This window comes from Megalops cyprinoides, chromosome 14 (assembly GCF_013368585.1).
Source record: "Megalops cyprinoides isolate fMegCyp1 chromosome 14, fMegCyp1.pri, whole genome shotgun sequence".
Classification (NCBI taxonomy): Eukaryota; Metazoa; Chordata; class Actinopteri; order Elopiformes; family Megalopidae; genus Megalops; species Megalops cyprinoides.
In genome coordinates this window covers 19,532,224-19,634,670 of record NC_050596.1, presented here as the reverse complement: position 1 = coordinate 19,634,670, position 102,447 = coordinate 19,532,224, and the positions used below count along the sequence as shown (strand labels likewise).

At 44.8% G+C, this 102,447-nt stretch overlaps 1 protein-coding gene across 5 annotated transcripts; it reads left to right on the top strand.

Moving 5' to 3' along the window:
- The first annotated feature begins 960 nt into the window (after nt 1-960).
- Nucleotides 961-89,491, top strand: adarb1b (adenosine deaminase RNA specific B1b). 5 transcript variants are annotated; one of them, XM_036545811.1, is made up of 14 exons: nt 961-1,208; nt 28,814-28,897; nt 40,121-40,218; nt 58,641-58,693; nt 68,249-68,275; nt 74,813-74,887; nt 77,130-78,061; nt 82,296-82,410; nt 83,036-83,204; nt 84,328-84,479; nt 85,431-85,599; nt 88,042-88,223; nt 88,648-88,826; nt 89,035-89,490. In XM_036545811.1, the coding sequence occupies exons 5-14, from the start codon at nt 68,266-68,268 to the stop codon at nt 89,209-89,211; spliced, it is 2,160 nt and encodes a 719-aa protein (XP_036401704.1). In that variant the 5' UTR covers nt 961-1,208; nt 28,814-28,897; nt 40,121-40,218; nt 58,641-58,693; nt 68,249-68,265; the 3' UTR covers nt 89,212-89,490. The 5 variants fall into 5 exon arrangements, with proteins under 5 accessions (XP_036401704.1, XP_036401703.1, XP_036401707.1 ...); XM_036545810.1 differs by lacking the exon at nt 28,814-28,897; XM_036545813.1 differs by lacking the exons at nt 961-1,208; nt 28,814-28,897 and adding an exon at nt 12,539-12,579.
- Nucleotides 89,492-102,447: the final 12,956 nt, after the last annotated feature.

Sequence of the window (102,447 nt, the reverse complement as noted above, 5' to 3'; positions counted from 1 at the left end):
AAAAGAAACAAAAATTTTAATTGAAATTGAAAATATACCTTTAAAAGTCACATTATGCAGATCACTGCCACTAATGTGCTGTTTATGGAGCCACACATTAACAAAAACTTAACAGGTAGCTGCGTAATACATGTGATTCCTGTTCCCAATGAATTATTATAGCTTTACACAAATCAGTGGATTCAAACATGGATCTTTCACCTCCATGCTCTCCAGCGAATTCTTGCTGACTAAAAGCTGTTCTTCAGGTCTCTGAAACACAGGTCAGCTCCTCCTCACCTGAATCTTGTTTGAGAAGGAATGTTATATATGGAATGACGCGCTTCACAGCACCCGCTGCTCCAATTCAGTGTGCACCCGCCCTGTTAGGTGACATTGTGTTCAGAACAGGGGTCTGTGGCATCTGCTGCATGTGTCAGACCATACGGAACTAGACATGAAACTACAACAAAACCTGCTAAAAGTAAGTCACCCCAAAGGCCTTGTCATGGGACAGCTATGGAAAAATCTATGAAAAACACTAAATAGGAAAAAAGGTATAAAACAGAGGTGTGTGTGTGTGTGTGTGTGTGTGTTTGTGTGAAAGAAAGCATATTTGTGCCTTATGTCCTCATTCCATGGCATACTCACATACATTATGTAGGCCTATAGATATAATAAATAGATTATGTATGTATACGATGTAGAAGCATATTTATGTAGGCTTACATAGCAGTCATGCCATGGCTTTTGTGACTGTCTAACATAGCTTAGCTATCCGACCTCACTTTGGAATCCATTTAGTTATTAATTACCCAATATTTCCTCAAGTCCCGTTAACTGTCCAATCAACTCTTGGTGATACGAGGACCGCTCCTGCCTTTGCGCGCACTCCCGAATTTACTGCTAGGAGGAGCTCTGCACAAACTCCCTTATCCAATCATAACAGTCCCTTTTCACGCTGCAAGTTCCAGGCGACTGGCTACCCAGCTGGAGTATCTGCTACAGCTCAGTCCGTCGATCTGGCTGAATGTGTGTACGGTGGTGTGCGCAAAGCAATATTGTTGCACATCGAGCGTCCGCACTCTCGTTAACCTACAGGCATCATCATCGACTGCATGTCGGTAGTCCTGCGAGCAGGCAGCCTTCTCTGCATTTAAATTTAATGGCGGACCAGCGACGTTTGAAAACGCTTTAAGAAGCTTTGCATTTCAGTAACAACAAACACTGTAAGTATAGAATCCTTTTTTTGGCGGGGGGGGGGGGGGGGGGGGTTCACATCAGGAGGCGTTTTTTGCGGAGCTCAGGATGTAATGTGTTTATATGTCAGTCTCGGTAACATCGTATCCAACTCATAAATTAATGCTGCAGCCACTGGAGTTGCATACACAGAAATATTTGCCATGTAGCTAATTATTTTAGTGTATATGATACTCTACATTTACACTGAAATGGATGTCCGATGACTGGCCAGCTAGTGTGTTTTGGGGTTGTCATCTTTGCCTATATAGGCACCTCTCATAATTAAGCTGGGACTGCATGTGTAAAGCCAGTAATTAGTATTAGCCAGTAAGCTAATTAAGTAACGTTAACTTGCAGGCTGAATTACAGGTAGCTAACTACGTTATGCATGTGATGAACGTTGCGCGAAACAACACGAATAACTAACACAACCCCAGGGCTAACCAGATAGCTACATAGTCCACGGCTAAAAACATTGCCACGCAATTCTGTAGGACCTAGGTAGCCATAAAGCGGTAGTTCGCTCAAGGTAGTAAATCGGGGTATGTCATAATGCGGTGCATGTAATTTTGTCGTTCAGTGACAGTTTTACGTAACAACACTAATTACAGTCCGATCATTTTAGAATAAAAACAGAGACCTGGTTTGCTAATGTATAACCATTAGTATTTGATTGTAGCTGCTATGAGTTGTGTTTGTTTTCCAACTGACAGTGTTACCAGTATCTCAAGAAATAAGAGTTGATGGCTTGCTATACAACCTCTTTTGCAGCAGGTAGTTATAGCAAACTAAACACGTTGATGCATTTGGGTTTACACCCACGGATCCAACCATCGGGTATCTTAACTTGTAGCTATGTACGACATTAGCCAGCTGTCTGGGTTATTATTATTTGCCGGGCTATATGTGCATATCTCTGTGAAACTTGCGTTAATCGTTGTTGACAATCGTAGACATTAGCTGTGTTAATTTGAGAAAAGTGGGCAGATGGCACATCTGTGATTCACCCTTTAAATTAATTACAATGAATGCTGATTGAAATTTGCAGAGACAAGATTGGCTTCTTCTGACTGAATTATTTATGTGACGTTGTTTACAATGCAGAAGATAAATACGTAAGCGTATGTTTAAAAACTATTAGTTACATTCATAGCTATAGCTGCACGGAACAGCTTCACCAGTGGATGTACGGACTGTTATAAAAACAAACACAAGGACAGCTCTTAGTACATTCCTCCGTGATTTTAACGTGCAGCTGTTGACAGGCTTTACTTTCGTGTGTACTAGTAATTGGAGCGCCGTAAAGTCCACGCCAAAATGCATCTCGAACCGTTTCCATAAACACACCCAAGGCAGGGGAGCGGAACTGTGTTTTTCGAAGCCACGCTGTGGAGCGTTTCATTTGTCCCAGGCTGAGCGTTATTACCGTCGCAGTGGGGAAAAAAGGAGTTGCACGACCACTACACAGCGTGCTTCTTGTCAGCCATATGAGGTGCGCGCAAACCATAAATTAACCTCGTCTGTCGTATAGTACACCGTGATCATTTCGGCAGTAATTGACATGATCAGTCACGTTTTTGCATTCAGTCCTCATGATCAGCTACGGTACTGTAGTGTTGCCTCAGTTGATTCATGCCTTTCAGTGATGACTGTAATTCCCTCTGAAACCAACTTGTCACTCCAATTCATTACCAACTGCTGTTCATCATGACACCATAATCCTCACAAGGGTCCTTTTTTTCAGTGAGCAATATGTATTGCACTGCACAGATTCACCCCTTTTTTTGCAGTCCAATTGCTGTCGTTTCAAGGAGGGAAAATGATCTGAAGGAGGGAAAATGATCCGCAGTCTGTTTGAGAGACCCCTCACGTGTGCTTTGACCAGGTTAATTCAGAAGACACTGCTTCCACGCTCTCTTTCTGTTGTCCCAGGAGCAGGCAGATCACCCACTGCCAAAGCACCATTCATCACCATTGCAAAAAAGAGGCCACATCACGTGGCAGAGTGGTCTTCTATGAGGCTAGTAAAACCTGGGGGGAAATTTTTTTGGTTGGTTGTCCAGCTAAATATATTCATAGGGGTCCATTTTAGGTGCCTTTTTTAAGAATTGGAAAAAGCAAGAATTTCATTAGATACACAAAATTAGATACACTTTATTTGATGGTTATGGGTCAGCCGCTGTGTCTTGTTTTACAAACTCTCCCGCGCACCCTGACACTCAGCATGAGTAGCTCAGGAGGAATGAACCGTGTGACAGTAAAAATCCACCATTCCCCCCAACTGTTTGATTTCATGGGTCCCCGTGCTTATGCCGTCCTTGTCAGATCTGCAGCAGTCTGACTTTGATCTGTTTGTTCCGCTCATGATGTTGTTTTGGAGTGGCATGTCTCGCCTGGCTGTCACACTGTTGATCAAGTTGAGCCGGAACCTTCTTTGCGCCTGTTTGATTTGCATGCGTGTGAAGGCTCCTAGCAGCATGGGCGGGGGACCCATATTCTGAGGCCAGCCCCGTGGGTCTTGGTGCAAAATTTAAATTATTAATTGAGGAGAGAGTCACCCCACCTGTTTCAAGTGTACAACAGTGCTTAGCTACTATTCAAGCAGCTTCAGGTTTTCACTAACAAACCAGTCAAATCAGTAATTTAAATTATTCCATGGAACACTGAAGCACCACAGAAACCGGGAAACCCTGCAAACCTCCAGGGACATGGGATTCCCCACTCCTACCTGCCAGTCACAGTGGAGAGTTAGTGTGAATTCTGCGAAAGGGCTCGGCACCAATGGCACCTCATTAAAATGGGTCGGGGTTGCCAGTCTCCAGAAAACAATGCCCAGCACGAAAAGAGAGCAATGCACCCTTTAATGTACGGCGTGATGCACAGAAATAATGACCGCAGAACAAAGCGTGCCATTGATGTGAATCCTGCAATCCAGTGTCTCTTGCTGTGCACGGCCTTCACACCCACAAACTCTTGGATTAGCATGCTTCTGGGAAATGGACTGTGACCTTACAGTGTTATCATACAGCCCAGTTCAGATTGATTAAAGTAAAGGAGAAATGGAGACTGACAGTACAGATCCCTGCCAGGGATTGTGTGCGGCAGTGTGGCATTGAGGAGCGGGGCTTGTATCTCAGAGGTTTCAGGGTGGGTTCCGAGACAAGGCTTTGCCATTGTACCCTTGAGCAAGGCACTTAATCTCATTGGTTCAGTAAAAATGGATTATATGTAAAAATGTAAGGCATGTACGTTATTCTGGTTGAAGGTGAATGCAGACCTCTTTGCTCTCTGCTCTGTGATCTCACATACTTCACTCAAAATAAATTTGAGATTATACTGTCCTTGGTTGGAAAGAAAAGCATTCAATGCATTTTATTGTTTTCAATATTCAGTCTCAGTGGCAGTGGAATATCTGAGTATCGCAGTCACCAAAATGCACATCCCAAATGCCAAGCACAAGCTGGGAGGTCATAGGCGGACATGAATAGCCTTTTGTGCCGGTAGAACCTTTGGTCATAATAAGTCCAATGAATTTGCAAGCATATATTTCTTAAATATCCCCAGAAAAGGCTGGGAAACATTTTTACATCTGTATCGACCGTGGTTCTTCTTTCAGTTGATTGCAGCATGAGACAAACACCCAACTCTGAATAATTGCTCTGGTGTTTTTTCTAACCAATAAGAAAGAAGAAGCTGCAGGTTCTGGTCCAGTGTCTCTCGTGAGAACTTCTGCTTTCAGCCCTCGCAGGTGGGCGTGTCCTTCTCACGACAGACCCGTTCTGGCTGATGAATGCTACAGATATCCCCTTTCATCTACTGCGGTCTCTCAGGAGAGCGCAGAATTGAGCCGCATAAATGAATAAAGACAAGCGGAGGATCAATTTTCCCAAAACAAATGATGCTCTATGTTTGTGAGCTAATTTTTTGTTGGTTTAAATCAGTTCTCATTCTGTTGTGTTGCTTTTCATTTTGAATGGCCAGCGGTTGTTATGTGGTAGGCATAAAATCAAAGCCAGGCCATCATAAAGCAAAGCACAAAGTGAACCGTCAGGACAGAATACCCAGCCACGCTGATTCGTGTTCTTACTTTTCAGCTCAGAACACAGCGTTTTCTCTTTTTGTGCTGTGGAGTAAGGTGCAGGGTTAATGCTTGGAAGGGGTGACTCAAGCTCAGATTACATTCGGTAAATAACTTTTCAGAGTATGTTTATTGGACTGGAAGCATTGGCCTTTTGTGTGTCTCTGGTTTAGGTTAGGGGGAGGGGGGTGAGGGGTTTGGCTGACTAATTGGGTGCCAGTGTGATCTGGGAGGGGAAGGGGTTGGAGGTAGTGGTGGTGGTGGTGGTGGTTGTGGTGGTGGTGGGGGGTGGGTCGTTGCCTGGGTGATGAGAGCCCAACTAGCATGCGAGAGACATTCTGCACTCCGCCCAGAGGGCATATCACTGCCACCCCATCACCCTGTCACAAATTTGGGCAGACTCAGCACCCGCAGGTTGCAGCCATTAGTCATGCTGGATGCGTTTGTTTGTCGAGACCTTGCCAAGGTTTCTTTCGGGATAGGTCATACACTACAACAAAAAAAAGCCCCGAGAGCTGAAAACGGACAGGTTGGCACAGAAGTGGGGGTGTGGGGAGATGGGAGGTGGTGAGGGGTGAGGGGTGAGGGGTGAGGCGGCAAGAGGAGGAGGAGGGCGGGAGCCTTTTGCCAGGCATTTTGTAAATGATTTCATAAGATTTAACATGTAGAAAAAGACCTTCAGCAAAGGGAGTTTGGGCTAATGCACATGACAAAGCTGGTTTCCATCAAGCCCCTCTGATGACATCACAGCCGAACTGCACATGCACACAGCTCACAGTATGGACAGCCTTATCTCAGGGTGCAGTCGAGGTCTTGCTGGAAGTCTGAGGTTTGGATATGAGTTCATTTATGGCAGTTTCTCACATGTCTGCCCATTTTAAAAACAGGCTGTGACCAAATCAGATGCATGTTCACTGTGGTCTCTTTGCTACTGTGATATTTCAGAGCTGAAGATGTCTGTTGTATTGTGTAATTAAAAAGTGTTTTCTCTGTTTGTTGTTTGTGTTTGTGAGAAATGTACTCAATGTGCTGGCTGGCTTGCAGACGGACAGTGAAGAATTGTTCTTTGTTTTTATTGCTTATATGTCAAACGAGGGTCCTCTCAGCTTATGATGTTCTGTAGTCTTTGTGTTCCAATCCTTGTGATCAGAGAGAGTAGATGTGTCCTGTTTCCTGTTGCAGATGGAGTGGATGTATCAATGCTTTTAAGCTCCCTCTGTGGGTTTTCCACTGCGGGGGTTCCAGTGAGGTGTGTGGAAACGCATGTCTCCATAATCCCCTGTGGGCCTTTATCATGCTTTTGCCTAACGTGAGAGGTATCAACATTCAGCCTCAGCTTTCAGCCATGACAGAAACCTCCATCACGGCTCTGATGATGGGACCATGACCGGTCTAGTGCAGTTGGACGGCGGCTTCTCTTTACATCTAAACGCAGATGTAAAGGCATCTCTTTTCGGCTCTGAACCCTGCGTGACACTTGAACTGGCAAAGCGTGTAGCTGGGAGCCACAGAGGATGATGCCCTCTGCGGCCTCCGTTTTCACCCATCGTGCGCACACGTGTTCGAGGCGCACACCATATGCCACCCGGCCCACGGGCTTGCTGCGGACCAGCGGCGTGAGGATGACATGAAGTGACACGAACAGACGTTCGGCGGCCGTGACGACTTCGCAACGACAACCGGGCCCCCCGCTTGGGCGGGGAGCCGAGGCTCGTGGCGATGGGCTCAGTGAGGTCTACTCCCCAGATGAACTAATCTGAGCAGAGAGAGAGAGAGAGTGAACAAGAGAGGGAGGGAGAGAGAGTGTTCCTAATTCATATCCCCATCTCACTCTTCCCTGCATCTGAAACCCATTGCACGCTGAAGAATTAAGCTGGGTGTGATGGAGTTCTTGCCACAGGTAGGAGTGAGAACTTTCTTTTGACTCTCTCTAGGCCCATGTTTGAGTCAAAGCCAACAGAGTGAGGCATGTTGCAGTAAGCTACAGAACGGTGCATTCAGCCGATGGCACATCGCGGTGAAAAACCCCCTTCCCTGTCAGATATTCGAAATTCATCACTGCGCTCGTGTTTTCGTAATGCCCCGAGGTTTGAATACCAGGCTTCTGAGTGTGCGGGTTTTCAAGAAAAGAGGCCACTCTGGAGTGTGCTTATCTTCATTGGGAACAAGCTCATGCCATTGCGCGTGCAGCATTCCCTCAAGATCTGAAGGAGCTGGATAAGAACCACTCCACTCAGGAAACCCAAGGCAAAGACATTAACAGTGCATTATCTGCTTGTACACTACACTGCACAATTCTCTCCCCCACTGCAAGCACTGGGCTTCTGAAACAAGCGTCTCAGTGAAGAGGCCCGTCTCAAGCCCAGCCCCTCTGAAGCTCGCTTTGTTATGAAACGGAAGTGCATGCATCCAGAGTGGAGGCAAAGGCAGGACAGTAATGCAGGCATGTGTAGTTAAGATAAACAAACCATTCACGTTCCGTGCACTCAGTGTCTTGTGAGATTCCTGTTAATGGTGTGGGCATTTGCATGTGTGTGATAGGCCAGCAGTGGGGTGGTTACTCTACTTCGCTCACGTTGAATTCATTTATTGTTCAGTTTCAAGAAGAGGTATGATCATATCAAGTAACTCGAGGTACTGTGAGAAAATCTGTTTAGAAATGTCCTTATATATGAAAATATTTTTTTGTGTTTCTGGGGCTCTCTGTAACAGTTTTTATAATATCTAAGCTATATTAGAGAGGTCAGTGGTTTCATGTGGTGTACTGATTGGTGATTTCTGACCAGAGGACAGCTTTGAGCTTGGGAAAGTGAGAATTATGGTATTTGGTATTTATGGGTTTAAACCAAGGGTGTGGATTTGATGGTGCTTATTGTAAGGTGCTAATGTATTTCTTATTTACCCCTAAGTCAGCCAGTTGATTGCACTTAAATAGCGTACAGATTTAATATCCTTATATTAATAGCCTAGCCTGCTTTTGCAAAAGTACCAATAGTGAGTGTTTACATGATGAAAAAGATCATACAACTGCCCGAATACTGTCAGCTGGTTATCATGTTTGGGTGCATGTGTGTACAGTATGGGATGCGATGTTATTAAATACATTTTTCACAATCATTATGGTCATAATTTTAGCCTACATTTTGTGTTACATTATTTACAGCTCATCATTAGCTAATGTAAGAAATGCATAATTAAACATACGGAATATGTGAATTACAGAATTGCCATTTATCTGGGATTTATTATTTAATTTCTTTATTTTGTTTTAGCAGATGTGGTTAGAAAAGGTGAATTTTAAAGATGGCATACAGCCAGTTTTAATAGCGGTAATAGCGGTAATAACAGATAGTTCTAAAGGTGAAAAATATTGACATTTGTCTTGCTTAGAAATGTAATATATTTTTCTTGCCTGATCTGCTTTTGTGTGATGTGGAATCATTGTCCATGTTTAGCCTACATGCTGGTATTCTGAATACCAGTATATGTGTATATTCTGTATATGTAAATTTGGATGTGTTCTGTTTAGAAACATGCGTAATATTTTTAAAATCCATGTATACAGATAGAAGTACTGAATTTCAGTGCAATTATGTCTTTCTCTTGGAAATGTATGCAAACAGAAAGAGAGACAAAAGACTGCATGTTTTAGTCAATATTACTTAATATTAATATTGGTACACAGTTGCATAATATATTGGTATTACCCCAGTCTTCAGAGCAGAAGACAAGAGCTTTAATATTACTCCAGTCTTTAGAGCAGAAGACAACAGCTTGCAAAATTGAGGTCTGTATTGCTAGCATTACATACTGCACATCCCAAACAACTATGTCAAGTTCTGCTGTTTCCTGTAAAAAGAGTTGTCATCTACCACTGTTTTTCAGAAAGTTACTTGTTGTAGCCTGTTGTTTTGACAAGTGCTTCCCAGTCACTTGTCAAATGAACAACTGTATGAATTTTTCTACCCAGTGTACTTTGTAGTGTATATGCCTGTCTTAATGACTGTAAATTGGATTGATGTTTATGTGGGTATTTTCTTCTAGCAAACATGATGATAACGGAATATTCCACTCCCACTGTCTTCTTATGTCTGTAATTTATTTCAAACAAGCTATAAATATGCTGTCATCCATTTAGAAAAAAGGTTTCTCTTATAATAACTGAATGTAACTGCACGTGTAAATGGTGTCAATCATATCTACAGTCTGCAGTGTTGCTGATAATTTTAATATTAAATAATATTGCTGTTGTTAGAAATTTGATAGGCATCTGTAAATAAATGATGGCAACATTGGGCTGTTAGATATACTTCATATTATTGGACACACATTCAGGTTGTAGGTGTGCTGTGGTTTAGCATGGTCTAATGGAATTAATGTTTAATGTTCTTTTTGTTGTTGTTTGCATCTCATACATGCCAGTGCTCTCTTAGAAAATGGTGCTAATAGCAGCTGGAACTGAACATCTCTCTGAAGGTTTCCTACAGGATTACAGCCAATCAGGAAAGTGGTTGCTCTCCGCATGCACTCACTTGACTCTTCAGTTGCAATCGCATGACTGCCCTGCCAGCGAGCAGACTTCAGCATGAGAATTATTCCCCTGCGCACATGCTTACAACACACGCGCACACACATGCACACACGTACGTCGGCTGAATTCCGGCTCTTGCTGTCAGTTCTTCACTGTGTGGTCCGTTCCGTTCCATTTCTGACAGCAGCGAGCAGCTGGCTGTTTTTGCTGCTGTGTGTTTAGCCAATCACAGACTCCCAAGGAGGCAGCATTATGTTTGAGGGAGCAGCACCATCTGTTTCAGCCTGGTGCATCTTTTATAATTTACCTTCTCTGCGCCTGACCACGATGAGCGCTGTATGCATCCCCTTATACTGTATGCATCCCCTTATACATCCCCTCTGTACTGACACAAAAAGATGTACAGTACCAGTCATAGGCTTGGACACAAGTGCTATTAGCATAGAGAGCACTGGTATGCATGTGATGCAAACAACCACAAAGCTGAACTCTTTTTGCACTTGTCAAAACAATGGGCTAAAACAAGTAACTTTCTGAAAAAACAGTGGTAGATGGCAACTCTTTCATTCTTTATTTTTACTATTTTATACATTTTAGAATAATAATAAAGACATCAGAACTATGACAAAACAAATGTAATTATACAGTGACCAACAAAATGTTAAACAAATCAGAAAAAAAACTTATATTTTAGATTCTTCAAAGTAGCCAAAAAAAAAAAGAAACAAAGAAAAAAGAAACAGAAACAAATTTCAAGTATTTAAGAATATTTATTTAGATCAAAATGTCTTTGAATGCATGTTTTCCATTATCTTAATCAGGTGTGTCCGTTGCTTTGACTGGTACCATATAGTGGTCTGGTCTGAATGGTGGTTGTTTCTGTCACCATTTTATACAGGTTTGGATGTGTTTCCTCAAGCTCTCCATGCTACCTATATACTTGTATACACTAAGATCACATTTGCATTGTAGCCAGAATCTGAGGCTAAGGAGTCATTAGCCACAACTGCAGATGTGACAGTGATGCGAGAATTGATGTTAAAAATCAGGACTCTAATCCCTGTCTGTGTTTCTATGTCCACATTGCTCCAAAAAGACTGGATGAAGTGATTTCCATCATAGCTCTGTCTGGTTTTCAGCACAGATTGCCCACAGGCACATAGGTTTGTTCTCGTAATGCTGTTGCCAGTGCAAACCAGGCTTTATGTCATTTTTGGCTTTGAGTTGGAATGTGCTTTAGCTCATTAGTAAGAAATAAAAATGGCATTATCAGATATAACAGAGATTTTAACATTGCATTTGCCTGTGAAATGTTGTCTAAATAAGGTGTTGTGGCATTCCTTGCCATCATTCATTACTCCTGCCCTACTTCAACATGTGGCCTATACATTTCCATTTAAACAATTCCAAAGCGCTCTTTGTAATAGTGCATGTCTTGCCTCTGTTCTCAAGCAGATAGAAGTGAGAGACATGGTACAAACAGGGGCACTTGGACCTTCAGGCCCTGTATTTTTGGCCATTGAGATTTCAAGGCTAGGCAGGGCAGCAGCTCAGTGGGTGCCTGCATAGTGTGTCAAGAGAAAAGAGGCAGAGAGATGTGGGGGGGGGGGGGGGGGGGGGGGGGGGGGGCTGAACAAAGAGAGTGTTTGACTGGCTGTATCTCCTCAGAGACTGTAGAGGAAACTTCAGTTCAGTCCCCATGCTGAACGGCTTCAGTTCTACAGAGAGTCCCATCAGCCACCTTCCAGTGGAGTTTTGAGTAAGCCGAGTCGTTCCGGGGTTTGACAGGAGCTCGCAGGAAGGCCTTCGCTACGGGCGGATTGAAATATGCCTTCTCCCTGCAGTCCCCCTGGGGATAGAGCTCTCGCACAGTGCCAGCTTGTGCAGGCCTCATGCTGGGCTGCTTCCTCATGACTGCCCTCAGCGTGAAATGATTTATATGTGAAAGCCTTCTGCTGCCGTTACAGCGCCGCGATGCAGCGAGGAGTCAAACCCCTTTCTGCTTGCCGCAGTGTCCTCTAGCTTTGGAGAGGAAATTATCAAATGAATTGTATTTTGGGTTGTGGGCGTTTGATTTTTTTTTGGGTGGGGGGGGGGGGGGGGGGTTGGAAAGCTGGTGGCTTTGGGATAAAAATGTCTTTTCATGTGTGGCACGGTGACACACGGGCAACCTTCCCTGGCTGAGTTGATTAAATGCTCTCAGTCTCTCTTCCCCTTCTCTCTTGTTACCAACAGACCTTAGCAATGCAGTGGTGTCATAAATCACAAATGGCACCTCTGCCATCCGGCTGAACACATCATTTGCCTCAGTTAACTGGTTATTTCGGGCCTGTCTTCATTGGAAACCGAAAAAAGGGAAAAAAGGACGCTCGGGACTCTTGCTTTCTGTCCCTGCTGCAGTTAAGGCCCTGCTAATGTCTGATTGGTTTGGAGCTTTGGCGAAAGATTCCAGGTCGGCTTTTTGTTTGTGGCCGAGATGGCAGCAGCCGACATTTAAAGGGATCGGCATGGTTTATTTGAGATTCCCCTCACGTCTCCTACGCGTCGCAGAATATTCCTCCGACAGTGAGCTGATTCACAGGGTGGAGATCAGGAGTTCCCTGTCAGATCTGCCCGCTCTCGGCAGAGGAGGGGAAAAAAGCGACCTGCGCGTGGTTGGAATTCCTCTCCCGGCCACCTGGGCGGCAGAGCAGGAACCTTCCAGCACCAGAGTTAATGAAGACCAGAGAGATGAGATGAGATGAATCAGGTGCGTCTGGAATTTCTGACAGGGGAGGGGAGGAGGGGGAGAAAATCAGATGAAAAGTTAAGTGTAACTGGAAAGTGTGGCAGGTGCAGGATGGTTTTGCGAGGCATGTGCGCTCTTTGTTCATTCAGCAGGAACATTTTAATTTGATCCCTGTTTAAAAACAGGTTGGACTTTTTCCCCAGAGCACTTCCATTTAGCCCAGTTGTGCATACCTTTCCATGTTGGTGAGGAATTCTGGAATGCACAGTGAATATAAAGTGTGCTGTCAACATTGCGAGGCAGAATTTGTGATGTCTGAGGATTGAGTCATGCCAGTTTTGTCATTTGTTCTGTTTGTATTTTGAGATACAAACAAAAGTATGTTTTGTAAAGAGAAACACATAGATTACTGAATACCTGGCAAACTGATGTAACAGCATTAAATGGAATGCTTCATATAAATAACTAATTTGGTACAAACATGCAGTTATATTAACAAAACATGTTGATGCAAAGGGTGTCCAGATATATAAACCCCTGTTATGCCAGAAATCAGTCATTTGGATAAAATTACTCTTAGTAAAATTAGTCTGTTTTTATAAACAACTCATTATCAATTTGCATTGGTCTTTGCAGAGTGTCTGTAAGAAGTAATATTCATGCTAATTGGCTTCCATTCTTAGCAAGTAACTGAGTAGCATCCTTCACTAAATGGCCGTTGACTGATTTAACTTAAAAAAAGCTTCATCTAGATCAGATCCCAGATAACCATATCATTTTCCTGAAGTATTTATGTGGTTTGATGAGACAGTGTTAGAGGGATATAGAGTGATTATTTAGCCTATGTTTTTCAATGACTTTTAAGCTTTGATGGGGGTCTTCACAGAAGATTAAAAATATTCTGTTGTGCAAATTTGACTACTGATTGCTTTGTTACCCATTTGTACATCTGAAAGCCATGGAACAAATGAGAAAAAATTATTGGACTTAAAAGTATCCCTTCATGCTGATAATTCACAATGCTGTTGGATCTGAACTTTTCTTAAGAGCATCAACATAATGAAGATTTTATGACACCAAAACAGTGTTTGACAAAAAATAAATAGATTTAAACACTTCAACACATGTTCCTTTCATGCTTCTTTTCAAAGGGATAACACATGCCTTGACAATCACATGATCAGTCACTAAGGTGTCTGGTTATTTATTGTATATGAACATTTTTACTTCTTGTTTTGTGAAAATGAGTTAACAAGAGGAATGGACAACTAAATATTACATTTCGGTAGGATTAATTTTTATTCTACTTGGCCAGGTTCTACCATTCTAAACTGGTTTATTTTTTATTAATGCTATGCTGATTTGTGCTGATTCACTGATCTTTTTGTCATCTGGATGACTCATCTTGTTCACAGTGCCCACCGTGTCACCGATTCACGCCGTATAAGTATCAGTGTATCTGAACTGAAATACATGTCAGACGTTGTGAATGTTTCATTGTGTTCAAAGGTACACGCTGTATGAGGTCTCTCTAGGGCCTTTTTCCAATGTAGGGTCGTAGAACATGAGGGGAAGTATCTGTCCTGACTGAGATAAAGGGGGCATAAACTGTCAAGATGAACTGGGAATGGCGACCAAGATAGCAGGCAGTTTGTGTTTTGCTGATAGTTTGTGTCCTTGTTGATAAAAAATTGTTCATACCTCTTGTTCATAAACTGTAGACATAATACAATAGAAATATTTTTGTGAAGTGTTTTCCTATTTGGTTAGTCAGTGCTCTCCTCCCTTTTTCCAAGAGTAGACCACATTGCGTGAACATGGTGGAGGCATGGGTGTGGTGCTGGTGATCTTATACACACAAACCATTTTCTTGGACCACACACAGTCAATCTGTGGTGGTTTCACAGGCACTGCCCAATATTTTATTCTGGCATTTTCACTTGTACCAGTTTCCATGGGTAATACTTTAGGAGAATAGTTCAGTCCAAGTTGATCATTTCTCCCAGCGTTGGGCCAAATGGAGGTAGTGGGGCAGTAATGACAGCACTTCCTGGTCTCTGGCGTTCAGCTGTCAAAGCCACAAGTGAGGCTGAACGTAGGACTGCTCTGCCTTCCTCAGAGCCAGCCACACTGTTTTTTGTTGGGTATTAACAACATGACTATGAGCACCTCTCCTTTATTTAACAGAGGATGTCCAGCACAGTCTGCTTCCACCTGACATAATTTAATTCTCTTGCATTTTCTGTTGATAGGCTGATTCAGGCTAATTCATAATTTGATTTCTGCCTAGCAGCTCCATGTGGGTAGTTAATGCATAGAGGCAAGGATCATGATTCTATATTTGTAGAACAAAGCAAAGCCACCAAAGCCACTTGTTATGATATTGACCCTGCCTTGCTATTACATTGACTGTGAAGTTGATTGCTTATGGCGTTTAATGGTTCTGCTGCTTGTTGGGACAGTTTGGAAAATGGAAAATGGTCTCACTGGCCTGCTTCATGTCCTTTCTCATGAGATCACAGGGTTAGTGAGTCATACTCTGATCTCAATGCCCTCTGAAAGCATTCTGAACTTTCTGAACTCTGATTATTTTACCTTGTCATATGAAGTTGCTGCTGATGAGAGCTGAAAGCTGTATTAATATTGGAAGCATACAGAAGCCATTACCACCTTGCCTTTAAATGCACTGTTCTCTGTGTTTATGGTTTTATTAAGAGCTCAGAAATATAAGTGCTGAGAGTTTTTGGGAAGCCACCAGGCTTGCTACCCTCACTGAATTACAGTTCATCATTAGTCCTTCTCTTGGCCAAAAACAGTTTCCCGCACTTGCAATACACGGGTATCACCCACTTTGCTCTCAGTGGTACCAGTGCGGAAGTTCAAATTTTGCAAACCGAACAATTGTTTGGGAAAAAAATGGCAGAGAGGATTACAGCCTTGGAAGGAACTGAGCTGGAGAGCTGCTTATTTGCACCGTGTGGCAGCGGGGTGTCGTCGAGCGGAAGAGGCCAGCGCGCATCCGTACCAATTAAAAAACAAACGGGCTGGCGCTGCCTTCTCCCTCGCTGTCTGGAAATGAGCACAAGAGAAGGGAAGAGTCCATCTGTGTCCTATTATGCCGTTTTCAAGCTGCTGATTATCCCTCAAAGCAAAACCCCAGTTCATGATTTTTCTCCCATCTCTCTCCGCACTGAGCATAGAGCGTCACAGATAAAGGCCACCCTGCGAACGCAATTATCTTTCAAAGACAAAGCGCCGTCGTGTCCCCATCTAAACTCGATGGCTTGGAGCTGCATCCGAGCTGACCTTCCCACTCCAATGTCGTCCTGGGTGCTTCGTTCAGAGTTAAGTGTGAGGCTGTAGAGTAATTAAACTAATAATGTGCGATCTTGCATTAATCTGGCAAAGCCTGTGCCAGATGCAGGTTTATAATGGCCCGGATTACCCACGCTCTGACCATCTGGGTGATCCTTTTATTAACTGTTAGTGGTTTTCTGGGATTACGGAGTCGTGATCTGTGGGTAAATTGCTTCCCTTTCAGTCCGTGCTGGGTCGCGTGTACGTACATTAATTCCACTACACTCAAGGATCAGTGGAGCTTCGGAGGCTCTAGGATTATGGCACTTAGTTTTGTACTGAATCTTAAATGCAAACAAAGGATTGCGTCTCTCCTTGGTTTCATTCATTTATTTATGGACTGCTGAATCTACTGCTGAAGTACATACAACATTCTTGCCAAGTTCTAGGTACACTCTGGAATTGTTTAATTTTTAACGAAATCACCAAGACATCACACAGTGTTGACAGAGTGTTTTGTTTCAGCGGCATAACTGCTCGGAATGAGGAGTTTTCGTGCTCTGGAACGTACCATCATCAGTCTATCTGCCTTTGAGGAATCCCTCCAAGCCGGGTTCCATAACACAGTTTATATAACAGCATTATTTATTTCGCTCGGCTGATGTGCGTTCCTGCATATATCTAGCTCAGACCACTGAGGATTCCCTGGAGCAGTTCAGCTGAAGGATGTTGCTGGAGGGCACAAGCCTGCCCCGCTGACATCAGTATCTGTCTAGGGTGGTAAGAGGAACACAGCAGCACCTGGGGATTTGAACTTGTGACTCTCCCTGTGATCACACGTCCAGAACGCTCCTCACATTCTGTGCAGAGCAATAGAAAAAAAATGGTTTATGTTCACTTCCAAAGGTCAACGGGAGATCTCATGTTAGTCATGGTTAAATTAATATGGGAACATCAGTAGTGGTAGCTGTGTGTTGGTGCGTGCATGTAAATTTTGCAGCAAAGCCTCGGACGGTGGTGTCAGTGCACTCGTGTTGCTTGATTGCTTGCAGGAGAGGTCTGACTTTGACTGTCAGCACAATCTGTGCAGAGGTAACTGTCTCTGCGATCTTGGCACACAGAGGAGACCAGTTTAATTATCTGAACAGTGTCTGGAGGATGCAATCGAGATTGGTGAGGTCAGGCTGGCAGTTAAAATGTAAACAAGGCGGCTCTTGTGACGTCCGTGGGCACAGCTGATGAGGTGGAACTGGAGACGCACGCTCTCTCGCTGAGTCCGTTGACAGGGCGGGCTCGTTCAGGGATCCACAATCCTCATTGTCATGCAGTTTCCTCTTCCCCTCAGAGGATGTCAGCCAGACGTGCCCTCTTTGGCTGCATCCTTTCTTCCTCTCCCTCTCCCTCTCCCTCTCCCTCCCTCCCTCTGCTGCCCTATCCTTGGCTGCATCTATTCTTCCTCAGTTCCCTGCCCCCTCCTTCCCTCTTTCCTCTCCCTCTCTTCTGTGACCTTGTGCTTCCTGAATTATCCTCTTCTTTGAAATGTCCTCTGACTCACTCTGACTGTGACTTCCCCCACGTGCTGTCCGAGGTGTGGTCTGACAGGAGAGGGCGTGTTGCTTGCCACGCCCTCCCTTTCCTTCAGGGCGAATGAAAACTGAACATAGGAGGGGCTGCGCTGAATCTTCTGTGCTTTCTAAGGGAGGACACTTCCTAGAGTGCGAGGCGCTGGATCTGAATACCAGACCACCTTCAACTGACCTTCTAAACGGAGCTGTTCCAGTTTTCCGCACAGCTGACTTGTCACACGTGCTACTGGGAGCCTCCGTGAGGCCTGATCTCATTGCTTTGTGGACTGTGAGGTCCCACAATGCACTGCATGACCATCCCCCTCTGAGGCTTTCAGATGCACAATGGAGAGAGACAGTCAGTTGGGCATGCACCCACCCTCCGGGCTTGAACTAGTTTGAAGAAAGAGCTGCTATATTTGCTTTGAGTAAGCGGAATAAATGACTGCAAGGATCAGCTTGTGGTCATCTTGTTGCATCGAGGTGCATCGACCTCTGCTTTCATAACTCCTTGGTGTGCAGTATGGCTGTGCTCATTGCAATGCTGTCTCCCAGAGGCATGTGTAAACCCAAACAACAAGAGTCATCATTAAATCATCACGACAGTGTTTCTCCACCAAATTCAAACCTTTCTCAGATGGAAGGCTGGCGGTGTCACACAGAGCATAGATTGTAGCGCTAGCACATGCTGTTTACTCTGTGTGGAGAGAGTGGTATCACCAGGGTTTACTGGTCTGTGATAGCATCTGTCCTTTCAAATATGTGAAGGAAATGGGAATCAACAGCAAGGTGTCACCCTTGTTGATAATGCCTCACAGATAGATGCTAACTTTCGAAACATGTCTGCCTCTATAGAGTTGCATTGGAGAGCTACACCTTGTATTCTTGATGAATATATAATAAATGAATGAAAAATGTAATACAAAAAAGTTAAGCCACAGGCAGATACAAGTTCTCCTTATATCTTTTTGTGATTAAAGAAGAGAAAATTGGGGATTAGATTTTGTTGAGACATTTCAAGAGAGACAACTCACAGATGGCGCAGACATTGAAATGTGAAATACTGTATGGAATGTAGGTTTGGTCTTGATAGTTACACAGCTCTGATACAGTATAGAATCTGAATCTTTGTCTGCTGTGTCCATCTCTCTCTCTTACAGCACTCTCTTTCACATCAAACAGCATCAAAAAAGCTGGAGATTTGCCATTGTGCAAAGTACGCCTTTTCCCTCCGGTCACACATCACAGCAGAGATTGATGCTACCACAGCATTAGCAAATTATGAGTGTTCATACTGCGCTAGACAAACCTGTCTGTAACCAGAGGAGGCAATTTGTGTATATTGTGTTATTAGTGCAGGTGTCCGTTGTGTTTATCATGCTAAAAAGCAAGCATTGATAGTATGAGTGCTGGAGATGCAGAAGAATCCCATGTGGTAAACTGTGGTGTGGCTGTGTAAACCTGCGAGATGATGAAGCTGGCTGCAGTTTTTATGTAGGCATCTAATGTGGCTTTTAACTGAGAAAACAGGAAGTACCTGAGGACGAACGGTAAAGTTTATTGTGTAGCTAACCAACCAGTGACGTTGTTTTACGCACCACTGCATGATGGCCAGCTCAGGCACATCTTTGAACAACCCTGGACGTGTTGTGAAAGCTGGCAAGGAGCTTGCCAGGCTGCAAGTGGACATTTTTACACTGAAGTAGACACTGATAGTGGGCAAAGCTGGCATCAAGGACAGTTATTGCTGCAGTGTGTAAGGGGGTTTCTTATTGTGCCTACCGGCTTGTACACACTTACATCACACTCACACACTTAAGGCTATCAGCTTAGCTTAGAGCTTGTTTCAGTGAAGTTGTGGAGAGTAGATTTGATGGTTGTGTTTAGTGTGGTTGTGTTTCAGTCGCCCTGCTGGATCCCCCTTCGATTCCTCGGGAATATATAAAAATACACAGTATATAAGGAGAATGTATTTTTAGCTCAATCAATATAGTTAAAATGTGTAGCTTATAGCTTTGCTGTATATTTATAGATATTTGGTAGGATGTTTTGGTATATTTCAATATTTTTCTGCTTTTGCTTTTCATTTTTGCATGAGCAGTACGCTGTACTGTAGGACCTTCATCTCCTAAAACCCTCCCAGCAACACTCTGGCTCTGACCGGCTCTGACCAGCTGTGCAATACCAGTGCAATACCTTTGACTGAAGATTTGTTAGCAGAGACAGTTTTGAGGTGTGCTGTTGAAGGTCCAGTTCCACAATGTGCCCTGCTTTCTGTCAAAAATGTTTTCCTTATTTTTGGGAGGTTTTTATTTGGTACGCTTGCCTGTTTTATGTAACACTTCCTCATCATGCCACATGTTTTTCAGTAGGCATGGAGCAGCCTTAGCTGCTTGAGAGATTTCTCTTCCTCCCTTTCAGTGCTAGAGATTTGAGGTTGTGTACTCCAGTACTAACATGGCTTAAATAATTTAATGCAGAACTGAATAAATAACCCAACAGACATTTCCAGTCTTGAGTCAGAGGAGCCGGCAAAATGCGGTTTGGCAGAGCGGCACTCTGGATTTGCATAACTGTACACCAGACAATAAGGCCCTGGAGGCGTTGGTGTCTCGGTCCCTGTCTGTGTGCGTCAGCCGGAGGGAGAAGACAGCAGCACATCAGGCCCCGCTGAGGAAACGTGGCCTCCTGGATCGGGACTTCCTCAGGATCTTCACCTCAAAGCCAGGCTTGCCCGTGGGAGACAGGACAGTAGTCGGCCACCTTTCCCCCCGACTTTCATTTTTCTTTTATTTTTTTTTCCATGCACGTTCCTGGAGGGTTAATTTTAACATACTTATCAACATTTTCCCCCAGTCAATATAAACCTAATGCCAAGCTTTTGTTAGATACACTGTAGGCCTGTGTGTGTGTCTGCGTATGTGTGTTTGTGTGATTGTGTTAGGTAAGCATGTATGTTGGAAAGGACAATTATAAAAATGTCCTATATGCCCAGCTGAAGTGTTTTTTTATTACTGGGAGTTTAGGGTTTGTTTTCAATCTCTTTCAACTTACCCAAAAAATGAATTTTATTTTAAGCCACGGTTATGTGAATTGCCATTGCAGAGCAGCACGCTGGTATTGTTTGTGGAGCGGTTGGAAGGCTCTCATGGCATGGCGGTAGTTTACTGAGAGAGATGCTGACAAGTCGTGCCTTTGCCCTGTGGCTCGTTTGGTTTATTTACAGAGGCTTCCTCCCTCCACGATTGCTGGTGCCTGGGTGTGACCTCTCTCCCGATCACACGCAAGCTTCAGGACAATGTGTTTACCACCCAGGACAAATATACACCCACTTACTTACAAATATATCTCCTCTTATACCCAGCTCAATAATGGTATTCTTTAAAAGATCAGATCAAATCAGATGTGTTGCCAGTTGCCTGTCGAATTTCACTATGCACTATGCACTCGATCCTCATTAGCATATGCTGACAGAATAAGACACTGTAACCCCCTTTGATATAGCAAAAGACACCTGTAGTAGCTTCATGATAGAAAATAAACCCAGGGAAAGACTTTGGTTGAATGTAATATGCCTGATTAAATCAATGCTGTAAGGGTCATTTAGTGTATGTTTTTCTCTGGTTTGGAATGTTGAAATGAAATGAAATGGAATTGGAATGAAACTTTCCTGTTTTTTTCCATGCTTATGAACTCTCTTTTTTCCCCCCAGTAACTGCAAGCTGTTATATGTTAAATGATCCTGGCTGGGGCCATGCTGTTGATTTTTCAGAGAACACCTGTGGTTGGCCTTTAATCTCTGCCACTGAACAGAGCCACCCCCGGTTCCCTGTCATTTCTCTCTGATCTTTAGCCAGGGAGCCTGGGGTGGCCGTTCACGTCACCGGGTGCCTGTCCCCTCTGTCATTCTCTAACGGACGGAATGGCCGTGCGCAGGAATCTCAGACAGAGAAATGGCATCACTGTCTCACCTGTGGTGTTCCTCCCTGGACCTGTAACTGCAGCGCCCCAATCCAAAAATAGGTTTAATTAAACATTAAAGGCAAAATTAATGGAGCCTGTTACTCAGAGGGATTATTCAAATATCATCTCTAAGAAATGATAAGGAAATTTATGAGTGTGTTTTTTAATTAAGACTATTAATTGTTGAAAAGGGGTGCGATTGAAGCGCAGTGACATTTGCCCCTCTCCCCCTTCCCATATGTGTTTCTTTTAAGTGAAAGTGCTGCTAATAGCAGTTGGAATCAAAAGCTCTTTCAGGATATCGGCCAATCAGGAGGGGACACGCTCGGCACACGCATGCTTTGCGATATGGTCAAATTAAATCAGGCTCACAGTAGAATTCATAAAATGAGCTTAAGCATTACGCGCAACGCACACACACACACACATATACACACAGACACACGCAAACACACGCACACCTCCAGCTCCTCAGAAGGCACCCTCCGTCTTCCACGCTGGTGCTAACGAGCTTGTTTGGGGAAGCACTTCCACCGTTTGGGTGTTAATGGCTCTCCTGGACCTGTCAGCATCCCTCACAGCTCCTCATTAAAGGGAACATGCACATGTGCAGCGAAATCAGATGCGGTGCATTTCAAAGGCCTTCGAGTCTCTTACACCGCCAGTAGAGCTTTGCAGCAAACGCCAAGCCAGAAGGCCACTGCAGGCCTTTCCTCTGTGTTTGAGATTACAGGAACGTAGTGCTCCTGACACAGTTTTGGATGCTGTAAACCCCACACAAAGGTCCACTTAATGCTTGTCCATGTTGCACTCAGTGTTTAACAGTGTCCCAGGCTGTGCTACACAGCAGTGCAGCCCGTCCTACATTATAGATTGGTGGACAATTGAAGTTCGTTCCATTATTTATTATTTTTTTTCATTGTGGCTCCGCTTCAGATGTCAAGATGAATTTAAACTGACTTTCTCTCAGTTTTTTTTTTTATGTCACAAGTCGTGTGCCATTTAGTTGGCATTCAGCTGATGAGTGTTACATGGGAGCGATGGATGTGCCTCTGAAGCGGCGGGTGACGCATCAATACGCTGCAGACCGTCTGTCCCCCATACCCTCCGGGACTCTGCTGGATAAGGGGCTAAAACGTGTCCGCCACGTGACTCTGTGACCTTTCTCTTCAGTTAAGGACAAAAAAGAACCTGATTTTTTTTTTGAAGAATGGCTTTAGTGCTTGCTTTCCTGTTAGCTTTCTTTGCAGCTGTAAGGATGATGCTGTGTGAGGCGCATAGTTTCTGTCAAGGTTACGGATAAGACCCATAAGACAACAACACTGATAATTAAAATAGCACAGACAGAAGGCCTCTCCCACATTCCTCTCAGTAAGACTTTAAAGTGTGCCTTGTTTTTCCTGGATCTTTCTATTTATTCCTTTATTCCAGTCAATCATAGATGAAAAAAAATTGAACAATCTTTTTATAGAACAAGCATTTCTTATAGAGCATTCTGCTGTAAAAGAAATAATGAAAAAATGTTTTGACCTTACATTGAGACTTCAAATAACACACTCCTACAAGATGTCAAGAGGTCTGGAGTGTAAAGGCACTGTGTGTTGCAGGGGTGAGCTGAGCAGCAGGCGAACTTTAATCTTCCCAGCTTACGAGGCGAGAGAATTACAAGACCTTTCTGCCCCTCCTCCCTGTGTCTGTAACAGGGTGCTGTGAGGCTGTCCTCATCCTCAATTATTGATGGCAGGCAGGGGGCAAAGAGTGGAAGAGGCTGCGAGACACTGACTGCAGTGTATGTGTGTGTGTGTGCGTGTGTGTGTGTGTGTGCGCGTGTGTGTGCGCGGACACATGTGTGTGTACGTGTGTGTGCAGAATGTGCGTCTGCATTGGTATGTGCATACGTGTGTGTGCATGCGTACATTTGTGCACGTGTACTCACATCTGTGTGCGTGGGTTTGTGTGCATGTGTGCGCATATGTGTGCGTTTGTGTGGCTGTGTATGCATGCATGCATGTATGTGTATGTGCATGTGCGTGCCTCTCTGTCTGCGTGTTTAAACAGTGCATGTCAGACTGCTGAGCCCTGGCACATGTGAAAATCAGCCACTAAGAAACAATGGGAGCTTTCTCTGCCTTGGACTTGAAGTTGAAAATATGATGCAATATCACGGATACTTTGCAGTTTGCTGTATTTTGAGGGTTGCCAGGGACTTACTGAAATTGTGTCTTTACTTGACAGAAGTACAGGTGGAGGTAGCAGTCTGGGTAATGAATGGGGATGTGGGTGTTGGTCCTGTTGCTCCAAACATATGGGTCATCGCAGCCTGACCCCTCATTGTGGCATAGTAGCTAGAAATGAATAGGAGATTCTGGGGTCTCTCTTGTCAGGATTCTACATGCACCTATTGGACATTGGAGATATGGGGGGAAACCCTTTGTCATTCACTATTATTAAAGAAAACACACACACACAAAAAAATCTGATGATGGAGTAATATTCGCATTTGTTACTATTCAAAAATGAATGGGAGTGACTAATCAACTAATGACTTTCAAGTAGTGACTACTCAACTAGTCAACTAATTTAACAAGCAGGTCTTTCCATTTAGGAGTGGTAGTTTTATTCATCTCAGTGGGAGAACCATCAGGATCACTTGGGTAGACGTAACATGTCCGTTCTGAAAGAGCCGAATGTGCTAGTATGTTCAGACAGACAGACAGCCTGGAGAGTTCCAAGAGAAGGACAAGGCTGGTTTGATGCACTTGAGCCACTGAGATGAGCTGAGGGTGTCGGTAATGGGTGGAGGATGTTGGCAGTTGATGTGGGAGGATGCTGTAATGGGAAAATCCACCTCCCTAGAAGATAGTGCTACAGTGATTGAGGATGCTTTGAAGATGGTGGGGCAGTGAGGAGGCGTGCAGTGGTTGATTAGTGATGTAATGAACTGGGACCGCGGCGTGGATCTCGGTGTGAAGGCCCAATCCGCCAGCCAAGTGGCTCGCTGCAGAAAACAGGCTGACAGGCATGTCTGTGTGGCTCACTTTGATTGATTTCTTGATGACAATAATTTTTCTTCCCTCACTCATGTGTGACATTGATTTTTTTTCTTTTCACCATTATGCAGGCAAGTTGTTTTCAGATAAGCGGCGACTTTGGGAAAATCAAGCTTCTTCTTCATTCTTTCAGTTCATACAGTATATGTGTACGTGTACTGTACACTGTACTTCTCCTGTAATCATTGTGTAATATGTATAGGTCAGCAGGGTGAAGACATGGAGCTGTTCCTCTTGTGATGCATTGTGGGCCGCTCAGATTGTGTCATTGCTTGGCAGTGCTGGGGAGGTTAGGTGTTCAGGAGGCTTCCTCTACTTCATGAGAAATTGCCTTAGCTTTTGGTCTGAATACTATACTGTACTTTTTTGTGTCAGTGGTGCCACAGCCCAGCAGTAATTCCATTCCTGTGCAACCGATGTTGCAGTTGGCTGGTTTCTGCAAATAGATGTTCCCTTTCAAAATCCGTGGATTTGTGATAGTCTTTTAATCTGTGCTTGAATGACAACTTTTCTGCATGCTCGGTGAACCATGATAATGCTGAGGTGTCTGGAAGAGATAACAATGTAGGCCTTCAAGATTAGGCTATCTTTGAAAGTTTTTCCTGACAAACAACGGCAAACATTTTTTTTTTGTAACTGCCAAGATTTAAAACATCTTACTGTAATGTTTTAAATGTAAATGAAAATATATTTTATAAAATCCTGTAAAAGAAAAAAAAGAGTCAAAATTAGAATGAGAATACTCATACAGTGAATTTTGATCCATTCTTGTGTAATGATAAATTCCCCTCCTGATTATTTTTCCATGAAGAGCAGTGTGTTTTTTCCGTTTTGCAGGATTTTTGAGTCCTTCTTTTCGCCAAGGCACACTGTCACACAGAAATTGTGCAGACGCTGTCGATGGACAGGCACAGACTAAGACCAGAGAGACCGATGCCTAGTGGAACTGCAGCAGCAGAGCTCAGACTGTGCTCTTTCCCCACTTTAACTTCTCAGGGTGGAGTGTTTTTGAGATCGTCTTTCAAATTGTAGCTGTCAAGAGGGTAAGTCCTTGCAAAAAAAATATGTATGCCTCTTTCAAGGATGTCTTGTACACCACCTCGCAAGCGAGTGTAGGAATCATTCTCAAGAGGCTCACCGAAGAAGCAAGGACATCTTTCTCATATGAATGGTTTATCTGAACCTTAGGGTCATATGAGGATTACACATTCTCTGGGTGTCTATCTGCTGTCTAATTGTGAGGACTGTGGTGTGTTAAACAGATTGAAATATTGTTACATGGACACATAAGCACAAGTTTAAAGATGTTGTGTGTTTTTCTTAATTGCGAAGCTGAAATCCTTGTAGGAATTAGTTGTGTTTTTTTTTTTTAATAAAAAGTCCTAAGGCAGCGCAGCAGAGTTTAAATTCAATTAATTTGGTGAGTGTGGTTAGTTATGCCTGCTCAAGAAAGCCTGAAACTGGCCAGTGATCCATCCGGTCAAAGGTTGTGAAAATGTGTAAATCTGGAAATTCCGGAGGTGCTCGAGGGCCTGCGTTAATCCTGTCGATGTGCAGGCTGTAAGAATGTGATTATCTGCGGAGAAATTCTGCTCACTGAGGCACGCTTGCTGTCAGGCGGGGTCACGCACATGTGCTGATTTATATTAATTAATTTAATTATCTTCGTGTTCCTACTGCGGGCTGTCTCTGTGAAAATGTGAATTCAGATCAAGCGACCGTCCAGATGTGGTGACAACGTGGCTTGGAACAGAGCCTGCCTCAAAGAACATTCACACAAGGTACCGATACGGGGTGGCGTATTTATAGAGCTGTGTGTGTGTGTGTGTGTGTGTGTGTGTGTGCGTGTGCGCATGCGCACGTGTTTGTAGGAGAGAGGGGGAGATAGAGACAGAGAGAGAGAGGGAGAGAGACATAGTGAGACAGAGAGAGAGAGTGAACCGCAAAGAGAGCGAGGGAGAGAGGGAACAGCAGGGAGAGGGAGAGATGGTTTGTGTCACTCCAACAGTAGCGCAGTACTGCGATCAGTCACACGCAGAGACAAATCCGCCATGGCTGTTAATCATTTTCACTCTGTTATTTGAACAACTGCCCTGTAATCCCAGCGTGAGGCCATGCATTTCCAGGCCATGGTCTGAGCATGTTTTGGGCACCGCTCAAAGCCTGTGTTTTTTTTTTTTTCCTTCCAACTTCATCTTGATCGTTTCTTTGTCTGGGATCTCCAGGCATCAGCAGTGTTGTGTGGAACAGATGCTTGCCATCCTAATCGCCCTCTGCCATTTCGATCAGAACCTCTGGATCGTAACCATTCTCTGATGTCAGCAAAGGCATTTCATGAGTTTGCCCACTTTAGGAGACTTGTGTACATCCTAAGCGTTTGTTCCTCTGAAAATGGGGGAAATGTACTGTCAGACTGAGCCGGTTGGACGTGCTTGTTAAGAATGCACAGAAGCATGTATCTCTGGCGGGTCTTCTCACATGCATTTGAAATGCTCCATTTGTATTCCAGTGAGTTTATGGCCATACCTCCCAGGCATTTTTCCCAAGGTCTCGCGTATAATCTAGTTGCCATGCGGGGCGTCCCTGGTGTTGCGATGATTTGTTGTCCTTCCCTGTGTTCTGATCCAGTACAGTGGTTTCAGGGTCTGTCCTGAAGGGACGAAAAAATAACCATGACTGGATTGTTTTCATTCTCTGGATGAATGTGTATGAATGAATTTGAGGGGAAAATTCATTTCACCCTTTCATTAAGAGTGTAAGAAGTCTTGTGAGTCCCGGAACAAGGAGATCAAACGAAGGGGACAGGAAGGTCATCGAAGCCCTGGGATCGCCCACACTATCCATTTGATCCATTGGTATCCATTTGAGAAATTTACACCCTGCCTCCCTTACTGTGTTGTAAGAGATATCTGAAGTTACTGATGTTATCTTGAGGTTGTGGTGTTTAATGACAGCTAGTGGGGATCACCAGTAAGCTCTAAATATGGCCACCACATTAAGGCTGATGGTATGTCTAGAAGAGCAGCCTCTCCTGTTTCATTTACGCTGAAAGTTTAGGCCAGAAGGTCTGAATCTGCTAGGCACAGTGAAAAGGTGATTTTTTTTTCCAGCAGCAAGTGCTGCTGCAGATCGGGTTCCCGTCAGACGTTTCATCAGAGTGATGCCTCAGTTTTACAGTGGAGCTGGAAGAAGGCAGTCAATCAATATTTAATTTAATGTTTTACTGCAATCAATGCTACACATCGGCATTTGTTTACGCAACAGTGTAATGTGGTTAAGGTAACGGCTCGTACTTCTGAACTTTGGAGAGGCAAAAAAAAAAAAACTTTTGGAGGAGCAAATTGAAAATACATTGTAAATTGAGATTGAATACATTTCAGAGAAAGACGTCACTGAAATTTTTTTCTGCCATTGACAGTTATAGCCACACACACACACACACACACACACACACACACACACACAGAGTTCTCTTACCATCCCCACTCAGAAGTCCTTTAGTAGTGGGAGAGAAATAGTGCAAAGAAGTGTGTGTGTGTGTGTGTGTGTGTGTGTGTGTGCGCGTGTGTGTTTGCGCTTGCGCTTGCGTGCCCTCTTATGTATGTGCATTTATGCGCATGTGTGTGCATGTCTGTGCTTGTGTGCATGCATGCATGTGTGTATGTTTGGGGACAGGGGTCTTGATTTTGTAGGTCACAGCTGTAGCTGTTGCTTTGATTTTGAGTGACTGTAATATAATGCAGAGACAGCATTTCTGGTAGATGTGACGAAGATAACAGAGGTTATCTGAATGCATCACAAAGGCACAACTCAGCAATTTCGCACCAAAGGAGATACTCTGCCCAGGGTGCTGCTTCCTTGTGGAAGGTGGTCCTGGAACCCAGAGCCTTTGGCAGGGAGCTGTGGTCCTGACATCTTTTACGAGAGCGCCTGTGCGCAAAGCGCATTTTGTTTCTTAATTATGTTTTTAAGACTGAAGTGGCTGCAGTATCCATAAAGACACTCATTCCCTCCCCCCTTGTTTTTCTCCTGAGAAATAAGCTGCGTGAGAGTTTGAGAGCTCCATTTTAACCGACGCATTACTCGTGCTGTCACCCGCACACCACTCAACAGGGTGTGTCTTTATGGCCTTTAATGGTGCTTATATAAGCTTCTTATATTTATCTCACAAATAGATCCAAGGGTCTGTAAGTAGGGAAGCCTTACCACATTCTGTTTGTTTCGTAGTCTGGAACCTTCCTCTGTCTGCAGAGACCGAAAAAAAAAAAAACGGGCCCTGCCATGACTTGTGAAGGCCTTTGTTATTCCTCTCTGAGTTATGACATGAAAAAACGTCTACAGGAAGAAGACCTTAGCGTTGATTTATCGTGTTTTCTTTAGATCAAAGATTCTCTGGGGTGAGAAGAGGAGTCTTTGATGAGACGTCGGCGTGGGGAATTGGAGCTCTCAGCGCAGATGTGCAAGGTGGGGACTTCCCTCCATCCGCCCGGTGAATTTCCACAAAGACCTTTGCTGATAATAGCCCGATTCATGAGTCGATTGTGTTCAATGGAGATGAACCAGGCTGGTGGCATCGTCAACATATGGCCACTCGCCACCTCTGATGAAAATGGTGGATTAGCGGGAGATTTCTGAGAATGGGGTGTGATTTGCATGAAGGTCATGTGGGAAAAAAACACATAGCATTGCATGAGGAAACCACATAAAGAGATCCCTCGGGGGATAGAGGGACGTGTGTGTAATGTAGAGGCACATTTTAACCTCACGCAACCCAACCAGAGTGCGTAAACAGAACTGTTATATTGATTTTCATTTCCAAATGATGCGAGGTCCGGCCGTTTCCCGCCTCGGACTGTGCTTGCAGCCTACCGGCTGCTGGAGGAAGGTTTTGAAAGCAGAAATGCACTCGTTTACACGGCCTGGCGTTTTCTGCACCGCCGAAGGGGCCCAGCAAATCCCAGAATCCTCCTTGGTTGTGGGTTCAGCATCTGTATGTGGCTGGGGAATCATCTCACTGAAAGGTGGAGAACAGGGGCGTGGGGAGGGCTTATCTCTGTGTGAATGGGTCATGTCTGTCATTGCCATGGCATCTCACCGTATGGAGTTGGATGGCGGGTTTATTTTTTCGTCTTCTGTGGTGAGGGACAATGCCTACAGCACATGTCAGTAATTCATCGCTCGGCGGAGTGAATAAGAAGCAACGCAATTCACACGCAGCACCCGGCAACTCAGAGCAATTAGATCTTTGATGCCTCGTTGTTTATTGCAAAATCAGTGAAATCAGCAGCTTTTGACATTAGTGGTTTGTGTTGCTCTAATGAACCCATTTCAGATTCTGTACAGTAGCGCGCTTTGTTGCCTGGGCTCGCTGTTTTCCCGCCTCATATAAACTGCACGTGACCCCATGTTTCTCGGCATAATGAGTGTCAGAAAGCTTGAGGTTAAGGGCCTGTCATCTCGATGATTTTTCACTTGCAGCGCTTTCTCCCGTTCGCCGGGGTAAACACGTGTCTTTTCATCTGCGGCTGTGTTTGTTTTATCATACTCTGTGCGAGAAATATACCGCCGCTGGCTCGGCCGGCCACTTGGAAGGCTCATGGCTTCATTCTTGAGGGACTGAGTTTTTCCTGCGGTCTGGAGTTTGATAGATTCAGACTAAACAGGGAGAGTGGGTGGCTAGGAAAAAAAACGCCAAAGATGGACGTGAAATGGGCAGGCTCGCTCGTGTTCTGTGAGTCCCCCCCCGCTGGAGTGGTCACCAGGGACGCCGAGATTAACACGCTCCTTTAATTTTCAGAGAGTAAAAAGGATTAAGAAGCAATCCAGAGTTCACCCGGAGCCCCATCTTAATGAAGTGAGATCAAGTGAACAAAGTAGACCACTGCTCCCCGAATAGGGAGCATAACCACACGATATTCTGTGTTGTTCTGTCCTCTAATCTCCAGAGGAGCCCATTTATGGGTAAAGATGGAATGTTTTCTTTCTCTCTCTATGTTTCTGTCTCTATCCCTCCCTCTCTCACTATCTCTCTCTCTGTGTCTCTCTGTCTCTCTCTGGCCAGCACCCCCCCCCCCCCACCCCGTCTCATGCCCAGACCCAGTTCACTCCCATTGCGGAGGCAGGATTGTGGAGAGGAGATGAAAGACTTCCCTTTCTGAATGAAATCTCTGAATGGAATAGAGGCGAGTTGTTTCCCTGAGCTGAGAGGGGTGTGTCACGCGAGATTTTAGCCCGCAAGGCAATATGCCAAGGAGGAACCCCCCCCTCCACCCCCAGATGGAGAGAGAGGGGTGGGGGAGGCTTGAAAGAGAGGAAATTGGGGGGATTGAAGCGCTGAAACTGTCTTTATTAACAGGACGGGAGTTATCCCATGTTGCCAAAGCATTTAAGGACATGAAAAATACAAGACCAGCCCCTCTTCCCCTCCCTCTACCAGAATGAGCCAAGGCATATATTGGGAAAAGATAATAATACATTGTTTAAAGGGTTCTGCTCTCTGTTAGATTATGACAGACAGTTTCATACAGCCAGCTGTCGCCTCCTTCTTGGACTTCTGTCATTAGCAGGATCTGCAGATTATCATGGCCTGACAGGAGTGGGAGTTGCACCACCTATATTGTAAATCTGGGGAAGCATGTCTCTGAGCTCTGGCCACTCCCAGCACCTGTCTCAAAGGTGTCGGAGGAGGATATACACGTGCAGAGGAAATGGGACGAAACAGCGAAACGAAGGAATCCCTGTCTTCGCCGAGCCAGAGGGCTGCGGCCCAGCCTCTCTGTGCGCTTGGCTAATTGAATTCCGTGTGGTGCTTTCTCCCTCTCATTTTCCGTTTTAAGAAATAAACGGCCCATTTATATACTCCGAGTGCCGCCGTTGGGTCAGGCCGCAGAGCACAAAGTCCCCACGTTCGCACTCCACCCAGTCTGGTAAATGACTCTGTAAAACACAAGGAAAAGTCTCTGTCACAGCTCCCCCATCTCGGCCTCAGTAAAAAGAGACAGTTAAACACAAAAAATGTAGCTGGTTGTTTTGCTGTGTTACTGTTCTCCTGCTGTGTTGTGTGTTAGAAGGCTCCATGACTGTGTGAACCTCATTGCCTTCACAGTGATGATGGCACAGGCCACTCTTCTGTGTGTAGATTTTCAAAGCTGTTTTGTAAGACCACAGCTAATACACAGACAGGCAGCAAGGCCTCTTCCACACAAGAGGCTAATTAGAAGGGGCTTTTCCCTTGTCTCCCACAGTCTAGATGACTCAGGGGTCTTTGTGTGTGTGCGTGTGCGTTTTTCCCTATCAATATTCATTTAGGAATATGTCAAGTTTGTCTGGTTTCTCATCACTCAGTGCTGTGCCTCTTTCTCTGAATGAGATTCTTCTGCAGCTGCTTCATGGTATTGATTCAATATTGGTAAAAAAAAAAAAAAGGAGGGATATCGATCTCTGAAGGGGCAGGTCTCATGCCCTCTGTACTCCTTCCTGCTGGTGAGTCTGTCTTGGCTGACCCCTTTGCAGCAGGGGGAGTGTAGTGCACCATGAATTCAGTTTGTGTGTGTGTGTATGTGTGTATGTGTAATTGACTCCTGCCTCTCAGATATCCATTAGAGTGACCCCAGCGCTTGTGGACATTCAGTGAGAGTAAATAATAAATGATGTTGGTACATTAGTAAATCGGCCAGAGAGGAATGGGCCCAGCAGAGTGTGACCAGAGATGGTCATTTTCTGTCTGCTCACCTGTAACAGCTCTTAGGGTTTCCTTCATCAGCAGTGGCTGATCCTACGGTCCCATTGTCCTGCAGGTTGTGGTCACTGTTCATTCGGCAGCTGATCAACCCCTGGAGCATCAGGCCTGGTGAGTTCCCCTCTAAACAGACATTGCACATAAACAATTAAAGCATGAGACTGAACTGAAACTAGCAAAGCAGTTGGCCCTCTAGTTTTTGTCTTTATCACCTTGCTGCTGATAGTTTGTTACTCAGTCCATTCTCAGAGGTGGAAAGCTCTCTTCCGGTAAATGGGAAAATCCAAGGCTGAATGCTCTGTGGTCTCGCCAGAGATGGAACACTTGAATCTTTACTCCTAGTGCTTAGCTATTGTTAAAGGTCTAATCTGCCGGTGTGGGGTAACATGGAGCCGTTTTGAGGAAGGGCAAGGCAAGATCACGGTCAACAGGGTGTACGGCGGCTGGAGTGGAGGGTTGCCTGGCCCTTGTGTGAGGGTGATATCCTCTCCCTGGGGGGTGTCAGTGGAGTGGAGCCTGCCCCTCTGGGTCCAGGGTGCCACTGATTAGGCCTGCTGCATCACGTGGCTCTAAAACAAAATATTCCTCCCACGATGCATTGCAGTAGGAAGGACTGTCAGCGTGAGCGGTGATTGTGGTTTTTGAAGGGGTAAATTGAGGGTGATGCTTTGGTGCGCTACAGTGTCCCAATTCTGAGCTGCCGTTTAAGCAGAGATCCTGCTGTGACAGCACAGACTCTAATTTTTCACCACAAATGGGAACGACGTGTCTCAGTCCCAGTACAGGTTCAATGGATCTCGGTCACACTGCATAACAAAATCCTAAGCCCTGAAATTTTAGGAACATTCCTGAAACGAGCACTGGATATTGTCTGCTTAGATTCAGTGACTTACAAGTGGTGACAGGCGTGCAGTATTTTGGGACACAATGTTGTTTCACAAAGTAAAACCTTGCGTTTTTGGTGACCAAAATGTGATGGCTATACACAGGGATACACAGGAATTTCAGAAATAGATCAGAAATATCAGAGGTTTCATGCATGTATGAATTGCAAAATAGGGATGTGCATTTCAAATGATTTGATATTTGAATATTTTGTAGCTCCCAAGGTCGGACATTGAAATAATCAAATGCCTCTTTTTCCCCCAGGCACAAGATGAAAATCCAGTTCAGTTCTTTCTGTCTACATAATAATGACTCACTGCACAGAGATCCACACTCGCTTGCGCTTTGAGGAAGGAAAATAAATAATATCAATTTATTATGTTGTTATATGCATGGCTCTTAGTCGTGCCTGTATGAATATTAATGAGAACGAAAGCGAGTCTGTATTTTCCCTCATTTCATGTTAATTAACAAGTGTTTGAATACCATTCCCAGTAATCTGTCAGGAATCTCATGGTGGGAAATTTGAATAATGCAATGTTATGTTTTGTTACCCATACAAAAACGGCGTCACCATTACCGTGGGTCACGTAGTCTGTGGCTTGGTAATCAACTTTCATTATTTTCTCCTCTTGCGCCAATTTAAGTTGTACGGTGTGACTAAGTGGCCTTTGTGTAGACCAGTTCAGAAAATTGTGCATTATTTGTTATTAGATTGCACTTTTTTAATGTACATTCCGATGAAGGCAAGCTCCTGTTGAATACAGGGCACCGCTGGGCTTTGTGTGGAAATATAATATCACTGGGGTTGCTGTCTGATAGTTGATCGTGTACATTTGCTTTTTTCCCCTGATGTTCTCGACTCCAGGGCATGTTGTATTTCAGCTTCAATGTGCTGTGACAGATCTGTGTTTATTTATTTCTGTGTGGAAAATCTGGAACTGAAATGAGTCGGGGCGACTATCTTTTTGAGAATTAGCGGGGTGTCAAAACCACCCCCCAGGGATGTAGAGAGAATATTGTTCAGGCGTCTGTTTACTGTCTCTGACCCCCCCCCAACCCCCGCCTCTCTACCTCCCAGCCAATCCAGACCCCCTGAGCCTGAGAGACTGGTCTGCAGTCCACTGACAGCCCCTCTAAATATGTGTGCTTCTGTGTATCCATGGAATATATGTTTGTGTTTGTGTGTTGAAGTGTTCGTTATTGTGCTTGAGTGAGATGATATGTACTGAATGTGTGTAATTGTGCGCAAGCATTGAATGAGGGTGTGTGCATGTTTTAATGTATGTGAGGTGCATGTGTGTTTGAGAGACAGTTTTTGTGTGTGTGTGTCATGTATTTTTAAGTGAGAGCATATTTGTGTACAGTGTATGTTAATGTGTCTAATGTATGTATTTGAATGAGAGTGTGTGCGTGTTTTAATGTATTCGTGTTTGAGCGAGAATGTGTGTGTGTGTGTGTGTGTGTGTGTGTGTGTGTGTGTGTGTGTGTGTGTGTGTGTGTGTGCGTGCACGTGCACGTGTTAATGTGTGTAACGAGTATTTGTGTTTGAGTGAGAGTGTGTGTGTTAATGTGTGTAACGTATGTCTTTGAGTGAGAGCGTGTGTGTGTGTCTCTCTCTTATGTCTCCAAGGCCTGGAGCAGCTGGGTTTTGCCTTCCAGTCGACAGCCAGTGAAGTTGAAGCACATTGTTTTTGTTTTTGTTTTACTTCTCTACGCCCCAAACCACAGCAAGGCCCCAAACCACAGAACTGCGTAATGCTGGTTTTATTTTTACCCTCTCAGAAATCTGTCCTCTCCTCTTTTTCATGTGGGAGGTTATATAACATCAAAGAGTGGCAGGATTAATGGCAAAGTGTTCGATGGTTGTTCACGCACGGGCTTGGCTTCTCTCCGCTGCCTCTTCTCTTTGGTCAGCAGCACCTCATGCTGGTGCGACACCACCACCTGCCTCTCTGCCGCTCTGCTTGCGTCTCACTGCTGTTGAGAATGGTCCTTAGTGTGCTGCTGGAAGACTAAGATCTCAGTGTGCTGCCATCTCGCTCTGTCATGCTGTCACTGCGCCGTTCCGTGACACGGGACGCAAATGCGATGGTTTGTCTCATTTTGTCGTCACGCAACGCATCCGGGCTGTCGTAGGAAACATGAGCTCTCATGTCACGGGAAATGCGAGCCACGCTCCCGTATACGACTGACCCAGAACCATCTGTCCATTCTACAGGCCTTCTTACTGTGTCTGTTGTGTTTTGCTGAAGTACAACAGGAATTCCAGGTATTCGGGGCAGGGATGGACCTGGGGGGCCCAGATCCACAGATTGTGCAACTGAGGGGATCTTGCATTTACAGTACCGGTCAACAGTTTGGGCACACCTGATTAAGACAATGGGAGACATGCATTCAAAGACGTTTTGATCTAAAGACTTATGCTTAAATGCTTGAAATTTGTTGTAATATAACGATATAATATAACAAATATAAATAGTGAAGTTGATGCTGATGTATGAATTTCTTTAAAAAAAAATCATTTTAAAAATAATTTTGTAGAATCTAAAATACGACAGTTGTGATTTGTTTAACACTTTTTTGGTCGCTGTGTAATTCCATTTGTGTTTTTTCATTGTTTTGATGTCTTTACTATCATTATAAATTGTGGAAAATAGTAAAAAAAATAAAGAAAAACCCCTCTGTGAGTAGCTGTGTCCAAACTTTTGACTGGCACTGTAACTGCATGTATTACTGCATGTCGGCTCAGTGTCTGTGTGGGACTGCATTTGCATTAGCACACCGTTCTGTGTGAATTTCAAAGGGAAGCCGACATGGAAGGGCTGACGCGTACAGTCAGTCAGCGCAGTGGGGGAAAGCAGTCATTCCATCACTCACCAGAGTCAGTCATAATGCGTGTCTGTCTCCCTTAAGGCAGCCTCTGAACGGTGTGATCATTTTCATCACAGTGGCCATAAATCCACTTTTAGCCACTTTTATGATCCATTTCTGGAGGTCCATTTTCTAAAGCGTAGCAGCTCTGCTGACCAGTGCTGTGCTATGCTGTGCTGCACTGCAGGGAGAAAGAAGAGAAAGTGATGGATGTGGCCGGTGGGGTTGAAAGAGGAGTTGGGCTAGGGGCGCAAACCAAACCAAATTCAGTAACTGTGTCCAAAAAACACGGAGCTCATGTGTGGCGAATTGAAAAAAAAGAACATTATACCTATGGTTTCAGCCCGTGTTTAGGGCAGAATTGTTTTTGAGGACACTACATAGGGGCATGTTGGAGGCCAAACCCAGCACTGCCTCTCCATGGGCCATCTCAAACAGAGCAAACCATTCTTCCTAGTGCAGTTTACTGTGTCTGTAAGCCGCAGGAGTCTCCCCATACGGCTGTCCTGAGGTGCCATCAGGAGGGAGCAGCTGTGTTAATCAGTTCACGTTTATTACACTGGGGCTTCTTTTTTCCTGCACAGTGCGAGAGACTCTCACCAATATTGCCCCCTTTCCCTTGTCAGTTTGTTCTTAGTACTGACCCACTTGGAGTTCCACCAGTACCATCACTCAGATGCCTCACTAGTACCATCACTCAAATGGCTAGCTCTTTGCACTGCTCTTCCTCAAGTCCCTGAACAAATACACTGACTGTTTGTCAAACTAACCCAGAATTCCAGCAATTCAAGCACAGCTGAGACCTACGTTTTAGAGCCGAATCCTCTCAGACCCTATGTTCATCCCCCATCAGCATTTCTGGAGGAGATGCTAAAAACTGAAGGATTTCCAATGCCTCGGCAAACGAGCACATTTGGACTGTTAAGGTAGCAGTTATTTTTCCTTCCTGAGGGATTTCAAAATGCTAATCTGTCCAATGAATATGTAGCTGGTTCCCACTAGTTGGGAGTCCTCGGCTCGATACTAGACCGTTTAGGACTGTTTGTCTTGAGTGTAGTGGAACTATTCATAATTATGCAGCTCTTATCCCACATCTAAAGAGTGATGGCTTCTGAAAATCTAATAGATCTAATTTAAAGCTTGGTTAGATGTTCTCTTCTTTGGACTGTGTTTGTGTATGCTTGTGTGTGTACGGAGAAAGATGCTTAATTAAATCGTGCTGTCATTCTCCTTTGGGAGAGTGCATGAGGGAGGCAGGCTGTCTATTTTAAGGGCTGATTTCAGAAAGCGCAATGTCATGTATTTTCATACCTCAGTACCGCCCTGCTCGTCAGGCTGTTCACAGCAGAACGGCACTCTGCTTTACAGAGAAAGCAGGGCAGCGCAAACATCTTCCACCATCCCGGCTGAACAGGGAATGTCTCTTGTGGAAATAAGCCCTTCGGCTCATCCACCGAACACAAATTGCGGTTCTGTTTTTAAACTCGGTCCACACTTCCTCAAGATGCACACTGCAATCTGCTTTTAAATATGGTCCAGGGTTATTTCAAAATGCACGCCGCAATCACAGTTCATGCGTCATATCCACTGAGAGCCCCTGAACAGCCTCTCTGTGCTGCAAATATGCGGCGAGAGTACTATAATGATCTAGTGATTAATCTTTAGGGCACTGGGCGGGCAAATTTGTGCTGTGAAATAGCCCATCCCACTTCTGGGAAAAATGTCTCTGCAATGCGTGGGATCTGCTTGGGATTTTTTTGGACTAGAACCTGGACTTGGAAAGGCACCTGGGTGGATCTATGAGAAAATAATGGTAATTATAAATAAAATAACACTATTTATAAATAAAAGAAAATAAAGACAGTAATGGAATTTGTAAATGGGGTTTGTAGGGGTCATTGCCTTTGTGCTTGATGTGTCCAAATAAATACTTTACCATGGATTGATTTTCAAATACCTTTTGAGTTTTTATGTAATTCTGCAACAGCATTTCATGGCATGCTTGAATCATACAGGCTTGTTAAATAATGACTGTAAGGTAAAGCGCTGGAGGTGTTTCAAAGAACAGCCTTAGATGCCCTTTAAAGCACCTTGGATCTCTCCTTCAAAGCTGCAGATTTAATCATACGCCTCATGCTGTCAGAACGTGGGAGACCTGACAGGCTGGTCTCGGAGGCGCAGTTGCGTTTTCAGTTTAGCAATGCTCTCCCCCCCCGTACCCCTGAGTATTCCCTAAAAGTGCAGACGAATCTTCAATCCTGGATCCAGGAGTAGCTACTGCGTTGGGCATTCCTCAGATCGTTACCTCCACACCGATAGGAGTTTCGCTGGCGTTGTCTGTCAGGCACCGGGCGATGATTCCTAGAGCAAACCCTTCCGTCTGATGTGTCTCTGCTGGGGGCTGTAAAGCAAGCCCTGCCTGATGGGGGGGGGGGGGGGGGGGGGTGAAGAGAGGGAGAGGAAATCGGGACAGAGCCAGAGGTACACCTTGTCCTGTGCTGCAGTAAATAAGCAGTCATCCGACAGGGCTGTGTCTGAAAACCTGAAATGTATGCTTCCGAATGTTGTCACACTCAGACAAGGAAAGTGGTGAATTTCACTGGGTGGAACCATCTGGATGCACACACATGCATGTGCATACATACCGTAAATAAAAAAAAAAAAAGAATTTTTCTCATCATGATAGATGATGGTTAATATTGCAGCATCCCTATGACTGAAAATCCAGTTTTATGTAATTGTGGTATATAACAATAGCTAAAAATAACACCAATTTAGCTATGTAACAATATGTTGTCTGTTGTTCCCTGTCACCTTTGCTTTGGCAACACTGTCTGGTGTCATGCCAGAAAAGCATCTTGAAATTGAATTGAGTGGGAGGAAGGGAGAGAGAGCGAGAGAGAAAGAGAAAGAGAAAGAGAGAGAGAGAGAAAGAGAGAAAGAGAGAGAGAGAGAGAGAGAGAGAGAGGTAGAGCAACTACAAATTATAAGAGTAAGCCAAATTATAAAAAACAAACACAAATATAATACCTGGAACATTGGTATAACAAAAACAAAACTCAAAATAAACTTGATTTGACAGTACCCATTAGCATCTCTTCACTGTCAGAGATAAAACAAAGCAAGTACAGGCTCAGTGAACACAGTCTAGCTGTTGAGAAAGCAGACACAAACAATCATTGTGGTTGAAAACCACAGATATGTGAGATAAACGACAGGTGAGGTGCAGGCACATTTTTTGTGTTATGAATGGTTGAGTTGTTTTTTGCATCTGTGTTGCTGAATTTATGTATTTGTTGAATCATTGTTGGTTTGACAGTGCTATATTGTAAGTGCTTAGGCCAGTAAAGCCAATTGAATTGAATTGAATTGAACTGAGAGCGTGGAGGTTTGAGAGAAAGAGGGAGGGAGAGAGAGGAGGAGTGGGAGAGAGAGTAAGAGAGAGAGACAGAGCGGAGCATCGTGAGAGGCCTGGGTACAGAGTGCTGTGCCACACCGTGAAACAGACCTGTGTCAGATCCAGTGCAGTGCTGAAGGCTGGAGTCGCACGGTCGTCCTCAGAGCGATGACATCGTGTTATTGCTAATTTGCTGCGGCCGGGACAGATTTAATAATTCATTCAGCTGCGTCACTAGACCGGCTTTCATAACCCAATCGCGCTGCAGCTTCCCATGACCTCCCGGCGACCCCGTTTCAGAGCCCGTCGCTGCTTTTGACCTGCTTCAGTGTCCACTGCATGTCACTGTCGCGACCTTATGTGTCTGCTGCCTGCCATGCCTTTCTGGGTCCTCTTTGCTCCCGCCGTGGGTCTGATAGCGTTGCACTTACAGTGTCCCTTCTTAGACCGCCCTGTGCTAATGCAGTGGGACAGGTGCATCCCCTTCAGGGACTGAGCGGTTCCAGCTGAGTTGGCTGCACTCATCGTGTCTGTGCTTCCTGTCACCCTTGCCACGTCACCTGTCTCTAACAAGGTGGTCGGGGCATGGATGTCACTTATGCATTCTTATAACAAGCCCTCTCAGAGGGAGTTTAGGAGGGTTTAATTTAAACACTGTGTCATAACTAGGTGCCGTATTATTGTGCCCCCCCCCCCCCCTTCAACTAGTCCTGTTATTTTAGGGAGACGGGAGAAGGCTGCAACAGCACAGGCATTAGCAAAGGATCCTAACCTTGGTGTCTTTTCTTTGCAGGCACAGGCTGGGATACTTATCAGGGGGATCTGAAAGTGTGGTGAAGGACCGCCCCCCGCCCCCCATCCTGCACTCTTGCTGCACTCTCCTGAGACACGGTGAGATGGGTCACGAAGCCAATTGAAAAAAGAGTGGCCAGACTGTCCGTGCTCGCTGGGGTGCAGTGGAGATGGCAGCAAGCTGACTGTTGGCCTCTGTGAGCTGCTTGCATGATCAGTGCTGCGGATGCACACTTTATAAATGGCTGTTCTGCTGTGGAGTGAGGATCTGTGGAGGATTGCAGGATCAAGTCCCAGATTTGTAATTGCCATTTTCCTCTCAAGCAAAGCACTTAACCCAAATTGCTTTGGTAACTATACTGCTGTATAAACAAGAAAAGTGTAAAGCAGGGACCAGCTAAACAAATAATGTTGTGTAATGGGGAGGAGGTATTTGAGCACACCATTGTGGAATGGAAAATCATATCAGTTCCCCCGTGTGAACTTACCCGGCCCTTTAAAAATTAAAAGCACATTAATGTATTAACGCTGGGTGTTATGAATATCATAGTCTGTGGGGTTGGGTTTCTGGGATGCGTTGTAAGAGAAGACCCCCCCCCAGACCACTTTGCTAAAGATGACATTACAGTATCCTTTTCATTGCATTACCGGTCGCAGCACTCTCTTGATGAACTTTCCAAGTTTGATTGACACAGAATCATTTGTCTTTTCTGCAGCGTCATACACCAAAGGAGGAACTGCATATGTTCGCTGCATGTTTCAGAGTTGCGTGGCGAGTTTTGGCTCGGGCCTTTTTTTAGGATGATTGACACTGCAGGGGGTCGCTGATTTCCATATTTAGACCCAAACACATTTTGCATTTGGAAGATAAACAGTGATTCATTATGCGCAAAGCTGCAAGAAGGCACTCCAGCTGTGAGAATCCAGCCTTTGTAATGTTTTTTTTTTTTTTTTCCCAGTTTGGCTGTGAAAAAGTCCCAGCTTTACTCTAGAGCTCAGTTGTAGTTTCCTTTGTAGGGAAACTGGAGACAGACAGACGGAGCATTAAATCTGTTTCCTCAGGAGAGGAGTTAATCTGTCTGTGAGATAATACAGGGGTCGAGACGGGCCATTGTTTTGGTCTGCGCTGAAGTTCTGTGTTTGCTCCCTCAAAAGTCTCCCTTTTTGCATCGCAAGGTTTCACACAAAGAGGCGCACTAAGTTGGCTTTGCCGGAGCTGGGAGACAGAGCGGAGATTAGTCCCTCGTGTGCGAACGGCAGCTCCTCAGGTGAAGGCTCTGAGCAGTGTAGCACTGAGACGGTATAATCCCAGGTGAAAAACGTAGGCTGTCTCCTCATCTCTTTTCCAGTCAGATGCGTTAACTCTTTCCTGTCTGCCCTCAGCCTGTGAGGCAGGTGAATGTTTCACTGTAACGGCCATGGCCCAGTATATTAGCATGGTTGGCTTGTTTTTATCCGCACCGTTTCATGCCATGCATGTGTTTTTGTATTTGTTGTATTGTACATGAGGCTTGTCCTCATGTACAATATCTCGAAGCTTGTCCTCAAAGTGTTATTTCTCCTATAGCAATGGGTGCAGCTGGAGAGAGCAGCTTTAAACTCCAGCTGAAGCGTCTCCACGTCATTGCTCTGCCCTACATTGACACAGGTGACACTCCAACCTCTCCTTCCTCACCTTCCCTGATGGTCCGTTGTAAGATGTCAAAATGTTCGGGCCCGTGTTGGCAGACAGGATGCAGAATTGGAGCAGTCAAGCTGAGAGTTTGTGACTGGGTCGCTTCATGACCCGTGTTACGTACAGTCCCGTCCTGTTCTGGCCCTTGGTCTGCTGTCTGGGTGCAGCGGGAACAGTGTGGTCTCCACAGAGGAGAGTCAAGGGGAGCTTCGCAGATCAGGGACAACCTCTCAATTATTTTTTGCTCTGACAGGTCTGGGTCGGCTGTGTGTCCTGGCTTTACATTGAACACTCCCTCTTGTGCCTGGGCTTAACCGTGTGTGTACTGACCTCAGATCAGACATGCTGTATTCTCAGTACACAAATGCCTTTTTGCAGCTAAGAGCATAAGTCATTTCTGCCTGGTTGATTGTTTCTCATTTTCATTACAGAGGCCAGACGCACCACCTTAACCCTTCATTAAAACACCTCTCATAAATTGAGGCAGCAGTGCTTCATTTATGACAATATTCAGGATTTGTTTCTCTGTGAAGAAAAAGCTCTCCTTGATAATGGATTCCCTCCTTTTCCCTCCTCTGTCTCTCTGGTGTGTGGCCTTACAGATGAGTTCAGAGCAGCATCACCAATCGCACAGCGTTGTTTTATGCCACACTGTTCATTGGCTTAGCAACAGAGGTTTTGTAGGGGGATTTTAAAGACGTTTTTAAAGACGCCATTCGTTTTCTAGTGTAGAAAGATTAGAATAGTTATGTCCTGCTTGGGGTTTGACCCCATGACTCTCAGGTTGAGAGCCTAATGTTGTAAGGTCTACGCTACACTGCTGCCTTGTCCTTAGGAGGACAAAGGAGTTTTACCTGAGTTTGCAGGAGATACAGAATCTGTGCGTACATTAGAGAAGAAAGGAAGATGATTGGCGAAGCCCCTTCATATCTATTTTTGGTGTCTGCTTTCTGGTATACCTTATTATCTCTGTTGCTATGGTGACATTCCAGCTTGGGGTCGAAATCCTCTTTGAGCTTCCATACAGAGGAGAACTGAGGACATGATAATGTTTCACGTTGAAATTTAAGGCATGTTTACAATTTGTAAGAAAACACGTTATGCCCTTCCTCCAGGTCTGTACATTTCCCCTCTCAGTGAAAATGGCTAGAATCTGACTGCTGTCATTTGACACAGTCTTTACATAAATAATGTAGATGTGGAAAAGTTATTGCCCTGTTTATTCTCCAGTACATCAAGTAGTCACAGCACAACAAGGCGACAGTGAAACACTTGTCTTGGTTTCATGTTTTATGACATGATATCTGACTGTGGGTGGTCATTAGCAAGTGTCCTGTCTGAGAGACGAGGTTCTGAGAAGCTGTGCTGGCTGTTCCTGACGTGTGCACGCTACTGAATATCTCCTGTCTCCCTCAGCTTTTATGAGGCTATCATTGCAGGCATCAATAATGCAGATCAGAACACTGGCATTGTCATTTGGGCCAAAGCGAAAATCCCCATCACCAAATCCCACATTTGGAACATTATACGGGCAGCTGATCTCAGTTCTTGTACTCCCTTTTCAAACATGAGTGGATCAGGTGCAAGATGGCCCAGCTTTATTTTTGTCATCTTATTTTTGTGGATAAGCCCCAGCCTCCTCCCCACACCTCCCAAAGATAAAAGAAGGCAGTTGCAGTCTTTCACAAAGTGTAGAAGTCCGTAACTGCAGTAACAGCTGTGTCATTCAGCTGAAATGATAATGGTCGGTTCTGTCATCCTTGCTTCAGTTTTTGCGAAGGGGAGAGGGTACGTGCTCTGAGTTTTTCTAACTGTTCGATGCAGACATGTCTGCTGACTTGACTCATTCTGTCTTCGTTCCCGAGATGCACAGTCTCTGATTCTGGAAACCAGGCTAGGCTTCCTCTTGCTGTCTGCCTCTTACTGCAAAATGTGGTTAGCTCTTAGAGACAAGATTTGAAACACTAGGATTTTTTTTGTGTTATTCTGGTGCTGTGAATTTCAGCATTGCATTGCTCTGAGGTCTGTGTGGTCTGTGCAAGGAAGTAAATGCATTTTTACATTTTTTTTACCCTGTTTAAATTCATGTAGCATTGTGGTGAATGCATTGTGCCTGTACAAGGTCTTTGAGTGTATGTGTAATATCTGTTTTTTGAAATTGATGAAGAACCTCACTTTAGTTTAAAGCACAGAAGGTTGTTGTAGGGAAGAACACTCTCAAATAATCACTTTCCCAGGACTTGATTATCAGAACTCTGTGTGATTGGAGCAGGCTGGGTCCAGCCAGAGAGGGGGTGAGGACAGAGACACAGAGAGGCTGGGGAAGGGTCACATAGCCGTGAGGAGTCATAGCGGGGCCAGGGAGAAAGAGTCATAGTGCGGCTGGTGAAAGAGTCACAGAGGGCCTTAGCAGAGACACAGATGTGTTAGGCAGAGAGACACAGAGCAGCTGGGGAGAGAAGGTCACAAAGGTGCTGAGGAGAGAGAGTCACCAAGTGGCGGGAGGTACTTAAACTCAGGTAGCCATGTCTCAGCTCCCCTGTGTGTATTAACAAATCTTTCTCACCAAGCCCTACCTTACTGGTTTGAAAACTGCAGCGTGAGCTGGTACCAATAACTCACAGTGCTGCAGAATACTCCTCTCAGCCTGATTGCTTTCCACGTGTAAAATCCAGGGTTTGAGTCATAGCTTATTTTTGATTTGGTGTTTGAGTAAAAACAGCAGCAGTCTGTCCCTTAGCAACTCCAAAGCGCTCTTCATGCTAATTGCCTGTCATTGTGGTTCTGGTGAATTGGGCGTGGGGTGTGTGTGTGTGCGCCTGTGTAAATTCTCTGGTTGTTCCTTGATGTAGGAGGGAGGTCATTGCCGGAGGCCGCCTTGCTAAAGAATCCTGTCAGTGCACATTCACTCTCCTTCTGTTCTCTTGTTTGTTTTGACGCTCCATATTTTGATGTGTTATGTGGGGTTTTTCCTCACAGTGACTTTTATGCTGCGTTTAAACGGAATCCCAAACAGGAGGGGTTGCTGCGTCCAGCACTGGGAAACAGACTTCCCTTTTTTAACCTGCTCTTACGCCTCAAGCCCAAAGTGCTCGTTTCCACCGATGCATCCGTGCTAATACCCCCTCAAATTAACCACCACGGCCATTTGTTTATTCTGACAATTTGTTGAGCAATTCGAGCATCGCCACACGACGCCGTCTCCCGATCGCGGAGCGGCAAATGAATTTGACATCCCTTCCCAATCAGATTATGTGTTAGAGGCAGTGTAATTACACGTTTAGCTGATTAATTCAGAAGATATAATTAGTGTTGAGGGAATATAGAGGGAACCTGTGTTTCTGCTCGTGTCTGAGCAGCGGGATCCCAAACCGTGTGTGAATGGTGCTTTGTGTCTGCCGCTTACTGACCCCCTTGGTGTACTGATAGCCTCTTCTGAAATTCTGCACAAGGCTCAGCCTTCAGTCTGAGACTTTGACTGTTCAATGGCACCTCAAGTGGAAAAATTCTTTTGTATGTTTTGTTTCTTTTTGCAGATACATATCAGCGCATGAAAGCAGTTTGTTTATGGAACAGCCTTCATGCTGACCTTGAATAAAAAATGTGAAAAGAATCTTGGAGGCTGTGTGTTTGTGTGTGTGTGTGTGTGTGTGTGTGTGTGTGTGTGTGTGTGTGTGTGTGTGTGTGTGTGTGTGTGAGTGTGAGTGTGAGTGTGTGTGTGAGTGTGTGTGTGTGTGTGTGCGTGTGTGTGTGTTGTGTGTGTGTGTGAGGTTTGCCAGTGCATGCTTGTGTTGTCAGTTTGTGTTTGTGTATTTGTGTCAACTTACATTTGTAGTTGGATAAATGCATTCTCACATAATTCAGGCGCATAAACCTCAGGGACTTTTACCTGTATGCCAATCCAGTGCGTGACTACCTCCCCGCTCCTGGATTGAACATCTTCTTGTACCAGATTTACAAAAGTATGTTGTATTGTTAGTGGGTTATCATTAATACCCAGTCTGTGCTTCACTCCCTTTGGTCAGTGTTTGTGCTTCAGTTTCAACTGATAGCAAGCATAAAGTGAGAGTGCACAAGGTCATTGAGTAAGGCAGCAGTGGTAAGGAGCAGGATTCGTAACCAAAAAGTTGCTGGTTTGATTCCCCACTGGGGCAATGCTGCTGTACCCTTAGGCAAGGTACTTAACCCAGAATTGCCTCAGTAAACATTCAGCTGTATAAATGGATAACATATAAAAACTGTAACCTGTATGAGTCGCTGTGGATAAGAGCGTCTGCTAAATGTAATGTAATGAGTAAGGGCTCAGCCTGTTCAAAAGAAATGAAGCCCCCAGTGGGGAACCCAAGACCTGTGTCTTCCCTGAAACTGTCACTGCCTGCATGTCAGGAATCCTGTTACCTCAGCCCTGTCAGGTCTATTATGGTTGCACGGTCTGAACGCGCTGTCCGTGGCTCCTACCCACAATGTCCCATCTGTTCTGCTTATTAAAAGTACATTTTGCTGCCGTGGTCCTGCGTGTTTGCTGGAGCTGAGGAGTTTCTAATAAAGCGGCCCTGCTGGGAAGGAATTCGGGACAGCTGACGGAGGAGATAAAGAGCTGGAACTGCTCCCCGAGGCCCTTCAGGTGGCGACGGACGTTGCGAAAGCTGAGGAATCGGGGACAGCGGGCAGGTCACACAGTCACGCAGGCTCCAGCTGGGAAGAACGGTCACGTGCGTCGGAATATCTGACATCAGCCCCATTCAGGTTTTACCTGGCAGGCGTCCTGCGTCTTAAAGTTGGACTTGTAACGCAGGATAAAAACACATTGCTTAAAGAACCATCAGTATTGTCTGAAGCCCTAACACAGACCAGTGACACCTGCCTGCTTTGCCTTCCTCAACACCGGATAAAGAGAGCCACATAACACAGAAGATTCCTCCCCGGCTCCAGGTGGCGCCACTGTTCTAGACAGCTCTGAACATATCTTACTGTTGTGGTCAGACCTGGAAGCTTCACGCTGCAAGTCCTTCTACATGTCAGTTACATGATGAATTGTGCTTGCTGTTTGTGAGTGCATCTACATCGAGACAGAGGCGTAATAGGGAAAACATTCGCGCCAGATGCTGCTGTGGACCCCTCCTCCTCCCTGTTTTCCCTCTCTGTAGGGCAGTTTACATAGAGGCCCTTGAGTCCTCCTCAAGTGTAAATATGGAAACACTCCAAGCCGATGCTGATGCGGAACCAGCGGAGACTCATTGTAAATATCCCCTGTCCCGTGCAGCGTTCTGCCTAACAGACTGAGAGCAGGCTGAATACACCGGGGTGCCAGACTCGGGTGTGCTGGTGATGGATGCTGCTCTCATGTAGGTCAGCAAACTGTGGGAGCAGCGCATTAGGAAGGTAAAATGATGGACTGGTTTACAGGCTTTGCATTGTGGGTGCAGCCCGCTGTTTCACAGAGGCAGGTTTTGTGAGCTTTCCTTCATGACCTCATTCGGTTTCTTCCCTTCCCAGGTGCTGCTATCCAGGGCAAGTTGTGTGTACAGATTTGCATGTTATCCATTTATGCAGCTGGATTTTCCCCCGGAGCAATTTGGGTTAAGCGCTTTGCGCAAGGGTACCGCAGCAGTGGCCCACTTCGAAGCTGAACATGCAACCTTCCGGTTGCGAGCACCCCGACCGCTTTGCCGCGGCTGCTGTTGATCTGGCAAAATCCATGCGCCCATCTGGAGAATGGTTGAATTTGAATGGTTGAAACGATTTTGTCTTATACAGTACAATAAATCTGTAATCCGTAGATTGGATTAATTTAATGCTTACACAAGAAGTCGTTTCAAAGGTTGCTAGGGAATAATGTAAAGGCCCCAGAATATCTGTGACCAGCAGCTCATCATGTAGTTCAGCATAACAATTTTTATTTCCCTGAGCCTATTTTTATCCTTTTCATATTTTTTGCAAGTAGATTTATCTGGATTTCTTGTTCAGTGTCCCAGTAGCTGTACACAACATGCGATGATAAACATTCCTACAGTGATGTCACAGATGACGTAAGCGGTGGGTATACCTGTGTACTGAAATAATGATGTTGGGCTGGAGGGGAATGAATCATGTGACCATGGAAAGTGCACTGTCCTCATAAATCCAGTCAGTCAGAAAGCGGCCAGATGCTGAGAGTATGGCAGGCTTTGCATTGCTTACAGTTGAATATATTTGGTACATGTTGTATAGTTAGTAATATAAGGTTACGTAATGGGGTGTTTGCATAACATGTTATTATCCTGCTTAACCGTGAAGAAGCCATTATTTACCAATGTACAAAGGTGTATACCGGGTGGTTTTCTGACTGTTTTGGCATTTGATGTCAGACCAAAATGCCCATATTTCTGTTTTACATTTCATTGGAGTGGTGCATAGTGTCAGTGCTGCAGGATTAAAGAGGTAGAAAGTGCTAGGAAAGTTATTATCTGGCACAAATAAGTATGATTCAAATAAGTATGAAGCAAATTAGTATTGATTGCAGATTTTTCAAGATTTTTATGAAACATGAAAACTGTGGTTTACTTGTGACAATGACAAGCATTGTTAGTGTAGCATGCATACCCAGACGCAGTATTACCTTGTTTATAGTCTGCTTCGTCATGTTCATACTTAATATGATTGGATGAAATACAGGCCTTCTTTTGTTAACCCAATGGCATTCTGTCAGTAGATGCTTGCATTTAGGATGTTTGCAGCTTGACAAAAGACTTTATTGTTATTCTTCAGCCAGTTGGAAGGTGACAGGACATAACTTGAGCAACTAGATACCACAGATTCGTATGCATATTCTCCATGGTATGTCTGTGCACCCGCCAACACAAAATATCAAGGATGGCATACGCGCCATCCCAGTCAGCATATTTTAACAAGCTGACTTTGATCGGAGCTGTTGAGGCGAAGTTTCCTCTTAAAGAGTGGGTCTGTATGAGTGCGTATGCAGTGTTTCTCCTGCTTTTACCACTGTGAGAGGTTTAGAACAGCCATTTTTTTTATATTTGCCTCAAGCAACAGTAGTTTGTAAGCCGGTGTTGCTGTTCTTAGTGTTGCCATGTCCTCCGTCTCACTTTGCGGCAATCTTTGAAGGGCGTTTCTCAGAGCGTTGTTAATAAGGTTGACATTTAGGGAAGTTTTTCGTCTGATAAATCTTGTTGTATTTTTAGAGAAATATGTGGTAAATTGCGAAACCTAGCAATTAGGAGCTTTTACAGGCTGTTGTTCCCCTTGCAATGTGTGTGATGTTAAAATGGAGCGAAAACATCAGGAAGCCATTCCAAGGAAGCACAAACCCTCGAGAAAACAAACGCACACGCACTACCCCGTTGATTTGCAGCGAGGGGCTAATTATGACCCTATGAGCTTGTGGGAGGTGATCATGAAAACCATGCCTCTGTCTTCACCTAAAGGCTTTTATTATTTTTTATTCATACAGCTAACTTGCTAAAAGAAAGCACACTTGAACAAAGAGTGCTGTCGCTCTCTTCATTATTGATAGTCTCGCACTAGGATTTGGCACCCAGAAAGATCGTATTGAAAAGTTTTATTTTATAGTCAGGCTGGAACATAGAGTCAGACGCCTTATGTTTTACGGTGTTTGTTAAAATGTTTTCAATCCAAGGCCCATCTAGAGTCTGCAGTGGAATGTAGTAGGGGTTCTGTAGGGTTCTGTGTTCCGCTCATACCTGTATAAGGAAAAGGGTGTCACACATACCTAGGAGCCTCATTTGGTCCCACTGACCGGCAGGGCAGACCCTTGTTAGCCCAATATTACAGGCTTCTATCCTCTCCAGGAATCACTGTGACTCCTGTCAGACATGTAGGGGCACTGCTGTGATAACAAACCACAGTGTAGTAGGTTGTTGACCAGAGGCTCATGGGATTGAATCCCTTGCAGGCTGTTGCCGGGCAGGGTTGCTGAGTTTGTATGCTGTAAACTTGAAAGCCATGGGGGTCACCTGGAGATGTGATAAGATTTAATATCTGTTCAGCAACTAAATAAGCCCTTTCCGTCTTCATGGAAAAAGGCAGCCGGAAATGCACAGTGGGCGTCTGCCTTTTCGTGATGCAGCGGCGTGACCCGCACGGTGATGCACTGAGCAGAGCAGCGCGTGACCCCGGTCCCCGTCTGTGGAGGAGAGACCATTAGCCAGTTATTTCTGGCTACCGCGTCCCAGTACTGCAGGCAGGCTCGTCCTCCGCTCCTGCGCGCTGACCAAAGATGCCGGCGTTGTCCTTGCTCTCCTCTCATGGGAATAAAAGAGGCTGCTTTACTGAGGTGTGCTCTGGGGGGAAGTGATGCGTAATTAAAGTTCCTGCGGCCTGCTTTTCTTTACGATGTCTCCTTTCTGCTGAGTCCTCTTGGGCGCTTCTTTTAATAAAGCAGGCCAGATTAAAAGAGGCTGCTGCGAAGACAATGCTGTCTGAAATAATCTTGGGGAATAATATTAACAATAATCTGCTACCGGCGTGCACTTTAACCCGTTCTGAATTGAACATGAAGCCCCCCTGGGGATGAAAATAATAATTCTGCAAAAATGAATCTGACATGCATTTTCACTTTAATAGCCTCTTGTAAATGTGGTGGTTGGGGGCCGGCATGTGAAAGGCTGTTTGAAACCGTGTGTGTCTCGGTCCAGCTCCAGGTCAGAACACGACTGGCCGCTCTCGTTTTTGCACATAGTTATCACAGCCAGCAGGAGAGGGCAGCCTGGTTGATTAGGTGTTGGCTGTGGAGGGGCCGTTTTCAGGGGTGCACGGGGTTTAGAGTGGGGCAGGGAGGGCTTAATATTTTAGTGCCTAAAATATTGCGGCTTAGTAATAGTCAGGAGATCGCAACACCGCTGAGCTGGGTCTATTCTGAAGATTATGAAATCAGCATAAAGAAGCCAGGAGATCTCCACACCACTGATCTGAGTCCATTCTGAAGATTATAAAATCAGCACAGACAAGCCAGGAGATCTCTGCACCACTGATCTGAGTCCATTCTGAAGTTTGTAAAATCAGCACAGAGAATCCAGGAGATCTCCATGCCTCTGCTCTGCATAATGGTTATATAATCAGCACAAAGTAACCTGGGAGGCCTCCCCACAGCTGAACTGAGTTTACCCTTAAGGTATAGTCAGCACAGAGGAAGTGAGGTGATCTCCACACGGGTGGACATGTTCCTGTTAGAGAGGACACCCTCTGTTCTCTGAAACACAGCACTGGCTGAAGGCCCTGGAGGGCTGATGTGCACCACTGCGGTCCGTTCATCTCCTTTTCTCAGCCCCCCACCCCTCCACCCCCCCCCCCCCCCCTCCTGCTGTGCCCCAGACAGTATGAAAGCCTGCCACTGTGGGCCACGAGCAAGCTCTTTCCAGCCAGGGGAGAACACCGAGCCCTCGTGTGTTTATTTTTTATTCATAGCTATTCAAAAGCACAACAGGCCATGCATCATTTATGCACGTTATTAATTATTCATACACTGTTATTGATGATGAGACAGAAGGGTAAGACCGTTATGATGAATTATTAACTCATTTTTTACGTGTGCATATGTACTATCATTCATTTTCAGTTATTATTGTTTGCTGGTCCCCTTGAATAATAAACGGTTGGCCATGTTAACGAATGTTTACAGGAGTATTATTGAAACATGATAAATAAACAGACGTGTGCTTCTGCTATTGGAATATCTGAAGGTGATGTTTGTTGATCTCCGCATTTGTGTCCGCAGCATTGCGAGCTTCCCCCTCAGCTCCGATCTCTCAGCCACGGTCACGGTCCTGCAGTGTGTTATGGGAGGACAGAGCATTGTGGGGCAGGAGGGAAGCGGAGGGGCTGTTTGTGTGTTTGTGTCACGGCAGATTCCAGTGTTAACGGGAATTAGAAGCCTCTTGCGGTCTTGTCTCTGCCAGCGTGTGCAGCCTGTCATGTTAAGATTCTGTTCGGGGGCACTGTCAGAGAAGGAAGGGTCCTGTTTAATCACACTCTGTTGGTGTATCTGTATGTGTGCGTGTGCGTCTGTGTGTGAGCGAGTAAGTGTGTGGGTATGCAAGGTCAAGTGACCCTCTATATGTGCATGCATGCACATGTGTGTAGGTGCGTGAGTAAATGTGTGTGTTTATGTATAGGTTAGCGCACCCACTCTGTGGGAGTGTCGGACCCATCCAGATGCCTCTCTGCACCTCCATGGCGGTGAGGCCGTGCGTCCCGTACGGGGCGCTGAAAGGATTCGTTTCCTCCGCGTGTCCTCCCTTGTCTGTGTGCCCCTGAGAAAATGTGATTTAAAGGGGGTGACTCAGCCACCGCTGGCCGTAAACCGAATCATCCGCAACCCTGAGTCACAACTCCATAATGTAATCAAGTTCCTTGCTCCCCGAGACGTCTCCGAAGTATTGAAACATAAGTGGATTTCACGGCCGCGGGATCGGTCGGACACGCGGGACAGAGCGCTTGAAGTGCTGTTGATGGTTTCGCTGTGGTGAGTGAGCAGGGAGAGGAGTTCGGGCTTCGGTTCAGGCGCCGGGGCCTCATCTCTTAAGGCCTGTATGAAATATGAGAGCTGGCATTCTGTGTCCAGTCACTTGTTGAGCTACTCCTGTGTCCTCCTCTTAGTTCGAGGCAGAAATTGAATTAGCGTTTATGGGACACTTCAGCCTGGTGCTCTCCTCTCACCTGCTCTTTCCTATTTTCTCTCTCTTGTCTCTTTCGCTCTCCTCTCACCAGCTCCTTCAGTTCTTTGGGGACGATTGTGCGCAAATATGTTGTGTGGCTGTGTCTTTGGGTGTCCATGTATGTGTGTGTTTATTTTTTGTGCAAGTGTATAGGTATGGCAGGTGTGTTGGTGTAAGGAGGTGGGCTATGAGTGGGAGGACAATTCAAACCTGCTTTGAATCTGATATGACATCACTCAGTCTTCACTGTAGGCTGACAGGGTGAGGGGCTGGGGGCTTTGGTTGCTGACAGCTCCTTTCCCACAATGCACCTGATTGAGGGGCGGAGCAGACACGTACATGTAGTCATTTGCCTTGCTTCATTTTTTAATAGAAGAACAATGCAGCCCTCTTGTAACCATGTGTACGAATGAAAGATGTGTAGAAATGTGGCAGGAGGCACTTATCTGATTAGAGTCAGCTGTAGTGAATGAACCATGTGGATCTATTTCAGAAGAAAAGATTGATTGAGGAAAGAATAGATTGAACTGATTTCACAGACTTGTGGTTTCCCTCATGGGAGTCGAACTTAGAGATAAAACACACATTAATGTTTGGGACTTAATCTGAAGTCATGATTTAACCAGTGTAATATTTCAGCCAATCCCTACTGCTGCAGTCAATTTGGCTCTGCACACTGTGACATCTAATTTAGATTTGGGCTGAAGAGCCAGTGGGAGCCTGTTTGTGAGAACCAAGGAGCACTGGGCTCGTCCCTCAGAACACGAGCCCCGTGCCAGCGGAACTACCCACGATGCACTGCGAGGCGTCAGAGGACGCCGCCGGGGCTCGGAACGGCCTCCACACATCTGCTCCTGCTCCGCCTCAGCGCCTGCGGAGGGGCGTCTGCATGGGTAACCCCCTCATCCAGAGCTGGTGGCGTGCCCAGAGAGAAGCAGCAGAGAATATTCTAGCAGCCAGTTTGCGTTGTCTGTTGCCGGCGCCCTACACACAGTTATCAGGCGGCAGTGTGGGGAATGGAGAGCGCAGTGTGCTGACTGGTTAAGCCCGCAGTTCTGTCTTTAGTTGTCGACGAAGGCGCATAGAATGTGGCCGTCCTTGTCATTGAGAGAAGGAGCACGGAATGCGTCCGTGACGAGGGAGCTGATTTTGACGTGCTGGCCGTGAAAACCTGTCCCACGAGGGCCGTGGAAATGGAAATGTGAGTGGCCTCTCTAAACATATTATCACCGTCTCACGATAAAGACTCTGACATTTATAACGCTGACCGTCAGCATGTGGTTGTCGGCACGAGTCGATATTGTGGTCGTACCTCCACTTAAATCTTTCAGAGCAGACCTCTCCTTCACATGTGTCCTCTTTATGATGGTAATATAACCAAGTTCTACGAATAGTCGTATTTCCATGAAGCAGTATCTGTCATTTTGTAACCATGATGGCACTTATATTATCCTGTCCCTACCCTTCTGTAGATAAGATGATTCCACAGAACAGACCTCCTTGCCGTCCTCCTTGTGGCATTGCTGTTTTATGGGAAGAGCAAAAAAAAAAAAAAAAATTTTTCTTTGTGAGTGCACTGATATTTTCATGAGAATTTTACTGGAAATGAAATCTTGAAGTCTCAGACAACGATGATAAAGGCCTGGCGTGATGGCACAAAGGCCCAGGGTCCTCAGCTGCACGGTGGCCGCCTGGCTGTGGGCAGGAACATTCTGTTCCTGGCTCAGCTCCGCCCTGAACTGGCTTCCATCAGAAGCAGTGGTCATGGTTGACCAACCACCCCCCCCCCCCCCCCCCCCCCCCCCCAACTGGCTTACTGTGAGCAAGAGGCCTGGGGGGCAGAGTGTAGAAGGGTGGGGGTCAGATAGGACAGCGGCATTTACGTGGCCATGGATGTTGGCTCAGACCTCGGGGCTCTTTAGCGTGCGGTAACACTTTTTATACCCCTCTTTTGCTCGGCAGCGTTTTCCCTGGGGATGATAACGGAGGACTGGGGCCTCAGACTCGGTTTTTCCTGCGCTCGGGAAACGGCAGTGTTTGGCTTGGACGGCCCCCGCTGATGGACAGATTGGACGCACGGCGGGGCGACACCAACGACAGGGCCGTGCCAGAGGAGGCGGGGCCTCTGCCAGCCCGTCGGCGCTGGTGCAGGGAGGCTGGGGTAGATCTTACACCCCCACTGACAGACTGCATGAATGAATCTCTGTACAGACACTCCTCTGGGTGTTCTCCCAGCAGGCACAGCGGCAAACACTGTTGCTCTTGTTCTGAGGGCGATTAGGGAAAGCTCTCCTCTAGCCGCTCTAAGGCTTGAGAAAGGCCAGATTGTTTTTTTTGGCAGCGCACTTTGATGCTTTTGTCATTCTGAGAGTTCCATCTAACACTGATAAACTTTCAGAAAACAAGCAGCCTCACCCTTCACCCCAGTTTCGTATCAGTGCGAGAGGGAGAGTGGTCAGACAGGCTGTATGTGTGTGTGTTTGGGTGTGTGAGTGTGTGTGTGTGTGAGAGAGAGAGGCAGACAGACAGACAGCGACACAGAGACAGAGGGTCAGACAGTCTGTGAGAGAAAGAGGTCAGACAGGCTGCCTGTGTGTGTATGGGCAGGGGCAGACAGGGTGTGTGTGTGTGTGTGTGGGAGAGAGAGACAGAGAGGGCAGACAGTATGTACATGTTTAGGTGTGTGTGTGTGAGAGAGAGAGACAAGGAGTATGTAACTGAGGGGTTCAAACAATCCTGTCTGTGTGGAAACAAGGGGGGTCAGCTGCCCTCCCCACAAAGAGTCTGTCAAGAAGTGTGACCTAACACAATCTCTGTTACACACAAACAGACAAATGCCACTGTGTGTTGAGTGTGGAGCAGAGGAAAAGTGATTTGGGATAAGTTTCATGGACAGTAGGAGCCCACTCCCCCTTTGGGCCCTCCTGTCTCAGGAGTGGGGTCTGGTGCTGGTACCCAGCCTGGCATCGGTGCGGCAGATGTGTCCTGGTGGCAGGACTTGCCTAAGATGTGATGCCCAGCTGGGTGCTCATCCGGTCCTGGCATCTCTCCAGACTCCTGACCTGGATTCAGCGCCTGGGGAAGGGTGGGGGTGGGGTTGGGGATGCAATCAAACATACAGCCCAAATCTGTCACGCGCAGGCTGTCTGGGGACGCGGATGAGATTCGCTGTAGGGGGAGAGAATGAGCGCTGTCATCCGCTGTGGGAATTACAGCTGTGTTTTAAGAGTGAATACGTTTGGTCTCTGCCAGGGGAGTTGTACTGGGTGGGAGCTGGTTTGTCTGGTGGTGAGGTAGCCCCACCCTGGGGATCCGTGTGCAGTTCTGTGCTGCAGAGTGTTTGAAGCCGTGTCTTCCCAGGTGCGACATGGACCTGTGCATGACTCTCCAAGGTCATGATTCTGCAGGTCAGCATCCTCGAACTGAAATGGGGGGGCCAGTGCTAATACTGTCAGCTAACGGGCCAGCACATCTGCTGCCTGGGTGTGTGAGTCGATAACACTTGGGCAGGGGGCGGGGGACAGGTTGGGGAACAGCTTCATGGCCTGCCGGTGTCCCTCCTCCGTTCAAATCCCGTGACCCTGTTCTGTCCCCCCCTCTGAGATCCCTAAAATCCCCACTTCCTCTCTCCCAGGGTCCTCACACAGGAGGCACTGCATGCACAGCAGAGTATAGTCAACCCCCCCCCCCCCCCCCCGTCCGTCAGCAGGCCTGATGCTGCTGGCCTTGCACTGTGGCTGTGCTAATTAACGGAGCGTATCACCTTAGCACACGCCCCGCACGCTCACCAGAGCATCTCAGCAGCAATAAATGCTTAAACATCTGCATTCGGACTGCACCATCAGCAGCAAGCCGCCTGACCGCGCCGGGGACAAACCCAAGGAGCAGTAGACATGAGCGAGAGGCCTTTTCCTGAATTTAATATCCCATTAGCTGAAATTACACATCCGAAGTCTGCGCCCCGGGGCCACGGCAGTAATTTTCCTTCTCCCGTCCTCTGCTTGGGTGTGATGTCTTTAATATTCTTTCAACACCGTTTAAGTGGCTGAGTTTCACTGCAGCAGTAGGGTAAGGAAAACCTGCTGGACTGCAGAAAGAGTGGGCAGGTGTGTTCAGCGGTAGTTTTGCTGTGGACGGGCCCTCGTTTAGCACTGGCTCTGTTCTAGATGGGCCCTGTTCAGCTCTTGGTTTAGCCCTGGTTGGGCCCTGTTTAGTTCCTGGTTGTTTCTAATAAAGAAATCTTGGCCCGAGTTGTACTGTGTCTCATGTGGGCTGCTTGTTCATTCATCGACCCAAGCCTGCTTACGCTTCCTTCAGCCTTGCACTTAGAGGAGTAGCTCAGCTTGTGGGGTCTTTTACATCTCCTTAAATATATATCCTGTTTCAGACATCAGAGAATGGTTAGGATCTCTTCTGACAGTCAGGCTGTGGCTGGGACACGATGTTGTGTTGTAAAGTGATTGTTGTGACTGAATACAAATGACAGGGTCTGTCTCATTTGGTAATGAGGAACCGGCTAAAAAAGTACTAAAGTTGTTCAGATATGTACAATTATAACCACTTAACTCACAGGGTGTATCGTGCTGAAATCAATTCAGATCAAGTGAATGTGTTTTTAAAAAGCCCTGATAAACATCTAGAATGAATCTAAAGGTGCAAGATCGCCATCTCCTGGTCATATTCTGGGTGCTTCATGGTACCGTTCAGAGTGATCAGTGTCGCGTGACTCTGGCATGTCCTTGCATTTTCCATGGAATGTCCACTGTGGTGATGGTTGAGTAGCTTGAATGCCATGATGGTTTGTTCCAACTTTCTGTTGTATATCTGCATATTATTTTGCACAAGGAAATTTATCGTTTTTTATTTTTATCCTCTCTATCCTTTATTCCACCCTGATAGGCTCGTCTCACTACTACACCCTCTGCGCTCGTGCAGAGCCCTCCTCTAATGCACTCACATGGAGCCAATGGCTGTTCTTTGCACTGTATGCCACACAGTGCACCACAGTGAAGTGGGCACCACCTGGAGGATAGATTCCGTTGCACTGTTGCCCGTCACTCTGGGGTGCACTACATTGATCCAGGCATGCTTTAGTCCCCTGGTCAGCATTAGCAGATGGCTCGGGCTATTTTGGCTCAGCCTGCACCAAAGACAATCCCTGTGCATTGCAAGCCAGTTGGGAGCCTTGAGGGAGATTATTCTTATACCAGCGCATTTGCATCAGTGAGCCGAAGACAACCTACGCTGTCAGGTGATGTCAGAGAGAACATTCTGCCCTTCGAATGTGTAAGTCACATGATGTGCACAGAAACACCTGTCATAGTCATGTGTGATTTTTTTTTTCATGACGTCGTACTCCTGCTCAAGTGTTGTGAAAACCATTCCAGAGCAGCGAGGGAACACATTTATGCCAGAAGGGGCAGGCCACTGTTGTGGGGGTCTGGGTTGAACACGAGGTCAGCAGTGCTGAAAGCAGTGTCTGAAGTTTAGGGTTGGGCTATGGGGAAGAGGGCTGAAGTCACGCAGCAAGTGAGTGTGAGGTGGAGATCGAAGATCAAATTGAAGGTCAGGCCCAGGTGTGGGTTTGGCGGAGAGGTCAGAGGTCAAAGTGAAGATGAGGCGAGGGTGTGTGGACAGAAGTGTTGGGTAGAGTCCGGACAGAGTCCCCACATGACTTCAGGATGGACTTTGCTCTTTCAAAACCGCTCTTTACAGCTCTGGGAAAAGAATGCAGCTTTTAGTGGAGAATAAAATGAGATTGGTAACATGCCGATGGAATTTTGCTGGGTATTTTTATATGGCTGTTTTATGTGTGCATTTTGTACTTTCTGATCAGTTATATCTCACATGGCTCTCGGACTTATGCTGTAAAACTAACACAGCTGTGAGAAAAGATGAGAATCTTTCCTCCTCTCAGAGTTTAAAGCAGAGCCAGGAGCGTAATGGTCTGGCAGATGGACACTGTGTGTTTTGGACCTGAGACATTAATGCACATTTATGCCAAGGATTTGTAGCAGTGTGGGCTTGGTGTGCCCTCTAGTGGTGTAGTTGGATATTGTCATGACTGGGTGGTGCTGAGATCAGTCTTCCACACAATGTGGACTGGATTAGAGGAAATCAGACCTTAGTGAAAGGTGCTCACTTTTCTTCCTTTTTTCTTTTCTGTATTGCAGGTCACCAGGATCCAGCAGGAGTGCTTTTGGGAAGGGCTGCAGCTGTAAGCCAGGTGTGGAGCATCTTCAAGTACATAAATTATCACAACACACAAGCACATGCACATACAAATAAAGGCACTCATACATACACAAATACATATCTACACACATGCATGTATGCACGCACAGACACACATCAGTACAAAACTCCTGGGCTCGATGAAGAGCCGAAGACTGCAGTGGGACAATTTACAATTAGTAGCAGGTGTGATTGTGCGGCCGCAGCATAGCATGGTGGTAAGGAGCAGGACTCATAACTGAAAGGTTGCCAGATTCCCCACTGGGGCACTGCTGTTGTACCCTCGGGCAAGGTACTTAACCCCAAAATGCCTCAGTAAAATGTCCAGCTGTATAAATGGGTAACATGCAACTTATTCAAGTCGCTCTGGATAAGAGCGTCTGCCGAAATGCTAATAATGTAACGTAATGCAAGGATTGACAGTGAAGTATAAGCAGAGTGGTGTGGACCAGGGTGTGGACTGAAGGACTACTATACTACAGAAATCCTCTGATTGGCACCAGGCTGACTGTGTTTTCTCCACTTTGAGGACAGACTGGCTCTCTGGCCTCTGGTCCAGCAGTTAATGTCATGTTCATGTTTCATCAGAATCATGTTCTGATTTTGAGTGGCATGCTCCACGACTCCTCCCTTCCTCTTACCAGGTGCATGAAAAGTTAAGGAAACTTACAAGAGAAATCTTCCAGTGCACAGAATTGTGACTATTAAAACATTCACATGAGATATGAAGGTCTTTTCTTTGTTGTGGTTAAAAAATAATGATTGATACCTGAAGGTTTAACATTAGGCTTTGTAAAAGGAATGGATCGTGTTTTTGACATGCATCACAGAGCTTGCCATGTACAATCTCAGTATGAGATCATGTGCTGTTCCCTTATGCTAGTTAAGCTGAGTAATTTCCTCATTTAAAATGATTGATTATTCAGTCTGGTGGTCTCCTTTATCACAATATTATATCCTAGATATGATAAAACTGTGAAATGGCAAAAATGTACCTAGCGTAGTGTGCTGAAACCTGCCTGCATGAGTTATAGTTTTGATCATGAATTAAACTGTATCTCCAAGATCATATATTCCATCAAGATGACTTTTATGTTTGTATGCACTGAGGATATTTTGGTGGTGTTTGATTACATGGCATAATAATCTAAAGAAGTGTCATCTGCAGCTGTGCACTGCTGAAGACCTCAAAAAGAGAGTAGCTTCAGAGATTAGCTGCAGGGTCCCAGGTGCATGCGCATCTGTTCAGTGGAATTGAACAACATTGTCATGATCAGGGGAGTAATTACAGCTTGAAGGCAAATAAGAAATACAGAAAAGTGCAAGCTCTTGAATTAGTGTAGCACAGTCGTTTGTAGCTTGTGGGACAGCTGTTTGAAAAGCAGTCCTGTGGAGAATCTTGGCGAGAGCCTGCACTGAAAGTGGTGCATTTAAGTTAAACCTGCAATACCGATGGGTTTCACAGGGGGGCAGTGACTAAATTTGTTGGCAGAACCGTAAGGAAATATTTAATTAGTTATAGTGTATTTAAAATGTTAGTATTTGTCGGATTTCATGCTGAATCTATTGCTGTAACTGATATTTCTTTAATTGGATAATGTTTTTGATTTACTTGTGCTGGTTCAGAACTGCTGAATTGTAGAATGTATCCACTAGGGGGAGGTAGAAGCTCATGGTCAACAGTAAATGCAACTTCACAACTCGTGGAGTTTCTCATGTTTCCAGTAGATTGGATACAGTATATTGGAAATGTGCAACGTGGTTTCATGTGATGGATGCTCCAGTGGTGTAAAGAGGTGCCGCTCTGCAGGGGGCACTGTGGCATTGACACCAGAGTTGGGAGCCTCTGTAATGTAGAGGTGTAATAGTGGGGGTGCCTCTGCTGCTGCTGCCTTTCAGGGGAGACACTCGGATCAGGGCACTGCGGGAAAGAGATGTGTGGTAACAGGAGCCATTCAGCTGGCTTCCTCGAACCTGGTCCGCCGTCCTGGGGCACCTGTCACTGGCGTGATTCCGTGCCAGTGATAAGGATAAGGATGTGTTTATTGTCATTCCAGAACGTGTGAGTGTCACCCGTTGACCCTAAGAACAAACAATAGCGGGAGAGGGGACAGGAAGTGGCGCGGTGTCATTTCTGATTACCCAGTGCTGTGATTTTGTGCTCTGAAGTCGACTCCGGGTCACAGCCAGCACAGGGAGCAAAGACCAGCACACGGAATAGTGAGCTTTGAGTGTAAAGCATCTGTGGAGGCGTGGTGGGCGTCAGAGGACGACTGGGATTGCTGTGGGAGGGAGGCGTTGAGATATGCATGCAGGGATGAGAGTTACAGGACAGTTACACCCACCTAAACCACACCACGCAGGGTTAACCATCCTGTGTCCACATGACAGCTGGGAGATGCTCTGAATCAATGCATCCGACAGTGTCACTGTCTTTTGGCATGGGGGCTACCCATCTCCTCCCTAACCCCCCCCCATGAAGTTGTGAGGGAGATTGGAGGGGGCTGTGCGGCTCATGTGGAGAGTAGAGAGGCACAGAGAGGGAGGGAGGGAGAGGGAGTCGACACCTCGGCTCAGACTCTCCTACTCTCCGGTAGAGCTCAGAGGAGTGCTCTGTGGAACCCAGTGCAGCATGGCTCTGTCTCTCCACGGCTCCCACAGCCTGGGGGCCTACTACTGCCTCATCCGCAGGCGCTCCAAGCGGAGGCGCAAGAAACGCTCTGAACGCAAAGGTAGCTCTCCCTGCCTCTGTCTCATAGGCTGAGTGGTGTGTGTGTGTGTGTGTGTGTGTGTGTTTGTGTGTATGCGCGCGTGTGTGTATGGGTGGATGCATGTGTGCATGTGTGTTTGTGTGTGTGTCTTTGTGTATGTATGTATGTGTGTTTGTGTGTGTGTGTGCACACATTTGTACATAAGTCTGTTTGTGTACATCTTTGTACGGATGTGCATGCATGGGTGTATGTGCATGTGTGCGCCTGTTTGTCTGTATGTGTAGGTGTGTGTGCATATGTGTGTGAAGAGTGAATATGGGGTCTTTGGGTACTCTGGTAATGGAACTGAATTACATGCTGTTCCTTTGTACAGTTGTTAGACATGCTGAAATAAGTAGCTGAACTCAGTGTTAAGATGCTGCACACCACAGCAGTCCTGTAGATGGGGGACATTCGTAATTGCAGCTGGTTCAAACGCCAGACTGCAGCAGAAGGGTCTGAGACACAGCCGGCATGCAGCAGTTCAGTCTTGCGTCCCTGAGGTTTGTGTCACTCGCAGGTGTGGCGGTGGCTTTATGCGTACCAGCTTTATGGTTGGACAGTGCTATCATTCTGAGCCGTTCATGGAACAGGGAATGTATGTCTAATGACTGGATGCTCTTCCCTGCAGTATTGTGTGGAGAAAGTTAATCATGCAAGTTCGCAGGCTGTGGGACAGCTTTCTATTGGCCAGAAAAACTGGAATAATGACATAGGCTGGCATTCTATTATTGTCAGTATTGTTAAGATTTGAAAGAAAGTGGCTTCCCATTTTCTGTACAAAATTTATGAGCTTTTAAAAATGTATATTTCTCTTTCGGTACATTTACATTTCTTTTTAATCAGTCCTTCAGTTCTTCCCAGTAGCAGACTGTGTTTGTTTTTTTTATTTAAACATCAGTAGTTTATAACTTTCATAGGGCCTTGTGATGCAGCGAAGTGAGGTTTATTGTATTGTTTTACTGTAAATAGCAAGAGGTCTGTAGGGGTCCCAGTCCTACTCAATGCATGCAGGAATTCTTTGTCACAAGCAAAGGAGAAACCTTGTGAATAATGATGCTCTCACTCTGAGTGGGCCAATGAAATCAGAACAGCACGGCTAGTGCTGTCATACCTCCTTTTGTTTTTTCAGTTAAAAGAATATATCTTTTAACCCAAACACCAGAATTCAGTATTAGAGTAATACAAACTCACTACTCCTGTTATTGTGCTGCATTTCTGTGGTCATCACAAGCTGTGTGTTGTGTGTATAAGACAGAAGAGGTGCTGTTTAATAGAAATGTGAATGAAGGTTTGGGAGGAAGATGATGTATAATGTATTCCTCTGCAGAGTGAACTGCTGGAACATATTGAATGATACATTTTTCTCTGCCAGGATGGACTGTACTTTCACTTGTGGGGTGAAATGGGGAGGGCCAGGTAGAAGAGTGAAAAAGGAGAAGTATTTAAGAAGGGAGGGGTGGTAGCTTTGAGTCCCAGGTCGGATTCTGCTCTGGGAGCTTTGCAACCCACCTGGAGCTGGCCTAAATACAACAAAGCCATGGGTGTTTAGTGAACTGTGCAGTGCCATCACTTCGGTTGGCTCTAAAGCTGTCAGGAAGGAGGACATAGTATTCTCAGTATTCTGCGTGTTTTTGCTATCAATGAGTTGAATACTGTTGAAAAACTGCTCACGTTTCCAAATTACATTTTGTTGAACAGTCAGTCCTGTCTTCTGAAACAATACTGGTGAAGCTGTGACTGCTGAAAGTCAAGATAACTTTTCTATTCGTTTCAGACAACATGGGTTGCAGGTATTCTATTATAAATCCAACATCTCCAATAAAGATTAGTACAGATTGTGACTACTTTTTCATGTCCATTAGTTAAACTAAAGCTTGAGGACTCAGTATTTCTCATGCTTGTGAGTCAGTCAGTTTGTCTAGTCTAGTATTGTGCTATCAGGAAAGTACAATCACAGAGTCCTTCACAGTGTGTACTCTCCAGAGGGGAAAAAAAAAAACAACAGGGGTGGGAGAATATGTAAAATCATTTCCTGACCCCCTTCTTAGGTGATTGAGTTTAATGACTATGCAATCACAAATATCCCCCCTTGTACTTATTTGTGTGACCTATTACAATGGAAAAGCAGCCGATCCCCATTGGCTAAGAGCATCTGGGCTCCAACATTTTTAGACACTTAACTTCCTGAGGTGCATGCTTGGTGAGGAAGCATCAAAAGCATTTGTTTTGTGTTTCTCTGGGAAGTATGAGGCACCCCACTTTCTCCAGAGTAAACGCCGAAAGGATGCATCTTGCCCCTAATCCCGCTCCTAATTCCAAATGCCACTTTGAGAAGGACTTTGTCAAACGTTTAAAGTCGGCTCTTCGTTTCTTATCAGTAGTTGGCAGGTTTTTATTTTTTGTAAGTTTTCCCTCTGTCATTTATTTGTTGTTTTGATGCCCTGTCAGCTCCTGCTGTATTTGACATCAGCCTGAGGCTCATTAGTCTGGGGAGTGTTTAAGTCTGTCAGCGCTCACCTGTGCAGTGCATCTGTGTTACAGTTAGAGTTGATGGGAAACTTTATGATGTTGGCTTACAGAGCGCAACTGACCTGCGGGTAAAGTTTGTTTTCCTGCGTTCTCTGTTGGTTGAAAGCCTTGTACAAAGTAACACTTCAGACCTAAGTGTAAATGGCACACATCATATTTAAAGTTGTGTTCTATTTAGTATTTTTTTTTCTATTTACTGTGTTTATTTATTCATCCCCTATGATTTTAGCTTATGTAAGATGTGGGAAGACCTAGAACAGTTTCAAGCTGTTTTTTAGTGCTGTTCCTGTGATCGAATATGAGAAGAGAAACAGATTACAGTGAAAAGGGGAACTGTGCTAGGCACTGTGGGATGCACAAAATGTAGCTAGATTCTCCTTTTATGTTTTTTCATGAATTAGTCATTGATCTACAACAATTTAAATACCAATATTGTTCCAGCACTGTGGACTGTGTGTATGTGAAGTGTGGAGTGTGCATATGCACTTAAACCAGCGCACACACTCGAGTTCCTGTGGGGTGATGCTTGTGTCATTTTTTTTAGAGAAGGCAGATACTTCTACCTGTAAAATCCACTCCCCACACATGTATAACAACCTTGCTTACCTGCTTCATTCAGCCATTCTTACATACTGCACGTTGTCTTACATTCTGTATAGCATATGTGCACATATACTATGAGATAAGGGTGCATGGACTGCCCTTAATTACAGATGGAGCTGTACTGCTTGTCCCTTATGTAATGAAAAGCAGCTATTGCATTCTGATTGGGTGGACAGATTACTTGATATTTTTGGTTGCTCGGCCCTTGTGCACAAATTATCTCAGTTACTGAGATACTGAAACTTTTCCATTCGTCCTTCTTTAGGAGAAGCAACTTTCAGCAGGAGACATCAACATTTTGCTGTGGCGACCATGGAATGCCAATTAACTAAGCAATGGATAGAATGTGAAACAGTCTAAGTCCTGCATCCGTTATTAATTCTATTTCCACCAGATGATGGCGGCACATTTTTTGAGAAATTAACAGAAAATGCAGGCATTTGTATTCTTTTGCTGCCTGCTTGCATTTTTATGAGTGTATTTTGTTGGCAGGTCATACCACTAAGGATTAATTAAATGGATGCTCAACTATATGACTGGACTTTGACTGCATTCATCCTCATGAAATATAATCTTTGATTCCCAGTTAATGAAACTTTAACAGTAGACTGGATTATATTTTTACTTTTGTATGAGGTGAGATGAGTATGAGAAGCCTTTATCCAGCGGCTTGCATAGATTGCATAGCTCACATTTTACATGCTACTCAGGAAATTCACTGCGTTTACTGTCAGCATAAGTACAGCGCTCAGGGGTTCAATGACAGTGCCCCACCTTGGAATAAACATGAATAGGTTATCAATTAGTATATGCATTTTTGAAAAACTTACAGATGAGAGTACCTGGACTGTTCTGATGCAAACAAGCGTGCACTGTTCCTGAAATATTCCTGTTCCTTTCTAAAAACTCACTCTAAATCTATAGTAACTGATAACATTCTCTCACAAGCTATTCAGAAGCTGTAACCTGTCTGAGCTGTCTTAAGAAGCAACTTCATTCTTGCCATCTTGTGGTATACTGGTACAAAGCATGTATGTGTTTGTGCACATGCAGCTGCGTGTGCTATTAGACTATGGAATGCCAAAATCTCTAACAAAATGGTTTTGTCCTCATCGGATCTGCTAGTCTGATCTCATCTAGAGCTATTCCATTGTTGCCTGGAAAGAGATGCAACATTCTTTTGTGTTAATTGCAAAGAATACTACTCACAGACCTCTTCAGTGATGATTTGTTTGTTTGTTTCTGTAATCTCTCTGCACGGGTAAATAACGAAACCACCCTCTGCCGGAATAATGAGAATTAAATTTACTTTGAATTAGAAGCCATTATGAGACCTGATTAGTATTCTGCATAAAGCAGCTGGCGCTAATTGAGGGAGAAGCTGTTGTAGTGGAACAAAGCAGTAAGTGTGTCTGCAGATAGAGGATCTTGTCATCTCAAAGGAGGTCACCTGTGAAGCATTTTGCTTTTTTTTTTTTTTGCATGCGAGCCAATGGATGAATGTAATTGTCAGTTGCTGCTCATAGTATAGAAAGCAAAACAAATCGTTTTCAGATGATGTATTCCAATGCACAGTTAAAGTCAGCATCTGTGCTACGGTGTGGAGAGGCTCTGGGGGCAGCATTACGGAGCAGCACTAGCACGGAGCTTTTGCCCGCTCAGGGTTTGCAGGTTCATATCCGGGGTGGGACACTGCTGCAGTGTCCCAGACCCTGGCTGCTAAGCGGTGGGCTCAGAGCAGCTGCGGGTCACTCGACTGTGCCCCCGACGCCCATGTGACACAGTGCCCACTCCTGCCGGCGAGATGGGGCTAGAAACCGCACGCGCAATCGATACAGAGTTTCCACGGACCGGGGGGCAGGTCGTAAATCAGAGCTGTCACAAAGATTTTACAGGTCCCTCTGAAAATGGGAAAGAGCCGGCAGGCACTAAACGTCCTTGAAGAGCAGAGAAAATGATTTTTATTAGCTGAGCAGCAGTGGCGTCCGTGACCTACTTTGGAGGTCCCTGCCTCCCTGTACAGTTCCCCCCTCCCTTAGAGAGGAGCAGAAATTTTAGGCTTCTGAGATCTTGTTGCTTCCTTGTTGTTAAAAGGTATTGTTGTTAAAAGCTCAGACAAATTATATGTGGTTTAATATGAGGAGGCGAAACCTATTTCATTTTGGGTTGTGTTCTGTTAGTTGTTTACTGCTTTGATGGGACTTCGACAGTAAGGTGCGCTCTGTAATCTGATTGGCTGGAGTTACTATATTGTTCATGTAGCACTGAGGGCACCTGCCACATTTAGCTCTTTTGTGAAGGTTAGTGCAGCTGATTGATCGCAGCCTGATGTTTTCTTATTGTGCTGTCACCCCACACTGTAGGAATTCAGTCAGAAACAGGTGCTCATACACTCATACAATAGGAGAGTAAGGCATTTAAAGAATGACTCGAATTTGCCAGCTTGCTTATGTCAGTGTGAGACAGACTCCGATCTATAATGGGTCGTTAAAGTGCAGAAATTGAATAACACAATGCATGCTGGAAGTGCAGGGCTGTGTTGTGGCAGCACTGCCAGACGGAAAGGCGGGGAGTCGGCAGGTCTCCTGGGCTACACAGGCTGTCGGTTTTGATCAGGCAGAGCGACGGCCAGCCTCTTCTGTGGCCCTCCGATCAGACAGGTGGTCCAAGGCTATGCGTGTGAACCCAGCCGCGACCTGGTCTAGGTTACACACATGATGATAAGCAGGGAGAATGAGGGAGGGAAGGAGAGAGTGAAGCACGCAGGGAGAGAGAGGGAAAAAGAGAAAGCAAGGAAGAGAGAGCTGACTTCAGCTGAGGAACTGACGACCGGAGCTGCTTCTCCTCTCTTTGAGGCGCCTGCTGCAGAGCCCCTTCAGTGAAGCACAAACTGAATTTCTGCCCCCATGCAGTGTGAACTGCAGGGGTGTCTCAGCCTCCCTATCTCTCACCGTAAAGCACAGCCCTCTATGCTGACGCACTGCAGGTTTCGAGTGACTTCACCGCTTCTGAAAGACGTTATTTCAGGCAGACCCTAAGAAGCCGAGCTGCTTCCTCCGATGGTTGAGAGCTTTGTAAGCAGCGAGAGGCACCCCGTTTCCCCCTGATGGTCCGTCCCAACTCCCGAATCCGTCTGTCAGCATTAGCATCCCACTGCGAGTCCACAATCTCACTGCGGTCCAAGTCACCTTCCCTCTGTTTGCAGCACACATACATCAGCGTCGGCCCTTTCTCTCGCCGCTCGTGGGCTATGGCTGGGGTCTGCTAATGCGTTCTGTGTATTGAGTGGTAATTACCTCTCTCTGAATGATCTGCAGCCTGTCATTATTGGGAAATGTACTAGCTATTGACAAACACCTGTTAGAACTTAGAGATGTTAGGGATCTCAGAGAAAAAATTTATATTTTGATATCATTCTATCAATATGAATGTGTGATCCATCTCAATATTATTTCATAATTTTGGAGATCATTCTTTTTGATAAGTTTTAATATGTTTTTTTCTCAGATATGAAAGATTTCTGGTGCTTTTTGAAAATGTGTGTTTGCGAAGTGGAAGACAGTATGCAGCAGTATGACTTGGGAAAACAGATAGGAGCACAATTTACAGGCAGCAGTGTGACTTGTGCTCAGAATTTTAACCATTTCCTCTTCTTTTCATAGGTGTCACCGGCAAAGCAATGACGGAAGGTATGTACTGTAGAGCTCAGACACGTTGATGGGGGATGTAGTGGTTTACCTGTGTTTCAACTAAATGTTGTGCACACACAGGGTAGAAATGGAGAGAGTGGTTTAGCTGTGTGTCTGCTCAGTATTACTGTTAGTCTGAATGGATCCACATCTTCCTGGCCCTAGAGGCCTTCATATGCCCTTGTGGCCTCCCTTTGCTTCACTTTCGTTTCAAAATGACTGATTTTGAAATGTCTTAGCAGAGCAGACACAGGGTACCTTTTGCATGTTGTCTAATGCAGACAGCTGAATGTTTACTGAAGCAATTCAGCGTAAGTGTCTTGCTCAAGGGAACCACAATAATTTACCCAGGATTTGACCCTAGAGTGTTCTTGTTCCAGGTCCTGTTAGATAACCCTATCACCTCACTGCCAAAACCACTGCCACCTAATTCAGTCACCCAATGCATGTGATTCAGCCAGTCAGACTGAACCAGGTCGTGAATGTGAGATTAGCGGTTAGGTGTAGTTGAGGTGTAGTTAAGTACCTTACCCAAGGGTAATACAGCAGTGCCCCAGCAGGGAATCAAACCAGCAACCTTTTGGTGATGAGTCCTACTCCTTAACCACTATGCTACACTGTTGCCAGCCAATTTTGATTTTTTGATTGATTTTTTGTTGATATGATTAAGAGAATTGAACACAAGTCTCAGCACAAAGGGCATATTTCTCGGCCTAAACAGACCACTCGGATCGGACATAAAACCACGGTAACGAATTCAGATCCATGCTCACTCTACAGAATTCATATTCATGTTGTCTATAAATAATACATATTCATAATCTCCCCTCTCTGAAACGTGCGTATTTATCCTCTATCTCTCTGAAGAATGCATAGTCAGGAGCTCTCTACTCCCCTCCTCCCCTAACCCTAACCCCAGTTTATACTTCATGAAAGTAGCCCACATGGTGGACCGCTCACCATCAAAGTATTTAATGCCACAAGACAATAAATTGTGTTCCTCAGCTGAGCTGGCAACAAATGAAAAGTGTCTCATCGGAGCTGTCTCTAACAGCTGTCTCTGAGCGTGGGGCTCTCCTGACAGGGGGCGTTGCACAGCTTCAAGCTGGCTGTCTCCTTATGAGATGCTCTGAAAGGCTTCAGATGATAAACTGACACTTCCAGAGCACTCTGATGAATCACACGCGTGATTTTAACAAGGCACGCCAACAGAGAGGACGCTTAGCAGAAATCAGAACTTTTGTGCCGTTCCACTTATGAGAGAGCCAGCCGAAAGGTCGGGTTTGCGAGCACCATAATGACGACTTAGACTGCTGGGGTGAGCAGGCGTTACGAGGGGGCCCCCTCCAGCGCCGCTACTAAAATACACTGAGAGCATCACCACCCTGGTGGGACGGACACAGATTCCGGCATCAAACATTCATAACTCTGTGCTGGGAGAGATGCATAGCCTGTCACTGAAGAAAATGACATTTTGTTTTGAATCTTTGTTCAGTCATTCATTCATTAACGTTACGCCCTGTGGAAGTCCCCTGTGTATCTCAACTGCACTCATCATGTTGATCTGCAAACGGGGGTGGGTGGGGGGTGGGATTTGAAGGGGGTGTGGGTGCACTGTTAAGAAATTTCAGTGATGCAGTTCCATTTCCGAAACTTGTCTGGTTGACGGCAGCACCATATCCTGAAATGTCCATCATCTCCTCTGCTTTCACACTGACTGCAGTCAGAGGGTACACATGATGGCAAGGTACTGATGGCAACATTATTCGCAGACCTGCATTGATAGGCAAGTGCATTTATGCCAAAATGAAAGTTTTTTTTAATTATTATTTAAAACCTTTGGCTTTTTAAATGACTGTCTCTTCTCCTCCTGTTTGACTAAATGTTAATTTACACAATTATGCTTATACACAGTCGAATCGTGCTACACATGGGCGGCTATGTGAAGGAAGGAAAACATGCATACTAGTCCAGCAAATGCAAAATTGAATCTTAGATCTGGTGGTGACGATTCGGAAACCTGGATGGCAAGGCTGACACGGCCTTCTCAAAGTAATAGATTTTAGATTTGTTTGTCTCTGTCTCTTGCTCTCGAAAGGCTTCAGTGAAGTGGAATATTTGTTTTTTCTTACTCTGCCTGTAAGAGAGAACCTGACTGAGGAACTGAAGCACATTGACCTCCACTATCAAAGGTCTCAGTCGGAAACGAACTGTGGCACTGCGCTGCGTGGTGATTAGATAAGAGCGCAGACCGAAAAGAAGGGTAGCTTGGCTCGTGACTGTTATATTTCCCTGAATAGGGCGAGGTGAGTCAGAATGATAAAGAACAACGAATATGTCCAGGTCTGTGTTTGCTTACCTCCATCAGTGGCACGGAGGATGAGTGGGCAGCAGTTTAGAGGGGTTAGGGTTAAGGTTAGGGTTAGGTTAGAGTGGAACGCACATCGACTCTGTCCAGAGAGGAGCAGGTGTAGCCCTCTACGCTCCCACATCACCCCTCCTGCTGTCCCTTCAACAGCCCTTCAACGCTTCTGTTTGTCTCTCCATTTTCCAGCATGTACAGATGATATCAGAGGGTTTGGTTGGCTGTGTGGATGTAACAAAGCAAATGACACTGTGATTCCACAAAATATACAAACTCCTATCAGAAGCAACCTTTTATATCCTAGTCTGCACATAACTGATACGGTCCTTTGTCGTTGTACAATTGCTCTTTTTTTCTGGTAAATTTCATGTGGTATTTGTCAGTTTTGAATAACTTTTCTGTAATGCTCTGTGAAGTGCTCAGTGACAGTTTCTTTGTTAAGGGGCACAATGTTGAGTCAGATTTCATTGTTGACATTCCAGATCTCCTCACAGGCTGTGTATTGAAGCCTTTCAGTTTTTCGCCGCTCCCTCAGTTTGCTCAACTCAGGTTATGAGCTCAGAGAGATTATCTTCTCAGCATTAAATAAAATGCCTGTTCTCACTCCATCGTATTATGCTCATTGCCTCTGGGCTGGGGAGGCTGCAGTTCCCCCTGCCAAAATGCCACTCTGTGCCACATACTCTACCTCTGACTAGCGTGGGACTGCAAGACAGATTGGACCCCCTCTTTCCTAGGTCCCCTCTCTTCAAGCAGTGTGGAGATTGGTGCAGTGATAATGGCCTCTCAGTCTCCCTTCAACGGCTTTAAAAACCTGTTAGTGCCACTCTCTGTGTAACTCATGCAGACTTTGTAATGCCTGTTTAAATATTAGGGTTTTCACTGTGTGTACTGTTTCTGTGCAAACCTAGGCAAAATGTAAAGCACCCTGCCAGCAAATTAGCTCGGTTCTATAGACATAGCTGCCCCTACCCACAAGTCCCATTGGTTTACTGTACCTGTGGATTTCTGCTCCACCACTCTGGCACCCCCTGCTCTTTTTCCATAGGAACCATCTCACTGTGAAGTGCAGGGCAGGCTTTTTGAACTACAAACGATAGCTAAATCCAACCAGAGGACTGCTATCTCTGACTCCTGGAGACCTTGGTCTTGGTATGACTCTCATGCTCAGATGCCATCTGCTAATCCGCCAAGTTGAAGCATCACTCTGCATTGGTCACAAATGTGTACTGTACTCGAAGACTGCAGTCATATTGCACTTGTTGACTTCTGGACTCAAAAAAAAAAAAAAAAAAACTGCTTTCGAAGCCACTAGCACCCACCATTTGGAGTCGTTAAACCCAGAATCCAAACTCAGCCCATTAGCACCCATCTGTAAAGTGTGGCTGTTTGATATCTCAGCAGAATTCAGTGTAGCTCCGCAAGATGAATGCGGAAACAAGCAAGACATCCTTCGGCCCCTTTAATTTTGCTTCAGGAAAATTAATCTTATAATGGGATAATAATTGCACCATCTTATTTGCTGTCACCCGCCATTAGCTCAGATTAATTATCCCGTTTAGTTTAGCTAAAAGAGCATCAGCCGTGAAGAAAGAAAGAAAGAAAGGGGTGAAGACAGAAGGCTGTAAATGACGGTAGTTAGTTCTTCTCTTGCATCGCGGAGTAATCTGTTCTACCTGTTTTTCAGCATATCTGCTTTGATTTGATGTCATAATTTGTGCTGGTGTGTGTTTCATTGGCCTGTTTTCATGGTTGGTAGAGCATTGTTTTAGGAGCTTCTCATGGCTACAAAAAGTTTTACAGAACTTCATGAAGCTGCAAGTAAGTCCTCCATGATGTTTATACACATTGTATAGTCATACATCACTTGTTTTTTGTACAACAGTACATGCCTGTGATCTGTGTCTTCGGGATTTGCTGTGTCTGCTCTCCCTGTGTTCTGCTAGCACTGTCTGTGAATAATTCTACTCACAGTTAGCGGAACTATTTGCGCACATAGCAGTAATCATACCACTAACCCCTCTAAGACAAAGTCCAAAATGTGGACCACAACCTGCAACAAAGGCAGGGTGTACCAGGCTGGCATATGTGGGAGGCCAGTGCACCTGTCAAGAATGGCAGAGAAGCCAGTTAAAGGGTTAAAATAACTAAAGCTAAAAATGCTGTTTGATTGTACATGTAGTGTGTAGTATTGATTCTCCGTCCTCAGCTCCTGCCCCAGCTGTTGCTGCTGGAGTACTAAAGTAGGATCAGAGGTCGTACACGCTCGCCACTGTTTCTCCCCTCTGGCAAGGTGACCGTGGCCAGGTCTGGTGCCCTACAGAGCACCATCGAAGTCACACATGTGCCATTGATGCTGCACTCTGCGCATTGTTGAACTGCAGTCCTGAAATGCAAAACCAAAGACTGCATGAGAGCACCCGTGCATTAAAGTTAAAAGAGGAAGTAAAACTCTGTGTAAGATGACAGCCAAAATGCTTAGGGCGGACTGTAGTCAGGTCTGAAGAGTGTTCTGTTGGCATATGCTCTCCTTGTTGCTTTGGATTATGGTTTTTGTAAACTTTGGGTCGCAGAGAAGTGTATTAAATGTTCCTTCAGTATTCATTTACTCTCCTGCACTTATTCATGTTCCTTTATGGTCAACCTGTGAATTGCTTTACTGTAAGCATGTTGGCTGTAAATGCAGTTTACTGTAAGTACATACTGTCCCATGTACTTCTGACATGATGATGGTGTCCTAATTGGTGTGCTTACTGCGGTTCACTGGTTTCAGGCTAGTCTGAAGCCACGTTGCGCTTCACTGGTTATCAGAGCTGTACAGTATGGCCAGTGACAGGAAAGTAGAGCATTTGGCGTGTAAAGCCCGGAGTGATGGTCCCGATCTGGTCAAGCGTTTTAATGACTCTAAGCGCAATCTGGGTGTCCTACTGATGGCCATACTGCTTGCCCCCGTTAGGGTGCTTGGACTCAGTCACTAGCCATGTCATGGTTTTGTCATTCTCATTGCATTTCTGTCATTCACATCTGTACTGCATTCCCTAAAGCTGCAGACACTGAGGAAAGATTGCCTCACTCTTAGTGATGTGACCTTGAACTGTAGCCCTCCAGGTAAACTACAGTGACACTATAGCTCTAGACTTATGGCTTGTTGCCATAGTCAGCTTTGTGGTTGTTCATAGGCACAGTTGTGTGGTCATTTGCTTTGTTTGAAATCACACTCCAAATGAATTGTACAGGGACGGGGAAGGCTGAAAACAACCAGACCATACTGAGACCAGGCAGTGGAATGTCTGTAGTGGGCAGAAAATTTGCAATCTGAGCTTTGAGGACAACTGAAGATGGCTGTAGGGTCTTGTGTGCGTGTGATATGAAAGGTCATTTCATCACTACAGCATTGATCAACTCAGGGATCTCCCGTCTCTCTTTTTGGTAATAGGGGAAGGCTTTGCACTTTAATGCATACACTGCCATTCAACATCGCCCTTTCTCTCTGTGTGTAAAGTGAAGGAGCAACAAGGCTCAGATATTCAGAGGAACCTGCTTCGTGCACTTTTATTGAGCACCTCCGCTGAACAGTGCCACTTAACACCACCACTCAACACCGCCACTCACTACCTACACTCAGTGTCCCCACTCAACACCTCCATTTCCACAGCATGGCTAAAGCCACACTGCCGTGGCTTTAGCCTTGCTGGAAACTGCCGTGGCATTTCTGTTTTGAGTGTATCTTCATGTGTGTTTGGTTTGGTGACTCTCAGGCAGTGTTTACGGTGTGAATATGCTGAAGAGTAAGTATTAGATGGAATGTCTGTGCCATCTGTGTGTGTATGTGTGTGTGTCTGTGCTTACATCTATAAATGTATTCAGTAAAATTTCCATATAATCAGAGTGTGAAGGGATTGCCATGAACAGTTTACAGCTGGCAAGCTGTTTTTTTTTTCTTTGTGGATGGGGCCCATTTGTCTAGGTTTTGTTAATTGCGTAGGGGCTGTTTGAAAATTCTCCTCTCAAATTTTCATGTGATGACTGAGAGGGAAATACAGCTATATATAAACCAAACCAGTTTGTATATTTTGTGAGTGAGTGTGTGTGTGTGTGTGTCCCCATGTATTGAAATATGTGTAAGTGTGTAAGTGTGTTGTGACTGGTCTTTCGCTCTGTGTGTTCCTCAGGCCGGACTGGCGCCCGACAGGTGCGGGGTCAACAGAAATACTTCACCATGGATGGAGATGAAGAGGAGAACATGAGTGAGTGACTCCTCTTCTCTCTTCTCCCCTCTTTTCTCCTCCCCTCTCATCTTTTTAAACCCATGAGCAGCAGACATTCATGAGATGACTGCTATGGGTGAGGCTTTGAGCTCTTAGCGGGGGTTAAAAGATCATTGCAGTGCCACGGTTTGCTTTTTCTACCGACAGAATCATTACTTATTAACAGATTGCTATTTTTATTTTTAAGAAGCATTCAACGATTACTTGCTTAAGCTCTCAAGAAATGTACGTTCAATATTAATGCCTAATTTAAAGCAGAGAATCATGTGTTCATTCTGTCTAAAGGCAGTATCATCCCTGTAGGGTACTCTCTTTATTTCACTGAGAGGTTTTGAAGATTGTTAAAGATGCACATGAGCTTTTTCTCTCTCACACACAAACACTATATATATTTTCAAACACGCACACGCTCTCTCAAACCACCACACTTCATGTTCACATGTTCAAAGCACACACATGCTCTCTCCCACACTCACACACACACACACACACTCATGCATATGAAGGTACTGACTGCAGGTTAGGTAAAGGATATCTTCTTCAAAGAAAACAATAAGATTTCTTCCCTTTCCTTGCCCAGTCTGTGTGCCTTGATAATTAAATGTGGGCATGTCGTTCAGAAAGTAATAAGTCCACAGATTTTGAAATTAGTGACAGTATTGAACACACCACAGGTTTCATGTTGGGAATTGATCATACCAGAATACTTCCCAAATATAAATATAGTTGTGTTTCCCTTACATAGAAATGCACAGCTGTTTTGATGGAAATACATTGCGGCCATAATTGACAGAACTGATCTGTGAATCAGTCCATTTGGTGCTGAGGCTTTCAGATTGATTTTTCAGATATGGGTCCTCTCTTTTTTTCCCCCTCCCTCTCCCATCATCCCCTGAGGGTGTCCTCTCCCATCCATTCATTTATCCTCCCACAGTGTCCTTCCCGAGCCCTTCGCCCCCGCCCCACCCTTCGCCCTCGCATTCTCACACCAGGATCTCTCTCCTCTTAAGCTATGGAAGGAGTATCCTCCTGAGCGCTGGCTGTAGGATGGCATAAGTGAAAATGAAGTCAGTGTTCCTTCTGCTTTACCAGCAGGACCTGGCGATGTGTGTTTCTCTGTGCAGCTCTGTCCATACACTCCTGCACATGGGTTAGAATTTCACACAGACACATACAGTGTGAATGGCATCAGTTGCATTTCAATCTTTGAATCGGTTTCATGGTAGTTCAGCATGCTGTTGTCCTCTTGTTAAACTTTGGTGGGATGGCTCTGGTATAAACACAGGTGGTCCGAGAGACACATGGACAGAGCCAGACAGTGAGAAAGGTCACTTTCCTCTCCTCAGTGTGTGCGCCCATCCCCCACCATCACACACACACACACACAGACACTCACCTCACATCAACAAAGCACTGCAGCAACACTGCAACTCCCTGAAACCTATCTCTCAGCATGAGACAGAGATGCTAACTTTGTATTCCTGTACACACTGCAGGGATGCAGGGATTCTCTCTTTCAATATTCTTCCCTTTACTGCCCTGTTTTTAAATACACGTTTGCCTTAGTGGAATCTCTGAGAAGTTTGCCCTACCAGTTGCATAAGAAAGTAGACATACCATGACCCTGAACAGTATTTAAGATGAAATGATATCAATACAGGATAGGACAAAGGGGGTTTGATCATTTGTCCATGCTTCATGTTTATTTCTCATAATGAAAGGATTATGCAGTAACTTTTGATTGAATTACATCTCATCTAGTTTTAATCCTGCATAGTTCGTTGCATTTTATTCTATTAAAGGTGATCAATAAAATCAGAATATTTTATTCATGGAAAGCAATTAATGAGAACCAAAAGCAGTACTCACATAATTCATAAATGAGTGAATTCATTATGAGTGAACTCTCATAATTATTATAACAATGGTATTTATTTTGTTTTACAGTCCTGGATATAACTGTACTCTGTATATTACTGTCCTGTATGTTAAAAAAAAAATGATCAGATTAGAAGTGCACTATATCATGGCAAGCTTGAATGCCTCTTCTTTTTTCTACAATGTAATATCCAATAATGCCAACAAAATGGTCTATCCTCAAGTTTGGGAAAAGAGATGCACATCGCCTGTTCCATTTTGAAGAGAGATGAAAAGATACATTTTATATTTACGAGGTGCTGGAGTGAGGCATAGTAATTATTATTCTCTCTGGGCACCACAGGTTCAAGCAGTGCGGACGTCAAAGAAAACTGCAACCTGGACAACGTGTCGTCCAAAGAGGGGGTGGGGGGTGAGGCAGCCCAGCTCCCCAACGGCAGCGGCGGGGGCGGTAGGAAGCGCCCCCTGGAGGAGGGTAACAACGGGCACACCCACTCCAAATTCCGACCCAAGAAACGCAAGAAAACGCCGGGCCCGGTCCTGCCCAAGAACGCACTGATGCAGCTGAATGAGATCAAGCCGGGCCTGCAGTACAAGCTGCTGTCCCAGACCGGCCCGGTCCACGCTCCTGTGTTCGTCATGACCGTGGAGGTTAACGGTCAGCTGTTCGAGGGCTCGGGCCCCACAAAGAAGAAGGCCAAGCTGAACGCGGCTGAGAAGGCCCTGCGCTCCTTCGTCCAGTTCCCCAACGCGTCTGAGGCGCACCTGGCCATGGGCCGAACGCTCACCGTCAACACGGACTTCACCTCCGACCAGGCCGACTTCCCCGATATGCTCTTCAACGGCTTCGAGACGCCGGCACCGCCTGAGGACTCCTTCTACCTGGGCTCCAATGGTAACGGGCCCTTTAACTCGCTGGGCGAGTACCCCCTACCCTCCTCAGCGGGCACTAACAGCCTGGTGCAGTCCCCGCTGCCCGCCCCCGCCCCCTTCAGTTCCCCGTCCAGTGGCAAGAACCCAGTCATGATCCTCAACGAGCTGCGGCCGGGCCTCAAGTATGACTTTGTGTCAGAGAGTGGCGAGAGCCATGCCAAGAACTTTGTCATGTCTGTGACTGTGGACTCGCAGACCTTTGAAGGCTCCGGCCGCAACAAGAAACTGGCCAAGGCCCGCGCAGCCCAGGCCGCCCTGTCCGCCCTCTTCAACATGCAGCTGGACCAGACGCCCTCCCGCCAGCCTATCCCCCGAGAGGGCCTACAGCTGCACCTCCCACAGGTAAAAGCCACACCCACTCCCTTCCCATCTCCCGTGTTGGCCACGCCTCCTTTCCTTCCAACAACCATCTTCCGTGCCCGGATCCTCAAGGAAAAATAGGCCTGCTTAATATTGCATTACGCTTGCGTGCTGTTAACAAGGGTTTTTATTTCGCTCTGAAGAATGTTGTTTTAATGTGCTGGAATTTTAATGAAATGAAATATTTATGGACACAGTCTCAGTTGTGGTCAAAGAAGCTGCCCACAGCCCAGGGAAATGCAGCCTGTTCAAAAATGTTTCTCACACTGTTTGACAGAGAAATATTTATGTGGTTTGTAGTTTTAAAGTTTTAAGTACACGGCCTGAAATAGTTGGGCCCAAGGCTGTATTTTTAGAATGGGGAAAAAAATATGAGTGCTTTCAGTTGGTATCCAACTTTCCAATTTAAATGCAACATGTAATTCTTTTTTTTTTTCTTCAGAAATGCAGTAAGTTAAAAAAGCATGATTACTTATAATGCATGCAGTTGCAGATTAAGATTTATGACTTTCATAAAATATTTTTCTCTTTTTAAGCTTGGTTTTTACAGAGATTAATGCATCCTGAAAAAACTGATTTGTCAACAGGTATTGAAACAAACCTCTGATGCAGAAAAACAACTTATCAACCATCTCAGCGATGGTTCTGTATTACTCAGGAAAATGAAATGCACAGCCCTTATTGGGCAGAAATCTCTGCCTGCCCTTTCATCTTCGAACCTCTTTACTGAATAGATGGCATTATAAGTTGCCCATCACCTCCTTGCTAATGAATATATTGGACCCCTACTGTACTTGCAACTTTTCTCTGCATCATATTAGTTGTATGTATATCTGATGTTGTCTGAATTTCAGTTAAAGTTGCCATTCTGTACTTTTTGTGCAGGTGGCTATCTACCCTCCCATACAGCTCTCTCTCATATTGAATATTTCTGGTGTGGCAGGATCTCGTGATTCATAGTCTTGCGTAACTCCTGCCATGTCACCTCTCCATGACTGCCATTAAAGATTCTTGAAAGATTTTGATTGATGGAAAGTTGGGCCGGAGCGGAGGAGATTCTGCTCGGGGGCCGTGCGTCTGTGTGTGCGAGACATCTGTCTACACATCTCCAAACCCTGGCCCCTAATCCCCGCTCCAGATAACAGCATGGACAAATAAACTTTCATCTTAATTAACATCACCGCATGAGCGCTGTCGAAACAAGACAACTGATTACACAAACGTCCTGCCTGGCTGTTTTTTAAAGGCAAAGTCTTGTCGATATGAGAGCTGTTCTGAGTTAATGAAGGAACACAGTCCCTGGTAAACAGGTAGAAAAAGCCAGTGTACACGACAGTGAATATCATTGACTTTTGTGTGAGCTGTGAGCACCTCTCTTCTGATAATTTAAGCTTATCAGCAACATCCAATGGCACAGAGTGAGTTAGTCATAAAAGGCTGCCCTGACATAAACTACCTTTCTGACGTGCTTGTGACTTTATGTCTGAGTGTTTTGGCATCAATGCCAAGAGTTGGCCCACTAAATTCTGGCCTGAATTCTATTCTCCATATCGCAAGCCCCACATGCTGTGAAGTGGCCCTGCGACCATGTGATCTACCAAGCATTAAGATTCAGGAACGAGCAGTGCTCACTTCAGGCAGGTCTTTGTTCTCACTCAACAGTAATTGAGTGTTTCCGTTCACTCATATGAACTTCGCAGTGTGTCTGTACATCCAGAATGTGCTGCCAGCATAGCTGGACCCTGAAAGGAGTACTCCCTGATCTGCCTCTGCTTGTCTTGTCTGTGATCTCATGCGTGCCCCGAGACACCACATTTTCCATTAGAGAGCTGGAACGAACCTAGCACAACCTGAAGCCCAAAGTTGGCTGACCCAGCACAGTGGGTTTTCCATTGCAGGACCAGCAATCATAGCTACAGTCCATGACATTACAACCATTTGGAAGGATTGTGGAATTCAAAAAATTCTCAGTCCTGTTTAAAGACTTTTCTTAAGATCCTGATTGGGTATTTTGATTGATATGGCTGCCAGGACATTCACTTGCTGTCCAAGGCTGGGCTGCTCCTGAAGTTCTCGCCTTGGCTTTTTTCTTTTTCCTTCCGTCAGTTAACAGACTGTCCTAATGATTATGTTGTTTGGGTACGCTATGCAGGACAAAGACACAGATGGCTTGATTATGGGCTTGATTATGAGTGAGGAAGGCTGAAGTAAGAAGGGTGGGGAAGGCACGATTGTTAGCTTAACAATGCTCGATGATAGCAGTACTCTCTTTTAATTCCTTCAGTCCTTCCTTATTCCTTTTCTCTTTCTCTCTCTTGCTCTCTTTCTCTCTTTCTTTCTCTTGCTCTCCCTCCCTCCCTTTCTCTTTCCCTCTCTCTGTTTTAATAGGCTCAAATTACTTCATTGGCATTAGAAAGAAACAGTTGCATTGCCAAAGAGTGGTCACATTTACAGCATCTATTAAAATATTGAGGTACAAGTAAAATTCAGAAAAAAGGCACAACTAGCAAATAAAGTCATAAATGTGTTAGTTAATGACATGATAGATTATTTTATGTAATTACTAAAATGAAGAAATTAGTAAAAAACAAATATATGCTTGATTTATGTATGTTCCTCGCTGTCCCTGATGTTGCTAGGCACTCATATGCTTTGTAGCCAGTATAGCACGTGATTTTTCATTCCCAAGGACACTGCAATTTTTGAATGTCCTGTGGTGCAAGAAACTGGATGAATTTCATGAAATTTAACAGCCAAGGAATAAAAATTCCTCCCTGCCTCCTTTTTTCCTTTCTCTTTTTTCCTCCGAAACCCCTATTCCCTGTCTCTTCTCCATTTCTTCGTTTCTCTCCTTCACTCCCTCTCTTTCCATCAGACATGCTTAATTCACTGTGAAACTCTTGTGACAGAGACAGCACCTGTCTAATTAACTAATTCACTCGCCTTTGTTGAATATTTATTTAATTTACCTTCAGCTGTGCAGAGAGGTATTCTCCATTTGATACAGACTAATGAGTAAAACAGCAGTGCCAGATGATGGAACAGCTCATTTATTGCCTGAGCTGAAGGCTTCATTGTGCTTTATTTTAATGTTGTTTTTAACTCCAGAGAAAAGCTTTTCAGGATAGCTTCATCAGGAATGTGTAGCATTTTTCATTCAGACCATGCAATTTACTTTAATTTGCATCCTGTACTTATATTATAATTAGTGGAACATTTGCCCATTCTTTTCTAATTGTTTCAATTTAATATGTTTCAAATCAGGTATTGTGATACATTGTGTTAGAAATAATTAAGTAATATTGATGAATGTAGTGTTATATTTATTCAAATCTACAATTTTTGCTTATCCTCTCACGGAATTGCCAATGTAGGCCCATTACATTTGGCTTATTGGTCATTGTGTCTAGATCAGCATAAAACACTGTAAAAAATGCAAACAAAAATGGCTACTGTGTTGACTGTGCAGAATACATATCAGACATTTAGTATAAGTGCCTGAGCGTTTGCAACACCAGGAAAATCGTACAGTTGGCTGCCCATGGGTGATTTGCTTTCGGTAAAGTAGTTAGCAAAAACAACTTTCTGCAGTTACTACTAAAGTATTTGGGTTTGATACAAAATTAATTGTTTTCAATCGCAACGTTTCGTGTGTTCACATTAGAATCTCTCCGTTCACTGCTTGGTCCAGCTACAGTATTTGTGATTTGTATTTATTGAATAAGTTTTCAGTTTGCATATGCATTTGGGGCTGTCCCAGCTCTGCTAATTGAAAACATGTCTGTACTCTAAATTGCTCCAACATATACACTACCCTGTCATTTTGATAAATCTAAAAATAAGCAAGCTTTGTTTTAGTGAATTTGCGATAGGTTCACATCTGATTCAGTTCTTGTTCTGCAAAAGCATTCAACAAATAATGGTGTAGCGTTGAGCCTCTTTTCCTGCCAAACCTCTGTCACATTCCAGAATGAAGATAAAATCTCTCCTCTACTCTTCATTTTGTTCATGTAAATTGTCTGGTGGTTTTGGAGTCAGTTACTAAAACAATTGTTAATGCAGACCCAGGTTCAGAATGCTTGACCCGTGGCAGGATGGTCGTGTCCTGTAAAAAGGTGTCGCTTTGTAAGACAGTCCTCGACTGATGGCAGCTGTGCTTTTTGGTTGTGTTTTTAAAGATGGTTGTGGTCTGATGGATGGCTGTTTGGCATCTCAGGTTCTTGCAGATGCTGTGTCCAGGCTGGTGGTGGATAAGTTCAGCGAGCTGACGGACAACTTCACGTCGCCCCACGCTCGGCGAAAAGTCCTGGCCGGGGTTGTCATGACGACAGGTAACCTCGTTTTTCTCTGCTATTAGAGACAGTACATACCCCTAGAGCTACATATCCTGTAGGGGGCTCCTGCAAGTACATCTATGCCATCAAAATAAGCAGCCTTATCCCCATCCATACATTTCTATATTCACAGTATTATATGTTAATGTTATATATATATGTATATATATATATATATATATATATATATATATATATATATATATATATATAGTATGGCAGAATGAGCTTTTTCACAAAAGTATTTCTCATAATAAGAACATTAATATTACATTAAGGAATACATTTTGTATTCTCCTTGCAAAAAAATTCAACTAGTGCCAATATTGTACATTTTTTTGATGTACATGTACAAGTTAATGTAAATTTTTTATTGTTTAAGTATTTTCCTTTATGAAGTCATTTTTTCTTGAAAGACATTTACTTGTTAAAGAATAACAGAAAGCACATAAAGGTTAAAGTTAAAGTTAAATTCAGGTCTGAAAGCAAATTGATTAAAAAGTAGCAATGTGATCATTTGTAGTGGAGTAATGGTTAATGGTTTCAGGAAAGGACCATCCCTGTAGCTTCCCGTGCCCTTGGAGCTCTGACCAACACTGTCCTCTCTCCCCTCACAACCCAGGCACTGATGTCAAGGAAGCCCAGGTGATCTGCGTTTCCACAGGAACCAAGTGCATAAATGGGGAGTACATGAGCGACCGCGGCCTGGCGCTCAATGACTGTCACGCGGAGATAATCGCCCGCCGGTCCCTCATCAGGTACCTGTACTCTCAGCTGGAGTACTTTCTCAGGTGAGTCACCTGTCATAGCCCAGTCGCATTGTATTTCACATGTATGGGCCATATTTAGGCAGCAGTAACACAGTTTTCAAAACTCAAATCCCTGGTATTGTATGAAAAGTGTCTGAATGACTTTGTTTTATTTAAGCAGTGTAAGTGCAAGTGGTGCAAAGTGCACATGGGCTGGAATTGCATCTTTAATGAGCAGTGGGGGTCCCAAACAAGCAAGGTAGAGAATAGCATCTTCAGCATTGCTGTCATTTTTTGCCATTTGCGCTGTCCCAAAAGAGCAAAATATCACTAGCTCTATGTGATCGCTGCACCAGATTTTTCCGCCATTTAAATAGGGCCATATGTCTGTAATGCAATGACCCTGAGGGTCTCATTGCCCCATTTAACATTTATTATTATTTATTTGCACAGTAGACAGAACCACTTAAAGTTTTAAGATGTCATCCACAAATACAGTTGGACAATTTGTGTTACAGTATAGGGTAGGTATGTTTGCTCAGGGTTACAACAGCAGTGCCCTTTTAGGGAATTGTACCTGCAGCCTTTCAGTAACACACCCTGCTCCTCACAACCGTCACACACCACACTGTCTTTATAGTCTCCCGGTGATGGTGCCTGTCTGCAGTGTTGTGATGTGGGGCCGCTGTGGCTGGGTCATGTGCTTCTGTTTGTACATTTGCCTTCAGGCCAGTTGTGTGGCATGCTGAAAGGCATCCCAGTTTGACAGGTGTTACAGAAAATAAGCATTGATTGATTCATTCATTGACTGTTTGATTTGATGGCAGAAGGGCCACGTGGGAACAATCTGGGTGGTACTAACTGGCCACAGTTTATGGCTCTAGGTTTCCTTTCTTTCAGTCAGAGCTCTTTGAGAGCCTGGTTGATCAGTTGGAGCTCAACTGATTTATAGCTCAGACATTTGAATCTGAATACGAACACTCATGAGCAGGAGTGTTTAAGGGCTAAAAACAGCGGATTTGGCTCTGAGTCTGTTATTTAACAGATGACAGTTTTGGCCCAAGCCTCACAACAATGTTAGTTGGCTGCCATTTTGGCTCAGGCTGCACTTGGAGTTAGTGTCTGATGTTAACAGTGGTCTCCTTTCTTCCTGTGTTCCCTGCAGCCACAAGAAAGAGGAGCAGCAGAAGTCCATATTTGGCCGATGCGAGAAGCAGGGCTACAGGTTAAAGGACAACGTACAGTTTCACCTCTACATCAGCACGTCACCCTGCGGAGACGCCCGAATCTTCTCACCCCACGAAGCTGGCGTGGAGGGTATGAGAGCACCACCCCTTTCCTTTTTGCATGATGCCAGATGTTATTCATACCTCCTGGTGAACCTCTGTACTGCCACTGGTTTGTTTGTTCATCACCAGAAAGTTAGAGCACAACTTTGTTTCTTTTCATTATAATTTTTGCATTAAGAGAAAGGAAGGTGTGGCTGTCTGAGTCCTGCCTGTCACATGATGTCATAATGTGTTGGTGATGTGCACTGCAGTGTGGTTCAGAAGTTCCACATTGGCTGAACCAGCAGCCTGGTAATCAGCAGCTGAGCTCAGTATGAAGTCCTTCATTTTCAGTCAGGCACAGAACGATTACATTGATTTAGTATTCACTTACATGTCACTCTACAACCCGTGAACTGAGTGAATGGCTTTGGGCTCCTCTCTCTGTCTCTGACAGTTACATAGACACTTTTCCCTGTAACCATTCTCAGTCAGCAGATATTCATTAGATTCCCTTTGTCCTCTCCATAGCTGAGTGACCTGATGTGATTATGCCAAATGTAATGGCAATGTGAATTCAGTCTCTAGGCCAGATTATTTTATCCCATTAAATGGGTAAATAGGTTTCAGCAGAGTACTTCCTCTTTTCACCCATTCCTTTTAATTAGAACTTACAGAGAAGTCTGCATGAATGTCACAGGCTGAGCGGAGCGGTGTTTTTGATTAGAGCTGTTCATCCTTCTCTCTCTGGCCCATCTTTCTCTCTTCTTTACTCATTCTCTGTCATGTTGGCATAAAATTTCTGTCATACTGCTTTTCATCATAGATGGCTGTTTTAGTCCACCACCCAGGGCAAAGCCATGAAAAGGCTCTGTTTTCCAGCACATGACCTTTTGTGTTGGAGAGAAGGGACGGAGATTGATTGTGAGACTGGAAGTAGAGGGACAGACTGGGACAGCTTCTTAGTGCACTCTCTCTCTGGTCCTTTTTCCCCCCTCAGACCAGGGGGACAGACATCCGAACAGGAAAGCGCGGGGCCAGCTGCGGACGAAAATCGAGTCTGGCGAGGGGACGATCCCAGTGAGGTCCAGCAACACCATCCAGACATGGGACGGGGTGCTGCAGGGGGAGAGGCTTCTCACTATGTCCTGCAGTGACAAGATCGCCAGGTCAGTGACCGCCCCCTTAACCAACCAACTTAACAGCGTGCCCCTTTTAGAATAACCAATTATAGTGTGTTTTTGTCTGATTAACCAGTCACAGTTTACCTCTGTCTGAGTGTAACTGTCAGATCCACCAGTGACAATGTGTTTCTGGTAAGCAGACAGGTGATTTTGGTACCTGCTGTACTTTGTACTACTGGATTTGCTGTTTCCTTTCTGATGGGGTTGAAAGGGTGAGATACAGGTATGCGTATTGCAGGACCCATTCTAACGCCAGGCATCCTCAGATAAAATAACTTCCTTTCTGAATGGATACTATGTCAGTCCTCTTTCAGGGAGGCTCAGTCAGGGCTGTGTTTTATCCTGTCTGTCTACCATTGATCAGGACAGCTCCGGCACTGACAAAACATTAAAGCACTTCCGAAGCCATCAATTACCATACTGCAGAGGTGTGTGTGTTCACGGTTGACACAAAAGAAGCTGTCGCTTCAGTCTCTTGTACACATGGCATCTGAAACGTGACCGCGTCCTGGTTCCTGGCTTTGCACAGACTTTATTCATATATATAGAGAATATACAAAATAATTTAGACACCAAATGAAAAAGGCCTTGTATACTGAAGTAATTAAATTGCCATTAATATGGAGTCTACCCATGTGTTTCATATTAATGTCAATACTAATTACCAATGTGGTTCTGCTGTGAGAGATGTTTTAAAATCAACACTCTAATATGTGAGTTTCTAAAGCAGCATGACAGATCTAAAAGATTTTGAAAGACGTCAAATAGTTGATGCCCAAATTGCAGGTGCCTTGATGTGTCAAGGGAAACAGTGTTGACAATCTTGACAGCATATGCCAAGCAAGGAAAACTGTATCAGGAAAGAGAATTAGGGCTCAAGTTGAAGCTAACTGACAGAGATAGACAGATGCTTAATAGGATAGTTGTCAGAAAACATTAAACAACGGCCTCAAAAATTGCCACAGTACTGAATCTACATCTCTGTGGCACAATCTTAAAAAACTATACATCTTCAGCTTCACAAAGCTGGACTTTTTAGCAGGGGAAGAAAGTAAAATGGGCAGATGTGTCATCTTTTACTCTTTTACTCTTTTTCTACATCTGGACAGGCTTATGTTTGGAGAAAAACAAGGAATGAAAATTCATTTTAGGTGATAGGGAAAGCCTATGGTGCAAACATTGTTTCCTCAAGATGTTTCCATATTTCAAGATAATAATGTCCCCATACACACTGATAAATAGACTTAGGAGTGATTTCATGAACATCAAGTTGAAGTCAAGCACCATCCATGGCCTACTCAATCACCATATCTAAAACATCTTTGAACTTGAATGGGAAATTTTGGAACTTAGAGCGTGGAGTTGATTTCCACCTACTTCATTTCTCAATGAACTGGAGGCTTTCATGCTTGAAAACTGGTCCAGCATCCCACTAGGAACAATTCAAAACTTATATAGCAACATTAAAAGAAGGACTGAAGTCGTTCTGAAGGAAAATGGCAGCCCAACCCCTTATTAGTTACTAAATATTCATATACTGTCTAGTATTTTCATCATTTTGTCTATCTTCTGTAATGTTACTAACTTGTTAGAGTGGTGTGCCTCCTACATTCTTCTTTTTGATCTGTGCTCCATACATGGTGCTACCACTCACTCCTGGTCCGCCGCTTAGCGAGTAACTTCATTGCAGCTTTCAACCCACCGGCAGTGCTCTAGCCGGCTTTTCTTGTTTTTTTTTTCCTGTTTTTCTTTCTGTATCTGATTATGATTTGTGCACTGTAGGAGGTGGGGTGAAAAAGCCTCCAGTTCGTGGCTCCCCGCTGCCGAACAGTAATGCCCCCTCATTAACAAGGCTGGCTTCTGGGCCTGAGGCCGGGGGCGGTTAGCGGGGCCAATTGTGTGACCTGCCTTCACACTCAAGCCCCAATCACTTCACCTCGTCTCCTGGAACGTTTGCGGCAGGTGCGGAAGGGCGCGCATTCCCGCCCAGGCTTGATTAGGTTTCTGATTGGACGCCGCTGAAGTTCGGACCCCGCTGGGGCTGTCTTTGACTTGTAAAGGCCCTGATTTTGTAGGAGGGGGAAATGCCACTGATGATAATATGGGTTTAAAGGCTCCTTGTAGTCTGTGCATGATGCTGAGCTGTGGCTCATTAGGAAATAAGCATTCTGTTCCCATGGGTTCAGCCACGACCTGTGAGTTACTTTCACATGCATTCTTAGAGGAAACTCAAAACAAGACAAGGTTTTGAGTATGGAGGCTGCTTCTCAGGATCTTGCTTGTGTAAACTTGGTGTAAGCATGTCTTGTTTTAGCCAGTGACGTGACACAGGTGACGAGGTGATCAGTCTTTAAGCAACGTTGTCATCTCAGCCCCTCATCCCTAATGTGTGTGTGTGTGTTTGTGTGCATACACATGTATATGCAGGTGGAACGTGGTGGGCATCCAGGGCTCTCTGATGAGCTACTTTATGGAGCCAATCTACTTCTCAAGCATCATCCTGGGCAGCCTGTACCATGCCGACCATCTCTCCCGCGCCATGTACCAGCGAATCGCAGACATCGAGGACCTGCCACAACCTTTCACCCTGAACAGGCCATTGCTGAGTGGTGAGAGCTCCGCTTCTTTCTCATACGCAAAGGCTCCCAATAGGAGAACTGTCCGGTTCTTAGAGAGCCCCGTTTTCTCAGACACTTCCTCTGCCTTGCCTCTTTACATTTAGGGACTGCTACTCAGTGCATTTTTGCAGCTGTGGCTCTCTGTTTAATATTATTCTCTATGTTGTGTGAAAGCCTCACTGTCTGAGCATGGTGAATGTCTGACTCTCTGTTTGCTTTGAGTTCCTGTCTCTTTCCCCTCTCCGTGCTGTGAATGCTTCTGTGTGCCGTGAATACCTCTCTAGCTGAATGCATCTCAGTGCTGTGAATGCCTCTCTAGGTAAATGCTTGTTTGAGTGCTGTGAGTGTATTTCTGTGTTCTGTGAATGCCTCTCTCATTATTCTGTGAACACATACCCATCTGTGTGCTGAGCAGGAATAAGCAACGCCGAGGCGCGGCAGCCCGGGAAAGCGCCCAACTTCAGTGTCAACTGGACGGTGGGAGACCAGGGGCTGGAGGTGATCAATGCCACCACGGGGAAGGACGACATGGGGCGCCCGTCCCGCCTCTGCAAGCACGCCCTCTACAGCCGCTGGGTGCGTCTGCACTCAAAGGTAGGACTGCCCCCCCGCCAGCCCATCAATGTGCTCAGGAATGGTCTCCCCTCTGTGTCTCTGCTCCTCTACTGTGCCTCATCAGAGAAGCGCTATAGTCGGAAATAGCATTGTCATCGAATCACACGGATTTCTTGTGACGCATCAGTGTAAGTTGTGATGCCATATATACATTTGTTTTGTTTTTGTTTTGTTTTCTCTCGTGAAGCTTTTGTCAACACTGAGAATCAAAGTGTCCAAGCCCAGCTCGTACCACGAAGCCAAGCAGGCGGCGACGGAGTACCACAGCGCCAAGCAGACACTCATTAAGGCTTTCCACAAAGCGGGCCTGGGCGCATGGGTGAAGAAGCCAATCGAACAGGACCAGTTCTCCCTCAACTCCTGAGAGGGCGCGGGGCTAGGGGAGAGCGGCGGGGCAGACGCCACACCCCAGCCAACCACCGGAGACTTCACACGCACCACGTTCATCCCCCTGAAGCGAGAACCACATCCCCACCTTTCCACTTTGCTCCTGTTTCTTTTTCTGTAACTTCATTCCCTTGTTCTTCATGTATGTTATTGTTTCTGCTAAAACTGTTTAAAAGAAAGTTAGTGATGAGCATTTTTGTTGTTAAGTTAATGTTATTAATGATGTCCTCACGAAGACCTATTTTTAAACTGGAAACCTGAGAGGTTATTTTTGTTTTGCTGTTGAATTTTATTCTATTACTGAAATGGTAATGTTTTTTATAAAAAAAAAAAAGAAAAAGAAAAAAGAGCCAGTTATTTTGACAAGTTTGTCCACAAAGCACGATTATGCCAAATACAGAGTGAGGTGTGGGTTCAACTTAACCTCACGGCTGCATTCGGAGCCAGAATTGTGCATTTTGGCTTTCCTCTTTCGCCTCTTCTAATAACTGTCCTCCTTCCCCACACGTTCAGAGTTGGGGGGTTTATACGTGTGAGATTTTAGCGTGTCTTGTTGTCAAAATGCTCACCTGTCTTTTTGTATGCTTGTTTTACTGTAACATTCTGGAGGAGAACAAACTAGTCCACCCTCCCTCTACCGCCCCCACCACAGTCATTTTTCAGTACTAGTAAAATGTTCTGCATTTCAAGTGTTTCAATGCAGTTTTAATTCTTCTGAGGTCACATTGTGTGAGAAGTAGTTTTACAGCCAGCTATTTCATAAAGGAAGGAAAAAAATTAGGGCACATATTGGCCTTCAAAACATTTTTGAAATTTGAATGGTTCAGCTTACATTACAGTGACAAGGACTCCTTCGGTGGGTGCAACCTCAATTGAATTTTGATAAAAAGAACATGAGTTTTTGTGGGGTTCAACCCTTTGCAATTGCATGTTTGCACTGTGTCCAGTAGAAATGTTTCCACGTCTGATAGGAATGTTTTTGCCCTCCCACATTTTAAAGAGACTGAAATTTTAAATACAAATGAAGATCATGAATTTGAGTAACTGCTTTCAGTCCAGCTGAGTCCAAGATGTCGCACTCCTGTATGTGTTTATACTGCCAAAAGGACTATTACTGAAACCAATCTCAGTTTGAAAATACAGATTCTGAAGAAATATGTCTTCAAGAGGACACTCCCATTTTTTAAGAAAATGTTACTCGCCTATGGCAGTAAAATAAAGTATAAATCTATATACAATTTCAAACCTGCAGATGTGGCATTCCGATTTTAGTTGCTTTGTTTTTTTGCTCAAATTTTCATTTTGATCGTCAGCTTGAGGCAGTTGGGTGAAGTTTTGAAGTGCTGCGTGTGTCTGGGGATTGTCAGAGGGCCACAGCGAACTCTGTAGTTTATCATGGCATATGAGTTTTGCATTTTTGTGAAGTTGAACGCCAGCACTTACGGCCAGCTTTTTTTTTTGCTGTTTTCTTATGTAAATATTGGCTTAGACACAGCTAGTCTGGCTCCTCCATCAGACCCTCTCTGCTCTGCTCTCTGCTTTTGCCATGAGGATCACAGCTGAGGGGGTGTCACAGTGGAGGGGGTGGAGATTCTCAGTGAATACCTGATTCTCAGCATATGTGCTGCTTACTGTAAATACAGTTATCACCAAGCTTGGACCCTCTCTTCCTCGGTGGTTTCTCCTGTCACCTGATTTCCAGATCTGCTCAAAGACAAAACATGCAGGACTCAGTTCTTTCCGATTCTTCAGTACTTTATTGCAAAGTGCTGAAGCTGTTTCAGCATGTTTAATGGTGTTGCATTTTTGTTACAATATTAGGATGTTTGGCATTGAGGGGGCACCAGAGACAATCCTTTCATGGAAGCTGAATAGTTTTTTTAAAGCCAAATCCATTCAGAACCTCGTTCATTTAAGGCACTCTATTGAAGTAAATGGGAGATATGCAATCTTTGGTTTAATTTACAAAACTGTAAATGAATTCTTTAACAGGAAAGAAAACCCCAAATCACATATAAAGTGGATTCTATTCTTTGCTCATTGTCTAAGACATGCCATACTTACCAGCAGGTAGGTGAATAGTGGCATCCTTTGAGATTTCATTCTGATAAATCTTTTTGTGATACTTAACTGGTTGTACTGGTGGGGGCCCTTTTGCAAATGAGACAGAGGGCTGGGACTGGTCCAAATTTTTTTCTTCATTCTGTGGCCTGTGCAGTGAGAATTTCTGCTTCAGTCCAGCTGAGAAACTGTCAACCTGTCTTTTTGCTAACAGCTTTCAGTTCCCCTCAGAGTTTCTTCTGTCTGTTGCACCTGCTGATTTTCTTCCGTTTCTGGGAGGATTCATTTCCAGCTTGAGAATAGAACCCTGCGGTTTATCGCCCTCTTCAGTTGATTCCAGACTCCATTTGGCAGTCTCTGTTGAGTGGAAGTTTGAGAGCTGGTGCTAAATGTTCCCTCTCCCAGTCAGAGGGAACAGATGGGGTCCTACAGGCCTGGTCGCTCAAGCTCAAGTCTGTGAAACACCGCTGAGCTTTTGGGGACTGTGGTGCTGGAGATTAGCAGCTACACGGAACTGCTTTTTCGACCTTCCTGTTGCCTTTGGGTCCTGTGAATGACGGTACTGCAGACTTCTTGTGGTTGTTGGTGAATATTGAAGTGGATGAAAGCATGGCCACAAATACACATGCACGTGCCAGTAGTCATGTGTTTTCTTGTGATGATGCAATACTGACAGTCTGTGAGTAAATGTGGTGAATGGTTTGTATCTGGGACTTGTCAGAGCTGCAGAAGAAGGCAGTGTGTGTGAGTGTGTGTGTGTGTGTGTGTGTGTGTGTGTGTGGGTGTGTGTGTGTGTGTGTGTGTGTGTGTATGTGTGTGAGTGTGTGTGTGTGTGTGTGTATGTGTGTGAGTGTGTGTTTGTGTGTGTGCGAGTGCGCGTGTGTGTGTGTGTGTGTGTCTACTGCTGGGCATGGGAGATAGTGGCGAAAGAATTCCCCATATTACACCCAAGGACAGTGGACACTTCACCAAAGATCGAAGATGATGCTTTTGTGCTTGCCTCTTCATTTGGTCATCTGAACCCAGGACTTGGGATGTTCCTTTATGTAGTGCTGGAGTAGGTTGATGTCACACAGACTTGGACTGCTGGATATAACACAGTTCACTTTTTCATTTTTTGTGTGTATTAACTAATGTGTTTTTATTCTGTAAAAAAAAAAAAAGAAAGTGTATGATTTGCCTTGTGATTGGACGCAGCTCCTTTGAATTAGCTCACTATTTTTGTAGCTGTTGATTTAAAGATGCTGATTTAAAATGTAAATATTGTGCACCCAGAGTCTACATATATTACGAATGGTGGTCGAAGAACCGTTTTCCACAAACACAACTCTTCCTTCAGAAACACAAACATATTAAATTCACATTGCTCAATCCATATTTTATATATACATCCTGTACACTCCAAAATAGGATGTCGTGTACACAGTGAATACCTGTTTGTAACTGTGGTGACACAGTGCTGCACTGAATTGATTTGTGGCTTTAAACTGGGCCAGAGGGGAAAGGTGTCATGTATGGGGATGGGGGTTCAGGCAGTCCCACCTTGTCAGTTTACTGTGTGTGTTCAATGGCTGATTGAACTTCCTAAGAGGCCCCTTTACTGGAGCCAGGGGCCAGTGTATCTGTCCCTCCTTCTGTCTGTGATGTGGAGGAATTCCTGTCACATCTGTTGTGTTGTTATTGGCACCAAGTGGAAAAAAGGAATGAGCGAGTTTGTACTGTATAGGATGTTCACAGCCGGTGGAAGGAGCAGTTTCGAATGAAAGGGAAGGACTCTAGAACCAGTCAGTTTCTCTCCCTGCGGCTCACTGGCCACTCCACTGAGGTCTAGTACCGGTCCAACCCGTTCCAACCCATTCCAGCTTCTCTGACTGTGTTGTGTTTGATGACCGGGCCCGGTCCGAACTGGGTACATGCATTTCTCTGTGCCTCCATTTCCCTGTACTGTCCCACGCCAGGCTGTCTGCATGAGTCCCCACGCTCACCCTGCACCCAGCATGGAAATCGTTTTGAGAAATGTACATGTAGAAAATGAAACAAAATAGATCTTTAAATGAAAAAAAAAGAATAAATGAAAACTTAGTTTACTTTTGTACATTGTTGTCTTTATTTCAGTCCACTTGAAGACCGGTTATAATATTGTAATTAATGTTGTAATTATATTGTAATAAAAAAATGACTCCAACGTCTAATGTGGGTGATGGGAGTCCTTGGGTCTTCTACAGCTTCGCAGCACTACATCCCTGTTTAAGTCAAAACGTGTTGCTGTAGTGATGCCTTTTACCACTAATGCTTTTGTAGTAATGCACATGCAGACAATGTTAACAAATTGTCAGAGGCTGGATCTCATTTGCCAAACTGTTTCTTTTAATCCAAGTAAAGCAATTCTCGCTCGCAGTCATTTATATATGCAGTTGCTATGCAGATCATTTAAATGATAATGCATGTCAGAGTAATGGATTTTAATGAAAAGGTGGGTAATGTGCGCTGGCAGAGTTTGTGAACAGGTGCAAGAAAACCTCTTGGAAATGTCTGGTATTCCACACCGGGAGAGGGCGAGTTCATCACTAGATAATTACCATGGGCATGTTTACCATCAAAAAATAGACCCCATTGTAATCCTCTAAAAAAACAACATTACAAAAACAAACCTTTGGAAACTGAAAGTCAGCAGACAGCGTCTGCAGCCACGAGAGCACTTTCCATCAGAAGGCCGGCGCAAATTTTATAATTACAGTTCCACCAGATGCTGACCTTGCATGTGCCCACATAGGAGGAGAGCAGAATACCTATTAGTAGCATAGTAATCATTGTGACTGGAATGAAATTGTGTTTATTAATGTCTCTGGGCATCCAGGGGTGAAAGGGTGTTTCTAGACACGTGGCTGGTCCGGCTAAACAGCCCTTGTTTCTCTCTTTTTGTCAACATCCTTTCTGATCCGCTGCCAGTGGGTGTGTTCTGTTTTCCTCTTTCCTCGTCATCCTCTTTGAAATTTTAGCGCTTAAACCATATGGTCCAGTGTGCTGTGTCTGAGATTACATTTGAAGCCCGTAAAGTGGTGCAAACTGTCAAAACCTCAGTCCTAAGAAATGTAATCTGTACATTTGAACCTGTGTGTTTCAATGTTTTTTTTTTCTTTATATTTAACAATTTATCTCCTGAAAGGTGGTATTTGTGTTTTTGTTTTGGATTTTTTACTTTACAAACACAACAGGAGGTCAAGAGAATCAACCTGATGACATCCAGGAGCAAAGAGTTAAATAAAATTGTAGAATTGAAAATCGCCCATTGTCATGTTGTCATTGTCCAAAAGAAACCATGGCCACCATTATGAAGCCCAGTTCAGTCCTTAGGTTAAGCATTAAAGTTACCTCATTGTCTCTTTTTCAAGATGCCATTTTTGAAGGAGAAAACAAGGTAGACCTGTAAATTGTAGTTATATACACAGGCCAACCCCAAGCTTGTATATTACAGATCTAGTATGGATAAAAAAGAAAAGCTGTGATTATTACCAATGGTTTCGATTTAGGAGTGGTGTTATGAAAGCTGGTGAAGTGGAGGCAGTCTGCAACACAGCCTGCTGCGATACAGTGTGTACCATTGTTACAGTGTTTTCACCATTGAATCTCACTTTCAAGGAACTGCTGGAGCAACAATCTTCTTAAAGTGAGCAGCATATGAAGGTATCAGTGCAATGCTGCAGAGCAAACTAACGTAAATTGGTTGATTGGATGCTGGTTGTTCACGCTCCCTGCGAGGTGTTGTCATAGCTTTCCACTGTGTGCCCTCCATGAGATCATCAACATCCTGCACCTAGGCAATATGGGGTATACTGATACCCTCATCCAGGATGGCCTGTCCTTTCTCCTGCTCCAGCAACCCAGCAAACCACACAGAAATTCAATCAGCCTTCAGGTGTCTGACCTCCAAAAGGCTACAAGTGTTGGTAAAATAAAGTTTATTTCCATTAATCAGAAGTCTTAATGTTTCTCTTTCCTGCCCAATAGGGAAAATGATGCTCTAGAATGATCTTCAGTAGTCAACCGTTCTCAAGGTGAAAAGGGATTCGAGGAGGAAGGCCTTTCATGCTCTGTGCTTTCATCTTTTATCGGCAAATTGCGTTTCCCAAGATTAAGTCTGTAAAAAGAGGGCCTTGATTGCGTTTTTCCCTTGAAGCTTTGGCCGTGAAACACTGAGGCCCTCCTGGAGGGTGTGTTCTGGAGAACGCTGAACTGGCTGTGAGGTATGTGCATAAATATGGAACAGAACAGATGAACTTACTCATTTACTCCAAAGAATGATCCAGAAAGGTCGAGTTTAGTTTCATGATCGCCTGTTTTTTTTGGACTACCATATGTCCTCAGAATATTTCCCCCTGAAATTAGTTTGCGTAAACTTATCCAATTAAATTTTTTTGTAGAAATATGTGCAGAAATTTCCGCTTGAAGCAGATGGTGTATTGAAAAATATTGCCTTGCTCTTGAAAATCTTTCAAAGGCCGTGCTGTTGCTTGATGTCCTCTGTGTGGTGTTCTGGCAAAGGGGAGGATAAATGAATAAACAACCACCACCCCCCCCCCCCCCCAGCCTTGGGCGGCTTGGACTTTAATACAGAATGAAAGATTATTTTTCATGGCTTGTTGCGAAGAACTTCCAAGGTCTGGCTTGATTCCTTCCCGTTGGAGAATTCATAATTCATGAGGGACTTCCTGTCAGGAGTGCCGTGGCTCTGATCACCTGGTATTCACACACACACAGACACACACCCATATGCACGCATGCCAGGGCTAGAGAGGGAATTATTCACTAAAGAATCAGACGGTGCTGTGGGGTGTTTATGAGACAGAAAGCAGAGGATTCAGACAAGCAGTTCTGCATGGATTATACATCACTCAGCTCACAAAGAGACAGAGCTATTTAAGCCACAGACACCCTGTCACACACAGAAACTCTCAGTCACGGAAACCCGCTCTCACACACGGACTCTCAGTCACCGGCACCCTCTTGCACATCTCTCACATAGAGACTCTCAGTCAGTGATGCCCTTTCTCACACAGAGACTGTCTCCATCAGTGACACTATCTTACACAGAGACTCCCTCTCAGTCACCGAGACTCTTGCAGAGACTGTCTCTGCCATTGACACAACCATTTACATTTATTCATTTAGCAGACGCTTTTATCCAAAGCAACTTACATAGGCTATAGTTCTTTACAATGTTATCCATTTATACAGCTGGATATTTACTGAGACAAGGGTACAGCAGCAGTGTCCCAGCGGGGATCGAACCGGCAACCTTTCGGGTACGAGTCCTGCTCCTTAACCACTATGCTAAACTGCCGCCCGCTCACTAAAACCTTGTCACTAACAGTACTCTCACTGACACACTTTCCGTCTCTTTCACTATGATATATTGGAAGGTTGGGAAGGGTGAAAATCATTCTGTGTTGATTCTCAATTGGCACCATCACTGTGTATAAAATGTTGGAAGGAACATTCCAGGAAGTCTTCAAAAAAGGGCTGGCTTGTTTCTTTCAAATGCCTCTGGTTCCAGTTCAATTTGCATACTGGACATCAATGTTCCATGGTTAATACACAATATTCCCTATAAAGACATGTTGTAGCTAAGCTATAAAGACATGATAAGTAAGTGCACTTTCTTGAATAGCTGATAAGCTGTAAAACAAGTTTGCAGATTATATAGGAACAGTAATGCAGTTATTAGCAAGCTAAGTTTCCAAATAGTTGACAGTGTGTCCCAAACTTTCTGTCTTGCAACTTTGGCCCAGTACTTTGGAGAAAGTAGCTTGTAAATTTAGATCTTCAAAGTAGCATTCCCAAATCTGCGCACTTGCTTCTATGAAGTGATCCCCTAAATTTGTCAGTCTCTTCAGAGTTGTGATATTTTAAATTGTCTCCTCAAATTACTGATGTCCCCCGCTGAGGGTTTGTGGGTAATGAGGAGCGAAACTGCAGAGGAGAGTCTTGAATCTGTGCTTCATCCTACAGAAAACACAACTTCACAGAATGTCTGGCTCGAAGTATTCAAGCCTCATCTGAGACTTGATTAGAACCTCTGATTATAGCGTAATTAGCATAATTATGAGATCCAGGGGACGACTTTGAAAGAGACACAGTGGAGCACTTCATTAACAGGCAAGACTGTGAGCTTGATTGATTTGATGTGTCATTGATGAATAGATGCTGGAAGATATTAGTTATTTGTGATTCTGTGAGGTACATGTATCACAACAGCTGAAACCCTTTGTTTAGATCAGCTCTTTTGTTTTGGTAAACCCTGAAGGGGGATTTTCGATAGACTGCAGTGAACATGCCCAGTGCGAGCTTCTGCATGGCCTGTGAAACATCCAACATTTCCACAACTCAGTGGCTGCTGTCACTGGATAACCTCCACAGTGATCTCTGAAGGGTGCATTCACACAACAACAGGAGACTAGCATGGAAGGTTTACAGGTCTAAACATTGGGTGAGCTCAGGGAAAGTCCTTTCCTTCTCTAAGATTTTGGCTTTTTTGGCCTATGTGAAGGGAACTTTCCAGGAGAGTTCTGTGTGACTATCTATCTGCAGTCCCTCTCCTCCTGGCACAGCACAAGCAGCCCCCTTTCATTCATCACGGGCTGTTTTCTTGGTAATCATCCCATCATTACCCAACTAATGGGGCCAAATAGTTTTTGTCTGCATAATTACCCACACCACTTCCAACAACCCACACAGACATAACCTATAATGCGTCGGTGAGCTGAGGCATAGATGTATTTGTTTACTGTGGGAAATATCTGGAAAAATTAGAAAGCTATCTTTACAGTGATCAGGTAACAGTAACCCAGATATCAACACAAAGCATTACATTTGCCACTTCTGGAATCCTGAGGTTCTTGTCCATCTGAGGTCACAAATGCCATGCCTACTTTGCCTGAACATCAGGCTTCTAATAGGATCAGTCAGGTGGGGTAGCAGTATGGCACAGTGGTAAGAAACAGGGCTTATAACCAAGAGGTTGCTGGCTCAATTCGTCACTGGGGTACTGCTGCTGCACCCTTGGGCCAGGTACTTAACCCATAATTGCCTCAGTAAATATCGAGCTCTATCAATGGATGACATATAAAAGTTGTGACTTATGTATGTCGCTCTGGATAACAGCGTCTGCAAAATGGAAATAATGTAATGTAATGTAATGAGAACATGACCCCATCTGGTAGAACAACTCTGCTGGGGTCACTGTCCTAAACCCTGTCTCCTGCCCTTAAAAGCAAAGCAAGGTGATAGGGCAGGCAAAAGGCATCCTGTGGTCCTAAAGCTTTGGCAGTCCAGTGCTTACTAAATGAGGCCACTGGGGAGTATAAGCAAAGGTGCCATGCATTCTGCATAACTGCAGAACTCCCTACTCAGGCTCTACCTGGGCCCTTTGATATTTAAAAAAGTTCACTTAGAGGAGTCTTCCTCTGAATTCCTTTGATTCTCAGCACCAAGGGATGAGCAGAAACCCACTCTGAGCCTTTGCACTGGAGACAGAATTTACTTAAAGTCCTAAATGTTAATTGGTTATTCTTTCCATCCTGCCCTGGAGCATTGTGACATATTTTAATGGCATGGTGTGTTAAATAATGTGTCAGGATGACGGAGCAGGGAGATGGTGCCACAAAGATGGCAGCCTAGGCCTCCTTGACAGCTGACCTGTGACCCCGGCCCTTGGCTAGCTGCAGATCACTGTGGTTTGAAATGGTACAGCTGAAGGGAAAGATCTGCAGAGCATTGAATGACAGATAATAGGCCCATATCCTTGTCATACATATTAAGGAGTCAAGAGGAAACCTGCCGTTGGATGCTACAAGTGTATGAAACTGTTATTATAAATTTTAACATTTATACTTACACTGTGCATTTTGAATTCATTCAAATTCATTCAAATGATTGTGAGGAACTTGAAGAGCATGAATTACTCAGTGAATTGGTCATGAAACAAACATTATCCTAAGGCAATTTCTTTACATCCTAGGAAGCAAGCAATAATTGAACTATTTTATTCCACATATAAAACCTCAACCACATTCTACTCCATAGTACTGAGCACGGCTGCTCTGGTAGACTAAAGTGTTGGGTGATTTGGAGATTCAGAGTGTGTAAAGTGGTAGCATGATTTTGAACTCTTCTAATGAGCTGAAATTATTTGCAAGATTTTGGATCATATGCCTTACAGTCATGTAGCCAATAGTTTTTTTATACCACACAAATGGTGATTCCACATGGAGATGGACATGAATTAGAGAAACAAAAAATTATTATCATTATTATTAAGAGGTACTGAAATGTTCAGGTCTGACTCAGACCATGACAACGTGTGTAAGACTTGTCTGGTGTCTGGTTTTGAATACTAGTAAAAAGTGATGAAGGATGGGTTGATCTGCGAGACAGAATAGTGCATCCAGCAATACCTGATGATGATCTGAACCTCCTGTTCCTTCTTCCAGTCACCAGAACACTTACATACAAGAGGAGGAAGGCACATTGTTCCTCACAAAAGATATATAGAAATGTGTTCCTCATTTTGACAGTGTGCTGGCCTAGTACATGGGAAAACAGGAAACCCTGACCCTGAAAAAGGTGCCCTCCCCCTGTCTCTGGACCCAGCATCTCAGGAACATTTTTCTGCAGTTAAAACATAGACTGAAAAATGACAGCGGGATTTCCACAGCGCGTTTCAGCCCAGGGGAGGGAAGGAGCCGTCTTAATGATGATCATTAATCAATTTCCTCTGAAGGTGAGCATTAAGAAAATACATCTACTCACCAGATGTACTCTTTTCTGAGCGATGACTTATTCTCTTTCAGAATTTAATTTCCTCTGCACTGACCAGTGCAAATGGAAAAAAACATATGAATGAATTAAATTATAGTTAAAGTCTTCCAGGAAGACTTCCAGAACTGGGTTATTTTTATGACAGATTGTTTTCCTGCACCAGTCAAACTATAAAACTGTATAAATATTAAAGCATTGAGTCTTTTTTTTCCACCCTCATGGTGTTTTGATGCAGTCTAGAATTTGCAACTGGAGTTGACTAGAGGTCCAGGGCGTTAGACACAGCCTCCCACCTGAGGCATCTGCAATATACCAGCCCTTTCCAGGCACTTCCATCTGTGCCTCCCATTGATGTTGTTTGTAATACATTATGGATTTCTGTTGATTATATGCCAGGGCTACATGGGCCTCTTGGAATCTGTAATGTTGTTTCTTTCTGCGAACAGAATAGATCAAAGGGTTGTGGGGAAAAAAGCATGTGAAATGTAAGAGGAGGGTTATCAGGATGTTTCCAGCAACACAGAGAGAGAAAACCAGCTCAGCCTGCACCTTTCCGCCTGTGAATCTGAGTTTCCACTGGCTGAGTGGTACCACTTTGTACATGTTTCCATCCTCTAGTCTGATAACTGTTTGAACTTCCCATTCTTACCCATGTTCAGTGGCGGTACACCCTCTCTCTCTCTCTCTCTCTCTCTCTCTCGTGCACACACACACACACACACACACACACAAACAGAGTTTTGAGCCAGGAGAACACTTCTCATCTTAACTGAAACAGATTTCAACAATGATACAGGGGCACCAACCCAAGAACAAGAAGAAGCTAGGATGTTATACTTGCTGGTCTATTTGTAAAGGGCAGATGATCATGATGATGGGTGCAATGCTGAGCCATGACCTCATATACCATATGGGGAAGAGGAAAACAGCAACATAGCATGTTTGTGCCATTTGTACTATAATGGTGCAAAACATGACTGAAATAAAATGGTACATCAATGCCTATCCAGCTTATCCAGCCTATCACACACCCCTGTCCAATATGGTAACCAGTACCTTGTTCGTTTTCACTACTAAAACAATGCAAGGAACCACAGTGATACAAGAAGGTTCTTGATGCCTCTAACAACCTCAAACCTTCCTGTTTTAAGGAACATACTTCCAGCCTTCCAGAGCCTTACAGACTGCCTTCCCTCCACCCAGGGGTAATTTGGCATGTTCCCTCCTCGCTTAGAGCAGGCTGAGAGTGTCACTCAGAGACTTAACCAGGCTTTGTATTGCATTGGCCACACTCTCATGCCACTAGAGAGGAATAGTGCCAATCTGCACCTCATCCAAAAAGCAGACCAGCCAGAGGTCTGTTCAGCCCCGGGTAAGAATCTCTATCTCAGGTACCTGTAGGGGTATGGATGCTGAAGATGGAGACTATTAGCTGGAACTGCTGTGCTAATCTGGTATTTAATTTAACATTTTTATTGACTATATAATGCATAATAAAAATCAGTAATGAGTCCATTAAGGGTGTGCAATTCTGTTTGACTGAGTTTTTTGGGACCATGGACTGACAGAATGTGCTAGTGATAGGAGAATGTGTCAGGGATGGCAGGGTGTATTAGTGATAGGACATTGTGTCAGTGACGAAAGGTTGTGTCACTGATAGGAAGGTGTGTCAGTCATAACACGGTGTGTCAGTGATAGGATAGTGTGTCAGTCATAACTATGTCAGCAATAGGAGAGTCTGTGAGTGATAACAGGATGTGTCAGTTATAGTACGGTGCATACGTGATAAGAGCTGGGCTGTACAGACAGCAGCTTCGCACTGCAACAGACACACTGTTCCACCTGTCAAGGAACAGAGCACTCACCCTCGAGAACTCTGACTAGCCAGGATTTTAGGATGATGTATTACAGATTACTAAAGGCAGTTCAGTTTTATGATAATAAGTAATCACTTTTAATATGATAATATACTGCTTCACTCTGCTTGTAAACAGGAAAATTTAGATGTATTTCTTCACATGTTGTATTTTTCAAAATATTACATATTTAATCAACATAGAAAAAACATAGAAATCATAAGAGAAGGGCATGGACCATATGTGGCCCTTTCTTGTGGATGCGGAGTGTCAGTGCAGATGATTCTGAAGGGCTTTAAGCTTTCCTACATTTTTGTAATTTAACAGAAGCTTTTATGCAGAGTGACTTACATAGATTACAGTTTTTACATGTTACCCATCTATACAGCTGGGTATACACTGAAGTAATTCTGGGTTAAGTACCTTGCCCAAGGGTACAACAGCAGTGCCCCAGTGAGGAACTGAACCAGCAGCCTTTC

Bases quoted from the DNA above. Each gene is read 5' to 3' on its own strand.
- adarb1b (XM_036545810.1), top strand. The intron at 74,888-77,129 runs GTGAGTGACTCC...TGGGCACCACAG, and splicing joins AGATGAAGAGGAGAACATGA to GTTCAAGCAGTGCGGACGTC. The intron at 85,600-88,041 runs GTCAGTGACCGC...ATGTATATGCAG, and splicing joins TGCAGTGACAAGATCGCCAG to GTGGAACGTGGTGGGCATCC.